This window comes from Equus przewalskii, chromosome X (genome assembly GCF_037783145.1).
Source record: "Equus przewalskii isolate Varuska chromosome X, EquPr2, whole genome shotgun sequence".
In the NCBI taxonomy this organism is placed as follows: Eukaryota; Metazoa; Chordata; class Mammalia; order Perissodactyla; family Equidae; genus Equus; species Equus przewalskii.
Window position 1 is genome coordinate 60,540,484 of NC_091863.1, and position 144,179 is coordinate 60,684,662.

Genomic DNA, 144,179 nt, shown 5'->3' on the forward strand with positions numbered 1-144,179 from the left:
ATGTTTACTTTGTGCAAGACACTGGGCTAGGTGCTAAGCATGAATTAGATAGGATTCCTACCCTCAAGGAGCTCACAGACCACAGCTTAAACTGTTACCCCAGGCAAGGTAGTTGGCATTTTAATTGAAGTTAAAATCTTTAGTGGGAGAGCTAGACTGCCAATTTTTGGCATTTTGGACACCACTGGGAAGTATTTAGGGAACAATAAAATCACTCCTGAGGACTCAGCAGCTCCTCGTAAAAATAGGTCCATGGTGTATCAATGGGTCCTCCAGATCAGGAAAGCCACACAACTTTTATAAAGTAGATTGGTTATTTTTAAGCTTCATTGAGATATAAATGATATACGAAGAGAAGTAGACTGTTAACTGATTAAATTGTAAATCCCTTGAAGTCAGGAATTATATTTTTAATCATCGTTGAATATCTGGCACCTACCAGAGTGCTTAGGCTTAGGAAATATTGGCTCTAGAAGTGAATCAGTAGAAGATGGAATAACTCTGCAGGTCAGACCATACCCCAGGTGTCCCTCACACAAAAGTGCTTAAGATTGTTCACAGGGCATCTGGAGATCCCTCTGAGAAGGTCTCCTCTCTTTTTTGTTGTTGTTGAGGGCTTACATCTCACATTACACACCTCCCTGCCTGAAAAGAGACAGTCTTTCGCCAAGAAGCTAAAAGAGGTTGTGCAGTTGCTGTGTAGCCAAAAATGGCTGCTTTTTTTCTTGCATGCCAAAGTGAGTTTTTTCATGTAGCTGATGGACATTAATAAATTAGTCAATTTACTAGTCTATGCAGAGTTTCATGTTGAATATTATGTAAGGTATAAAAAAGCAAAGTATTCTTCTCATGAAAGAGGCAGTGTAGTTTAGTGAAAAGAACAGAGGCCTTCAATGGATATGGTTTGAAATCTTGGCTAAACTACTTACAGTTGTGTAACTTTAGACATGTTCTTTGAGGAAGTTTTTAAGCCTCAGATTCCTCATCAGTAAATTGATGATAATAATATTCATATAAGGTTGCTCTAAGGATTACATGAGATAGTACATGTACTTTGAATTCTCATTGTAGAGCTAGACTTTGAGTTTCCTCAAAGACCCTGTGATTTTTCATCTCTGTATTCATCCCCTACCCAAAAGTTTCTGGTATATTGTAGGTATTCAAAAAGTCTTTGTGAAATTAATTAACAAATTAAGTACATTTACACAGAAACAAATTCCTCTTAGCTAGTTTTCCAAGGACAAAAAGAAAACAAATTAACAGTGTTTTCATTTTAATGGGACTTACCAGCCAGACATAATTAAATAAACCCTCATTCTAAAATAAATTCGCAAGCCTAAATTAATTCTCTCTAACATATATGTGAAGTCTTCAGCATTCCATGAGAAACTATAGCTTTTTACATGACTTTGAAGTTATTTAAAGGTAAAAGAAAAAACTGTCTCTGAGCCAACGATATAAACTTGAAAAACAACTACAAGTGTCTTGAAAGCTTATCACATACTGTGAGGAGGGTAAAAACAGGAGTCTCACAGTTCAATTTCACAGAAAGAAGTGAGAGGGCTTGAAGCAGTTTAGCGTGCTCTGGTCTGGTTAAAACACCAAGAAAGCTAGTTCAGTTGCTTCTAATAAACCATTTCAATGAATGTAATATTTCAATGCCACAAATTTCTCTGCACAGTAATTTTCATTGTTTAATGGTGCCAAGAAGAAATCAATATTGTTTAGAGGGGGCTAGAAGGCTACCTCTTTTACCCCCTGAAGAAGATGAACAATACCAGAATTTGTTAAGCTGTTTTTTAGCCAGGTAGATCTGTGAAAGGAAGGGCAGGGTGGGCTCAAATAAAGGTGTATTATGGGATATGTTCAATCAAATTAGAGGAAAGGTCATCATCTTAATAAGTCAATTTATATGTGTCCAATGTATTTATATGAACAAATTAGCTTTTGATTGTTAGGTAAACTATCCTTGAGCTTTTTTTCCTCTTTCTTCCTTGTCTGCTCTTCTAAGAAGTTATGGAGATTCTCTACAATCATATTCCTTCTAGTAGGAACAAAAACCCCAATGTGTTGAAAAATAATCCTTGAAAACAGGAGTCATGACTTATTAATCACTGGACCACTGAGCACAGCGTCTTGCAAGTACTAGTTTCTTAATAAATACCTGTTGAACAGATGAATGATGGCCTAGTTCCTTTTATGATACCATCATTCAGCCAGTGACTTAGGCTCAAAATATAGTAACTGTTGATTCCTCCATCTCTTTCAAGCCTCCAAATCAGTTAGACATAAAATCTAGTTGTTTCTTCCTTTGTAACATCTCTCAAATTCCTTCCTTCCTATTGTAACTGCCAATCTGATCTGCCACAGTCTGCAGGGACACAGTGAAATGGACTTCTTGTTCCTCTTTGGCTCTTCAGCACACTCCTTACCAAATCTTGTTTACTCACACCCAATAGGTTATAGGCATTCAGGAATTCTTTCTTCTTAGAACACTGGTCACAATTTTCCTGTGTTGCTGGTATGAGATTTCTTTATGCTAGGCTGTGAGCCTTTTTTTCTCTAGAATTGTCATTCCCACTTCCTCTTGCTTAAACTAAATTTCTGAGTACTGAGTCTGAGTCTGTGTCTAGTTGAACTTCTCTCTAAATTGTTTGATTCTTGAAATAATGACTCCAAGTCTGTTTTCTCACTTCCAGATTGTTATAATGCTTCTCTATCTATCTATCTATCTATTATCTACTCATCTTTCTATTTATGTTGCCTACTCATTTCCTCAAAAAGAAATTTGAAGGTAGTTTACAATAAAAGCAATCCTAAAACATGACAGTTAAAATAAATATTAAATTAGCAAAAAAAAAAAAAAAAAACATTAAGAGTTTGCCTGCAATTTCAAGAGTTCTATGGGTCTGTTGAGATTCATTCATAGAATCAAGATTAAGATCTTCTGATTTAGAGGAAGGACAAGAAAGGAATGTGGTAGGGATGTAGAACAAGGAATTTGGAATACTAAATTCAGCTCTGAATGTCCTAGAATCTAGGGTCGGGAGAAGGAGAAGGTAAACTTGATTAGCTTCTTGGTTTCATTGTCAGGCAGCACTACCATATAATCGTCACACTCTTTAAAGCAGCTGATCTCCTCACTACCTCCTTTTGATAGGATAACAATTCCCTCTATTCTTTTTTAAGAAGCTAACTTGCTTCCTGTTACTGAGTCTTTCTTTCTCAACTCCAATTTTCAATTGTTCATGGCCTATTCATGACACTTCCTAACTCCAAATCCTTATCAACTCGTGCTTTGATTATCACAATATTCCTGACTGATTTCCTTGCCTTCGGACTCACTCCTTCCCCAATCAACTTGTACACTATTTTCAGAAGATTTTTAGAAATAATGTATTTGATCAGGGCTAACTCTGGTCCATCTGACTGCTTTATAAAATTAGAAAAAGAATGTCTCTTTCAGTCTAACATAGCCCTCTGGGTAAAAACCTTGCCTTTTGTGAATTAGCAAGTGACACATCTTTCTGCAAGTGAAGCAGTCCTGTGCTTAAGAGCACTATTTGGCTTAAATTTAAGCTCTTATGCACATCTTGGATAGTCACACTTTTTCATTGCACAACCATACGCAGCAGCCCTGGCTTTGTTTACATTTCTCCTCTATGCCAAATTTTTATTGAGGCCTCATGGCTTATAATAATATCATGATCATTTTCTTTTTCTTCCATATAAATAGGCCCATAATAATCTAGAAAAGAAAAGATCCAAAAGCAAAAGAAGGCCCCAGAGAGCTACTTGAAATCTTACACCCTCAAATCATAACCATATCAATAGTAAAGCTAATATTTTGAGGAGGAATTAATGTGACCTACTTCAACCATCTCACCCACGTTTGGTTTCAAAGCTTTGCTCTTTCCTCATTTAATGATGTTCTCAGACAAAAGTTTGTTGAATGGCTGTTAGTGAAACCTTCTAATGAGACCAGTCAAGGTCAAGGTCATGAAATCCTGAAAGCTTGTTTTTGAAATATTTACCGCTTCTTTCTGAGGAACTTTCTCTATTTTTAGGCAATTTATTTCCCTACCACTCATACCCACGCTTACCCAAACAACTCATTTGCAATATGGTGTTAAGGATTTAATGTGTTAAAATTATTGTTTCAAAGACAAGTGTATGGAGACGGCAATGCTTAACACAAAATAATAACTCAAAGAAGAATTTTAGTCATCTTTATGGGAGACATTGTTAAGCACAGTGTTTCTGGTGACCTCAAATTATTCCATTTTGGTGACCCAGTAAGGTTTTCCCTGATTCCCAAGGAGGTTCCTATTATTATCACCCTTTAACATTTGAAACAGAAAATATGACAGAGCATAACAATGTGGTCTAATCACTTCAATATGGCTTGGAAACTTTTATCTCATATTGCTAGCCTAAAAATCATATTTGACTCACATACACACATGCGTACACACAAGGAAAAAAAAGGAAGAAACATGATGATAGAGTAAGATGGGTGTGTGCATAGCAGAAAGCTCAGTGCATTTTTGACACATTCTCTTTCCAAGTACCATAGCAAAGACATGTGATCTTTCATATCCTTAGATAGAAACAGCAGCCATTGCATCCATGGGATCTAATGATGTCTGGAAGTATAGTATCTTCAGTAAGCTAGAAAGCTATGGAATAGCTTCTAGATAGCCTTAAGAGTAGTTCAAATAAATTCCCCCAAGAAGTAGATGCCTTGCAAGACTATGAAGCAGGAAGAAGTCATGGTAAGGAACAAAACATACAGATAGACAATGAGGAAAAAGTAGTGTTTAATGTTCTCTGTTAAAAAAAAAAGATAAGCATTTTAAAGACATTACAACTTATTTTTTACTTTATTTTTAAACAGCAAGTAAAATTCTAACAGGTAAGTTGGGCTTTTGCACTTTAAACTTTCAGAATAGACTGAGGAAACTATGGTAATACGTGGCAAATTAAAGTCAGATACTGTTTCTGATTGAAGTGTACAAAATCATGGAAAGTCTGAATTTATCAAAGACAAAATTTCAATTTTCTTTGCCCACAATATCCTCTGAGGGGAATGCTTTCCTAAACAACTGAGTGATGCTGACGAACAGTTTTACGTAGCATTAGAGGGAAATGATTTTGTTTTTTTTCCTGTTTTACTCAATAAACTACGTTACTTCCTCTTGTAGCTGTACAAGCTTGCAGTTCTCTACAGGATATCTGTGTAGAAAGGGTAAGGTTCTTGGCTTTCTTTTCATACGTTAAAAAATAGAACTTAAAAATCTCTGAATTGAATATGACCATGTGAATTGCTGCCGCTTCCATCAAAAATGTAATCCTGAATCTGCTAATATTTTACCTTTTGAGGGATGTATTATTATGAAGAATGGAGACTCTAGTGAGGTAATATCTATTTATAAGTTTAAGTGGTTAAAATGTTCACTGAAACTGCTGCATGCTTTGTGTGAGGAAGTGTGGCTGTCTAGATAGAAAGCTCCTTTCTCTACAATTCAATATGCCATTGACATAAACCAGGAGTCCAGACTTAAATGAAACACTGCTCCTAACAAGTCTGTGTTAAAATTAAGTTAGTGGTTGATTAAACGCATTTGTATTAGTATGAGCAGTGGGGGAAAAAAAAACTTAAAATTTTAAATCCAGAGATTTGTCAACCAAATTAAGTGGCATTCAAATGGTAAATAAATACAATAAAATGCTTAAATCTTTTCATAAGATGGGACTTGACATGTTTCCTTTGACTGGGACACTTCACATGCATGCATTCTGGGGTGGGACGTGAGAGTCTCAAATGGCACAAAAAGATTTTCATCGAGCCCTAGAAACTAGCACAGCTGTCAAATCTCAGAGGGGCTGATTCTCAATTTGTGATGAATGTTTCCTTGGATGTATTTTTAATTTGAGAACATGGGAAATATTTTAGGAAGGTGCTCCAAGTGTTGTGCTGTCTTTGTTAGAAGGAATTCCTTCCATTTTCCTTACTTGAAATAATAAAATAGCTCTTGCCCTTTTTAAAAGTCTGCTAATATTCACACTTGGAGTTTGATTCTTAAGTATGTAAGATTATTCAGAATATATAAAAATTGTATACATTCTAGAGAAGTTAGTGCAAGCTATCTATGATATCAGTGAGATCTAGTCATCCTGATACTTTCTCATGATATGAGCAAATCAGTGTAATTTGTATATACTGACTTCCCCTAGAATAAAGAGTTGGAAATACTAAATTCCCTTTTAGTAAAAGACGATTCAATGAAGATTTTTACAGAGAAATATCAGGATAAAGACTTTATTGTATTAATAGCTTTATGCTCCAGGAACAAAATGTAACTAACAGCTGTAGACTACATGAGTATGACTCACAGGATGGCACTATCTGCATATTATGATTGCCAATTGGCAGCATAACGTTGATTATTGAAAGCAGCTCTGCTCAATCTCCCTGACCACAAGTATAGGTGGGACTCCTCCATTGAAGTCATTCCAAAGTGGCTGAGAATGGGACAGTGAATGAAACCCAGGCAGGCTAGGCAGCTGCAGGGTTTTGGGAACCTCCAAAGTTGCTGAGGTCAGCAGTGCCCCTTGGACTGATTTTCCCCAGACATTGTGTTTTGGTGGGACTATGAAGAAAGGACCTCCTCAGCAGACTTGAAAGCTCTAGATAAAGTGTTTTCTTCCCAATCTGCTCCCCTTTTCCCACCCACCAAGCAAGTAACTGAGAAGGAGCCTGGGTGGGAGGAAAGGAATCATCTCTGTAGCACTAATAGCCAAGTTTAGCCTAAAGCTGGTGCTTAGTAGGGACTATGCATTCACTAAATTGTAGAGCCCTAGGGAGAGGGGGAGTTTGCTGTTGGCTGACCCTTGCTGAGGTCTTGCTTTCTGCAGCTGTGAATGTGGGTGTCCTAGGAGATTGAGAAATTATTCACTAGAGGTCGAGGCAGTTTTCCACTTGGTCCAAATAACTGCTCAAGATTGGAAAAGAATACTTGACCATAATTTCTGGGAGTATTAAATGATAACACACCACTAGAATTAGACTTACAAATTGGCAACAGCTTAAGCATGTTATTTTGAGACTCATGTTTCTCCAAGCCCTACCTGTGTATCTGCCGCCAACCAAAATGCTGCTATTAGTAAACTACTACCAGAGGTTACTTACTGCGTCTCTAAATTCCTACTTCTTGAAATGTAACTGTTCCTGGGAGTGGTAAAAGGCTACGCAAATGACAATTCAGTAAGTGAGTTTATGAGCTAGATTTATTAGCTAGTTGCTAGCTTTTCTCAAACTAGGAAGATTGACACTTCAGAAGGTACTAGGTGATTGAACAAAGGGCAATGAGTGTGTAGTGGAGGAAAAACTATTCCTCTACCCTCTAGGTCCCTCTGGCTGGTCTAAGAATTAAATTGACATGAGGCAGAATAACAGGAGAAAATCAAAGTTTAATAACATGTGTACATGGGAGAAACCCAGAAAAACTGTGTAACTTGCCAAAATGATGGAAGCCACCACCTTAAATACCATTTTCAGCTAAAGACAAAGGAGGATGTTGGGGGTAGTGGATTGGGACTTCAAAGAGGAGGAAGGTAATTTACATGGAGATGGAAAAGCAAATGTTTGGTAAACAAATGTTTACTGGGTCATCTATAGACAATATGACTCAAGAAAGAGAACTTTGATAAAAATGGGCTTAGCAAGGATCCTCCCAGTCTACCATACTCAGAGTTATCTATGGTGACGGACTGTCCTGGAACAGGCCTTCTATCTTAAATTCTTTTAGCCAGTCATGGGAAAGGTCAAAGTTTTTTTCAGTCTTTTGTTCTTAAAAATAATCAAGCGGAAGAGACACATTTTGGGATGGCAAATTCTGATCTCACACAGGAGTGAAAAGAGAGACAATGAAGGGTAATGGAAAGGGAACTATAATGACTTCACACATCCTGCCTGCTTACTAATTAACCAGAAGTGCATAATGCATATGTTCCATATCTAGCCAACAACCTATGAACATAACTATGAACAGCCCAGAAAGTGAGCAGTGCCATTCATGGGGTTAACTTCTCTTTTCTGGCTTTAGACTAGATCAAGGCTGCTGCATCTCTGTGGGCAAGTCAGAGATTACAGAGCTGGTTGAGACTTACAATCAAATTTCCTGAATGTCTCATCCTGAGAGCTGGCTCTGATGGGAGATTCAGTTCAATGGCTGCAGAATGAGCACATGTTTTTTCCGGAGAGGCTTCTGAAGGATTTGTAATTGTACTTGCCAAAGCCAAAGACTTATTTGTATGTTGAACAAAACCAAGCAGAAACCTATTTCTTAATTGTGAATCAACATTCATGATAGTGAATAGCATGGGAAGTCAAGATTTGGTAGATCAGAAGATGATTTCCTCCAAAATGTATTACATATGGAAAACCTGAGATAAGACGTTTTTAGTTGTTTTTCTCACAGAGCCAGCCAATTGTGCTTCAATGCATCTCAGGAGGAAGTCTTTTGTCTTTTACTTTTTATTTTGAACTATTTTTAGACTCACAAGAAATTACAAAAATAATATAGAGCATTCCTGTGCACACTTACCCCAGCTTTCCTCAATGATAATATCTTACAAAACTATAGTACATTATCAAAAGCAGGAAACTGACATTGGTATGATACTATTAACTAGACCACATACTTTATTTAGATTCTGCCAGTTTTTACATGCACTCATTCGTGTGTATATGTGTGTTTTTATAATTCTATAAAATTTTATTATACATGTATATTTGTGTAACCACAACCACAACAAAGATTCAGAACTGTTCCATTACCCACCACACACACAAAATATTTTTGTGCTACACCTTTACTTCACAAATTCCTCCCAACCTGAACACTCTGACAATTACTGATATGTTCTCTATTCTATAATTCTGTCATTTTGAGGATGCTATATAAATGTAACCTTTTCAGACTGGTTTTTTTTCACTTAGCGTAATGTCCTTGAGACCTCTGCAAACTGTTATGTGTATCAATAGTTAGTTCATTTTTATTGCTGAGTACTATAGGCCATTGTATGGATATACCACAGCTTGTTTATCTTTTCACCCATTAAAGGACATTTGGGTGGTTTCCATCTTTTGAATATTACAAATAAAGCTGCTATGAAAATTCATGTACAAGTTTTTGTGTGGGCATGTTTTGATTTCTCTTCCGTATTTACCCAGACATTGGAGCGGAATTTCCAGGTTATATAGTGAGTGCATGTTTAGTTTTCTAAAAACATTGCCAAACTGTTTTCCAGAGTAGCTGTACCATCTACCATTACTAACAACAATGCATGAGAGATACAGTTCTTAATCTTAGCACTTGCTGTCGTCAGTATTTTTATTTTAGATATTCTGATAGGTATATCACGGTATCTCATTGTGGTTTTAAATCGCATTTCCCTGATGGCTAGTGAAGTTGAACATCTTTTCATGTGCTCTTCAGTGAATTGTCTGTTGATGTCCTTTGCCCATTTTCTAATTGAATTGTTTGTTTTCTTACTTTTGAGTTTTGAGTATTCTTTACATATTTTAGGTGCAAGTCCTTTTTGGACATGTAGTTTGCAAACATTTTCTCGAAGTCCATGGTTTGTCTTTTCATCCTCTTAACATAGTCTTTCATAAACCAAAGTTTTGCATTTTGATGAAGTTCAATGTATTGATTTTGTTTCTTTTTTGCATCATTCTTTTGATGGCATGTCTATGAACACTTTACCAAGCCCTATATCCTGAAGATTTTCTCCTACGTTTCATCTAAAAGTTTTATAATTAGACATATGATCCATTTTGAGTTAGTGTTTTTATAGGATGTGAGTTATAGGTCAATATTAGGTTTTGTTGTTTGTTTTAGAGATGGATGTATAATTGTCCAAACATCATTTTTTGAAAGGCTATTCTTTCTTTATTGAACCTTTGTAAAAATATGAGTTGGCTCTACTTGGGTAGATCTTTCTTAATTGTCTATTCTGTTTCATTACTCTATGTATCTCATGCTCCACCAATACCACACTGCCTTGATTACTTTAGGCCTATAGTAAGTCTTACAATCGGGTACCGTGATTTCTCCAACTTTATCCTTGTTTTTAATAATTTTTTTTAGTTATTTTAGTTCCTTTATCTTTCCACATCAACTTTAGAATAAGCTTGTCTATATCTGCAAAAAATACATGCTGGGGTTTTGATAGTCATGCTGTTAAAATTACTTACCCATTTTGGGAGAATTTTCATATTTATGATGTTGAACTGTCCAATCAATGAACAGTTTGTGTCTATTCATTTATTTAGGTTTCTTATTTCTTTCATCAACATCTTGTAGTTTCTAGCATACAGTTCTTGTAACGTGGTCTGTTACTTTTATACCCAAGTATTCCTTGCTCTTTTTTTTTAACGGTTTGAAATGGTATTGTTTTTAATTTCAGTTTCCACATGTTCATTGTATATAGAAATAAAATTAATTTTTGTGTGTTAACCTTGTATCCTGTGACCTTGCTAAACTCACTTATTAGTTCTAAAATATTTTTTAGGTAAATTTTAAAGTATTTTCCACATGTACAATCATGAAAATAGGGATAATTCTATTTTTTCCCTTTCAATCTGTATTCCCTTTATTTCCATTCCTTGCCTTATGGCGCTGGCTAGAATTTCATCAGTATCTTTATTTATTTATTTTTATTAAATTTTTGAAATTTTTTATTGCAGTAACATTGGTTTATAACATCATATAAATTTCAGGTGTACATCATTATATATTTCAATTTCATTGGTATCTTCATTAGTAAGAATGGATATCCTTACCTTGTGGATGATTTTAGAGAGAGAGCCTTTTAGTTTTTCATCATTAAATATAATGTTAACTCTAGGTTCTTTTAGAGATCTCTGTCAAGTTGAGGTAGTTTCCTTCTATTCCTAGTTTGCTGAGAGGTTTTAAACTGAATGTGTGTTGAATTCTATCAACTGCCTTTCCTGTGTTAAGTGATATGTTCTTTGTGTTTTTTCTTCTTTAGCATGTTAGTATAATGGGTTACACTGTTTGATTTTAGAATATTGAACTAGCTTTGTATTTGTTGAATAAATTCCATGTGGTCATGTTGTATAATTCTTTATATATTGCTGGATCCAATTTGATAATATTTTGCTGAGAATGTTTGCATATATATTCATGAGAGCTATTGATCTATAGTCTTAAAGTTTTTCTTTTGTATTGTCTTTGGTTTTAATATCAGGGAAATGTTAGCCTCATAAAACGAGTTGGAAAGTGTTCTGTCTTCTGTTTCTGGAAGTGATTGTGTAGAATTGGTATTATTTCTTTAATAAGTGTTTGGTAAAATTTGTCAGTAAACCCATCTGTGCCTGAAGATTTATTTTTTGGAAGCTTTTATCTTATAATTTACATTTCTTTAATAGTTATAGGACTATTCAGATTATCTATTCTATCTTGGGAGATTTGGTTATTTGTGGTTTTCAAGGAAATGGTCCATTTCTTAAGTTGTTAAATTTAAGTGCATAGAATTGTATATAGTGTTCCCTTAGTAGCCTTTTGATGGATGCAGGGTCTACAACAACATTCTTCTTTTAATTCTTCATACTGGTAATTTGTGTTTTCTCTCTTCTTTTCATTTGTTGGTCTTGCTAGAGGTTTATCAATTTTATTGATCTTTTCAAAGAACTGGGTTTTGGGTTTGATTGATTTTCTTAATTGTTTTTCTCTTTCTAATTTCATTGGTTTCTGCTCTTTATTATTTTATTCATTCTTCTTGCTTTATTTTGCTCTTTTTTTTAGTTCCTTGAGGTGAAATGTTATATTACTGACTTGAGACCTTTCTTCTTTTCTAATATAAGCATTTAATCTACTCAATTTCCTTCTAAGCAGTCCTTTAGCCACACTTCACATATTTTGTTATGTTGTATTTTCATTTTCACCCAGTTCAATGTATAGTTTTATTTCCCTTGAGACTTACTCTTTGAATCATGGAGTAATTAGAAATGTACTATCTAATTTCCAAGTGTTTGGAGAAGTTCCTATTGTCTTCTAGCTTGATTTCTAACACGTTACTGATTATTAGCTTAATTCGTAGCTTGATTTCATTGGGTGTCAGAACATATTCTATATGATTTCAGATATTTAAAAAAATTGTTAAAATTTGTTTTGTGATCCAGGATATGGGTTATCTTTGTGAACGTTTAATGTTTGCTTGAGAAGAATGTGTATTTTGCTTTTGTTGGATGGCATACTCTATAAATTTCAATTAGATCCTGTCAGTTGATGTTGATGTTCAGTTCTTCCACATTTTTGCAGACCTCTGTCAATTATAGAGAGGATTGAGGTCCCTAACTATAATTGTGGATTTTTAAATTTTTCCTTTCAGTCATATCAGTTTTTGTTCCATGTATTTAAAGCTCTATTTTTTTCTTACATACACATTTCAAATTGCAATGTCTTCTTGGTGGATAGATCCTTTTTATCATTATGTAATATACCTTCTTGTCCCTACTAATTTTGTTTGCTCTGCAGTCTATTTTGTCCGATATTAATATGCCCTGTCTTGCTGTCTTTTTGTTAATGTTTGCATGGTATATATATGTTTTCCATTCTTTTCCCTAAAACCTACATATATCACTATGTTTACAATGAGTCTCTTATAGACATACAGTTGAGTATGGTAGGCAGAATAATGGACCCCCAAAGATGTCCATATCTTAATCCCCAGCACCTCTTAATATGTTATGTTAACTGGCAAGAGGGAATTAAGGTTATCACAGATTATCCAGATGGACACAATGTAATCACAAGCATCCTTATAAATTGAAATGGGAAGCAGGAGAAAGAGAAGCAGAGTGATGGTAGCACGATAATGACTTGACTAGCCATTGTTAGCTTTGAAGGTGGAAGGGGGCCATGAACCATGCAATGCAGACAGCCTCCAAAAGCTGGAAAAGGCAAGAGAAGTGATTCTTTCCTCCAGAAAGGAACAGAGCCAATGTTTTCATTTTAGCCCAGTGAGACACATTCCAGACTTCTGAACTTGAGAACCGAGATAATAAATTTGTGTTGTTTTAAGCCACTAAGTGTATGGCAATTCATTACAACAGCAATACAAAACTAACTCATTTGGTCATGTTTTTTCTGTCCTGATATTGTCTTTTGTTTATTTAGACTATTTACATTTAATGTAATTATTGATATGTTCAGACTTAAGTCTATAATTTTAAAGTTTGTTTTCTGTTTTTCCCTTCTCTTTTTCATTTCACTGTTTTTATTTCCCTGGCTACCTCTCAGTGACTTAGAGAGTTTTTACTATTCCACTTTGATTATTCCAGAGTATTTTTGAATCTACCTCTTTTGAGTCTATAGTCGTTTTCATGACAGCTTTATTCAGATATAATATGCATACCATAAAATATACCCTGTTAAACTGTATAATTCAGTGTTTTTCAATATATTCAGGGAGTTATGCAACCACTACCATTATCTAATTTTAGAACATTTTCATCACCCCCCAAAAAAATCACATACCCATTAGCAATTGTTCTGTATCCCCCTCCCCTGAGCCCTGAAAAACAATAACCTAATTTCTATCTCTATAGATTTGCCTTTTCAGAACATTTCATATAAATGGAGTCATACAATATGTAGTCTTTTGTGTCTGGCTTTTTTCATTTAGCAAAATGTTTTTAGTGTTAGTCCATGTTGTAGCATGCATCAGTATTTGTATTAGTCAGCTCCAGCTGCCATAAGAGAATACCATAGACTAGGTGGCTTAAACATCAGAAATTTATTTTCTCACTGTTCTGAAGGCTGGAAGTCCAACATCAGGGTTCCAGCATGGTTAGGTACTGGTGAGGAGTCTCTTGCTGGCTGGCAGCCTTCTTGCTGTGCCTTCACATGGCAGAAAGAGAGAGAGTTCTGGTGTTTCTTCCTTTTCTTGTAGGGGAACCAGTTCTATCTCATTCAGGGCTCCACCCTTATGACCTCATTTAACCTTAATCACCTCATTTAACTTTTAATCACATGGGGTTAGGGTTTCAACAAGAATTTTGAGAGGACACAATTCAGTCCATAGCAGAATTTAATTCATTTTTGCTGAACAATATCCAATTTATATGGATACATTCTATTTTTTCATCCATTTTTTAGTTGATGGATATATGGGTCATTTCTACCTTTTGGCTATTATGAGTGACTCTGCTGTTGACATTCACGTACAAATTTTTGTGTGGACATGAGTTTTATGTCTCTCGGTTATATACATACAGGTCGAACTACTGAGTCATATGGCAACTCTATGGTTAACATTTTGAGGAACTGCCAAATTGTTTTCCAAAGCAGCTGCACTATTTTACAATCCCACCAGCAATGGATGAAGGTTCTAATTACTCCACAGCTTTGTCAATACTTACTATTTCTAACTTTTTTTATTTTAGCCATCCTAGTGGGCATGAAATGTTATTTTAGTGTGGATTTGATTTGTATTTCTCTAATTACTAATAAAGTTGGGCATGTTTTCATCTGCTCATTTAACCTTTTTATATATTTTCTTTGGAGAAATATCTATTCAAACTCTCACCTTATTTTGAAATTTGGTTATTTGTCTTTTTATTGTGAATTATAAGACATTTTTATTTTTATCCCTACTCTAGATATAAGTTCCTTGTCAGACATATGATATACAAATATTTTATCTCATTCTATGAGTGTCATTCATTTTGATGGTGTCCTTTGAAGTACAATGTTTTTAAATTTTTAATCTTGATAAAGCCCAATTTATCTATTTTTGTATATGGTTTTGTTGAATGTGCTTTTGGTGTTGTATTTAAGATGACATTGCTTAAGCCGAGACCCCAAAACTTACTCTGATGAGTTCTAAGAGTTTTGTAGCTTTAGCTCTTACATTTATGTCCATAACCAATTTTGAGTTAATTTTTGTATATTGTATGAGATAATGGTCTGTATATTTCAAGACTCAACCAGAGAAATAGAACCAGTAGGAGATATATATATTGTGTGTGTGTGTGTGTGTGTGTGTGTGTGTGTGTGTATGTATGTATATATATAAAGAGGTTAATTGCAAAGATTGGTTTACACAATTGTGGGGCTTAACTAGACAAGTCCAAAATCCATAAGGCAGGCTATCGGGAGGAACAGGCTGGTACTCTTTGGCATGAGCTGACGCTGCTGTCCACATGAGGGATTTGTTCTTCAGGAACGTCTCAACTCTGCTCTTAAGCCTTTCAACTATTAAATCAAGCCCAACCAGATTCATTTAAAAGAATATTCTTTATTTGAAGTAAATTGATTATGGATTTTAATCACATATACAAAATACCTATATAGCAACACTTACATTAATATTTGATTGAATAACTGAGGACTGTAGCCTAGTCAAAATGACACACAAAAAAGAACATTACATTCCACCCCTTATCAACTTGATGCCTACACGTCCTCTTAAACCATTCTTAATCTCCAAATAAAGACAGTAACAAAGTCATACTTCCATGGAGCATAATACAACTATCTCGTGTACAACTGAAAACATGCTCACCCTTTCTCTGTAAGACAATCAAGGTCCTTGGATGATGTATGCTCTTAAACTTTGATATTCTATAGCTTATATACTGTGATATAAAGTTAACTATTCTTAATACATCTTATATTTGTCGATAAGGGGATAGAGAGACAATAAGCCAAAAACATTTGGTGTATATATATATATATATATATATATATATATATATATAAACATTCATAAAAATATAAGGAAAAATACTCAAAACTATTAAGTCCTTACTTTTACAACTAGTCACTTGGTCATAACTGATATTTTTATCTACTTTCTTCCACTATCCATTCTACATTCTCTTTTTCCTCAGCAAGTACTCCATCTTATCATGTTGTTTTGCTTGGTAGAGAACTCAAAACTTTATTCTGTTTTTTTTTAAACTTTATTCTTGAATGTTCTAAGCCTTTAGCAGTCCTACCCATAGTTGGTTGTCATAGTTTTCTATTGACTATTCATGGGACATGGTAGTACTAAGATATTCCCTAAGGGATTTCCTGTAATAAAGACACTGTTTTTCACCCCATATACCCCTTCTTACCTCCATTGTGTAGTAGTAACACAATTTGCCTTTGGTAATTAGGATCAGTCATCCCAGTCATACAGTAATCCTCTTCTTTTCTTGTTGATTGAGAGACATTAGGAGCTCAAAGTGGTCTAGTGGCAGTCTGAACTTTCAGTTCAATGGAATCATTGTTGTGTCTTCTACTGGAAGCATTCTTCCCTTTGGAAGTAAGACCTCTAGATCAGCAGAGCCTAAAGTTGCAGGGGAAGGAGGTAAAATTTTTGCTAGTGCATCACTGTGAGTAATAGTGAGAGGGATCACATCCATTTCCACCCCTTGACTACTGGGTGTATAAATCCTGGATGTGAAAAAAACACCCAGAACACTGATTTAGAGCACCTACAGCCTCCTGGAGAACATAGTCTCAGCCTTGCAAGGTACTGTCAGCTAGCTGGTGCTGTAGGGGGGGTGGATCAGGAGCCTGGGTTTGCCAAAGCCCAAAAGGAACCTTGTGCCATGGAAGTTGCCTGGGGGTGTGGGAGCCACCTAGAACCTCTGGAGCATCCTGCTGCCTGAGTGGGCTGTGGGTTTGGGTTAATGAGGGCTCTCTGGGAGCCAAGAGCTGTGGGAGAAACCTGGGGCCACTGAAGTCAGCAGGTGCTGAGGAGAGCCAGGGGCCTGGGTTCATGACAGCCTGCCAGGATCCTGATGCCATAGAAGCTGTCTGGGGTCGCTGGAGCTGACAGGCATCTTGGTGAGGTAGGTGCCTAGATTTTCAGGAGCCCACTGGAAGCCTAGTGCCAAAGATGCTGCCTGGGGTTGCAGGATTCCCTGAAGCTGCTGAAGTCAGCAAGCTATGGGGTGATCTGGAAGCCTGGGTTTATGGGAGCCCATAGGGAAGCACCTGAGGCTGCAAGAGTTGGCCTGGTGCTGTGGCATGCTGGCTGTGGCATCCATAGTGAAACTGGGCACTCACTTCCCTCTCCTCCCATAGAGAAGATCTCTCTCTCTCTCCACTGGGCTTGGTGGAAGGGTGATGGGAGTAGTGTGAATCAATTTTTCTACTCTCCTCAATGCTTCTTTTCTTATTCTATGGTTCAGCCAGGTACTGCGATCCCTCATCTGGAATGCTTGGCCCTTGTGAAGGTATTTTCATGCATGAGTAGTTGCTCAAATTGATGTTTCTGAGGGATTGCTAGGAATTCTGGGGAATGCTAGAAATTCCTATGCTGTCGTTTTGCTGACATCACTCCCCTGTACCCATTTCTAATTTCATTTCATTGTCATCAGAGAATATACTTTGTGTGATATCAATTCTTTCAAAGATTTTGCGGGTTATGTGGCTTAATATATGTCCTGCTTTGGAGACTGTTCCATGTTTACTTGAGAAAAATGTATATTCTTTTGTTATTGGATAGAGTATTTTATTACTGTCTATTACATTTAGTTGGTTTATAGTGTTGTTCAAGACTTTTATATCCTTGTTGATCTTCTGCCAAAGATGTTTTATCCATTATTGAAAATAGGGTATTGAAGTCTCCAATTGCTATCACTGAATTGTCTATTTCTGCTTTTATGTCATGTATTTTAGGGCTATATATTCAGATGTATATATGTTTTTAATTGCTAAGTCTTCCTGGTTGCACTACCCTTTTATTATTATACCCTTTCTGTCTGTAACAGCAATATGTGTCTAAAACTATTTTATCTGATATTAGTATTGCCCTTCTAGCTCTCTTTTAGTTACTGTTTGCATGGTATATCTTTTAATTTCTCTTTACTTTCAATCTGTTTGTTCTTTGAATATAATGTGTCTCTGTAGGCAGCATATGGTTGAATAGAGTTTATTTTAATCCATTCTACCAATCTCTGCTTTATTATTGGAGTGTTTAATCCACTTATGTTTAATGTAATTACAGATAATGTAATTATGAATCTGCTATTTTGCTGTTTGTTTTCTTAATGTCATGACATTATAACACTCTCCTCTAATCATTCATTTCTATCTTCATGTGTTACATAGGCATTTTCTTGTGTACTGTTTCAATTCATTTCTTGTTTCTTTTACTCTAGTTTTTTATTTATTTTCTTAGTGGTTTCCTTCTGGGTTTCAGATAACAACTTACCTTGAAACAATCTATTAGAGATTAATATCAACTTAATTTCAATAGTATACAAAAACCTTGTTTCAATATAGCACTTTTTGTTCTATTATTGTCATACATAGATTTATATATTATAAACCCATCAACACAGTTTCATAATTATTTTAATTGTTTTATGCAAATTTCCTTTAAATCAGAGAGTAGAAGAAAAGTGCCACAAATAAATATATGTTTATGCTCTCTTATGTATTTCCTATGGAGTTACCTGTACTGGTGATCTTTACTTCTTCTTTTGGGTCCCAGTTACTTTCTCATTTTCTTTCAGTTCATCTTAAAGGAGTCCTTTTAGTATTTCTTTTTGGAGAACACTATTATCAATGACTTCTATTAATTTTTATTTATTTGGAATTGTCTTAATTTTTCTTTCATTTTGAGGGATAGTTTTGTTTTTTTTTTTAAGATTGGCACCTGAGCTAACAACTGTTGCCAATCTTATTTTTTTTCTGCTTTTTTTCTCCCCAAACCCCCCAAGTGCATAGTTGTATATTTTAGTTGTGGGTCCTTCTAGTTGTGGTATGTGGGATGCCGTCCCAAGGTGGCCTAATGAGTGGTGCCATGTCCGCGCCCGGGATCTGAACCAGCAAAACCCTGGGCTGCCGAAGCGGAGCGCGTGAACTTAACCACTCCGCCACGGGGCCAGCCCCAGAAGGATAGTTTTTATGGATATGTTATTCTCTAGGTTGTTCTTTCTTCATTCTTGATACTCATTTTTTTCTCTTATCATTTCCTTTGTGTTTGAAGATTTTCCTTTAGCAGTTCTTTTAGAGCATGTCAACTTAGTTTTCCTCATTTAGGTATTCCCAAAAGATATTTTTGCTGGCCTCCGTGGTTTCAGATTAGAAATTTCCTGTCATTTGAACTATTTCTCCTCTGTAGATAACATATTGCTTTTCTCTCCCTCCTTTAGATATTTCGTTTTAGTCTTTAGTTTTCAGAAAATTGATTATGATGTGTCTGTATGTGCATTTATTTGCACTTATCCTGTTTAGGGTAAACTCAGTTCTTGAATTCATAGCTTTATGTCTTGCAGAAAATTTGGACAACTTTCAGCCATTTTTTGAGAATATTTATCCTCACTTGTGGGTTTCTTTAGTGCTTAGTCCAAGATACAGGGGAAGCAGCATACACACACACACCCACACACACTAAAATTGATGTCATGTTTTGCCTTGAGTCTTGAGATCTTTAGCCAGTCTTTCTTATTTTCTCCACACTTTAGAGTCTTCTGATATTTATCTTATGTTTTTTCTCCAGGGATTTTAGCCATAATTATCAGGAAGAATTATACTCTGGGAAGCCTTCCCTGACTAAGTTAGGACGTGAAGGAAAATCAGTTAGTCACTTGAAAAGTGGGAAAAGCTCATTCTAGGAAGAGAGAATATTTGTGCAAATTCATAAATATAACAAAATGCATCAGATATTCATGAAAGTGCAAGTACTTCAGCATGGCGGGAGCATAAAATGGTGGTAAAATGTAGAGATGAGATTGGAGAGATAAGCTTGCAGGACTTAATAAACCATAGTAAGGAGTTTTTTCTAAAGATACAGAGGAATACATGAGGAAACTAGACAGGGGAATGGCAAGATCAGACTGAAATTTAGAAAGATCACCTAAATGGAAAATATATTGATTGAAATGGGCAAAATTGGAAGTAAAGGGAGCTAATAGAGTCTTCTCAGAGTAAGGAATAGATGATAGCTGTCTGAATTAGAATAGAAGTGATGCAGAAAGAGAGAAGTGGCTAAATTAAAAAATTAGGAAGATAAAAATCACAGGATTTGATGATTGTATGTGGGGGTAGTAGTAGGTGAAGATCTTAAAAGTGTTACCTAGATTGTGTGAATGGGTAGATGGCATAATGATCAAATAACATTATCCAAACAGGGACACCTTTTTTTTTTTTTTTTTGAGGAAGATTAGCTCTGAGCTAACATCTGCCACCAATCCTCCTCTTTTTTTGCTGAGGAAGACTGGCCCTGAGCTAACATCTGTGCCCATCTTCCTCTACTTTTTCATATGTGGGACGCCAGCCACAGCATGGCTTGACAAGTGGTGTGTAGGTTTGCTTGCACCACCAGGCTGGCCTCCAAACAAGGATACATTTAAGGGTAAAAGGGTGTGCCATTATTGATTACACTGAGATATTAGTTGTAAACCAGGACTGTGCCTGGAAGATCAGTATATATGGTCATACATAAGCAGGCAACTTACTATAGTTCTTGTTGCTAACGTTTCTGAAGAAGAAGTGTTCTACCGTCATCTCTGCCGGCTCAGCCCCTAGTTAGAAACACAAAACTCAGATACAGCCAAAGGAGCACAATAGTGGTGAGACTATTCTGTTCCCAAGCTTTTTGTTATCTGAAATGAGCAGCTGTCTCTAGCAAGCATTGCCAGGCAGAGGTGGGAAACATTCATGCTTCTGCACTTGGAGAAAAGAGGATGTGGTCTCCAGTCAAGATGCATTACCATTGCCCTAAAAGCCCTTTGCAGAGCTAATATTTCAGGAAGGGCTGAAAGCTTTAAATTAAATGAATGGAGTTTTCTACTTTTAAAGCAATTTTAAGGGTCAGAGTCCCTAGAGAATTTAGTCTAACCATATGATTGTGAAGGGAAACTGGAAAAGTCCTGGAGAGGCCAATGACCAACCCATGGATGCTTGCACTGAAACCTCCAGAGTAAGATTCTTTACCCACTTCTGGTGTAGTCCATTTGTCAGAGGTGGTAAGATAAGACATTTGTCAAGGGACTTGTATTCATGATCCACACCCTAGACATAATAGCAAATAATGTACTAGTACAAAACAATAATGCACAAGTAAAAAGTTTGACCATTTACTGATAGTCTTATGGGCACAATGACAGGATCTCCCTTCCTTATAGGATTGTCATGAGGGTTAAATTATATAATATGTAAAGTGCCTGGCACATAGTAAATGCTCACTAAATTTAATTGTTATTAAATAATGATGCCACGTGGTATAAGTTGCTAGATACTTCAGAAATCTCATGAATGATGAAGTCAAGAAGGACTAGAGAAGTCAGGGGTAGCTTCTTGGGGGACATGGAACTTGAGCTGGGTTTTAAAACATATTTGTATTTCATCTTCTTTCATGACTCAAAAGAAATACACAAAATAAATTAGAATAATAACAACACTAGCTGTGTACTTACTATGTACCAGATACATGCACTGCATATGTTATCTTACTTTGAATGTACACAACAATGGTAAACACTGTACAGGGGAGGAAACTGTGGATCAGATAAATTAGAAAATAAATGCAACTCATAAGCAGAAGAACTTGGAATTAGACCTCAGGTTTATCCTACTCCAAAGCCTGTAGTTTGAATCACTACACGTCACTGAGTGTTAAGGAAAAACAATCCAGAAAAATGAATTAAAAACATATTGGTATCAGGTGAAAAAGAATTTTAAATAGGTTGTTGTGGGAGAAAGTTTATAAACGTCTCCAATTTCTGGGGGGAAAACAACATCAGAAATATATTTTTCCCTTTAAAAATGAAAATTACTCATAACTCAAGAAAGTCTTTACCAGCTGGATTTTGAAAGCTAATGAAAAATCTTAAGACAAATGCATTTTTTGTTTTGATTGAACTTACTGTTTTCAAGGTTCTGACACTGAAGGAGAAGAAAGTAGGAATTCTGATATGACCTAGTTTACTTTTCTGTAATACGTATTTTGTCTTTCAGTAGTTTTGGATTTTTGGAAACATTGTTCATATAAGCCAAAAAAAGTGGTTATTCTGAAAATTAATAATGATTTTTAAATTGAATCAGTTGGATACAAATGCTTGAGGAATAAGTTTATTAGGCTTCTCTCAAAGATCCATTGTGGCAAAAAATATATACATATATTAAAAGCTCAGCATTTTTATAGCATTAAGAGAAATGCAGATTTTTTTAAACATGAGAATCCTGATTGTTTTCTAAAACCTAAACACAATGCAATATTTTTGTAATTGTTTTTGTTTTGCTTTATTATCACTTTTATTCTATGTGGTAGAGACGGGAGAAATAATGGAATGTAGATAAATAAGCCAGATTATACTACACAGTTATGAAAGTTAGGTCACAAACTTGTCTGTGAGTTTCCTCATCCAGGGTAGAAAAAAATATGATTAATTGTCTTAGTCTGTTTGGGCTGCTATAATAAAAATACCATAGACCAGGTGGCTTAAACAACGTTTATTTTTCATAGTTTTGGAGGCTGAGAATTCCAAGATCGAGATGCCATCAGATTTGGTGTCTGGTGAGAACCCAGTTCCTTGCTCATAGACAGCCGTCTTCCCACTGGTGGAAGGAGCAAGGGATCTCTCACTGGTCTCTTTTATAAGGTCACTAATCTCCTAATGATCTAATCACCTCCCAAAAGCCTCAACTCCAAATACCGTCACATTGGGGATTAGGTTTCAACATATGAATTTGCAGGCACATAAACATTCAAACATTCAGTCTATATCATTAATTAAATGATTCATAGTATTTGTGAGGAGATAATATACTGGTTTCTCAGATAAAACACAATCCTTGCTGGTATAAACAGTGTGTTAGGGCAGTGGTTTTCAACATGTGGTCCCTGGATCACATGTGAACTTATTAGAAATGTAAATTCTTGGGCCCTACCTGAGACCTACTGAATCAGAAACTCTTGCGGGTGGGACAGCCCTCTAGATGATTCTGAGGCATACTCAAGTTTGAGAACCACTGTGTTAAGGTGGAATAACAAATTCTGTCTGGTTGACTTGTGACTAGGTTGAGCAAGTCATTTTGAGCTAGGCCTTCAAGAGTGACTCAGAGTTTTGTACCATAATTCTTCCTCCAGCTGAAAAGAATTTGATATATTTAGAAAACAAATGGATATGACATTGCAATGTTATGAAAAAGAGCATTAGTTTTGGAATTTCATATAGGATGCCTTCCAGGAGACTAATTTGCATTACACACCAAAAGCCTAGAAATTCCACTTTTAAGAATTTATTCAAAGGAAATAGTTGTTCAAATGTACAAAGATGGCTGTATAAGAATAGTTACAAAGGCACTGTTTTAATAGTGAAAAAATGAGAATCTACCCCAATGTCCACTGGTTAAATAAATTACATTACATAATTCTGATGGAATTCTAAGTATCCATTAAAATGATTATTTAGATGTCTATTATTGACAAGATTCTAGTTCGTAATAATTATGATTGAATATAAGCTATGATTATAAAAGAATATGTGTATATAAGTCGAATTTGGTTAAAATACCTATATATGTATTCATTTATAGATCCATAGGCATAGAGAAAAAAAGAAGGCTGTACACCAAAATGTTAACAATGGAAATATTGGTGATAGATATGTATAGATTTTGGGTTGTTTTTGCTTATCTCCATTTTCTAATGTGAAACTCTACTCCTTGTGTGAAGAAATAGTGAAAGTTTAAAAACAACCAAGTCTAAGATGTCCAAGCAGACTCTTTACACAATTATATCATTAGGGACTAGAAATTCTCATTCCAATTTTAAAAATCACTATTTGTCCTGGAATATTTGGAAGGAACTAATCCTTGCTGTAACAGTTCACTGTCTAGGTTAGTGTTCTAAAATCTGGCATTAGTTTATTTCTGATAGTTTGTATTATTAAATAATTACAAAAATATGGTTTTCATCTTAGAAGTTCCTGGAAAAGTAAAAATTGCTCTGTAGTGGGATTCAAGAGATCCTGGTTCAGCCTTTGCCACTAATTTTCTATGTGAATTTGGAAAATTTAATATCCCTGTTTTTGGCCTCAGTTTCCTCATCTATAAAAAGTGGGAAGATCAAGAGATCTTGAAGGCCTTTAACAGCTTTAATATTCTAGGAATCTATAATGTATTTAGAACCCAGACTATTTTTTAGAGAACTATATGAGAAAGTATGGAAGCTAAAAAAAATTAAGTAAAATAAATCTAAACTCTCTAAAATGCCCTTTAAAAGATTCTTCTTCTGATGTTAGATGTCGTTGATACTTCTCTCCTTTAGTATGCTGTATCCTTTAATGGAATTTTCAAATAAATTAAGTGTTAAATATCAAAAGATATTTTAACGTTGGTATACTCATGACACCCGGTGGTCAAATTAAACATCACAGTTACATTCTAATTCCCCAGACATTCATTCTCTTCGTCTCAGTAAGACTTTTTTCCCCCTGATTCATCATTCATCATGCATTCAGTCATTCACTCAACAAACATTAGTGGATCCCTAATATGTTTGAGACTTTACTACACACCCTACTACGGAGGAAAGGAAGAAGTAAGAGAATGAGTCTGACACGTAGGACATTGTAATCTATTTAGGGGAAGAAAACAGACTCCATGGAAAGTCAAATAACCACAGCATGTTGGGTATGGTAAGTGTGCTTTCGCTAAGGAAGATGATCAGAACTATGGATATTATGAGGCCATAGGAGTGACTTGTAGTTTAGAGAGGTCAGGGAAGGCTTCTAGGAGGAAGTGAGTCTTGCTTTTCTTGGGGCCATAGTTTTCCAATCTGTAAAATAGTGGTAATATTTTATTGTCGTGTAGAATTGCTGTGAGGGATTGATTGAGAGCCAGTATATAAAGTACTTAGTATTCACTTTGCCCAAAGTGGGCATTCAGATTTTTTTATTATTATAACAAAATCAAACGTGATCAGAGAAGACTTCATGGGTATTAACTATTCCCTAAATTTTATTTCAAGAATGATTCTGGTTCAAGTTTACATGTTTTTTTGTTTAGACTGAGTATACAGAACACGAGATAAATTATTTTAGTTAGTTTAGTGGATAAGCAAACAAACCACACACACACAAATAGTGTTGGCTTTATTTACAGTATTCTAGCCTAACTGGCCGATTCAGCAAAATAGTCAGCTCAGTAGAAATAAAAAGTTCGAAGTAGTTGTTTATGTGGATGAGCTGGTTGTTTGACTGCAATGAACTGTCAGTAAATACAATCTATCTGAGAACTCCCTGTAGTCAGTACAAAGGCATGAAATAGGTGTTTGGCACTGTATGAGCTGTGTGTAGGTTGAATGAATTTTTACACTTTTTAATTGGTTGTGTTTAAGGTTGAGAAGGCACTGTCTTAGATCTCATATGGCTTTCAATAATTAATGCTAAATCTATCTCAATTTCCCTTTAATTTCATAAAATGTTAAACAAATTAACTGCCTTTGCAAGCAATAAAAAGTACAAGGGAGTAATAAAATCTCATTTATCCTTTTGTTTTTCAATCAGATGCATAAGTCATATTTCCTAAAAATATCAAACATTTTGGTAATTAAACCATTTTCAAGGGTAAAATTAAGTTATATTGCAGTGGCTTTTGGCCAAAAGCAATACCGTTCTGATGCAAAAGAAAACCAAGAACAAGGACCATGACATATTAGGAATGAATGTTTAACCTGGATAAGGGAAGATTTGAGAGAGGACAGGATTGCTGCCTTCAGATACTTGAAGAGTTTCATGTGCAACAGGGAGTAGACTTTATTTTACTTGGCTTTGCTACGTCCAACTAGGTTGAAATGACAGGGATACAGATTTTGACTCACTAGAGAGAAGAACTTTCTAACACTTACATTGTTACAAATGTAGCCATCCTCATTAATAACATTTCACTGAACTTGCCCTGAGAGCTGAAGCAGAGATAGCCCCTTTTGCTGTATCTACTACCAGAGACCAACTAGTCCCTCACAGACTCTGGTAGTTGTTTGAAATGGTTGCAGGGATAGCCTCCATACAAATATGAATGTCTAAAGCTACCATATTTCTATTAATAAACACAAATCTTTAAAGTTGCAGAAGCTTCTGAACAGTGTCAGGACGTATAAGCAGGACTAATTTTACCCTCAGCCAAATTCTGAAGGAGGCAAAGGTTATCTGAGTTGCACCACCTTTTACAAGCCCCTATCCTTCCAAGGCATGGTGACCTGTCAGCGGGTCCCCAGGCCCTTATCCCATGTTTCATTCCCAAAGGTACATAGACGCACCTCAGCAGTCACCTAATCCCTGACAAGGCTGAAGTCGAAAATTAATTAAATTTTCTATCTCCCAAGGTTGATAATAGGGAACTCAGGTAGATCTCAACCTTTGAAAATACAGATGGAGACAACTGTAAAACTGAAATGTGGAACCCCGCAAGAGTTGGAATGTATTTCTGGGGGCCGTTTTCCAGTGAGGTCTTTTTTGTTGGTTATCTCTGTAAGTTTGACTACTTCTTATGACAGAGAGGAAAATCTTACTGAAGTTATTGCCAAAGTAGTAATCTTTTTGATTCCTGGAAATATATTCCACAGCACTGTTATCCTTTTTAGATTGGCATGATATTTTCAGTTTACGTAAAAAAGATCTTTTGAATTTATGAAAGTTCTCACTTGAATACTTCTTTGGTAGGAAACAAATATATTTATATACCCCAACATGGACTGACATGGCCTTGACTCTACTTTTCCTCTATTTTCTGCAGAAATCATCACTCTAATGCTTTCCTTAAGGAAGGAACATAAATCCTCAAGATGGGAAGTAACAGCACAAACAGTACAAGAACAAAGTGCACTGATCTACACATGCCGTTTCAGTACTCCCTCTATGCAACCACCTACATCCTCATATTCATCCCTGGTCTTCTGGCCAACAGTGCAGCCTTGTGGATTCTGTGCCGCTTCATCAGCAAGAAAAATAAAGCCATCATTTTCATGATCAACCTCTCTGTGGCTGACCTTGCTCACGTGCTGTCCTTACCCCTCCGGATTTACTATTACATCAATCACCATTGGCCTTTCCAGAGGGCCCTTTGCCTGCTGTGCTTCTACCTGAAGTATCTCAACATGTATGCCAGCATTTGCTTCCTGACGTGCATCAGCCTTCAAAGGTGTTTCTTTCTCCTCAGGCCTTTCAGGGCCAGAGATTGGAAGCGTAGGTATGATGTGGGCATCAGTGCTGCCATCTGGGTCATCGTGGGGACTGCCTGTTTGCCGCTTCCAATTCTGAGAAGCGTTGGCTTAGCCAACAACACTGAATCCTGCTTTGCTGATTTAGGGCTTCAACACATTAGCATGGCTTCCTCCATTGGCTTGGTGACTGTAGCTGAACTTGGAGGGTTTGTGCTACCTGTTGTAATTATTACTTATTGCACATGGAAAACAAGAAAATCTTTACAGGAATTCCAAGATCCCCCTCAGAATACCAAAGAGAGAAAAAAGGCTTTGTGGATGGTCCTGATGTGTGCAGTGGTGTTCATTGTGTGTTTCACGCCTTACCACCTCAACTTCCCATTCTTTATGATGGTGAAGCAACGTGTCTTTTCAAACTGCTCCTTTATTAAGAGTACTCTATATTTCCATATCATTTCCCTATGTCTTGCAAATCTAAATTGCTGTCTTGATCCAGTTGTATATTACTTTATGACCTCAGAATTCCGTGGTAGATTTTCGGAACATGGTGGCTTGGTTTTTCAGTCATGTGTGAAATGCAAGGACAATGCTTTGGAAATTCATCACAGGAAGGAGGATCTTCAAACTATCTCTCTTGAACTTTTGGATGATTCCAAAATAATGTAATCAAATAATTAGCTTAGAATAATCTATATTCTCTGTTGGTTTAGCTATGTTATCTTAAATATTTTTCTTAACAAATGGTGTTGTTGAGTGCCTCGACAAAACATGGTCCTCTTCCCTTGCTCCTCAAAATGATGATTCTGAAAGAATTATTCATGACTATATTTTCTGTCCAAATGGAAAAATATTGTTCTATAGAAAATATCTTTCTTTATAGAAAGGGATGAGCAACAGAATGAATTGCACACCTGTTCCTCAGCAGTGAGTCCAATTTTTTCGCCTTCTCCTCTAAGAAACAAAATGTAAATTAAAAACAGTTGGACAAAGGTGAATTGTCCAAACATTCAAAAATATACAGGAGAACAATATGATTCTAGCTTCATCTAGAAAGTATACACTAATTGAGCAAAGTAGATTAATGAAGAAAGGCTTATTAATATTAATAGGAGTTATGGAAATTAATATCCTTATAACTTAGAATATGTATGATACTTGCCTTTACTCCCCTTGAGCAAACAAACAATTCATGTTAATCCCAAATATCTCAAAAATATAATGAGATTCACACACAACACATTCAATTTAAACAGAAAATAAAATTGTGCTCTAACATATTTCACAAACTTCACAGTTTCAGGGTTTGCAATGAAAGCTCTTTACTTGGATGTCTGTGAGTGTGTGTGATGTTATATGTGCTTTAGTGTATTGGCATTTACCCAAAAAATATTTTATTATATTTGTTCATTAAAATCAACTATTTCACGGTCTACCTAGATTAATTCCTCTATATACAATCTCATCCACAACTCCTCAATAGATTTAAACAATGAGTTAATGAAGAATCACACTCATGCATATAGTTTTTCAGTTGGACCTCATTTCTCACAAGTAAAAGTAAATGTAAGGAGGATATTGGTGAATTGAATCTTATTATAAAGGTAGAATGAAAAATTGCTATTTTAAAAGTTTCTGTGGTTAAATCATTTTGTAATACAAATCATTCTCATTGGAAAATTTGAAATTTAAAATTTCATACATTGGGTTTCATTAAAATGGTATTTTGAAAAGCATTGGTTAGTTTTATAAAATTATAAATACACTTTCTTGTCTTTATAAGATTGGAAATTCACAAAATGTTTTATTTGTGGGAAAATCTTTTTGTAATAATGATTGCCTATCAAAATAAAAACAGATAATATTTACTACAGGGGAAAAAAAACCAGGGTAAAACCTAGGTTCTCTGAAGACATCTAGGGATATGTATTTTAGAAAGTTATATTCTATAGAAATGATTCAGCTCCTTAAGCACCTGAACATTTAAAACACCATTTTAGATGCAATTGTTTCTAAATTATATTCTTTCCTACTCACTTAAGCAGTTTGTTTTAAACAAGTGAACACCGTGTATGAAATAAGCATTAATCCAGATTCAGAGGACAACGATCCTAGTTTCAAATCTGCCAGCTATAAGCTATGTGACTTTTGGCAATTTACTTCTCTTTGAGTTTAAGTTTTATTATCTGTCCCTAAAGGGGCTAGACGAGATGATCTCAGTGTGAGGCATACTTCTTGGAAAATGCTTTCTAAACTCTAAAGCACTTTACAAATGTGTGTTGTTGTTATTATTAGTATTAATATTGTTATTATTTAAGAAGAGCTTTGACTCTAATATTTAACGTAATCTTTTCATAATGACTGAGGGTCATCATTAAAAACATCAGTTATTGTCCTGTATACATTTGCTTCTCTCAAGGCTTGCTTGTATCTACACTAAAACGGCCTCACGGATTTTCAGTTATTATATATTTGATTTTATAAGTGCTCTTTTCTCCACCTTTTCAGGCTATCTGTTCTTACTTCTTGCCATTGTCAGTGAGCTTGTCTAATGATGTCCCCATCCTTTCAATTAGTTTTTTCTAAGATTAGATTGTGGCTTTGAAAACACCTTCACTAACCAAGCTAGTTCTAACAGAGTTTAAATTTAACAAAAATGAGTAAAAGCTTTCTTATTTTATTTTATTTGGAGATTGTGTGTTTGGAAAAGGGAAAATCTCCTATGGAACAAAGTGTATGGATTTTAGTTTATGGACTTTACGACATCTATTTTGGCTATTCAGGACTATTTTGCTTCCTTCCTGGCTCTGTCGGCTGTGTTTGAATAACTGAGGTTGCCAAATATTTGAGTTCCGGCTCACCAGGGTGTGACTAGCCATTTATGACACCTAAAATTTCTTGGAGTATAAATATTGCCAGCTTACTATATATACATATTATATATATTATTCATATATATAATATAATATATATAATTAAATTTCCAAAATCATTACTTGTTTCATTAAGAAATGGTTTGTTTAAAACTGTTTTATTGCTTTTAGAGAAGTTATTTTCCATTTTCCATAATGCTCTTGAAAAAGCATAAACTCACTCTGGCCATTTCTCCTTTCCTCTTTAAGGCTATTTGGTAGAAATTCACTTACTTATTTGAAGTCCTATCTGAGATAAAGTCAAGTCCCACATAACGATATTTTGGTCAACATTGGACTGCATATATGACAGTTGTCCCATAATATTAGTACCATATAGCCTAGGTGTGTTGTAGGTTATGCCATCTAGGTTTTTGTAAGTATACTCTGATGTTTGCACAATGACGAAGTCACTTGATACATTTCTCAAAATGTATCTCTGTCATTAAGAGACATATGATTGTACATTAATTATTTTTTGGAAATTTACTTATTATTATCATGAGAAATGTACATTATCCAAAAGCTTTGGAAAAGCAGAGAAAACATACTGGCTTGCCAACTCCCTTGAAGTTATCAGAATTCTCCAGAAAGCTCCAATTTACTCCCACTTTTAGAGGAGTGGCTATGTGCAGTCATCTTGATCCAGTATTTCTGCGGCCAGGCAAATAGCCAACCCTATCCCTTTACTCCCTCTTTCCCAAAATACTGGAGTTCCTGAGTTCTAAGAATGGCAAGTTGAATCTACAGTTGTAACTGACTGATAATTAGGTAGAGTTGGGTTCTAGTACTATCTCTGAGCTTTCTTAACTGTGTGATCTGGAGCAAGACATTTTACCACTCTGAAACTGTTTCTTCACCTGCAATATGGTGATAATAATCTCTGCCCTTTCTGATTCACAAGACTCTTGTGAAAACCTTATAAGAAATGTAGACGAGAATTATTTTTAAACTAAAATTATTATTTAAACATAGGATATAGGGAGAGGTAATATTAAGAAAGGAATCAGGAAAGGAGATAAAAAATCCCCCTCAATCAATGACAACACGGAGGATATTATTAAAGAATTTAAACAACCTATTGGCGTCATAGAAAATATAAAGGTTTGAAGTAATACCCAGGGTCAAGGTAATACTGGCTGAGGCCCCTGAGGGTAACAGAAAGAGCCATTTACCTTGTCTGCTACCATGAGTTTGTTAGGTCCAGCCTTTCAGAGGAGAGAATTATGATTAGGGTTAAGGATTTCTGAAGAAATCAAATATAAGAGATTCACCATAGCCAGAGGGAAACAATGAAGATACAATAGGGCACAGTCAGTGTTTCTTACTGATAATTCTGTAGATGGAAGGCAAGGTGTCCAGAACTTTGGGAAGAAATAGATTTGAAACAAATCTAGAGGAACCTACAGTTCTAAAGGGTAGAGCTGAGGGCAGGAAGAGGTTACCCGGCAGTATTGTTTGGACACGGATACATTTGTTGAGGGGCATTTAAAAGTTCAAAGTACTTCCTTCATTCGATGCAGTTCTACAGTCTGGTCTGGTTAACCATATTGGATAATAAAATCTGCAAAAATGTGAAATACGCAAAAACCCAAAGTCTCCAGAAAAAACCTTGAACATATACACTTCTGCCTTTGCTCACACTGTTTCCCTGTCATGTATGCCTTTGTTTCTCTTCTCTGTCTATACAGTCTTACAGATTATTTAAGATTCAGCTTAAACTCTACTTAATTGTAAAACCACATCATCTTCTCTATAAAGTCCTTGAGGGCACTCATGAAGGATAGTGCAATATGTTGTACTCCATAACATAGCGAAATTGAACCTGATTTCCTATAGTGATATTAAGACTTTGGTAGATTCTGTTGCTAGATTAATTAAGGCTTACATATTTCTTTCTCTATGGGAGACTGTATTCCACGTATAACCCAGGGAGTCTATTGGTACCTGATCTAGTTCTCTCAGCACCATGCAAATAGTCAGTGCTCAATAAATGCTTGTTGATTGATTTAAAAGAGAATATATAGTAATTTGTTAGATATCTAAAAGACTGGCTCCTATAAAGCTGACATCAACAAATGTCACAAGGTTTATGCACTCATTCTGTCTGTCTCTAATTACCATGTTAACCACTAGGACTTAAAGGCCTGAAAAGGGATTCTTTTTCCACCCACAACTTTATCGAGGAATAATTAATAAATATAATTATATGGATTTAAAGCATACAACATGATGATTTGATATACATATACAATGATTATCTGCCACTACAGTCACTGTATCTTTGCAGATTAGTTGAATTTGTTGAATATAAATGAGGCCAAAGTCTGGTTGGCTCTTAGTTAACTAGGTAACCATATTACGGAAGACTCCAACTTTTGTAGTTCTGTAAAATGTGTTTGTAAACTGTGCATTAAATTTTAAAACATTAAAAAGTATTTCTGGAAGGTTGATTGCTTTGATGTTGTGGTTGTTGCTATTTAAAAAAAGAACAATTTATTCCTTTTTTCCTCAGTAGGGAAGTGGGAATGTGAAGAAGTGGGTGCAGAATAAAGATAATACCTCGCAGGATTTGTTACTCTTTCCCTCTTTCATCTATATTCCCAGTTCTTTTATTTCTGATGAATTCAATAAAGTGTCGATAAAATTATACCTGTGTGAGTTCCATCCAAGTTGTTTATAGTGTCACCTTTTCATCTTTTCTCTAGTAGCCAAGAATCTGCTCTTGCTCTTGCTTCCACTCCAGCTCCAGTTCTAACTTACCATTCTGTAGTCACTCTATTTCCTTTGGGCCATTATTCTCCTTGCCCAGTGGTGGTTGCCCAGTTAGATTCTCATTGTACTTCTGTGGGTTTGGCCCACCTGGAAGTCAACGAGAAGTTACTGCCTTGATCACATTCTAGGGCCCAACATTTGTGAAACTGGGTTAATAGAATAGCAAGTATGGAAGGGAGGAGTAGGCCACAAAAGGATCACATACAGCCTAGATCTAGGATGGGCGTGGGCATACAAGGAAATCTTAACCCTTGTTATTGGTAGCTTATAGGCTGGTTGTATATTAACCTCAAATTGCATTTAGCATCACCACTTAGTTCCCTACCTCTACATATTTCCTTTGGCATCCACCGCCAATGGCAGAAAAATGGAGTCCTTGGCCTGGCATCTAGTCTAGCCCTAGCCTCCTTTACCTAGCCCCATCTCCATCCATTTCTCTACTCCTGCCAAATTAGTTTTTTTCATTCTCCCCCAGGCTTTTCCATCTCTGTGCCTCCTGTCCTTTCTTGCAAGAAGACATCCTCTGCTCTTCAGCTTATTAAAATCCCAGCATCCTTTAGATGATCCCACCTGATTCAGGAATGTATCTCTATTCTTATTATATTCAGTGACGTCTCTTCCCTTTGTGTTCCTTTAGCACCAATTGGCTGGGCCACACTTATTATATACTTAGCATACCTGGCATAGAATATAAATCAGAAAGGCTTGGCAATTGCCTCTATAAAACTAAGAGTTGCGATACAGGTAGAAAGAGACAGAGAGCAGAGGGGAGTTTTGTAGGAGACCTGACTTGATTCTGCATTTGCAGAATCAAGAAAATGCTATCTGTCAATATTACGGAATGAAGGAGTAGGACCTGATGGAAAGAGTGAGAGCTAAAAATCCTCTCTTCCCCCCATAACATTCCTTGATGTAGCCATTGTCAAATTCCCTAGTTTCAGGGGAAGAAACAGAGAGAGTCAAAGCATCAGAGTTCTATAGTAAGTGATCCCACAGTAACTAGTGTTATAATAGGGACTCAGATGCAGTTATCCTGATTCCCAGTCCTGTTCTCTTTCCGCTAACTTATGCTACATTTTGAGTTATTTATTTAACTTTATGCATGTTGTTTTAATTTTATTACTGAAACTCTGAGTTCCCTAGAGGCAGGGACTGAGTCATACTCATCTCTATTTCTTGCAACATAGTATAGCACAGAACTTGGGCACCAGGTAAATAATTTATAAATAGTTGCTGGTTGATAGATTTATTTTGAAAGTCCCTAACTAGTTTATATTTTTACTTTACAATTACTCAACTTCTATTGATTTAAATAATCATAAAGCCCCAGAAGGCAAAATGGAGTGTTCTTCGATGTATGTATACCAGCATTGTGAAGCAAAGATTGCCAATTACTATCTATGGATCCTTAAGTCACCGTCCCTCTCTGGGCTTTTATTTCCTCATTTTTATAACCACAGAGGTGCATTACATGTTTTCTAAGCTCCCTTTCAACTCTAGCACTTCAATAAAACTAATTTCTCATTTTAAAAATTGTCTTTAAAAATCTCGTTGTAATAATTTAACACTTTACATTAGCAAAATATGGCATAACAATTACTATCGTAACAAGATGCAAAAACCAAAGATCACATTAGATCAGTTTTAGCTGATTGAACATCAGAATGATGAATCAAGCCTCACTCTGCCAAACAGATTGATTTCACTTTATCTCTGTCTTCTTTGTGTTCTAAATGAGGAATTATTTATTTCTATCCTTCCTTGGGCATTAAAGTTGGACAATCCTGGGCTTAAATGTCAGCTCCACCTTTAACTATTTGACTTTGTGTGAGTTACTTGGTCTCTCTATGATTTGGTTTCCTCCCTGGGAATTGAAGCTAAAAATCCTTACCTTACAAAATTGTCGCGAGGATAAAGAGAATACATGAAACCTCTTAGTACAATGTATGGTACCTAGTAGGTATGCAAGGCATCCTAGTGATGGCAATCTATATCATGTGTAATTGGTATTACTAAGGAGTTGGCTTTTCATTGCATCTTTTTAATGTGATTCTAATACTACATTTTACCAACCTTCAGTTAAGCTTGCAGATTGGGAGATGGGAATGGTGAAAGAATATAGGATAATCGCCTCCCTCGACATTCCTGTCAGCATATAGTCTATCAATTCAGGTTTAAGATCTACAGAAGAAAGAGGGGAAGAAATTAAAAATGGCAGGAGGTGTGTTTAGAAGTGGCTCCAATGAAATAGAAGCATGTGAAAAAATTGTAAGCAGTCAAAAGAATTTGTATGAGCTGGCTCCCAACACATGCGGACCATCTAGTCCTCTGCATAAAAATAGAACTCTCAGTATCTAATAACAGATGCTGTGAACGTATCTAATCTTGTTCATATGCAAATAAGCCCTGGGTGAGATAACTATTTCCAGGGAAATTGAAACTTACTCTTATTTAAATTTCTGAATTCTACTACTAGTAATTGTGTCTTCATGTCTTGGTTTGACTCAGTTTACAAATTTGATGTTTAACACTCAAAATTTGACTCAGGGTGACAGAGAGCTGGCATGATCAGGTTTAAAAACAAGAATAAAAATGAAAAAAAGAAAAAGAAAGAAAGAAAAAGAAAGAGACTTGAGGAGAAGGTAGATAATAAAGTTGTAGAAAGAAACCAATTCACCTCCCTATATCCTAAACTTGAGCCCAAACTAACCTTGAACCAGCAAAATGGCAATAATTACCCCAATGAGAACTCCAATTATTTGCAGTCCTCCAGGCCTGGATTCTGTTCTGTTCCTGTTTCCTCTCTGGCTCTGACTCTGTTACTGATGAACACGTGCAAGAGACTGAATTTCCTGATAATTATGAGAGAAAGTATTGCTGCTGTAGAGGAAAGAGCACTGGCCCAGGAGTTAGGAGGCCCAAGGTCTAGTCCATGCTCTGCTGCTTATTTGCTGTGTCCTGACACAAATCATTAGCTCTTTCTGGGCCCAATTTCCTCTTCTGCCAAATGAGAGGGTTGGGCTTTATGGTCTCTGGGATCGTTTCTAGTTCTGCGATTCAGTGACTGTAAAGGAAATATCAGATTTTCTCAGAAAAGTCCAGCTGCACTGATGCAAGTGTGTGGGGCATGGGAGAGTGGTAAGGCACAGTCTCTGGGCTAGAGGAGTGAATGCTACAGAAGGTTACAATTTCAAAGAAGCAAACATTAAAGGATGATATGTTTTACGGCTGCTGATACTACAGGCATGCTCTCTCATTTATCCTCCACTTATCTGGACCCATGTGGACCAGAAGGAACAGTACGTGGTCAGGGGACAACTAGTGAGATGCAAACAGGGGCTGGACCCAAGTCCAGTTAAACTGGGAAGTTGGAAATGCCTACCCTCTTCCTTTTGTTTTTGCAGAAAGTTCTATTAAAAATGGCTTTGAAACATTAATGCAAAATGCAAGCTGCAAAACAATGTGCACATTACAATTTTATTTTTCTTTATAAGTAACAGGAAGAAAACACACCAGAGTCATAGCAGTGATTATCTCAGAGCAAAATAATTTTCTTTTCTTTTCTGTGCTTTTATACATTTTACTATAAACTTAATGGACTCCTCACTCCACTCTTGAGTCATAGAACCTATTCTTCATTGAGAACTCAGAATATCTTTTTCTAAAAATGTGAATCAGGTCAGGTAAATCTGTTGCTTAGAAGCCATCAGTAGCTTCCTATCACACTTGCAACACAAGCCAAACTCTTTACTACAGTCAAAAGACTCTCCATGATTTAGCCCCTGACATTTTTTAAGGAATTACTTTCCTATCACTTTCCCTTGCTGGTCTACTCTATTGGCTCTTCTTTGAACTCCTGAAGCTAACTACCACCTCAAGGTCCTTACCTGAAATGCTCTTCCTGCAAATTTTCACATAATTCATTCATTTTCATTCTCGTTCTCAGTTTCAAAGTTACTGAAACACAGAGGTCTCCCTTGAACCCTCCAGTTTAAATTAGTCTCCCTTGTTCTACACCCTCACAGTACTCTGTACTCTTCCTATTTAACGTTTGTATAGATTGTAATTACAATAAAATATAAATTTATTTTATTCCTCTATCCCCTACTAATCTGTAAGCTCCTTGAGGGTAGAGTCCTTGTCTCTCTTGCTCACCACTGTGTCTCCAGAGTCTAGCACTATGCATGGAACACATTAGGTACTCAATAATGCTTGCTGAATAAATAACTGAATGAATGACTCAATCAATGTGCATTATTTTTGCAAGTAAGAAGAAAAATGGAGGGCACAATTGTGGTGAAGATTCTGTTTCTACAGCACAGTCTTGTTGGTTTGTGTCCTCAGTATAAAGGACAAGACCATTTCTGACAAGGAACTGGATCTAGAGAACACATCTTCCTTAACAGTGTGGTTGCTATAATTTTGTGCAACCCAAGTGTCTAGGTTCTCCGAGGACTTGCTGCTAGGTTAATTGATTCTAACTACCTATTCTGCCTTACTAGTTAGTTACTTACCTAGGGATAATATTCTAAGCTTTTATTAAAGAAAAAGCTACCCTAAATCAATGAATAGGTTGCACTTTCCTTGAGTTTCTGACAAAGTGAATAAATTGGATAGGAAGAAATGAGATTAAGGACCCTGTGGCGTAGGCTTATATGTAATTTTCTGTTATGACAAACAGCAAAGAGATTGCAATGTCAGTAAGGTTGTTTAAGAAGAACCACAAGGTCCCACTATTTCTCTGCATTGCTCTCTGCACCCAAAGGCATACTGGAAAGAAAAGTGATTATTTGGATTTGATGACAAGAAAAAGTCTCTTAAGAAAGCTTCTTTCTGATAGACAATGAATCCATTAGTAGTTACTTACTTGAGGGTAGGGAAATGTATTTTTGAGAGACATGGAGCCAACATGGGTAAGATGCACAATCAACTGCCACTTGGGAAAGCATAGATATTGTGACCCCTGAGACAAATGGCTTAAGGTGAACTCTGCAAAGGGTACTCGTTTCTATTAAGGACAAAAGTAATTGTTCCTCCTGAGGGAGGCTTTCCAAACAAGATGCACTACCACTGGAAAGGACAAGCCTTGCCTCAGAAAAATATCCTGATAGATAATGTTCTTCTTGGACAGTACTTCCTTCTGTTCTTGCAATTCTGCACAGCTAAGACTGTGTCACCTTCCTGGAGGGACTTCCATTTTAATGTAAGTCAATACTCTCAGAGTTGTAAAGATAAAGTCATTTGAGGCATGAATTACAAATGAGGGTAGATTCAGGGTGGCTTAGGAACTGTCTGTCTCATATTCGTAAGGTTATGTTATTAATTTAATTTTACTGATTACTTAATGAGGTGGCAGGTACTCTTCTGGGTATTTCGTAAGTTCAATCTTATTTTATTCTCACAATAGGTTTTAAGATAAGAAACTGGGGATCAGAGAGGGTAATTGACTTGCCCATTGTTATACCGCAAATATTTGGTAAAGCTGGAGTATGAAATTAGGCTTGTTGACTTCAGAGCCTGTGTGTTTGGCCATAAAAATTATTTGGCTAAAGGGACTCCTCAGTGGCCTTGATGTGAGCAAACAATGAGAACCCCATTTGAGTCTGTCTCTGATGCACTGTCTTCGAATAAAGAATGAATACAAACATTATTGTACATAGGAGGAAAAATATGTAGGTATGGACCCTGTTCCACCTGTCTTTGACAGAAAAATTGAGTGAAGTGATAACTTTTTAATATCAGTATGTGTAACAAATTAGTCCCTTGGAAAATACTAATTATAGCATTTTTTTAATATTCTATAACCAGCCGTCATATAACGTGCACAAAGCAACTCATTCACCATTTGCCAGGTCAGGTCATTTGTTGACAATACTTAAGGAGATTTATATGCTCATAGTGTTTGAATTATAGTGTGAATACAACAGTGCCAAGAAGCACAAGTTTTAAAGTGTTGCTTTGTTTTTTGCTTCCCCTATCACAATGTTTGTTTGATCTCATCACTACATGGTTTCTACAAAAAGATCCTGAGGTTGGGGTGATAAGAAACTAATTGCAGGTCAGCTTTATAGTCACTTAGATGTCATCTAAAGATCCATTTTTTCTCAGCTCTTTTAGTCGAAGTGGTTATTTACTCTGGCTCTACCTTTAGAATTTTTTGGTGAGCTATTTAGTTTTATTTACTTATTTATTTTTGATTGAGGCTTGGCATTCCCAGCCCTGGTGTTCTGATTTAAATAGCCTGAGTGGAGCCCAATAATAAGTTTTTATTAATTGATGTAAAAATCATCATATAATATACAATTAACAATTCTAATATATACAATTCAAAGGCATTTAGTATATTCACAATGTTATGCCACCATTACCTCTATGTAGTTCCAAAATATTTTTATCACCTGAAAGGAAAACCTATACCCATTAAGCAGCCATTGTCCATTTGTCCCACTTCCCAGTCCTGGAAACCACTTAATCTACTTTCTGTCTCTTTGGATTTACCTATTCTGGATATGTCATATAAATGGAATCATACAATATATGACTTTTTGTGTCTGGTTGCATTCATGTGCCATAATGTTTTTGAAGTTCATCTAAAGTTGTAGCACTTCACTCCTTTTTATGGCCAAATAATATTCCATTATATGGATATACCACCGTTTATTTATCCATTCATCAGTGAATGACATTTGAGTTGTTTCCACCATTTGGCTAATGTGAATGTGCTGTTATGGACATTCATGTATAAGTTTTTGTTTAAACGCCTATTTTCCATTGTTTGGATACATCATAAGAGTGAAATTTCTGGGTCATATAGAATTCTATATTAAACTTTTTGAGACACAGTCAAAATAATTTCCATAGTGCCTGTACCATTTTACATTCCCACCAGCAATCTATGAGGGTTTCAATTTCTCTACATCCTCCTCAACACTTGTTATTTTCCTTTTTTAAAATACAGTCATCCTAGTGGGTATAAAGTAGCTTCTTATTGTGGTTTTGATTTGCATTTCCCTGATGGCTAATGATGGTGAGCATCATTTCCTGTGTTTATGGTACATTTATAAATCTTCTTCAGAGAAATATTTATTCAGATCCTTTGGCCATTTTTTAATTGGGTTATTTGTCTCTTTACTACTGAGTTATAAGAGTTCCTTATGTATTTTAGAGCCAAATTCCTTATCATATATGATTTCCAATACTTTATCCTATTCTGTGGATTGTTTTTCAGTCTCTTGACAGTGTCCTTTGAAGCATAAAATATTTTAATGTTGAAGTTCAATTTATCTATTTTTCTTTTGTTTCATGTGCTTTTGGTGTCATATATAGGAATACATTGCTAAAGTCAACGCAGTTGACTATAGACACAGAGATTTATTTCTGAACTCTCAATTCCATGCCATTGATATATGTATCTATTCTTATGCCAATATCATGCTGTTTTGGTGACTGTAAATTGGTAGTAGGTTTGGAAATTGGGAAGTGTGAGTTATTTGAATTTGTTCTTCTTTTTCAAGATTGTTTTTACGAGTCAGTGTCCCTTACAATTCCATATGACTTTTAGGGTCAGATTTTCCATTTCTGCAAAAAAGAACATTGGGATTTTGATAAGAATTGCATTGAATCTGTAGATTGCTTTGGGGCATATTGCCATCTTAAAAATATTGTCTTCCCATCCATAAACGTGGAATGCCTTTCCATTTATTTATGTCTTCTTTAATTTCTTCCAGCAATGTTTTCCAGTTTTCAGTGTACAAGTCTTGCACCTCCTTGGTTAAATCTACTCCTAAGTATTTCACTATTTTTAATGCTCTTGTAAATGGAATTGTTTTCTTAATTTCATTTTCAGCTTGTTCATTGTTATTGTGTAGAAATGCAACTGATTTTTGCATGTTGATCTTGTATCCTGCAACCTTGGGCAATTCGTTTATTAGACCTAATCAGTTTTCTCATAGATTGTTTAATATTTTTTTTTTGAGGAAGATTAGCTAACATTCATGCCCATCTTCCTCTATTTTATATGTGGGACACCTGCCACAGAATGGCTTGATAAGCAGTGCTTAGGTCTGTACCCGGGATGCGAACTGGCCAACCCTGGGCAGCCAAAAAGTGGAACCTGCAAACTTAACCACTGTACACCGGGCAGGCCCCCATACATTCGCTGATATTCACATGTTGAACAAACCTTGCAGTCTTGGGATAAATGTCACTGGTCATGATGTACAATCCTCTTCACATGCTGGTGGATTTGGTTTGTTAGAATTTTGTTGAAGATTTTTGCATTTATATTCACAAGGAATATTGGTCCATGGTTGTCTTTTCTTGTGATATTTTTATCTGGCTCTTGTATCAGCATAATGACGGCCTCAGAAAATGAATTAGGAAATGTGCTTTCCAATTCCATTTTTTTGGAATAGGTTGAGAATGATTAGTGTTAATTCTCTTTTAAAATTTTTGGTAAAACTCACCAGTGAAGCCATCTGGTCTTATAGAGTTTTTGTTGTTTGTGTGTGTGTGTGTGTATGTGTGTGTGAGAAGTTTTGATCACTGATTCTCTTTAATTTTTTTAGGTCTGTTCCTATTTTCTCTTTCTTCTTGAGTCAGTTTTGATAGTTTGTGTGTTTCTAGGAATTCATTTCATCTACGTTATTTAATTGGTGTGGAATTGTTTATAGTATTCTCTTACAATCGTTTTTAGTTTTGTAAAGTCTGTATTAATGTCCCCACTCTCATTTCTGATTTTGGTGATTTCAGTCCCCTCTCTCTTTTCCTTGGTCAATCTAGCCAAAGTTTTGTTTTTGTATTTAAAGTAATTACTTTTTACATTTATTTTATTCAATTAAAAATTATCATTTATATTTAAAGTAATTGCTGATTAGGAAGGACTTATTACTGTCATTTTGCTATTTTGGTTTCAATATATCTTATCTCTTTTTTTCCAAAATTCCTTCGTTACTGCCTCCTTTGTGATTTTTTTTCTAGCTTACTATTTTGATTGTCTTCTCATTTTTTCTGCATATATCTCTTTTCTTAGTAGTTACCCTAGGGATTACAATTAACATTTGTACTTCATCACTTTGAAGTTTGAATTAATATCAACTTAGTTTCAACAGTATGCAATAACTCTGCTACTTTATATCTCCATCTCCTCAATATGTTGTTTTCATTATAGATCAAATCTGTGTACATTTTGTGCCAATTAGCATAGATGTATAATTGTTGTTTTATGCTTTTGTGTCTTAAATTATATAGAAGAAAAGAGAAGAGTTTCAAACCAATAATGCAATAATGCTAGCGTTTATATTTACCTATGTAGTTACCTTTAGCATTGTTCTTTATTTCTTGGCATGACTTCCAATTACTGTATAGTGTTCTTTCATTTCAGCCTTAAGGACTCCCTCTGGAATTTCTTGTAGGATAGGTCTACTGGCGGCTAATTCTCTCAGATTTTGTTTATCTGGAAATGTCTTCATCAATACCTTATTCTTCAAATATTTTTTCTGCCTCTTTCTCTCTCTCCTCTCCCTCTGGGGCTCCCACTAGGTGTAATTTGATACACATGATGATGACCTATGGGTGTCTTAGACTCTTTTGATTTTTTTTCATTCTTTTTCTCTTTCTGGATAATCTCAATTGATCTATCATTAAGTTCATTGATTCTTTATTCTGTCTACTCAAATCTGTTGAATCTTTCTAGTGTTTTTTTTTTTCATTTTATCAGTTATATTTTTCAGCTTGAAAAATTCTGTTTGGTTCCTATTTATAATTTCTGTCTCTTTATTGATATTCTTTATTTGGTGAGACATGTTTCTTCTGGTTCTTAGTTCCTTGTGCATGGTTGCCTTTAGCTGTTTGAATGTGTTTAAGGTAGTTGATAGTAGTCTTTTGTATGAGTCCAATGCCTGTGCTTCCTCAGAGACAGTTTCTCTTCATTTCTTTTTTATTCCCTGTGAATGGGCCTAAATTTGTATGCTTTGTAATCTTTTGTTGAGAGTCGGACATTTTTAATATTATAATTTGGCAACTCTTGGAAATCAGCTTCTGCAAATAAGATTCCTCCTTATTTGGGATTTATTTTTATTGCATATTGTAGGTTGTTTTTTGTTTTCTTGTTTATTTAGTGTCTTTTATAAATCATTTTTGTAATGTCTGTATTGTTTTTCAATGTGGCTACTGAAGTTTGTATTCCATTAGCTTTGTGTTGAAGTATTGTTTTTACAGAGATTCCTTAAACATCTACTGAGTAGCTGAGCATGCTTTGAACCTTGGGATCAACCTGAAATGAAGGCGTAAGGTCTTCTCAGTTATTTTCTGAGTATGTATCTTGCTGACTCCTGCATGTGGCTTTTTTTGATTCCACTGTATACACAGCTGCTTTTGAATGTCTTAATTTCCCAAACAGTCTCATTCCAGCTTTTCCTTGTGTCTTTAGATGGTCTATTGTATGTCTCCACCCATAATCCATTGCCCCAGGCATCCGAAGGTCTGTAGTCCCCCTGTAGTTTTTCTGAGCAGTGCTCTCTGCTTTCTAACACTTTCCTTACATGAACTCTGAGTGATTCTGCTTATTTCTGCCTGAGATTCAAGTTAGGAAAAACAGATGCCAGTTTTTCAGGCAGTCCATAGACTGGTTAAAATTTTCAAATAATGTCTACTCTGCTCCCTCTTGTTCCTGGGAGTAAATCAAGAACTGGACTATCACCTTCTCCAGACCAAGGTCAGACCATCTATGTATAGGATAAGGTGAGGGAGTAGGACAAGGGTGAATAAAAACACCACGACATTTCCTACAGTTTTGAATATGGCTATTTCTTGTTTGGGCATTTGCTTGATTACTACAGACCTTTCACTGTTTCCCAGAGTTCCTATACAGTTATTTTAGCCTATCTGTTGTGATTATTTTTTGAAGTTTCAATGCAAATTCCTGCATATTTATTATGGAAATTAGAATACACTGCACTCAGTAGCTTAAAATCTGTTTGTCTCACTTAGTATATAAAAGCTATCCTTTAATGATATTCACTGAATCCAGGTCTTCTGACAAATCCCACTACACTGGAGCTGCTAAGACAAGGCAGAACTTTAAGGAAGATCATTGCCCCTATAATAGCATTTCTTAAAGTTTGTTTTACAGAAAGCTATTATGCTACTGGATATTCCACAGCTTTTTCAAAACGGGGATCTTTAGCCATATATTTAGGAAACACTTACAGTATTGAATATTCTCTGTTTGGCCTCCATCCCCATCATTCACCAGACCTCCTTTGTCTTGCTCTGTATCCTTTAAGACTAACTTCTGAGGATTTCATTATCTGGGGTTCCTTGTACTCTGGCAAATGAGAGCTATCTATAGGATATCAGAGGATTGGTGGAGAGAATTTAAGACTTCACCTAGGAAATGACATTTGGGCTGAGTCTTGAAGAATGTTAAGGAGTTTACCTCTCAAAGAGGAAGGAAACACTATTAACTCCCCTGGTCCCTTTAGCTCTAAGGTTAAAGTGACTTGTTGCTAGTCTTTGGGTGCCTCATCATCCCTTGTTTTGTACTCTAACCCTGACCAGGACTCTGTAAGACATTACTTGATTGAAATATCTTTATGTGAACCACTTGAAGTGAACTCTGTTTCCTTCTAAGATCCTGACTGAGTTAAACAAAATTTAGTAGCTTTCTTTACTGTAGAAATTTGCAGAGGCTTTAACGTGTTAATTGCATTATTAATCTCCCAATGGAGGCTATTAGCTGGCAGCATTTCCCAAAAGTCTTTGTCTATAGAGCCCTTTCAGAAAAATAACAATAATCACTTATTTATTTATTTATGTGGACCAGCCTTTAGACTAGTATTCAAAGAAACTAGTTTTTGGAATTGCTGCTCAATAATAATAACAAAGCTACCATTTATCAAGTGTTACACTTAAGACACTGTACTAAGTTACTTTTCATGGCTTATCTCACAAAATCCTCATCAAAACCCTATAATGTGGGCCGGCCTGGTGGTGCAGCGCTTAAGTGTGCACGTTCTGCTTTGGCAGCCTGGGGTTCGCCGGTGCAGACATGGCACCACTTGGCACACCATACTGTGGTAGGTGTCCCACATATAAAGTAGAGGAAGATGGGCATGGATGTTAGCTCAGGGCCAGTCTTTCTCAGCAAAAAGAGGAGGATTTGCAGCAGTTAGCTCAGGGCTAATCTTCCTCAAAGAAAAAAAACCCTATAATGTGGATTTTATTATTATAATACTATTATTATTATTGTTTCCAATTTTTAAGTGAAGAAACCAAGTTTTAGGAAATTAAAGGCTGGACAGCTTATAAATGGTGAAGATGAGAACCAATTCCAAGTCTTCTTGATTCTAAAGTCCCTGTCCTCAAACCTCTAAGGCTCTGCTTGAGGTGAATTAAGACTGCTGCAGCTGTGACTAATTTGTCTGAAGGTAGGCACCCAACACATATGAGCGCTTTGAAATAGAGATTTCCATTTAGCAAATGGACAGTTCATTCACTGTGATCTAATTGTCTGGCTCAATAGATTGCTGCATATTGCTTAGCACATAATTCCTGGTGAATGCTGATGCACCAAGTGAGGATTTTTGTAACCCAAGAGAATTAATGTAACTTTCCAGGCTGCAATCTTGCTACCTGGGAATGTAGTGTTCCATTCAGTATTTTTTTAAAGTCTCATTAAATTAAAGATGAATTTTTCTTAGCTATTGGGATCTTGAGAACAGGGACCACATCTTATTCTTCAACTTGTATTCCCAATGCCCAGAGTACCTGTCACATGGTAAACACTCAGTAATTGTTACCTGTTATGATTTCTGTTACATAACACTGTCTCTATAAAGTTCAACAATGGAGCAAATTTCCATGAACCTCATCTTATTTTTAGTATCATATCCTCCATATCCATTTTCTTATCATATATTTAATCCCCTCTTTCTTTTTTATCCTCACATAACACTCACTTAACTTCAGAGCTTTAGAGATAATACCATCTGGTTGCAAAGTCTTAACTGTTTTAGTCATGGTTCAGGTCATGACAAAAGAGTGTGGAACTACCATTGTAACATCTCAGAGACTATGAATTGAGCAGAGAGATTTCAGGTACAAATTAGCATGCTCTAAATGGATGTGTGTGTGTGTGTAGCAGGAGTGGGGCATGGTGTGTATATGTCATAGGTATATGAGCTTGTGTGTGCGCCATTGTGTGTGCCATTCCTTCCTAGGATACCCAAATGTATAACTAGCCCAAAGTTGGCTCTAGGGAGGTAAATGAGCAATTTTTTTGAGCAACTTTAATTTTTAATGAGCAACTTTTTAGTGAGAAACTTTATTCTTACCACTTGGGTCCAGTTCTTTTGCTGCAGAGGTGTATGAACATAAAAACGAGTTTAGGTACATTAAAAAAATAACTGATAATTAATTTCAATCAACCCACCTAGACTTCTTTTGTCTACATAATTCTATGTTAACCTGATATTCACAGAAATTTAAGAAAATCAATCTTCCTGATTCTCTTGAGCTTACATTTTTGTTTCCCTTAGTGTGAAAGTCTTTTGTGTGTGGTATGAAGTTATCACACCTTATACCATCTTTTCATTTTTGCCACACTTGTTTATCACGAATCATCATTTAGTTCATTTTTCTCTACATTGACTTGTGCCTTATTATTTCTTAATTAAATTTAATTTTTAAAACTTTATATTACTACCATAAATGGAAAATCAGCATCATTTACCACAAACAGAAGGTAATATTAAAAATAAATGTAATAAAATCAAAACATTGAAATTAAAATTTCTTTCCAGATATTGGTGCCTGCTCAAGGTTCTGAGCCTGAGGCCTGCTTTCTCTAAGACAAAAGGGGAAATTGTCAAATGTTTCAGAGACACTAAAGACTAAAACCAGAAACTTCCTCTTCGACGTCATCAGAAATATTGAAAGAAAATTGAGGAGGAAATGCTTTTCTAACTCTATGCTTCAATATACTTAATACTGAGCTAATGTTACACCTGATTATTCCACATTTAAACCTGTTAAAATTTATTCTGTAAATTGTATCTAGCTCCAGAGTAGCATCCCCACGTCTTATGAGACACTGTCAACTGAGAGGATCTGTAGAGAATTCCTTTTGTTCCCTGGGACCAAAGCACATTACGGTTGGAATGAGGAATACTCTCTTCCACTGCTACCAAGAAATCATAGATTGGGTTACACAAAACCTCTCTTGCCTAAGATTGTAGTATTAGGCTCAGGGTGTTGTCTGTTGTAAATCACTTAGGGTCCAAGGCAGCAAGTACTATTATAAATAACTAATGGAATGTAATGTAAATGAGCACTATTAATAGCACTGGTTTGCAAGGAGAATTATTCTTGTTAAATCAAGGGCTGACTGGTCCATTTTTTCTGTTGGGAATTTTATCTGAAAAAGACTCCCAATTTTTAAAAATAATTATCTCTGTACAGACATAACCAAGAATCCTCTTAAGATCTGTTTCAGCTCTTTCATCTTCAATATTTAAAAAGCATAAAGATCCAAATGCCTTGAGATCAATGCATCACCACAAATGTTCTTCTTGATTCATTACAATAATAAAAATGACAATTGCCTAATATATACCAGAGACTTTTAATACATCATTTCATTTACTTTGTAATAATCTTATCTGAAAGGTTGAAAAATAATTGAATGGATAATGACATTCTCACTTTGTGATTTAATGTTATAATAACTATAAAGTGGTTGATATTATTACCATCCCACTTTTATGGATAGGAACAATGAAGCTCTACGTCTATGACCTTCTCACCATAAAATATTTGTTTCCTGGGTTTTGAAATCAGAGATACCTGGATCAAATTTCAGCTTCAGTACTTTCTGCTGGGATATCCTGGGACATTTAGTTCTCTGAATTTAAATTTCTTTCTTTGTGAAATATTCTTTAACAAAGGTTATTGTAGGTTTAATTGAAATTGTGTACCTATACAATACTAAGTGGGCAGTAAATGTAAGTTTCTTTTCTATTTGCCTCTGTTATTCCTAGGTGGCTCTTCAGTGTGGTTAAAACAGCTCAAATTCTATTCACATGATTTTGAGAAGTGCCTTTGACTGAGTTAGAATATCTGAATGCCTATAGCACTTAAAGCTAGAGCTTTGCAACTAAGTTTATTATGGTGTCTCTGAAATGTTTCTGGGAGAAGTAATCTTGTCTTGTGCCTCTTGAATTCTACCTGGAGTTTGATGCAAGGGTTGGAATATAGCATAATGGTTAGGGGCAAAGGGGCTGTAAAAGGTACTTCTACTATCTTTATTGATTAAGTGATCTTAAGCAAATCATATAACATTTCTGAGTCTGTTTCCTCATTTTTAAAATAGAGATGATAGCATAATATCTACTTCATAGACTGAATGACATAATGCACATAAAGTGTCAAGTACAGTGACCAATACATAGTAAGTGTTCAAAAAATGGAACTATTATTAGTATTAGCATAAAGTTCAGTTATCAATAAAGACATGTTCGATCAATCTAATCCAAACACTCTAAGATATTAATAATAGCCCTATGAATGTTTTGAGGCACATTTTCCTTATTTCTCTATATTCTGGCATTATTATCAGTGTGATACTTGACAATCATTACCATTACAGCATTGTTAAGATGACAGCTTATCTGCGAACAGTGGCAAACATAGAAATATTTCATTTTGCATTATTTCAAAACCCTTAGCTTCAGGATGACTTATGTTCTGCATTTATAATAAGTCAGTGGCACATATGGAAGAAATTCTGAATCAATTATCTTACTTGTTTCAGGTTACAGATTCATTACTTGGCTGAGCAATGAACTTTGGTTGCTATTCATAAACCACTGGCAAAAACAGGATATAACATCACTTCCTCGGGTTTAAAACAAAAATCCCCTACAAGAAAAATTAGTACAATCAAAGTGAATATGTGAGATCAGACACTTAAAACTCATTAGTCTTTAGCTGTTAATGAAGAAAAGTATAGGTTTGGAAATTTACCGGGTAATAAATTTATGGCAGAGGCATGATATCATGAGAGATAATCCAGATCACTCAAGCCTATCCTACTGGGCCACCATCCTCTTTTCAAAGTGAGACTTTGAACCCCCTTTTGATAGAGTGGGTAAAGTGAAAAGGGAAAGCAAACCAAGTCGCCGCTATGCACATCAAAGCTTAAAACATGCAGGCCACTGAGATAAACATGTGCCATGATATTTGGGACCTGGAACCCCCAAATATGAGTTTCCTCTTTGCTTTTTACCCATTTCTAAGACCACATTGCTTTGTTCAGCCATTTAGTTAATCCATAGGTTTTAAATGACTTTATTACAGACTGTGTGTGTTCTCTAGGAGCTTACTTACCATATAATTAAAAATGGGAATGTACCCAGAAAAAAATAGTGAACTCTATGAACATTGCAAATGAGGATATTATAATCCTAAGGCCTAGGAGATTGATAATTGTTGGGCTCAGAGAAAATTTGAAAGGGCCTTTTAAATGGAAAAGGACAGTTACGACTTGGATGGGCAGAAAGGCACATCTTTTCCCATTTCACAGACTATGTTGGTGTTCCCATTAGGATCAATTGATCAATATGTTGAGCATAGCTGTTTTTTTCTGCCAATGTCTCTTCACTTACTTTGTACCCACTCCATTAATCTAAGAAATAAGCCTAATAAACAAATGAAAAAAATGTTGTCTCCTGAGCCACAAAAGTTTCTGAACTAAATTCAATTTATGTTGAAATATAACTCCAAACACACACAAAACTGAACAAAAAAACTTTGACCAGTTTCTCCAAAGCAATGAGTTTAACTTATTATGCTTTAATCCTGATATGGAACCCCTCGAAAACATTCTCTATAGCACTCATCACCACCTGCATTTATATCAGTCTCTTCCTCAAGCACAGCCAGGCACTCCATTAAACAATCTTCAACTTTGGCAGACAGCTTAAATGCAGAAACAATCGCCTCTTTAATTTTAAAATTAGCAATAGATTGAGCACTCAGAGAGACCTGATTGCAATTTGGGAAGCTGCAACACTTCAAACTTTGTTTCCCAGACGTTCAAGCCTGCAATTAGAGAACTCTGAGCAATCAACCAACTGAGCTCTCTAAGAGAATATGAAAGTTCAGGCCAGAATATGAAACCCAGTAAGAGCTTTAAATATCAATTTTAAAACTTTGAAATCTCAAGGTTTCAAAGTGTAGTATCTCAATGGGAAATTTTATGTTTGGGTAATAAAGAGAATCCAAGCAAATTCCATGATAATGGACTTTCTGTAAATTCCCGAAATTTGAGTTTAAAAATTCAAAAAAATTACCCTAATGGTGACAATTACTCTGACAGAAATTTTATTCTCTTCAATGAGCCATCATGAGAATGGAAGGGAATTTTAGGAAAATAAAGTCAGGGTTTTTTCTCTGAGCTCCACTTCACTTCCAAAATTTTTTTGAAAATAAAAAATAAATAACCCAGCATTTGCATTAACTCTACTTTCACCTGGATGCACAAAGCCTGGCATTCGAGGCACGTTATCTTCTCAGTTACCACAAGCCTGATTTCAGAAGGCTACACCTGTATTTTTGCTCTGGCCAGTGCTAGAGAAAACCATGAAAAAATGTTTTCCCCTCAATTTCCAGTTTTTTATCTCTTCTCCCCTCTTCCCATTAAGATACTCTTGACCTCTTGTTCTGACTTCAGCTCCACAGTTTTCATTAAGATGCTAATGACTAAGAACAGCTTGCTCATCAAAGGGAACTGTCATTTCAACACACTCAATGAATCTTTATTTCACATCTATTTTTGTGTGTGTGTGAGGAAGATTGTCACTGAGCTAGCATCTGTGCCAATCTTCCTCTATTTTATGTGGGATGCCGCCACAGCATGGCTTGAAGAGTGGTGCTAGGTCCACACCCAGGATCTGAACCTGTAAACCCCAGGCTGCCAAAGCAGAGTACTGAACCTAACCACTATGCAACCAGGCCGGCCCATCTATTATGTGTAAGGTCTCTTACTTCATTTGATCTGGGATGAAGACTTTAAACAAAGGCATGGACATGTGTGCATGTGTGTGTGTGTACGTATGCACACAGGCACACATGTGGCACACACACATAGAACGTGTTACTTGGGGACTTTCAAGTACTTAAGGAAAGTCAGAGAGATACTTATTGTAGGGTCTTTTTGGTGAATCTGGCCACACACCTTGGTAGTTCTAAGAGATTTACATTGGAAAGATAGAAAATCAAAAATTTATGTTTCTGAGAATCAAGGTTCTCCTGTCATCATTCACTGTAAAGATATGTTGAGATCCCCAAATAAGCCCTTTGTACTGATAAATTGGCTGGCTTCTCCACCTGAAAGTATTCCTCTCTCCATCATCCCAATTAGTAATGATTTGAGGTGGCCAGAGTTGTCTGTGCTACCGTACATACACAATAGGGGTCAACAATTCTTTTAAAAATAGTTTTAACAACAGTAGCAACAATCCGTTTTATTACCATTGACAAACATGTTGAAAGCATTTGCTATATGCAGGGTACAGTACTTGATACTTTTAAAATTGCATTCACATCATTAATTAAGGTGAGCACCCACAACTATGGAGTGAGTGGAGCAGGTATTATTATCTTTGTTTGACAGATAATAAAAAGTGTCCAGAGAATCTCATATATTTTTTCAATTACAGAAGTTAAGCTGCATGTCTGAGACTATTACACATAGCTCAATAGCTTAGCTCTTTATATACTTTCTTAAATAAGACTTGTATTAGAATTAATTGTATGTATCTTCTAGTTTCCTCAGTTGCTCACGAGGCAAGATCCCAAAGCCATATACTTTGTTTTAAATGAATATTTGCTGTACAGTTGAAGGAAGAAGGTGCTGATCCACAGGTATATGTGAGGCTTTCATGCTCCAAAGAGTGTAAATCCTGAAGTGGAAAGAAAGGGCCTATGAGGACTTGCAAGAGCAGAGAAAGACAGCAGCTCACAGCTGTGGGAGAAATGCAGGGTTATGCCTCAAGCTTGGAATTTCACAGCTCTGCGGCCAAATTTGCAAAGGCTGTGGCACAAACTGGGTTATGGGAATGGTACATGGGGAATGTATACCTTGGGCCCTATGTGCTTTTGGAAAATTTTCCCCTCCCCCTCCTCAGGTAGGAAGCCCTTCCAAACCAAACCAACCCAGAGAACACACCTGGGAAAAAAACCTCAAAGATTTAGTAGATTTCAGAAATTTGTGGAGTGGGAAGTGGCCTCAGAAATCATCTAATCTAACACTTTCTTTTTATAGAGGAAGAAACAGGCCTGGGTGGATGGAGGCAGGGGTAACTAGGTTACATTCTGAGTTAGTGGGAGGTCTGGGGCAAGAGCCCAGCTCAGCACTCCTTGTCAGTAGTTTTTTCCATTTTACCCTACTTGAAAGTCAGGTATAACCTTGCAGCAAGAAAATAGCCATCTAAGCAGAGGTACTTTGCGGTTAAAGAAAGATTCCATTATAAAAGACTTCTGTCTGATTTCAACTTTATAGATTATCTCAGAAAATATGCTTCCTTACTCTCCAGTTGCCTGGAGAGCCTGGAAACTGAATAACCTAGGTGTGCCTGTGTGCAGAGGGGATTTAGTCACGGACAGAGTACAAACACCTAGGAGGAAGACAAGAGAGCTTTCCATAACAAGGGAAACAGCAGTGCACAGCTGTGGGCTAACAGAAGAATTACAGATCATGCTTGGAATGTCGCAGCTTTAGAGCCAAATTTGCAAAAGCTGTATCCCATCCGGGTAACAGTGAGTGGAGCATGGGAAATGTGTACCCCTGTGTGCCTGGAGCTCCAAGGAGGAGAGGGCTAGGAGCTTGCTGGAGGACACCTTCTAAAAGGCGGTGTTTGATATATTACCAGTCAGAAAATTAAAAATGTGCATTTTTCTTGTAAATTGCCATAAGGGAGGAAGCATAATCTTGAAAATATTGAAGTCAGCAAACAAGAGTGACTCAAACTGTATCAAGGGAACCTGGGTACATGAAATTCTCAACATCTTTTTAGCACTTCAGTGGATCTTCTCTTCCATCACTCCCCTCACACTCTACATCCTCATTTTGCCATTTTACTAGTCAAAATTCCCTTCTTCAGCCCTCCATCCAGGCCTTCCCTTCTCTAAAATCCTCAGAATCCCTGGGTATTTCTCAGATCATAGGCACCAGCTCCCAAATTGGAATCCCCATTCCCTCAGAGCAGCTGATCATACTAATTTACAACATGATTTGGATCACTGGTCAACCTAGTTATATCCCTCACAGCCTCTGAGATGGTTTGCATCTTAAAAGAGAAGGCTGATTGACTCAAAAGAATGTCTATTTAAGTAAGGGGTCGGCAAACTTTTTCTGTAAAGGGCCAGATAGTAAATACTTTAGGCTTTTCAGGCCATATGATCTCTGTTGCAACTACTCAGCTCTGCCTTTGAGTTCAAAAGCAGGCATACATACATACATTCATGAATGAGCTCACACATAAATGAGCATAGCTGTATTACAATAAAACTTTATTTATAAAAACAGGTTGGTAGTGTGAGGAGCTCAGCAGACTTTCTCACTTGAGCAACAAGCATTTAACTGGTGAAAATTATAGGAAACCATTTAAATTATCTGAAAATTGATCTAAGCAGCACACAGGAAACAGTGAAACATTTATCCAAGAAAACCTCCTAAATCTCAGCAATAAAATTCAGAGTCTGGCATTTGAGTGATGAACTTCTCCCATTATCTGCCCTACTCAGCTCTGTGTCATGGAAGCTTTACTCTGGGCACTCTACAGTTTCACCTGACAGGGCCAGTATATATGCTTATCTCATGCACTCCGCTAGATCTATGTTGCTCAAGATCTATTCCCAGAAGACATGGCTGAGATGACTGGAGGTCTTTCCTGACACCCAGCTCCAACTCATAAGGCAAGGACTTTGCCCCAGCAGTCACAAAGAATACTGGTGCCTGATTGACCCCAGACCAGTTTGCTCATAAAGCAGAGGATCCATTCCAGGAAAGTCAAGCTGAAAAAATTAGGGGCTATTGTACTTCTCCCTGACTCCCCAGACACCACTGATAGAGCAGGGATGTCACTCCAAGAGAAGCAGTATGTTCTCTCCACCCTTGGCTCCTGTGCAACAGCATAGAAGATTTGCCCAAGAGAAGGGGCAAGCCACAAGGACAGTTTTGCCTGAGGGGACTAACATTTGGAACTGAGAGTGGAGAACTCCACGTCTAAGGGCGTTGTTAAAACAATGAAGATTTTGGTGGAGAGCAATTAAGAGGCAGCCAGTAGCTCTGATATAAGGAAAACAGCAGAGGAGCCAGAAATTTAGTAGAGACAACTAGAGAAAGAGACAGCCAAGAAGAACCCTCCTGGGATTAGAGTCAACTCTGGGGGTTGGAAAGGCTGTCTGCATTTACTATTCATGAATAATCAGAGCAGGACATGGGGAAGACTTGAACGCATTCCCCAAGCCATATACCAATCAATCAGCAAAAGGTGGAAGCCTTATGGATTGAAGGAGCTTAAACACAACCTCTGACAAAACAGTGGCAAAATAATAAACTATTCTGACCCCAGGGTGTCTCCTAAGAATCTAGGCAAAAAAAGTAAGATTACATTCGACTCTGGTGGTCTGGAAGACTGCACGCAGCCAAGGTTGTGTGACCAAAGAAGGAATTTCTCTCAAGGGCAACCATACAGGGAACTTCTGAGCTACTCATCCCAGGCTGAAAGTGAAGCAAAATCCAAGTTCCCTGACGTGTAGAAACAGTCTCCAAGCCACACACACTTCCAATAGTAAAAGCAGAAAATCTAACTGGCTTAGTGAGCTTGAGCACAATCTTTGACCAATAAGCGACTTATGATGAACCAGGGGTGAACCAGAGAAGCCAGACTAGAAGGTTAAACAAAAAAAAAGTAAAATAATCTGAGAAGGAATATCAGAGGCTGCACAATGCAGGAGAAATAGACTTCATAGAAGTAGTCCAGCCAAGTTACTAACCAAATAAACAAATGATCAAATAAACAACAAGCCCCAGCAAGGTAAGGGGCTCAGTATCCAGAATTGCTACAATATATTATTTGTCCTGGTTTCAACAAAAATGCAAGATATGTAGAGAAACAGGAAAATGTGCCCTATACACAGAAAAAAAAAAGCAAGCAATAGAAATGACGTTTGAGAGGGCCCAGATGTTGGACTTAACAGACAAAGATGTCAAAGCAGCTATTAAAATATGCACAAAGAACTAAATGAAATCATGTTTAATGAGTTAGAGAAAGATATGAAAATGATATATCATCAAATAAATATCAATAAAGAGAAATAATAGAAATGGAAATTCTGAAGATGAAAAACACAATGAACAGAGTGAGAGACTCAATGGAAAGACACACAAGTACAGTTTTCAGAATAAAGAATCAGCAAATTTGAAGATAGATCAATAGAGATTATGCAATGTGAAGAACCAAAAAGAAAAGGACTGAAGAAAATGAACAGAGTCTCAGAGAAAAGTGGGACAAGATGAAGCAGACTAACACATGCATAAAAGAAATAACAGAAGAAGAGGAAAGGTATAAAGGGACAGAAAAAATATTTAAAGAATTGATAGCCACAAACTTTATCAGTTTTGTGAAAAACACAATCTTCACATCCAAGAAATTTTAACAACCTCAAAATCAGATTAACACAAAGAAGTCCACAACCAGATGCACAGTCAAACTGCTGAAAGCCAAAGATAAAAAGAAAATCATGAAAGTGGAAAGGGAACAAGAAGCATGTACAGGGAGCCACAATAAGATTAACAACTGACTTCACATCAGGAACAATGAAAACCACAAAGCTGTGAGATGATATATTCAAAGTGTTCAAAGGAAGAAAATCTATTAACGAAGAATTCTGCATCCAGAAGTAGTATGTTTCAAAAATGAGAGAAATTAAGACAGATAAACCAAAACAGATTTTCTTGCTGGCAGACATGTCTTGCAAGAAATAGTAAATGACGTTCTGCAGGCCGAAAGGAAGTGATACTACACTACAATTCAAATCCACATGAAAAATCAAACAACTCAAGTAAACATAATTATTCAAGTAATTGTAAAAGACAGCATAATTACATATCTTTCCCTTTCTTTTCTAAAATAATTTAAAACGTAAGTGTATAAAATAATATGCATACAATTGTATTATAGGGATTATAACAAATATTTATTTAACATATTGAATAATAATAGTATTACAGTAAGAAAATTACATTAGGTGGTAATTTTAATCCACAGGGAGATATGAAGAGAATCAGAAATGATAAAAAAGGAAGTTAATATATCTTTTAAAACCCTATATAAATGTATTGTGCTCTCCTTTCTTCTAGTTTATTTAGAATAAATAAGATTATATAAAATAACAATTTTAATTTGGTATTGTTGATTTTTCATATATATATATATAATCTTATTTCTTCTAAAGAAGCTAGGAGATGTATATCTCCTATATATTTTGTGCTGATACATGTTAGCAGAAAAATGAGAGGGCAAATAGAGCTATATAAGAATAAAGTTCCTTTATCTTACTATAATTAAATTTGTATAAATCTGAAGCAGATTCTGATAAGTTAAAATATATATTTTAAGCCTGAGATCTACCACTAAGAAAACAACTAAAAATACAGTTAAAAATTTTTAAAGGAATAAAAATGGTATATTGTAAAATTTTCACTTGTGTACAAAAATCAGGAGTAAAAGGAGGGAGAAAGGAATGAAAATTCAGAAGACATACAGAAAGAAAAAAATGTGGACAAATATTCAAATATGTCAATAATAAAATTAAATTTAAATGAATTAAATGATCTAATCAAAAGGAAATGATTGGCAGATTGAAGTAAATAAAAATAATATCCAACTATATTCTGTCTACAGGAGACACACTTTGGATTTAAAGCTACAAATAGGTTGAAAGTAAAAGGATGGAAAAATGTATACCATACAAATAGTAACCAAAAGAGAGTTGGGGTGGCTATCCTAAGATCAAACAAAATAAACATTGTTACAAACGCTGTGACTAGTAATAAAGAGGAACATTTATAATGATAAATTCACTTAGTAATGAAATTACTAAAATTTCATTAGTAAAATAGAACAATTATAAACATGTTTGTACCTAACAAGAGAGCTCCAAAATATGTGTAGCATGAACTGATGGAATTAAAGGGACAATTAGACCATTCAACAATAGTTGATGGAGATTTAAATACCCAACTTTTAATAATGAATAGAATCATTAGGCAGAATATCAACAAGGAAATATAATATATTAACACTATAATAGATATTTATAGAAAAATCCACCAAACAATAGCAGAACATGCATTCTTTTCAGGTAGACATGCAATATTCTTCAGGATAAACATATGCTTGAGTATAAAGCAAGCACTAACAAATTTGAAATGATGGAAACTACACAAAGTATGTACCTTGACTACAATGAAATTAGAAATAAACAGAGAGACAATTTTATAAATAACAGATATGGATAAATTAAGCAACAGATCCATAAATAACCAATGGGTCAAAGAAAAAAATGGGAAAGAAATTAAAAAATACTTTGAGTTGAATTAAAAAAAACCCCACAACACACCAAAGCTTATGAGATGGAGCTAAAACAGTGCTTAGGGAAATTTTTATCCATAAGCAACTATATTACAAGGCAAGTTTCTCAAATCAATAACCTAAATTTCTACCTTAAGACATTAATAAAGAAGAACAAAGTAAACCAAAGGAAAGCAGATGGAGGAAAATAATAAGGATTAGAGTGGAAATTAATGAAAGACACAATAGAAAAATAGAGAAAATTTATGTAAATAAAAGCTGGTTCTTTGAGAGGATCAACAAAATTGACAAACTTTTAGCTAAACTAGTCAAGAAAAAAAGAGAGAAGACTCATATTACTAAAGATCAGGGATGAAATAGGGGTCATTACTACTCAATTACACAAATAAAGAAGATTATAGAGGAATACTGTGATATACCTGTATGCCAACAAATTACAGAATGCCAACACAAGAGATTACTTAGATGAAATGGACAAATTCTTAGAAAGACATAAACTACTGTACTGATTTTGGAAGAAATAGAAAATCTGAACAGATCTATATAACAAATTTAAAGATTGAATTAATAATAATAATGATAAATAACTCCCCACAAAGAAAAGCTAAGGACCAAATGGCTTTTCTGGTGAATTCTACCAAACAAAGAAGAATTAATACTAATCCTTTTCAAATTCTTCCAAAAAATAGAAGAGGAGAAAATACTTCCCAACTCATTCTATGAGGCCAGTAGCACTCTACAAGCAAAGCCAGATAAAGACATCACAAGAAATGAAAACAACAGGCCAACATCCCTTGTGAATATAGATGCAAAAATCTTCAACAAAATACTAGCAAACTGAGTCCAGTAAAATATAAAGTATATATGTACCACTAACAAGTAGGACTTATTCCAAGGATGCAAGGCTGTTTAAACATCCAAAAATCAATGTTATACATTGCGTTAATTAAAAGGGAAAATACATGATTATTCTAACAGACACAGAAGAATCATTTGATGAAATCCAACACCCTACCATAATAAAAATTTTCAATAAAGTAAGAAGAGAAGGGAATTTCCACAATCTGTTAAAGGACATCAATCGAAACCCAAAACTAACATCATACCCACGGTGAAAGTGTGAAAAAATAAATGTTTCCCCCCTAATATTGGGAATCAGACATGGATGTCTTCTCTCACCACTTCTATTTAACATTGTATTCGCTAGGGCAAATAGACAAGAAAAAGAAATAAAACTCATCTAAATTAGAAAGGAGGAAGTAAGCTATCTATATTCAGAGATGACATAATCTTGTGTAAAGAAAACCTTAAGAAATCTACTAAAAGACTATTAAAACTAATATTAGAATTAATTGCTCTAATAGTTAAAACTAAGAAACAAGTTCAACAAGGTTATAGCATACAAGATCAATATACAAAAACAATTCTATTTCTATACCCTAAGAATGAAAACCTGAAAATGAAATTAAGAATACAAATTTCATTTATAATAATTAACATATATATAAATGAATAAATAAATGTAATGAAGAAGTGTAACTTGTACGTTGAAAACTACAAAATATCATTGAAAGAAATTAAAGATGATCTAAATAATGGAAAGATATCCATGTTCTTGAAAATAAAGAACAAATCTAGAGGAGTCACAATTCCCAATTTCAAAACCTAATACAAAGCAACAGTAATCAAGATAATGTGGTACTAGCATAAGGATAGACATATTGATGAAAGGAATAGAGTTGAGAGTTCGAATAGAAACCTATATATTTATGGTCAAGAATTGGAAAAAGAATAGTCTTTTTTTAACAAACAGTGCTAGGATAACTGGATATCCACATGCAAAAGAATGAAATTGGATCCTTATTTCACACCATATACACAAATTAACTCAAAATAGATCATATACCTAAATGTAAGAGCTAACACTACAAAAGTTTTAGTACAAAACATAGCAATAAATCTTCATGACTTTAATTTAGGCAATGTTTTTTGTATAACAACAAAAAATGTATAAGTGATAAAAGAAAAGATTGACAAGTTGGACTTTATCAAAATTAAGAATTTCTGTGTTTCAAGGGACACAATAAGGAAAGTGAAAAGACCATCCATACACTGTGGGAACATGTTTATAAATTATATGTCTGCTTTACATCTTGTATCCAGAATATATAAAGAGCCCTTATAATTCAATAAAAAGACAAGTAAACCAATAAAAATGAGCACAAGATCTTAATAGATATTTCACCAAGGAAGCTAAACAAGTAGGGAGTAGGCACATGGAAAGATGTTCAATAGTACCAGGAACTAGGGAAACAAAACTCAAGACCACAGTGAAATACTACTTTATACCTGCTGGAATGGCTATAATAAAAAAAAGACAGACAATAATAAGTGTTAGCAAGGATATGGAGTAATAATTGGAACCCTTATAAATTGTTTGTGGGATTGTAAAACGGTATAGCTAGTTTGGAAAATAGTCTGTTTGTTCCTCAAAAGGGTAAAGGTAGAGTTACCACAGGATCTAAACAATTGCACCACTACATATTTACTCAAGAGATATGAAAATTTACACCTATGTAAAAACTTGTACACAAATGTTCACAGAAGCCTTATTCATGATAGTTCAAAAGTCAAAACAATCCAAATTTCTATGAACTGATGAATGAATAAACAAAATGTGATATATACACACAAGGAAATGTTACTTGGCAATAAAAAGTATTGAAATACTGATACATACTACAACATGGATGAATCTTGAAAACACTATGCAAATTTAAAGAAGCCAGTCAGAAAAGGCCACATATTTTATGATTCTATTTATATAGAATGTTCAGTATAGACAAATCTATAGAGACAGAAAATGTGTTAGTGATTGCCTAGGGCTGGAGGAGGGAGTGGAATGGGGAGTGACTGGTAATGGTTTCTTTTGGGGCTTTTGAAAATGTTCTAAAGTCTTCTAAAATGTGATTATAGTGATAGTGTACCACTCCGTAAATAGTCTAAATAGATGAAGTCAAGAGTATATAAAAGTTGGATTTGACCTGGATGTCATACTTTGCCAATTCCTGGTTTAAGCAGTGGAATTCCAATTTGTGGGACAGGGAAGAATGGTAGGAAGGGATGGGGCAATATTTTGGAGAAGTCAATATTTTAGTCCTTTACTAACACACATCGCATAGGTAAATCTATACAAATCTGGAAAGGGAGTGAGGATGGGCAATTTTTCTTATTTCTCCCCAATAAATATACATCCGGTATTAGACTTCCTTCCCTTTTTTTAGTTCCTTTAGAGTCTTGAGCTATTGAAATACAAGCCCCATCCTTGTCAAAGGAAGGTGATGAAGTCTCTGTATATGGCAGCAAAATATTGTGCTAATGTTGGATATCTGAATAATGAGAAATTTTGTAGCCATACTTTGAGAGTGAATTTGGAACTTCTTACAAACTATTATGGTGGCTTTTCATATAATAATGTTAATAATAATAGCTAACATGTTGAAAGCTTGCTAAGTGCTTTGGTAATACTAACTTATTTATACCTCACAACATCCCCATATAGTAGGTTCTGTTATTATCCACATTTTACAAACGAGGAAATTGAGGCACTGAGAAGTTAAATTTCATGTCCAAGGTTATGGAGCTAGTGAGTAGCAGAACCAAACTTATAACCCAGGTGGAACTCTAGAGATTTTGCTTTTAACCATTGTGCCATATGGCTGTATGATCTCAAGTTTGGAAAGGATCAAAAAGATTAAGGACTTCAACGATTTTTTCCAAATATTTTTAAAGCATTCAAACTATTTATTCAAATGAACTTTTACAAAGGAATTCTATATAAAATATTTTAACCTAGAACCTTTTGAGCTGTGTGCCTGGAGTCCTGCCTTTGCTGATCGCCCAGGGCTTATTCAAACAATTTTAGAATCTTTGGTGTAGCCTAAGTTTTCTTCCTTTGTTAAATCTCCTCTGCAACATCCCTCTCTTAGTCTGCTTGGGCTGCCATACCAAAATACCATACACTGGGTGGCTTAAACAACAGAAATTTATTTTTTCATAGTTCAGGAGGCTGGAAAGTTCCAGATCTGGGTTCTAGAAGGATTCAGTTTCCAGTGAGAGCTTTCTTTCTGGTTTGCAGATAGCTGCTTTCTCACTGTGCCCTCACATAAGGGAAGGAGAGAGAGAGAAAGAGAGAGAGCACTCTGGTGTCTCTTCCTCTTCTCATAAGAGCACCAGCTCTATTGGATTAAGGCCCCATTCTTATGACCTCATTTAACTTTATCACCTCCTCTCAGGCCTGATCTCCAAATATAGTTACATTGGGGATTAAGGCTTCAACATAGAATTTTGAGGAGGACACAATTCAGTCCAGAGCAATCCCCATCATGAACAGTCCAGCTTTCATACTTCCACAGGGACAGGGAACTCTTTTGCTTGCCTATGCTCTCTTTTTTAACTTTTGACATCAATAATCGCTTGAATGCTTTTTCTTACATTCAGCAAGCATATGGCTCTTGGGAGTTCATATCTACTGCTTCCAGTTCTTCCTTTAGGATTGTGTTGATTGCTCTGCTCATGTAAAGCGCTTGGTTTTGTAGCTAGTGCATAGTAATTACTGAGTAAGATATTGTTATTATTTTGGATAACCACCACTGAGTTATTTAAAGGTAGAGATTACGTGCCCCATCCCAAACTCTCAGATTCTGCACACTAAACATTCTCAATTCTTTTAACTGCTTTTCTTGTAAATACCTTTTTTATCATCTTAGAAGCTCTCTTCTCATTGTATTCTCTCCTCAAGTGTGACTGCTTGAACTTCATAACCTATTTTAGGAGTGCTCTGACTAAGCTCACAGTAGAATATAACTATCACCTTCATCATTCTACATAGTTTATTTCCATTAATTCAGCCTAAGACAACATTTATTTTTTGTTGTTGGAAGTGATTATTGCTTGCTGTTCACTGAGCCTGAGCTGTCGGCTGAAATTCATCAGTATTTTCTGTATGTTATGCTGCTTAGCCACATCGCTCCTGTTCTCTAAGTGGCTGGTTGCATTTTTTGGGATATAAGTGTAAGGCAAGACATTCTTCCTATTTAAAACCCATCTTATTACAGCCAGCCCTGTTTGAGATCCTTTTGGATCTCCAATGATGAACTTTTCCAAGGCTCTGTCACAGTTCCAAGTTTTCCAGTAGGCATCTCATGCAGCACAGAGAAATCCTGAGCCAAAAATGAGAGATATATATGTGGTGTGGTAGAGGTATGATGTTGTCAGGTTATATCTGTCTACAGCTGGTTACATCAGCAACACCTGGAGTAAAATCCAGATCTGAAAGGATATTAGGTGTCTGATACAGTCACATACCTAAATAGCTATGTGACCTTAAGCGATCCTCTCAAGTATTTTAATCTTCTGTTTCATTTTCCTCATGTATAGTAAGAGTATTAAAATACCTGCTCTACTTCATCTTGCAGAACTTTTGAGAGTACAGCTTATCACCACTTGTGAAAAGCCTACCAAAGAATGAAGCCAAGCCAGAGGAAATAAGAGACAAGATATGACAAGAAACGTATTTCTGCTTTCACTCTCTGAGAACCTAGATCTAGCAATGCTTGAAGTCCTGGAAATTTCAGGTACATGAGCTAACACATTTTTTTTCTAAATCCAGTTTGAATTGGGTTTCAGTCACTTTCACATGAGTCCTGCTTAAAACATCCAGGGTAGGGCAGAGGATGACTTGGTTAATGTGATGATAATTCCTGAGGATTAAAATGCCTACACTTTTTTCCCTTTCCCAAGGCATGTGGAAGACAGAGGGAAAGGAACAGTAATGAGACACATGAAGAGGCTCAAAAAAGGTCAGATGGCTTGGAAATCACCTATTGCATATTTGATTAATTACTTGGGAGGGAGTATGGCCTTTTAGTATGGGGGACCAGGGACTCAGCTGCTCCCCTACATAGCAGCAAAAGGAGCAGTTTAGTCACTACTGCATCACTTGCATCTTGCTAGGCTAACAGAGAACTGAGTTGAGGCTATTCCTACTAACAGTTCACTTGATGCTTATGGTAAGCTAGAGATATGACTGTTTGTTAATAACTGATGGCAAGCAAAAATAAAAAGGCAGTGGCTGATAAATGCTTTCAAGTACCTTTGATCTAAGACAAATTAGAAAAGCAGGTCAAAATTAAAGATTCCATTTGTTGCTCAGTATAATTTCCAAAGCAAAACAACTGGGAAAATGGGCTCAAAACACGTACACACATTCTAGATTGGAGATAGGTAGTGTGACATATGAAATCTGCACAGCCTAATTAAGAAAAAATATACATTTGGGTGTGTATATTCCACTCTGATAGATGGTTTCAAATTAATTTCCTGTTCCTCAATCAAAAGGAGCTTTATCAAACCCTTGAGGTTAGAAGGGAGTGATGGAACCAAATTAGTCCAGTTTCCTAAGCCAAGGAAAAGTTGCTCCCTACTGATTATTCTTGTTTTTCTACTGTCTATGATTCATCTATAAAGATTACACCTACAATGACTTCTCCTCTATAGGTCCCAGGAAAGAAAAACATCTTGATAATCTACAAGCCTCTGCCCCTTTAAGTCAGAGCTGAGGTAGAAGGCAGGAAAATCAACATACTGTGGCCTCCAGCTGGCTTCACCTCTTTGGTCCCCCAAGGCTACTGTCTCCTCCCAGAGTTCAGCACAGACAGAGAATGTTGCCTATGGACAGCTCATTCTTCACTTTAGCTGAATCATACCTCTTCACCATCTCTAGCTTTAATCCATCTTTCCTTCTTCCTTTCCTCTCAACTATCAGCCCCTTTGTTTTCCCTCCATACCTAGCACCCAATTATCTATCCCCATTCCATTTACTCTGTTGTTAATTTGTTTTTGCCTCACTGTGCTCTTGAGTCAGGACCAGGCATTCCTGAGTTGGCAAGGTCCCACTCCTTAGTTCTTCAAACTCCTGATATAGTCAATTCTCTATGGGAACGTGCAGAAGCCCAGACAATTCCTAAAACAGGCACTCCAGTTTAAGGACTGCAGACATGGCTTTAGGGTATTTTACCTTTTTGAATATCTTCTTAATCTTATTTGGCTTAAACTAAAATTCCAAAGAATTTTGTATCACACCAATTCACTATGAAGTTAAATGGTTTAGGAGTATCCTAAGGGGTCTCAACATGTCACTTTTGATTTTAAATAGTTTTTTGAGTGATTTTTTAATTTTCCCATCAATCCTAGCCCCCTTTGCATACTACAATACAAAATAGTTGACCAATGTTACCTCCTAGGGAAGATATTCTGTTGTGACCCAACGCCCATTCTAACCCCTTTCTAGTTTGGCTGCCTGTACTATTGACTCTGGAACACTAGGATCTACATTGCATGTATGCATACATACAAATACATTTTTTTTCATCAGGAAATCTCTCGTTTATTTATTTTTTTAACTTTTTATTGAGGTTACAATAGTTTACAACCTTGTGAAATTTCAGTTGTACATTCTTGTTTGTCAGCTGTGTTGTAGGTGCACCACTTCACCCTTTGTGCCCAACCCCTAACCCCCCTTTCCCCTAGTAGCCACTAATCTGTTCTCTTTGTCTACATGTTTAACTTCCACATATGAGTGGAGTCATATAGAGATTGTCTTTCTCTATCTGGTTTATTTCACTTAACATAATACACTCAAGGTCCAACCATGTTGTTGTGAATGGGATGATCTTATCTTTTTTATGGCTGAGTAGTATTCCATTGTATATATATACCATATCTTCTTTGCCCAATCATCAGTTGATAGGCACTTAGGTTGCTTCCATGTCTTGTCTATGGTAAATAATGCTGCAATGAACATAGTGGTGCATGGGTCTTTTGGACTTGCTGATTTCAAGTTCTTTGGATAGATACCCAGTAGTGGGATGGCTGGGTCATATGGTATTTCTATTTTCAATTTTTTGAGAAATCTCCATACTGTTTTCCATAGTGGCTGCACCAGTTTGCATTCCCACCAGTAGTGTATGAGGGTGCCTTTTTTCCTTTTTCTCCACAACCTCTCCAACATTTGTTACTTTTTGTTTTGATTATTTTTGCCATTCTAATGGGTGTAAGGTGATACTGCTACAAAAATGGGTGCGCAGATCAATGGAACAGAATTGAAAGCCCAGAAATAAAACCACACATCTATGGACAGCTAATGTTCAACAAAGGAGCTGAGGGCATACAATGGAGAAAAGAAAGTCTCTTCAACAAATGGTGCTGGGGAAACTGGACAGCCACACGTAAAAGAATGAAAATTGACCATTATTTTTCACCATTCACCAAAATAAACTCAAAATGGATCAAAGACCTAAAGGTAAGACCTGAAACCATAAGGCTTCTAGAAGAAAATATAGGCAATACACTCTTTGACATTAGTATTAAAAGGATCTTTTCAGATACCATAACTCCTCAGACTAGGGAAACAATAGAAAGAATAAACAAATGGGACTTCATCAGACTAAAGAGCTTCTTCAAGGCAAGGGAAAACAGGATTGAAACAAAAAAACAACCCACCAATTTGGAAAAAATATTTGCAAGTCATATATCTGACAAAGGGTTAATCTCTATAATATATAAAGAACTCACACAACTCAATAACAAAAATTCAAACAACCTGATCAAAAAATGGGCAGGGGACATGAACAGACATTTCTCCAAAGAAGATATATGGATGGCCAATAGGCACGTGAAAAGATGCTCATTATCACTGATCATCAGGGAAATGCAAATCAAAACTACACTAAGATATCACACACATTTTTTTTTAATTAATTGTTTTGGCTACTTGTATACAGGCATGTGACCAGGTTTGATTAAGCAGAGGAAACTTCATGATACTTGGAAGTAGAAGAAAGCAATATGAGGATAAGGCCATATGGAGGGGGTATATCTTCTGGAAATGATTATGGCAGAGGCATCTGATGATTCTTTTAGAGAATCTGGGCAGAGTGTCACATCCAGTCCCTAATGTCATAAGTACTGAGTGGTGGATGGTGACCGTACTGGTGTTTCTGCTAGAATATTTTCATGGTGTGACTGGGCATTGCTCTTGGCTGAATTGTCGTTGCCTATGTGGTATCTAACCCTGGTTCTTTGTCTCTCCTGGAGATACAGTGATTTATCTAATAATCTTTAATAAATTCATTTCTGTCTAAATTAAGTAGAGTCTGTTTTAGATTGTCTATAACTAAAATACTAACCTATGTAGCTTAAACTTCTTACCACAACCACAGTGGCTAGATCCATTTGAAAATACATTGGTTGAATGATTTAGGGTTCAGAAGTCTTCTTTGCATTAGTTTAAAAAGCCCTTTCTGTATTGCGTCTACAGTGTCCCTTGTCTTGAGTATAACTTATTGGGTCTTTCCCACAGGTAATAAATAGGAGAAAGACAAAAATGCATGTTATTTAGAAAGATAAGGTGGTGAAGAAAGAGATTGCTTGGGGGCAGGGCATAAAACACTGAACCAAAGTTAAGAGATTGGGTTCTAGTCTTGGCTTTTCTACTTCCTAGCTATGAAAATACGTGCAAATCCCTTACCCTCTCTGGGCCTTAGTTGCCTTAACTGAAAAAATGAGGTCAGTGATTTTTAAGTTTTTTGGGATAATGGACTCTTAAGAAGCTTATGAAAACTGTAGAACCTTTTCCAAGTAAAATACACACACAGGATCTCACAAACACACACACACACTCACTCACTCAAAAAATTACATATAATTTCAGAGATTCTCTAGGCTGAAGAAACTGTGCTTTAAAATTTCATCAAATATTATGGCAACATTTGTTCAACATTTCCCGTTTTAGCATCTCTCCTCTTCTTCCATTACTCAGATCTGAAAATACCAGCGTAAGTCTGTATCTAACACACTAAGCACCCTCTTTTCTACCCACAGTGACCCTCAGAAAGGAAATATCAAGGAAAATAGATAATAAGAGAGATAATCTCTCATTAGATTCAAAATAATTTCCACTGAGCTCACCATGATTATTATATTGGACAAGATCTGTAATTCTCTGGGCTTCAATTTCCTCACCTGTAAAAGGAGGAACTTGAACAGATCAGCGGTTTGTAACTATTTGGGGGATGACTATCTCAATACCCTCACTTGCTGGGCCTTTCCTGCCATGTTGCATTTCCTGATAGCAGAGAGAGTCTGACCTGACAATGCTCATTAGTCCAGTGGTTCTTAACATCTTTTTGGTCTCAGTCTCCTTCAAGAATAAGATTAAAATACGGACCTTGTTTGTCTGAAAAATGCACATATGAGTGCTCACAGAAAATTTCATACATGCTTTGAGAGATTCCAGGACCTTCTGAAGTCCATGCATGGCTCACAATTGAAAACTCATGCACAGGAAGACATCTAAGAGTCTTTTTACTTCCAATACTCTGTGAGTCAGCATGTTTGGCCCAAGGCAAAATTGTATGGTGGATACTTCCCCACACCCTTCCCATTCGTCTTCAGCATTCCTTTCCTGTTAATTGTCCTGAAACTGCCAGGGTCTCTACTGAGAGTAGATTTACCTGATAAACCTACACTTAGTAAGGAATTTCAGGCTATACACATTACCCTTCTCAACAGAGTTTACTTTTGAAAAAAGGACACAGAAGGGGAAGAACCAAAAAGAACACACCTGAAATACTGACTTTTCAGACCTGGTGGCAGGTATGTGAATGGGCTTTTGGGGGATATAACACTTGTATTGAGTACTGTACTGTGTGGGATAAGTGACCTTCTAGTCTGTCTATGGATAAGGGAGTTTGTCTCTCTGTAGGGCTTTGTCTACGTGTGTATATCTGAATACAGGCTGTATAAAGTGACCTTTGTGGGCTCCAGTTGAATCCCCTATCATCAAGGATCTAATACAGTAGATAGCCTCACTAACTACTTATTGATAATTATAAAGACTTAAAATCAATAGCAATAAAATCACTCCTGCCTCAGGTTCTGGTCCAAGCATATAGATCCAAATAGCACCACTTTGCTCTTTTCTCTTGAGTGCTATTTCTGATTGGGAAATCCAGGGTTCATTTGCACTTACACTGCGACTTTTAGTATAATGTTCTCTGGACATTTTTGAAATAACAAATTAGGCTCCCTTCAGGCCCCAAATCTGTCCCAATACTGATAACACAAATATTTCTTATTTTGGACACTGTGCTCTCGACCATCTATCATTTCTTTTAGTTTCTAGATAAAGAATAAAAATTCAATGAACAAATTAAATTTCATTACATTGGTTTTGGAAATGAACACAGTCTTGAGTAAACTGCCTCTTTGCATTTGGCCACTGAGCTATTTATCTGGGATAGAAACAACTTTCCACCAATTCTCCTTCAATTTTTCCTGGATTCAGTAAATTTCTGTAAAGTGAATTTTGTTTTCCCACCTTCTTCCATGATCAAGTCAGAGACTCTCTCCCAAGGAAAAACAAGACATACAGGTATCAAATATAACTGAAAATTTTGGCAAAAAAGGAAGGAGTTGAGCAAGCAATCTACTCTGGGACTGCTTGAAGTTTTGGTACTGAGAGATATTTAGAGATATTTGCAGTCCATTTAGGACTATGTGGGAGTTCCCTAAATATGGAATCTCTCTTATGTCATTACCTCATAATTTCAATGCTGTGAGAATTTTTCTCTTGGCCCTGTGTATCTCCTGGATCTACATTTAAAAGTTTTTCTTTTATTGTCTGTCTATTTATGATTAATAGAATTTAGTTGCAATATTATACTTTATCAATAGTTAGCACTTTAGCCTGACAATTGGCAATGATATTTTCTGTCTTGAGATCTTAATTTCAATACTGCAAATCAATTCTCAACATTTCTTGACTATCAAAGCTGTGTATCTTGGGAAAGCTACTTAACATCTCTGAGATTGTATTTTCAACTGGAAAATCGGGACAGATAGCACCTAAACATAGGGTTATTTTGATTATAAGTAAATAAGACAATGATGTAAAACTTGTAGCACAGTACCTGGCACATTGCCAACTCTCAGGCCATAAAATACCCTCCCTTTCCACAAAAGAAAGTATTTTACTTAAACTAGGAATAAGTATAATTAGTACTTGAACTGGTAACTCCCCAAAGAAAATAATTTAAATTTTTTAAAATGTATTTTAATTTGTTAATTGCAGCACTCTGATATTTTATTGATGATGGTGCATTAATTCTGTTCAGTTACATAACAAAGCATAAAGCACTTTGCAGAATATTGAGTGCTAAACAAATGCTAGCCATAATTGAATCACAACCAATGAAAGTTTAAACTATAAAAACTTCTTGGAAAGAGAGAAATTCTGGTATTTAAAATTGCAGTTCTGATGGTAGGAATATGTTTAGTAAACCTATATTAATGATAATCTATATTGTATCATGTAATATTAATGTACAACACAACAAAGAAGCTAACTTGAAACTTAGTAATTTTAGAATCATGAAGTAAACATTAGATGATAATGAGATATTTATTAAAAAGAAAATTCTCTCCTCAAACCAATAATAAAAGCTCAAACATTTCCTTTATTTCCACTTTAATATATTTTACAATTCAGAATTACAATATTGAGAAAGGATAAAGCAATTGTCTTGATCTGTATCCTTAATTAGAGTGGGATTGACCATTTTCCTTTTTAAGTAGATCTAAGTGAGTCAAAATGTCCACCCTTTTATGTATAAAGGCAGAGCCATAGAACTTAGCTTTTGAGTCTGTTTGATATTTGACCTTTCCTCTGGAACTAAACAAGACAAAGCCTTGCCACAGATGACATAACTGCAAATAAATCACCCATTTCATAGATGTCAGGAGACATTGGCCAGATGGAAATGACTTTTGTGGGGACATTGTGTTAAAAGTCAAGAAACCTGGGTTTAGGTCCCAGTTTTATGATTAAGTCACTGTGAGACATGAACAGGGTTCCGTCTCTCTTACCTTTTTCATCTTTAAAATGAGAGCTTAAACTAAATTATCATTCATCCCATTGAGCTCTGATATGCTATTATTATTTGCCCAATTTGGAATGGAATTTAACAATGTTCCTATAGGAGTATTCTTTTGATTCTAATCAGGCTAAAGTTCCTTAACCTAAATAGGAAAAGTAAGTGCAGCTAGCTCAGGAAATTTCATCACTAGGTGTTTTATTTCAAAACACATGAAGATTGGCTCCTATGAGTTCTATCTGAAACTCAAGGAGCAGGCTGAAAACTCAAGGAGACTGATATGCCTGCATCCAAAGCTTATTTGGTGGAAGCAAACAGGAGGAAAATGAGGAAACCAGAAGGTGAGCCTGTACAAAGCAGCACAATTTATGAGTTATTAGAAATCTGAATAATACCTTTCTGCTTTTTACTTATTGAAATCTTGCCATTCTTAGTATGCTCAGCCCAAACTCTCTTTCTCCTGGAAAATTTGCCCGACTTCCATCTTGAAATTCCATTTCTTACCCTAGCCCTCTGGGATCTCTGACTTCCTCTGTGAAATCTAACAACACTACATATTACATTCTTAGGCCCTCTTCACATACGTGTTGACTTATATTTGAGGCAACTGCATAATGTCTTATCTACTTAACTAGATTCTAAAAACCTGCTAGGAGGTGGCTCCCTTTCCTTTACCATCAGCCCTCTCCTACTCTCACTCCCTCATTCTCTCCTCCCCAGCTGTATTTGATCCCCTGGTCTTCATTTAGCAGTTACTCAACAGACGTTTGCTGAACAGAGCTAAGGCTGTGTTAGGGGAGAGAGAGCATCACAATAAACTCTAGGCACACCAAAAGGACGTACGAAAAGTTTCTTTAAATAAACAAACAAAGCATTACCTTTATATTCCGCCAGACCTTGGACTACAGAATAAAAAGACAAAGCAGTGGCAATGTATTTGGTTTGTTGTCAACATACCTGACCTAATGCAAATTTAGATTAATTTACCCTTTTTCCTTTTATATTTTCCCCCATTTGCCTAGTATTAAATGATTAAAGATTGCTTTTGGCAGTTCAGTTTTCCCGTCCTGGGATCTCTTCAGTTTCAATTTATATCCTGCTCCCACCATCTACTCCCATCTTTCCAATTCTAATAAACTCATTCACACCAAGGTTTTTAAGCAAGGTATTTTAGCAGCATCAGGACATGAAAATCAAGACTTCAGGAAGAAGGGATTGCTTACCTCCAAAGGACTGGTGTTTCAGGCATTAGTGAAGGAAGTATTTTGAGGCAGAGAGTCCTACAGGTGCTCCTTATAAAATACCACGCAGGTATATTCTGGCATTAGACCAGACCTGAACTAACATACTTCTTTCTCGCATGGCCTATGTGAAAAATTCCCTTGCTCTGATCCAGAAATACTACTAAAGTCTTGGGGATTGCCTTTAGCTGCCTCTCATTCATCTTCCAGCAGTGCTGGTAGTGGTAGTGGTGGTGGGGTGTCAGGTGTCTAATACAGTGTGGCACTGGGCTCTGGGGTTCTCAGGCTCCTTGGAACACCATCTTCAAGAAGCTGTGGTGATGGGTCTGGGCTACAGGAAACCAGCCTCTTTTCACCCGATCCTCCCTAACCACTGAGAGGAAATGGGGGTTTACCTGCACTTCCTGGTCACAGGGACTCTGAAGGGTAGGGGGAGTGGGTGGACAGGAAGTGGGAGGTGAGTGAAGTATCTCCAAATTCCTCTTAAAGAGTAGGGTAGTATTTATTTCAATGCCAGGAGTTCGGAGGTTTGTACATCCAAGAATACCCTAGGCAGAGGTTATCCCCATCATCAGCTACTTAAGGCACATCCTTAGGAAGTGTGCACTTTGGTACCTGAACAAAACAACTGTGAGGGGCTGTGAGAAAGGATCACAGTGAAGACTGCAGCGGTCCACTATCTATGGGAGGGGCCAGAGGGCAACTAGCTGCAGCAAAGTGTTCCATAAACAAATAGGCTGTGTATTATCACAAACTCAAAGCTGAGTGCAACCACAGGATTGGAAGACAATGCACTGTGGCCCCATAAATAGAAACGGGAGTTTCTTTGCTAAATGTGAAGCTTTGCAGGCTCTATGTACAGCTCATAGCATAGCCCTGCATCATTAATCAGAGAGAGAGAGAGAGAGCAAGCTAGCTCAAGCTGCCCCCTGGAAAACGGAAATGTTCAATGTGCACAGACTGGCTTGCATATTTCACTCTGACATTTCACTACCATGTTTTCCAACATGGTAGTGGTTAGGTAATGATGAGAATTTTATTTCTTCTCTTTTTCCTTTTCCTTTCTTTATTTTTCTTTTGGCTTTCTTTTGTTTTGTTTTCTTTTTACTCTTTCCTCCCTCCCTCCTTTGTGTATTTCTTTCTTTCTCTCTCCTTTCCTTTTCACTTTCTTTCCTTTTTTTGTTTTTTGGTAGTGAAGGGGAATTGGATTGGTCGTTCTCAGAACAAGGAGCTGGAATTGACGCACAGAGCAGTAGTGTCCTTGTTGGAGTGGCTGTGGCATGAATTCCTTGAAGATCTCTGGAGAAAACAGAAAGAAACTGAAACGGTAGGCTCCAGTTTTTTAATGCTTAATTAGCTCTCATTTGTGCCTTTCACCTTTGATATTTAGAATTGGCCTCTTCACACCAGGTCTGGGTAACCTGTCGGATCTAAGGGTGGTATGGATATAATGAACCCGGACCATCCTGGTATGTCATTTCCTTGGTATTTGCACAAGCAAAAATAATTATACGGTTGGCTGCCTGAGGTAGGAGGGGGGTGGTAACTTTAAACTTGGAAAAATGTAAGTTTGACATGGAGAGGTTTTTCATGTGTTTCACTCAATTGATATTGAATAAAATAGCCCTGTGAACATTTGTAATTTAACCAACTCTGTATTAAGTAGAGTTACTTGTATGAATTTGCAGGATGGTTTTTATCTTTTCTTTGCTATAACTCTTTGGAGATGATATTTTTATCTGCTGAATCATTAAAATGGTTAAATTTGTGTTATTTTCAAAATGAGCTACAAACAAATAAGAGAACTGTAATACCTGAGGACCTTTACTGACATGAATGCATGCTCCTATCAGCTTGTATCAGTTACACATTTTCACTGTAAAAGTGAATCGTAATCAATGCTAGCTGTAGAGATTCTGCTTTCAGAGAAAGTACTCCAGAAAAAAAAAAAATGTTTATAATGAGAGAGGGGAAATAAGAAAGACAATAGGCACAGTTGCTCTGTTTTTCAGAGAAGCTGTATCTATCAGAATAAATAATCAGTACATTAAAAAATCAACAATGGATAAAATGATTTTGGATTAAATTTGAATTTTACGTATACATAATTGACTTGTTTTGATAAAATGTGCGTGAAGTTGTTTCCTGGCTTGCATGTTGTCTCTCTTTTGTGCTCAAAGAAAAAATATTGAGGAAGGTGCCTCCTAACTTTAAACCAAAGATGGGGCTATCAATGGCATGAAACTGCTAGGAGCTGCATTCAGAGATTAAAAGAAAGGAAAGGATGTATTTCCATGGTGCAACATGATCCAGGATTAAGTCTCAAATGAGTTTCCTGCTCCTTTCTCTGCTGTCAACAGTGGTATGCACGGACTCCATTTTATAGTGTTCTGATCATTCCAGGGAAGAAAAACATTTTAATTTTACACAGTTAGCAGAGCTACATTTGCTAGAGAGCTTTGGATCATTCAATAAAGAGTATTTCTTTCCTGCAGCTGCTGTAAATCTCAGGTATGGTGGCAAAGGTATCAATTTTATAGATGGGATTCAATATTTTAGCCTAGGGAAAGATTCTACCAGCCACACTAACAAATATTTGAATCACATAAAAACCATCCTCCAAGAAATTTGTATCGGAGGGGGAGTAATTTCTTTTAATTTTTAAAATTCAATTAAATTTTTTAATTTGCACTTGTGAACACATGTACTGTTCTACCTTGCTATAATTTGCAGTAATATTTCTGTAAGACAGGAACCATATAGTGTATCTATTTCTGTTGGGGCCAGTGTAATATGGTACTAAATATTGTAAAGGTGAATAAACACAAAATGGGGCATTGACTCCTCCATAAAGCTCTCTGAATTTTCATCTAGAGACCCTTAGGAATAGATGAATTCAATTTTCCCCCTTTGCACTAGGTAACAAAATGAAAAGGAGAAAGAGGCATGCTTTCTGCCTTCCTCTCATAGACACTTTTTGCACGAGTCAGATGCCCGGAATCAGAAAAGGAAGTTAACTCCTTCTTCTGACTCCCCCCCCTGCCCCCCCGCCTAATCTTGAGAGGAGGGACCACAGATAGTCCCATTTCCCTTGCTTATTAAAGTGACCTTCCAAAAGTTTTCCTCTCTTGCCAAAAGTTTCAAGAATCAGTCTCCAAACCCCTAGTCAAAAAATAAGAATTTATCAGAAACAGATTCAAATCCTGTCACTCACAGGAGTGATGGCAAGCATCTCAGACTCTCTTATGCTTTGAGAAGTGACGTAGATTGACAGTTTGCATTTTACAGTTAGAAAACCTGAGGCTCAGAGAGTTGAAGTGACTGGGCCAAGTACCTCTGTGAGTCTGTGACAGAGAAAAGGCTAGAACCTACATCTCTTGATGCCTCGTCCAGTGCTAATTTCACTTCTCCTTGCTGCTTAACAAGGCTTGAGGATTAAGAGACACATGCATTATTCATTGGGAAATGTTAAAAGATGTCATTTTGAAATCACTCAAGAACCTCTCAATACCAGTGGCACACTTCAGGCTTCTCCCAAGGGCCCTAATAATGTAGCAAGCCTTGATTTGCTGGGCTCTACCACTGTTTCCCTGCGAGATTAGGAAAGAATTATTCCTACTGTGCCCACAGAAAAAAATCTCAAATTGCAAATCAATACACACTAAGTGCTGTAATACAACACTAACACAGACCTGAGCATGTACTGGATGTTTATGTGCTATACCAAGTACCAGAGCAAGAATTTCGCTAAGCTCTAAGACAAGAGAGAGTATTCGGGAGGTCCTGAGATCTAGGAGATTCCAAATTTGAGAAGGGAGTCAAGATTACAGGATATATGCCTGGCAAAATCAGGCATATGGGGCTTAGGATAAAGTGTGAGGGAACTAAATATTATAATAATTGGTGGTATGTGAATCCTGAAGAGGATGCAGTAGTTAGTGGCTTCACTATTACTAATTTTTATTGCATAACAGAGTGATATCTAGGATTTGAAAATTAAGGTGGCATCTTTTGGTATAGTCATTGGAAGACAGTTTGGAGGCGAGAGTGTGCTTCAGAGTCATCACTTTCATTTGCAGTAACGACTGCATTAGCATCAGCCAGTAATCAAAATGCAGACAGAGTTCTTGAGAAACAATCAGAAGTACAGGATATTAAACAAAATCAAGTTTGTATAGACTCTGGAGACTTTGGTATGGGCCAGGAACTTCACTAACTCTAATTACCTAGTGAGGAAACCAAAGTTTAAAGTATTGGCCATGATCAGTATGTGGGTCACATCGAAGCATGACTTGTGCCCAGAGCATAAGCCAAGGCTGCCCATTTAGGTTCAGTTGTATCTGGGGCAGCATAATTACTCTCTCACTAGGGCTTACAATATATGCAAATATCTGCCACCAAGTCAAAAGCCTCTCAACTAGTTCCTTGCTTCTTGTCAATATATTTGTTTCTTCCAAAAGCTTTTGCTCAATGTCACACTCTATTGTTTTCACTCTTAATTTCATTGATATGGCAGACAATGGCAAGGTTTTTCCACATTGTCAGCAACAGAAGAAAGGCTTTAATACTGTTGTAATTATACTTACTTAGCTATTTTCAGCTTTACTTGGTAGATTAGATTCAGGTATTTCTTGTAAGCTAATAAAATGTTACTAGATATTTCTTGTAAGTAATGACATTTTTACGTGATAAAATAATTCTTATAAGTTATTTATAGGGTGACAGTAATAATAATGATTTACTGTTTGGAGTATTTAATCTTTTTAGGTGTTATAAGGTGACCTATGAGTTGGTTCTTTAAAACTAAACGTTTGTTATCCTAGGTGGCTACTCTATTTTAAAGTGTCAGACCAAACGGAGTGCTGGAGAATGAATTACGTGTAGGGGATAGACTTATTTATTATTCATCAGATGTATTTTTTTTAAAAAGCCATTCAATTCCAAAATTGCAAAAGGGAAATATTTTCCTGATGTTTGTGATTAATGTCGCATCAATGGATATAATAAAGTCACCCAGATTACAGAGGCAAATAAAGTAGTAAGACAGTGGCTCCAAATTACAGAAATAATTTCTGTTCTCAATTGACTATAAAAGTTGAAGAGCTATTTCTCTTCTTCCAGGAAAATTGAAGTTGTTGAGACTAATGCACATTTGGCCACTGCCATATATTGTGCATATTAAAGAATCAAGGATATGTGCTAAACATATTTGTAAGGAGTCTAAAAGAAAAGACTGGTCTTATCTTTAAATGTAATAATATGACAAAGTGGGATAAGGTTTACTAAAAACCTATCAGAGGTGCTCTAAGATGTGAAGTTATGTTTACACATGCTTCTCACAGTGGAAAGTTAAATGATTATCCAAATAATTCAGTTAATGTAGATAGAGGAAGAGCATAGCCCAGATCCAATAAACAAACTTTATTTCAGTAAGGCACAGTGTTGTTCTCTTACTGTTTTTTCTAATTTACTTGCATAGTTTAAACTTGTTAAGTGTAGAAATAATTTGGAAAATTCTATTTGTTTTTCTTTTTTGCTTGGGTGGTGGGGACCTGCAGAGGAAATTTTTAAATCTGAATTTTCCTGGCCCTTGTTAATTTTATGCCAAAGATTTTACTCATTTAATATTCTAAAGACATATTTCTTTGCTTTTCTCCCTACATTCCCATGATAAAAATAGCATCCTGCTTCTATCTTCTTGGGTACACTTTTGATTGAGATCTGATTTTTTTTATTGTTGTTGTTTAATGTTTTTTCCCCTTCGTCCTAACATTTTTTAAATTGGAAGGTACGAGCAGAGTTCTCTTTTTTCTAAGGATGCCAGAGTTAAAACTAGGCAGTACTGATTTTTAATACTTAATAAAACTACTTCAATATAAAGAAAAGTTCAGTCACTTGACCTAGCCCAGCATTAATCTCTCTGAGGAAGAACCACTGACAATAGAAATATCTAGTTTGTTGTTAAAAGCAGGCACAGTCCATATCAAGGCATCTGGTACACTATGTAATGCCTTTCCCTCTGAACGTCTATGACCTTCAAAAGCTTCTCAGGACTAAAAAGAGAAAAATTTGTGATTAATTTTATGTCGATGGATGTAATAAAGCCTTCCTGATGATAATCTAGCTTGCTGAAGCAGAGTATAAATATGACAGACTGTGAAGTGGCTAGTGTAGATAACCAATCCAAATTAATTAGGGGAAGTAGACTTGGGGCCCAAGTTATCCAGAGTGGGCGATCATCCATCGGATTTTGGGATACCCAGTTGTGCTCTGGCCACTTGCTGAAAGTGGCTTTTTGGTCATGGAGAATAGAGTAAACTTCCCTTGATTTAGGACCATGAAATTTGATCAGGCAAAGCACTATAAAGACATCTTGCAGTCTGCAGAGAGAAAGCGCTGTTTTTCAGAACTCACAGAGTATGACCTGGATCATATTTGACATAGAATTATCTGTTAATAACCATCTTAGCTCTAAATTACACTTGTAAGAATTGAACATTTAAAACTATTATCTGTGTATCTGTTTGAGTCTTTCATAGGGGAAAAATCACTCAGGAAGTTTAAAACTTCCTGACCTCCGAGAATCAGCAAATTTGAAAATTTCTGTGACGTGGTCCAATAGGGAAGAGATATTAAGATTGATTACCTTGGGTTATAAGTTATTCCTTCACTGAGACTTGGGCCGAACATATAAAGCCAGAGTAAAAACCCAGGCTAAACCAATATCTGGAGTACATGGGCATGACGGTGAATCATGCTGACGCCTCCCCAAATGCTATGGGATCTCCAATATGCAGGCTGCTTTAATGCACTAGATAGAGATGCAGTCTTTTCCCCAGTCTTTTCATTTAGTGACACATTTGGGAAATTGTTGGAAATATTTTGGATACATATAAAATGAAAATTGATGGTGAACCACTCTAATACACTCCCCTCTGAAGACTGTATGATGTTGCTTTGGAAATTTTAAGTCTAATTTAGGATTGTTTTGATGCATTAGTCCCCTTGCAATATTGGGCCAAAGAATATGAAGTACTTCTCAGAAATGATGATGAGTTCATTATCTTTTTATGTAAAATTTCAGCGTATTTATTAAAAATATGGAATTGATTTCTTTCCATGTATAAAAATTTGTCTTCAAAATAAAGTTTTAATTTCAGATAGCCCTTTTGTGGGCTATGTGAATTATTTTTAGGCGTGAAAAATTCATTTTGGAATGTAAATTAGTTTTGATTTGTTAAGTCTCACACCTATGCATGCTGACTTAATTTTCTTAATGGAGAATTCTGAGCCTTTGGCCTCGTCCTATTCTTACAGCTCTGGAAGGCCAGTTTGGTTTTTATAGCAAAGGGAAAATAACCAGAATTTTCCAATGTGATTTAGGGGCTTAGAAGTACATATAGTTTTTCCCAAATCCTCCTCAAATCTCAAGCTGTGGACTTTAAAGCAGGGCCTAAGTCCTCACCATGAACTAAGGATCAACATCAGATTCAGGCCATTTCTGAGCTGTTGATTTTCTCCACAAAAAGTATGCCCTATTCTAAATCAAGTATCTTCCTAGAAATGACTCCAGAATAAGCTATTAAATATTTAAGCACTTCCCTAAAGTCTAGGATTTACCAGATTTTTGAAGGCTATCTGCTACTTGCTCTAACTTTGATTTTGGGTTCTCAACCATCAAAAATAATAATGATTCCTCTTTATTGAGCACTTATGATATATTAAGCATTGGGCAAAATCTCTTACATTTTGACAATAACTCTATTATTTTCCTCATTTTATACATGAGGAAACCAATGTTAAAGAAATTAAATAACTTGCCCAAAGTTGTACAGCTGTCTTGGTTCATTTTCAAAACCCTTTCCATTATACTAGGATATCTATATGATAAAGCCACATCTCACTATTTTGTTCCTTTCCATTTGAGAATCAAGAGAGTTCATAATAGAGGGAGTCAAGATGTACTAATTTCAAAACACATTTTTCTTTTATTAGATTTAGCCTGGGTGAACTAGGAAATGGCGGGCAGATAGAACACATAAAGTAGGGAATAAAATGGGTAAAAAATGGGGATCATAGAAAGCGTAGATGAAATACTTTAATTCTCTTTAATCTTTATATCATGTTTACTATTTTTCCAGTATAGCATGGGCAACAATAAGAGTCATGTAAGATGTAGCCCCTGCCCCCATGGAGCTCATTTATTTGGGAAAGAAAAAGTAGCACATACTAAATCTAACAATACAAAGGGGATTTAGAAGAAGGTAGGTGACTTCATGACTTATTTTGCCTTAAACAGAGAGTCATCATCCCCATTCACACTTAAGCTGATGTGGTGCAAAAAGAAAATCACATCAGAGCTTTTGCAAAAGATCTGCTTTCTTATCCCTAACCTAATCTAAGTCATGCTAAGGTTGGAACAAAGGTTCTGAATTCCAGATACAAGGCTATATCGGAGACTAGGGCAGACTATGTAGTTTTAGATGCAGGTTAAAATAAACACAAGGGAAGGGCTCAGAAAAAAATTGTACGTAGAGACTCTCTAAACAAGTCTACGGGAATAGATTTATTTATATGTATACTTGTTTGCTGGCCTCATACTACACTCTGTATTGACTATGGGCATCAAAATTGGAGAGAAAACTTGAGATCTTTGACATACAAAATTGAAGCTACACACCAACCATTAGAAGAGAGGGTAGAGCTATATTTATATTTGCAAGTCAGGTTTTTCGTTAGGACCCACGACTTGGAGTAACCGGATACCTGTCTCAGGTTCAGAGCATAATCTATTGCTATGTTACAGAGAGCATTAACTGAACTCTAACTCACATACTTAAGTTTAGGAGCTCAGTGTTGCAACAATCTGACCCAACTAGCTACAGAATTCTGGGTCAAAAACGAAAACAAAAACACAGGAACAAGCTTTTAGGATAGTCTGTCTCCTGATAATGTTGGTTATTCCTGCTCTCTGCAACCCCCACCACCATGGCTGTGCTTCCTTATCCAAGAGGAAATAGAGAAAGTGCCTTGGGACATCCATCCTTGAACTCTGCTCTAAATCATACTTTTAGCAGGCACCGATCACAAGCTTGAGCTTCAAGTTGTGCTCCTTTGGGGCCAGCTAGGGGGTATAAACCTGAACAAGGCAGTATGCGTCCTCATTTTTCCGTTTCCCTATCTGTGAAAATGGTGTGATTGAGAGAATCTCTTTCTCAAGGGTATGGATCACTATGCTAATGCCTAATAGATATTTTGTCTCTTTTTGGTCAGAGTTCCTCTGTACAATTTGCAAAATGCCGTGTGCAATTGAATTGAAATCACACTGGGAAAATTAAGTTGCACCTCCCTTTCACCTGACAGATTTCCTTCAGCACATGGGAGCATTATGCTTGGTTAAGCTTCAGCTTGAAATTCTTGTGAGGAACAGAATATTTATAAGGCTTGAGCTGAATAAATGAGAAAAATTATGAGTTTTATGGATTAGTAAAATCACTGCTTTTAGAAATGCCATATAGAATGACACAGCCACAGTAAAGACTATTATGGATTTGTACCTTAAATATTTGGAAGCTTTCTATAGAGCTTAGCATTTGGCTTGCTCAGTTTAGCAATTGATTTTACTCATTATTCTCTGTTTTATCTGTTGTGTCACTGCTACCTGTCTACAAGTTTTCAAGGAGGGAGGCCATGTCGCTCCTTTCTTATCTCCAGTGACATCTAGCATAGTGACTTGATTTACAACAAGGTATTGCTCATCTCATCATTTCATTCCTTTGTCCTAGATTGATAATTTAGCAAACTCTAACAGCAGGAAAGAGGTCAAAGAGGAAAAAGGAACATTTGTCCCATTTTGGTTATTTTCTTCCAGTCTTGCATCTCAGCAGAAACGGATGTCTGCATGTCTGTGTTCTGTATGTGTGGGGGATGTAGGGAGAGAAATGGAGAAGAGGCAGGAATAGGTGTTGATTTTTTCTGCACATAATCAAGAACACTGGTTTCCATGCCATTGCAGAAAAAAAAATGCATGATGCTTGTTTCCAGTGATTTGTATACTAGTATTGATTTAGAAAATTGACAGCCCTAATAACATAAACAAAGCTTACATAAAAATTGTCTGACTATATGAGGGGAAGAGAAATATCCACACACATACTAGAGAATATGTAGTTTTGAGGAAGTGTGATGTGGATAAAGGAACACAAGTTTTTTGAATTAAAACTTAGGTTCTAGTCCTGGGTCTGCTATTAACTTGCTATGTAATTAAGGATGAATCCCTTATTTTCTCTAGCCCTCAGTTATCCTGTTTGTAAAGACTAAAGAATCAATAGAGACTAATAGATTATTAATATAGATTTAATGAAGATTAAAAAGTCTAGTATTTATTTAAAATGTTCAACCAGTTCTGCCAACAATTGAAAAATTATAAGGCTCATTGAATCATTATCTATGTTGACTTTGGGCTTATCAATGAAAACAGCTTACTGCCCCAGGTGCTCAATAAGTATGTGCTGACTGAACATTTTGAATTACTTACTCCATGTGTAGGCTACTGAGCAGGCTTCGGTGTATGATATGAGAGGTGAAACCTGTTTAAAACCTCTCCCCTACTCTCCTCCCATGGTACTGTGCTCCTTTTCGCTTGGGTTTTCAATGTTTCCCATGAATTACTTAAAAGAAATCTGCTTGAAAAATGCTTACATTTTCTCTGTGAAGGTCCTGGATAATATTTTCTAGTTCTCTGTCATTAATGCATTAGCTTAAACTCACTTATCAAATCTCAGTGGTTTTGAGCTCAAAATTAGAGACACTGGCCCTAAGGAATGATTTGATGGGAAGCAGTCCATGATAAGAACAAGTCTGTGCCAACCAGGAAAGTCTGCCTAACAGTGTGGGTCTTGGGTTGGATATAATCCAGGCAGTTACGGTTGTGGTGTGAGGACTCTTGGTCAGACCTGAGGTAAGGAAGCACTGGATAGGAAGGACAGCATTTCTTCAATTATGCCCTAATTTTTATATGAAGTTGGGCCTATCTGCCAAATCAAACTTTCTACTATACTTAGACTGTCAGAACTCAAAGGAACCTTAGGGATAATCTAGTCTAACTCTTTCATTTTACAGATGAAAGACTGAGGCCCAGAGATAGAAGAGACTTTCCCAAGGTAACACCACTAATTAGTGATAAGACCAAGACTAGAAGCCAGGTATCCTATGTCTCTGACCAGTGCTCTTTCCCCTACACCCTGCTTACTCTCAGCTTAAGCAGTCTGTCTTAGGAGTTGGAAAATCCAGCAAGTAAAACAGAATAGTTTTAGGGTATATGCTGTTCTAGGAGAAATTGATGAAGTGACCTCCAAACAAAAACCCACATTTTTATATCTTGCCTGACTCTTGTCCATGAAATATAATAAATTAAATGATTTTTATAAGAAAGCACCTGAGAATAGTCACCATTTCAATAGAATTTGCTTCTAGCCAGCTGGATTTGTCTAGTGGTGTTTACGATTAATTTGTGACCCTGCTCTGTCACTGAATTCTCTCCCTGTGGACTATGGCTCTAGTTTGTCCTCACACATATGCCTCACTCAGGTGGTACTTGGATTGTTCTGGTTCTGCCGTCACACACAAAAAAGCTACCGGTAGGGATCATAACGTTGTCAGTTTGTAACTTCCTATCTCAGCTTTCTTTCCTAGCCCCCATGACAGACTGCTATGGATCCTGGGGCCTCTGGGAATGCCTTTTGGTTACTCATCCTTTCCTCCAGTCTGTTTCTTACACACTGTTACCTTCTTTTAAAGATAAAGGAATTTAGAAAGAACTTCAGTCTGTTTTATCCTCACCACTAACTTTTCTTTATCAGGTCCTTTCAAAGCATTTATTTAGATGTTCCTGTGTGCCTAGTATCCTATTTACCAAGTGTTAGAGGCAAAAATATAAGGTCAGATAACATGTATTGAGTATCTATTACGTGCCAAGCACTCTCTTACTGGCTTTTACTTGGCATACCTTATGTAATCTTAACAATATACCCCAGGTGTAGGCGTTGTTTATTATACTTATGTTATAAGAGGAAAAGAGTGAGGAGGAGAGAGAGAAGGGAAGAAAGTATTTCAATATTCCCCAACTCAAGCTGGCATTTGAACTCTTTGAAAGGATCCCTCTCCCCAAGGAGCTTGCAGCCTAGATGAGAAAATGTCGTTAAAAGGACTAGCTTGAAGCGGATTTGTTTAAGTGACAGCTATTGCATTGGTTGTCTGCCTTCTATCTTTTCTGCCCTATCCTCCCCTTTGTAGAATTCTCTGACAACAGTTATGATGTAATCTGGCTTCTCAGGTTATCCCACCATATTGCACTACCTAAGACTGTCCCCTTCTATGTTCCTTTACTTCCCCTCTTCTACCAAGTAAAATGTATCTCTCATTGTATTTCATCTCAACCACTTTCTAAGGTGAAAAATAGCTTATCTGATTGATTACGGTTAATATGTTAATGTGAAAATCCTCCTTATAGTATTTTCATTTTATTAGGAGATTCTTGGGGACAAAGTGTCTTAAAGGATTGAATCTATAATGGGATATTTCAGGTAAGGTACCGAGCTTGGGTGAGAGATCATTGAGTAAAGTGGAGCAGAGAGGAGTGAAATGTGGTTTTTGATGCTCCTAAATCACCCCTGTAGGAAGCCATCTATGAGCATGGCAAGGGTACCTGTAAGTCAGTTTTCTGTAGAAATTAACCTATCACACCAGCTATGCTAACAGCCGGTGGCCAGCTGGGTCTCCCTCCATGTGTATCTACTAATCAATGAAACAGTTGGGATCATGAGAACCCAGAAAAGATCTCCCACTGAGAAAACCTCAGTTTCTACTTTCTAACTGTTGTGAGTTTGACTAGAAGCTGTAGGATTTTTCTAGGCTAGCTCATCATAGTTAAGAGCTCCTTGTGACCAGGGAGTGACTTGTGAACCCTTCCACTGATATTCCTACCTTCTCTCACCCTTTCAAAAGGCTGCCAAGTCAAGAAGAGATGTCAGATGGTAAACGTATTCCCACTAACTCTAGTTTGCTACCATGAAGGGCTGAGTGTAACTCTCTCTATAGTTTCTTTTGCCCATGGTAATCCACTTTGGGGGTCTCAGCATCTACCTGCTGAAACTTCCCAGTCCTCTGTCAGCATTTTCTTCATGCTGTACTTGAGCACTGATTGTCTATGTTCTTTCAGGCATAAATGAATTAAACCAGCCAGATTCCCCATGGCTTCCTCGGGAGACCCTATAGCTCTGAGTAAGAAATTCTACCAGCACTGGAGAAGTCAGGAGGTACTCAAAATGGTTTTGACATCATCTCTAAAAGAGTGCTCTTTCACTCTGTGGAACCTGGGCTGGTTCTGAGAGCCCTCACTAGCCACCTGTCCCACATTTGCTGGTCCACTTGATAGACTACCAAGTAATGGCCAGGTTCTACCAGTCAATGAATGTAATCTTATAGAATACACAAGGCTGCTGTTTCTGGAGTATTTGGTAGAACGTGACCTTCTTTTTCATAGTGCCATGTTGAGTCATATTGGAGCCTGAGACAAAAGGAAAAATCAATCATACTGATTCTGTCTTTATTTACTATTTTGATATTATGTTCACCATGGATTTGCATTCATTTTGATCTTTTAAAAATATTGCACTAAAATGTTACGTATCTTGATTACTGAGCTCTTTGGCAATCCCTGAAATTTTGTGTCCAAGGAGAGTCCCTCACTCACCACACCCTAATCCTGGCCCTGTTTTTTAATGGACTGTTTAATCTGCTTAGGCTTCAGAAGGGGAAACCAGGTTACCCAGTCTTTATTCCCACTTTGAAAGTAAGTCTATGTACAAATTACACAAATCCTTTCAATTCTAGACTTTAAGGAGATATCTATATCACTCAGAACTCAGCACATATTGGCCACTCTAGTCATATAGTAGAGAGTAACGTGTGTGTTGAGGAAGGGGATGATGTTTGCTGAGAAGGAAGATTACAGTAGTTGTAAGTGAATCACATGAATATTAGGCAAGTGTCTACTCACTGATTGGTAAGCTTAAAAGTCAACGAGTCTTTGGTTAAGAACATATTTGGAATACGCCGATTTCGGAGGTAAGGGGAGTGTTTGTTATGTTTGATTTTGGCTCCTTTGTCTGGTTGCCTATTCTTAGAAGAAGTGGATTACCAAAGCACCAGCCTAGATATCTAACCATTGTAAGAGGACATGTCTAATACTTCAGCTCAGTTTAAAAAATCATGAGCAAAATGACTACACAGATCACTTAAACATGGATAAAAAAATACCCTAAACATGGTTGCATTCAATTATATCACAAACTAGGAGGTCAGGGTTTTAATAACTAGTACAACTCCTTATAATGCACATACCCTTGTATGTGAATATGTGTTTGTTTAACTTAAGTATTTAATGTATCAGTTTATGGATATCTGGAAGCCAAATTGAAGCCACTTCATCTTTTCTTTCTAGTTGCACTTTCTCATAAAAGGGGAAAAGCCCCTGTTTAAGACCACTTGATATTTTTTTCCCTGATGTAATCAGGATGAGTATAGTTGGAGAGCTCAATGAGACAGGGAGAAAAGAATCAGGTAACTGTCCAAAACATATTATGTTTGTAATACTCGTGAATTAGTGACTAATAATAGGTGGTGGTAATAACATACTTCTATTGTCAAAAGTAATTATCCATTGGCTCGAGTAAAGTACTATACCTCCGTTGGAGGAATTAAAAAATAGAAGTGCTGGTTGAGTCTGAATCCCTATTGTGATATGAAATTCAAATTAACTGGGAAAAATTTTAATGCATTTTCATTTATTAATAGCCATGAAAGTCCCTAATCAAGATACAACCTCAGGCTTTAAAGAGAGAAAGAGTACTCAACCACTAGTATTAGCAAACAAACAGAAAAGCAAAACAAAACAAATACCAATAAAACTTTTTTATTAATAGGCATATAAAGATATCTATGTAATTTGTTTAAATAATTTCCTCCTGGAGACATTAGCCAGCATTCAGTCTTTGTCCACAGCATTTATGTGTGCACACAGTTATTTTATACTGTTTAAAATGCTAACAATTTGTTCATTTTATTTGTTATATTTATATAGCGCTTACTATAGAAACTCAGAAACGTTAACTTATTAAATACTCATAGAGATAGGTAGGCACTGTTACCATCTCATTTTACAAATGAAGCAATTGAGACACAGAAATGTTTAAGTAACTTGCCCAAAGTCACACGGCTACTCAGTGGCAGAGCCGGAATTTGAATCCAGGAAGACTGGTTCCAGAGTCCATGCTCTTGCCCACTACAAATAATGCCTCATTATTTATAAAAAATTGCATATTATGCAATAATTAAATGTGCATGCACATGAAAACATATATATGGCATGGAATACTAGGGTATTTAAAACCCAGATGGAAAATGACTAAATATTAGAGCTAGAAGAGCCCTTAAAAGTTCTTTGGTTTAACCAACACATTTCAAAGAAGAAATGGATCTCAGAGAAATTGACTTGCCCAAGATCACACAGGAAGAGGTGTAACAAGAACTCAAGACTTCCCACTTGCAATCTAATATTACTTTCATTACACCAAGTTGCCTTTGCTATGACTAATTTAAATAAATACATCACAATTTATATTTTCGAATAAATGTTACTTTCAAATGGTCACTTTGAAAAGCTATATACTTACCCTACTGATGCTTCATTTCACCAAATATTCTCATAACTTGTTCTTTGAAATTATCTTTGATACTGGTTTGAGCTAATCAATAAAAATGAGTCTTAACACAGTATGGTCATACCTTATCATACCTTGCTTTTGACCAAAAATGGCATTTTTAAATTGAAACTTAACTTCATCTTTCAGACTTGGTTCCGAAGAATGGCTTTTGAATATTTCCCAAAATTCAACTACCCTTAAAAGACAAGGATTTGTCACCACGGGAATTATTCTAAAGTATGTAATGTAGAAACTCTAAAGGAGAATTCCAAAATTTTCCTGAACAGTAGGAGTATAATTGAGATAATCATGTAGCCTTTCAAAGTGACAGCTTAGGAAAGGCAAACTCATTTGGATGCTTGCTTTCTGATAAGTTCAATTTTTTATATTTTAAAATTTTTGGTTTTTGCGAGGAAAATTGGCCCTAACATCAGTTGCCAATCTTCCTTTTTGTTGAGGAAGTTTGTTGCTGAGCTAACATCTGTGCCAATCTGCCTCTATTTTATGTGGGATGCCACCAGAGCGTGGCTTGACTAACAGTGCTACCTCTGTACCTGGGATCTGAACCTGTGAACCCTAGGCCACTGAAGCGGAGAGCATGAACTTAACCACTAAGCCACTGGGCCAGCCCCAAGTTTATGTTTTAAAAATTGTCACTGTGGGGAATCCCATGTTCTAAAAGTTTCAACTCATTGATGGAGTCTAGAAAGGTAGTGTGTGTGTGTGTGTGTGTGTGTGTGTGTGTATGTGTGTGTGTTGTGTTGTATTTCTTGGGTAACTTTTCCCAGATGTAGTGGTTCCAAATGGAGAGTACCATTCATCCTCCTAGGCAAAGAAGATTTCTTGGGGATGAATACCTTGGTATGGTATGTAGGATACGTTGATGGCATAGTCGGAAAGGTTGTGAGAATAATAAGAAAGTCAGATAGACAGAGATAGAACTAAGGGAAAAATAAGGTAGATCAGAATAATGTTGCAGGGAAGGTCAGATGAACCCTGTAGCACTCTAAATAGCAGGTAGAGAATGGAAGCCAGGACGAAGGGGGAGGAATGGGATTAAAGAAGACTTTAAAGTTGAAACTTTGAGTTATCAGTGATGTTCTCAATAGTGAGAATAGTGAGAATAGAAATAGTGAGAAAAGAAGGGTCTCGGTTTTAGATAAATTTATTCTTAGGATTGTTATCCATTTGTTTTAAACTTCCTCTTATCTTGTCTATGAAGCCTTGTCTAAATGACTGATGAATGGATGGATGGATAGGTAGATAAATAGATAGATAGATAAAGAGGCCAAATACATAACAAATGATGGAAGTACATAACCATTTGATGGTCATTTTAAAATAAAAATAACCAGACTTCACATAGTTGCAATTACTCTGCCACTGAATTACTCATTCGCTGAAACCAGCGAATGGCCCTCCAAACTGTCAGAGTTATTTCTCCAAACTCTTTGTACCTGACATATACTTAAGTTGGTAAGTACGGGGCATCATCTGAATTCAAGTCATTTGCCATCTCTTAGAGCTAAACCTCATTGCTCTAACGCTTGTTAAAATGTTACAAAGTAAACAGGTGGAAAATGCAATGAATTCAATCTAAACAAAATCTCAAGAAGTGGCCAGTTGTTTAGTTTTCATTCTAGTGAAATAGTCATCAAAAACCAACCAAATATTGCAAATAATGCCATTCACTGAAAAAAAAAAAGCCTTTTAATTTATTGTTTCTAGTTTTGATTTAGAAATGCCTTCTCCCTTTAGCCTTTCACAAGATGTATTTAAGTGAAAGGAATTAGAAATAAATAAATAGCAAGCTTATGCTTAAATGACTTCTAAATTCGCCCTAGGCCAGATTAATTCCCTAGGCCTACAGGTGTCCAGAAGTACAGTTTTACTTGGAGTAGGTAATGACATAGAGTGGTAAGCAATTGGCTTGTGTCAGAAATAAAAGTGAGCAAACCAGCAGGTTAATTTAATAAGAAAAAAATATTATCTTTTCTTAATTGCAGATTTTGGAGACCAGTGCCTGTCCAACACACTTTCTGGTACTGAGTGAGTCCCCTGGCTATGGTGGGGAGGGACTTGTCATTTCCTGCCATAAGAACGCAGCAGGCTGTGGTAGAGAAAGTAAAAATAGCACCACATTGCCACAGACAAGTGAGCTCTACTCCATTTTGGGAGGGGTGTGTGTGTGTGTGTGGTAGGGAGGTGATACTTTTTAAATTTGACTTGCTTTCATTTGTACTTCCTTTGATTGTAAGACAATGTGGCTGCTTAAATTTCTGTTCTCAAAAGTTGGGATTTTTTTTTTTAAAAAGCCAGTCAGGGTGTTTAGAGTTGTGTACTCTGCCTTAGCTTATAGCTTGCAGATAAAGACGGTAAATTTGTATTTGGATGATTTTTTAAATGTTAAATGGACATGGAGCTTGTGGGGGCCACTGGTGCTGTGAAGGAGGTGTTTTCTTTTTGATCGTTTTTGAAGTTTCTTCAATTTGATTCCCAAACACTTAAGTTAATATACTGTAATTACTTTGGAGAAACCATGGAGAAAATCCTAGTCAGTTCAATAGGGTGGCATTTAGAACACTTAGTTTATGCTTTGGCAGATGACCAATAAGGAAGAGCAAATTTTACTGTTGTGAGAAAAAAGACAATTCTTTAAAGAGAAAAAACCAGACATAGTTGTCAGTAAATAAAAAAGTTTTTTAAAAGTGGCTTTTGTAATCTCCAAATGCTTTACAGTGCCCAATATCAATGATTAAAACAATAGCTCTAAATTATTAAATTTGCTTTCAGATTTTATAACTTGATGAGCCTTTAAATAACATACTGAAACAATTATACAGAGCTAGATAGTTGAAAAAACGGTTTTACAAACATGCAGGGACATTTGTATTATCCATTTAACAGACATTTCCAAAGGGTCTGCTAATGGACATTTATTTAGCACAGGTCTATTCTAATTGTTCTGAGAGATACACAGATGATCAGGACAGAGTCCCCACTCGGAAAGAGCTTACAATCTAGCGATTATGAAGATAACTAATTATACCATCCGATAGGATGAAACACATCAGGCTATAATAGAGGTACAAGCAATATGCTGTGTGAAGTCAAAGGAAGGAGAGCTAATTCAAATTTAAGTGAACCAAGGAAGTGTTGGAGGAGGAAATGAGATTATCAAAACTCTCCTTTCTATCATGAATTTTCCTTTCAATGTTGGAAGGTAGGGATGAAAGACTGGACTATAAAGACATTCAGGCTAAATTAAAAGACAGAGACATCAAGGTACATGATGTATTCAAGGACAGCCTGGCATGGTGGAAACCTAGGGCATTTGTAAGAATTTAAGTGATTAGTCTAAAAAGAGAAAATAGAAGTTTGTCAGATTATTAGGCCATCACAGTGTGGACACTTAAAGGATTTTGTACAAGTGATATGCTTCAACCTGTGTCTGATAAAGATAGCTGAAGAAATATGTCAGTCTAAAACAAAAAAGTTATGCTGTTTAACATAATAAAAAGGAAGTAAGGCTATTCCTCATGTCAAAATGTTGTAAACAGAGATAAAATATGATTGCCTGTTCCTCCTTCTGAAACATTGGTGGAAAAGTACAAACAGTGCTGGAAAGGTACAAAAAGTTTGCATTTGCCAGTGGGGATTCCTTATTTGCTCGCCTATTCATTTTAGGTAAAAGATGCCACTTTCTCCCTTGAATCAACCCAGAATAGAAGTTCATAGTCCTTCTGTAAGGACCTCTGTCAAAGATTTTGGAATAAGGGATTTTCTGAGCTTCTTAGATACTTGTCAACTCATGTTACATACTGCAAGAAAAGAGTGGGTACTGTATTTCTGCTTTTAAAGCCAAAAAACAAGATCATACAACACTAGCCTGTCCAGTCCTCCTTCATTATATCCCAATCTTGTATTACTTTTCACTTCAGTGAAATAAGTAGTCATCAAAAATGAACCAAATATTGCAAATAATTCCACTCACTAAAAAATCACTTTATTTAGTAATAGAGTGTTATGCAGTGAACACAACTATGGAAAATTCCAGTCAAATATTGCCCATTCACTACTCTTCAAGGACTGACATGATCCCAGGCTTCACTTGGGGTGGGTTCTGTGATCCTTTAGGACACTTCAGCCCTGTCCTAAAGAAGAGTAAAATTTCTGAGTTTTTGTGAATCTAGTACCTAAAAGATTGATGTGGAAAGAAGAGAGGGTGTCATATGAAAGGGTCTCATCTGATTCAATTTTCCTTTCAATCAATATATATGATGCCATCTCAGACAAACGTGACAACAGTTCTGATGAGGATCCATGATATAATTTGATGTTTGATGTTTTATACCTGGGACGTCCTTATTCCAGACTTGCGCTAGAGTGACCTTCAAGTGAATATGTCATTACCCGTGTTCTTGGATCATGGGTGCAGTAGAGTTGGCACAAGGTCTTTGAGGTTAGTCTAAGACTCTCCGTATCTCACCCCTGTAGCCCTCCTTTTCGAAATAGATCCAGGGCAGCAGATACCTACCCCTCCAGCACTTTACAATTATAAATCTTTTCTCAAATGTGTTGGCTTACAAAGGAAGAAGAGTCTGAGAAGGAGATGTATTAGCAATGATGCTTCTACCTAAGCCAGAGGGCATGTACATATCACAGCGTTCCCATCACTGGTGGAAGACTAGTCAAGGAATTCAGTCATCTTCTTTTTCAATGACACTTCCGTGTCGGTAACTTGAAAGATGCCTTTAGGAGCCAAGAGTTTCCAGAAGATTCAGTTTTCTTCTACTATCGGGGGTGTGCTGCTGGATGGAGAAGTGTAGGAACACAATAATGGTTCCTGGTGTGTGGTCACTCCTTGAACAGTGACTCAAGGAGTTTGGAGGCTTATTTTTTGAAGTGAGAGACAAGGTAAACTCTTTTAGCGTCTTGCCTAATTTATAAGATCCACTTTCCAAGCATAGAACACATGGTAGAAGATTAAGAAGTAACCAACCAGAATCTTGTTCAGTTGGAGTACCACAGGAGACATGCTACAAAGATCAAGAAAATCAGACAGGTCCAACAAAGACAAAACTGCCACGACAAGAGACTTGCATTCAATCATTTGAGATAACAGTGTTCAGTGTCTTATACCCCTCTTCCATGCCTCCCTCAAAGCCTGATCTAAGGACAGGATCCATTATCTGTCATTTAAAATCCAGGAATGAGATCCCTGGATCCATTCTAAAATCCAAGAATGAAGTCTAATATTTTAGATTAATTGCCTTGCTCTTGGGATATCAAATGTTCCATGTGCATATTTTAGAGTAATTACTGAGAGCTTCACGGGTAGTTTCTAGGGTAGTTACTGAGGGCTAAACAATTCCTTTTATGTCATTTGCATTTTTAGTATTTAAAACCTTAAATTTTAAATCATTTTCCATCAGGATTCTTTATGCAGTTTCTGAAGATCCCAGTGTCTGCTGAGAGGATTCCATATTACCCTTTTGTTCCTTAAAATAAAATGTGATAGGTTTTGGATAATATAGTGTGGAGAAAATGGCCCAAAAATATAAGTAAAACACAAGAAATTTTTTTGGGAAAAACTACTAAGCACCAAGAGCAGAAAAAGCTGATACACTAACTGAGCTGAAAGGCAAAGGATGCAAAAGCTCTGGGACCAATTACACATGATCCAAAAATTCTGAGTTTATGTGAGGCATTGACAATCCCCAGGAAAAGTTGCCAAGTTTAAGTTCCTAGACTCCATCTTTAAAGGTGGGAGTCTGGCATTCCAAGCCTAAACTATCTCTATAGGGCAAGAGTCTTATCCTTAAGAAAAAGGAGTTTGGGCCCCAGCCAACAAGTGGGAAGGTATTTTTCCTTTTTTTTCCTTAATGGAGGGCTTTTTGGCAACCCTTGAAATTACACCACATTAGGTAGCCACCTACACCCAAAATCAAGGCCAACCGTGGGGTAAGGCCCTGAAGACTGGTTTAATTTTCCACTACACCCTTGCTCTTTCTACCAGACCCTATAAGGTTGGTTTACTCCTCCAGTTTAGCAGCCTATTAATCCTGTGAAGCAGTGGGTAGGGCATACTCTCAAAGAGAAAATTGCAAGAAAGTGCCTGCAAAAAAGTGAAAAGGGCCAGAAGGACCTGATTATCTTGGACTCTGGTTTATTTTATGTAAGCTTGGAAGCTCAAAACTTTCCTTAAAAAAATCTCCTTTCTTGTCCAAATGCTCATGTCTGGTCTGAGACACAAGGTGAACATTCAGAAAAGCCAAGGAAAATCCCCACAGCTATGTCAGAGCTGAGAAGAGGAAATACATACAGCCTTCCCACCGTAACATAACTTGTGATCTTCTCATCACTTCTACAGAGTGAAAATATTTGAAATTTAACATGTAAAATGGAACTTTGTAAAATGGTGGCTTGTATTTTAAATAGAGAGTTGGGATACACACATCCAGAGTAGTAAAAAAACAGGAGACACTGATAGCCAGATATTTGGCCACGTGTAATTCTAAACTGTCTTTTCAGTATTTTATAGTACCTATCAAAAGTTATTTACTACTTTCTCTAGTAATTTAAACATGTATAAATAAATATTTGAGATCCACTATGAATCACAAATTAAAGTCAAAAAATGGAGATATATTCAAACTGAATATGTCTTCATATTTACAAAACAATGTAGCATATATGAGACATAAAAGGATCTTCCCATTGTATTAAACTCTGGTGTAGATATCCAATAAACTTGGTCGAATCTAATTGAGTTCTTACTACATGCAACGTAGCTGGGCACTTTAGGGGTGGAGGATTATAAAGGCCAATAAAACACAGACTTTGCTGGTAAGGAGCTCAACATTTTGTGGAATGGATAAGAAGGAAGCATATTTCTAATACATATAAAGTGCTATGGGAGTTCACAGGTAGGTATGATCACAACCAGGCAGAGGATAGTGAAAGCCTGTATGAAGAAGGTAGCATTTTTTAATAGTTTCCTTGGAGGACAGGCAGGATCTCAAAAGGTAAAAATGGGAGAGAGCATGTTAAACAGAGGGAAAATCAAGAACAAAGGCAATGGAGATAGGAAAGCACAGTAAATACCTGCAAGAACCTCGTTTGGCTATGGAGCTTAACAAAATGTTGGAATTGATATTGATAATGCCTTTTATCACTCAAGGAAGGCTCTCAGATTTGCAGGCTCTCAGATTTGGTTCTCTGGAAAGCTTGCTAAAATGTAAATACCTTGACACCATCCTTTGGCAATTGAGATTCAGTCAATCTGGGAATATTCATTTTTAACATGCACTCCTGTTAGCCCAGGGACAACATTTTGTGAGACCCTGCTTTATAAAAAGGGAAAGAATAAAAATAGACACATATCAATCATGTGGATAAAAGCAAGACCCTGAGAGGTGGGAGCTGTATAAGAAAAAACTGACTAACATTTTTTAATGGATTGAAGGGTGAGGAAGTAATAGCGGCTCAAGTACTTGTTGATTATCAGTACAGATTTCAATAACCTCTGAAGTCACTCATCCCCAATACCAATTGGTGTGCTCTGCTCTCCAGGATATGAAATTATTGCAAACTAGGATATATGAGAAAAGGCAACATGACTGGACATTATTCACTAGTGAGGTGGGGTTGAGTGATGACCTTTTTGCTGTTTCCAAGTAATTAAAAGAGTACTACTCAGAGCAGAAGAACAAGATGCACTATCTGCTGAAGAGGAAATGGGCTTTAGATCTCAGCAGAGACATTTAGACTCAGCTAAGTGAAAGAACTTCCTGGCAAAATGGCAATGCTCACAATAACTGTGTTATCCACACATAAGTATTTCCTCCCTTCATGGACTTGGCCTATGGGGGAATCATAGAAGGTGTCAAAGATAAGGGGGCTTGACTGGATGTGATGCTATCCAGGCAGAACACTCTCTTTAAAATAAAAATTCTGATGGAATATATAGTACGGAAAGAACTGGTGAGTTCCCTTGGGGAATTAGCCAGGCAAAGACTTACCTTAACCTTTGCTGTCTGCATTATAGTCAGCTCTTCACTTAGATGCAGTTGCTGAATTGGTTTCCTGGAAAGATTGTAAGCTATTTCACTTTGAAGATTTTCAAAAGTGACAAAGAAGCCCCGACATTTGCTATGTGTGCTGATCAGAATCAGAAAGAAATAGTTCTGCTCTCTTCTATTCAATATTTGTGGTTACTCATATATCGTAATGGTACCATTGCCTCTCACACACATGTACACAACTTGTTCAGCCCCACATAATTTGCAGTCCCTTGCAGCACTAGGTCTGCTTTTTCTTGGCTTACTAAAGCACATATGTAACCAGAACTCTAAAGTGAAGTTGGCTTTTGAGCAGTTGGTTGCCTGTGACCTATTAATGGTTGGTTGCCGGGCAAGGCTCCACACTCCGAAATATAGTCTCAACTTTCCACTAATAAGTCTCAAAGACCACGATTAAAAATTAGGTCATTTGGTGATCTGGTATTTTTAATAATTCACTTTCCTTTGTTAAAATACAGAAACACATTTCTAACATCTAACGTCTTCATAGATAATAAAAACTTGCTCAGAGGAAGTCTTAGTAAAATGACATGGAAAGCTACCTCTGGTATTCATTTGAACCAGGTTTTCCATGGATAAACAACCAAAGATATAATGTTGCTGGAAAATACTCTTGAACCCATATCATGAGTAAAATTTAGTGAGGCTTCAGTTTCAGATAAACATAAATAAAGACAAATAAACATTAATAAATAAAGATAATAAAATAAACATATATAAATATAATAAAACAAACACAATAAATTAAACATAAATAAAGATAATAACTTCCCATGAGATCTTCATATGGAATTGTTTCTAACCTCTAGATTTCTGGAAATCAGGCTAAATTCAGACTATCAGTTTCGTTTTTTCTCTTCTTTTTTCCTCTTCCCAAAAAAGTAAGAAAAATTAAGGAAGAATAGGCTCCTGAAGCAAGAAAAAATTTGCTAAAGGAGGCCGGCATTTTCCTTGGAGTAAATATCACATTCAAAATTGGAGACTGTTCCAGTGTCTGTTACAATATGGATTTTTTTCCTGAGAAAGGAAAATCTCAAAAAATAGTGGTATGCTCTGAAAAAAATGCTTCCTTCATCTTTTGCCTCCATCACTCCTAAATCAAGGAGTATTTATATTTATTACAGCACAGCTGACTAGGGGTTTTTCTATGTTTGAAAGCCTTTTCAATCATCCCAGGCAACTTTTCCTGCTAGAAAATAACGTTATCTAAACAAAGGGAGAGTATCATCAGCTCTCCCAGGAGGAAGCCAGAGAAATCTTAAGGGAGCTGCTCTATTCAGAAGCATTTCAAGGCTACAGGCTGGGATATACAGATGCAAATGCAGTAATATGTGGCCACTGAGGGAATGAGCCACAGGAAAAGTACACACTTCAGGAGGGTAGTATTGACCTTAAGTTCATTTCACTTAAGCAAATATGTCCTTAATATTTTAGTTGATTCCCCTCATTTGTGCTTATAGAGCACACTGTACATTGCCTATGACCACATATATTGTGGCAATTATTCTCCCTCACTAGACCATGGCCCAAGAAGACAGTAATCATGTGCCTTTTTCCATAGTCTATATCCCCAGTACGAAGCATCGTGCCTGGCAAATGGTAGTTGGTAAATAAATATTTGCTGAATAAATACTAGATGAACCCACACATTCCAAACATGGTTCTAGGTGCCCCAGGGGATATAGAGGTGTATGAGACCCAGGCCTTGACTTCAAGGAGTTTCTGGCCTAGCCGTGGTGGGGTGGGGTAAGCAGGGGAGCAGGGGCATAAATAAGACACAGACACAAATTACTAACCAAAAGCAGAGGAAGTTAGGTGTTTTAAGAGAGGTATAAATGGAGTTTTAAAAAAGGAGCTATCATAACAGTGTTGAGTTAACCACAAAAGTTTTCATGAAGAACAGGAAATTTGAGAAAGGCCTTTACAAATAGGTAGGACTGATATATAAAGAGAAGATACTCCAGGCTGAGGTAGCAGAATAGCAAACACTGTTTATGAAAAAACAAAAAAGCTCAGTTTGAACAGCAAGGAGCTGAGCTTTGCAAGAGTGCTGGGCATGTTTGGGGAGTAGTGGGAAAAAAATGCTCTAAAGGTAGATGCACTGTATTTAAGGAAGCCACTGACTGCCAGACTATGTACTTTGTGACTTGTTGGGCAATAGGGAGCCATTAATGCTCTTTAGAGACCTCATCCTAGAAAAAAAAAATACCTGACAACATTATGTAGAATAGAGTAGGAAAAGATAAGGGATAGGGAGACAGATTAAGTAATAAGGGCCTGAACTAGGGTAGAAACAATGCAAATTTTAAAAGTGAGATGATTATCAGAAATAATGCAGTTGCAGCAAATAGTAATAATATCAGTTATAATAACTGTTTATCGAGCACTTATTATGTACCAGACACTATGCTAAATGGATTACATACAGCAGCTCAATTAGTTCTCACACTGACTCTATAAGTTAGGTACCACGATTATTCTCATTTTACTAGTGAGAAAATTAAGGATCAGAGAGGTTTAGTGATATATCCAAAGTCACACAGCCATTAATTGAAAGAGAAAGAATTTAAACCCAGGTCATTCTGATTCCTAAACATACATTAGTTCCCCCATAGTATGCTATCTTTCCCTTAGGCACTTGTTTGTATGTGGACATTAAGGGGCAAAGAGTCAAAGTCTCCAAAACTTTGAGACAACGTGGGAAAATATTGGTGAACTTAATAGCGAATAAGGAAGTCTGGAGCAGAATCTGTTTTGAGGTCTTGAGAGATGATTTTTGTTTGAGATGTTGATTTTTACAGTCAAATAATTTATTTTTAATTATTTTATTGAGATCATATTGGCGTATGACATTGTGTAAATTTCAGGTGTACATCACTATATTTCAGTTTCTGTATAGACTGCATCGTGTTCACTACCAACAGTACAGGTTTTATCCATCACCATACATATGTTACCGCAATTATTTCATTCAAGAAATACTGAGCACTTACTTTGTGTCTTGTACAGCCCTTGGTTCGAGTATACAACAAGTAAACAAAATACACAAGAATCCTTGTCCTCATGGACTTTACATTCTAGTAGAGAAGATATATAAAAACAAAATAAATACCTAAAAAACATAAAGTATATTAGTTATGATTGATAGTGGATAAAATAAATACTGAAGGGAGATGGAGAGTATAGGAGGAGAGCTACAGTTTTAAATAGGAAGATCAGGGAAAGCCTCATGAAAAGGTGACATTTCGGTAAAGATCTGGAGGAAGTAAGGAAGTGAAACAAGTAAATAACTGGGCTAAAGCATTCTAGGCACAGCTAACTGCCAATTCAAAGGCTTCGATGCAGGAGCGGACGTGGTTTGTTCACTTAACAGCAAGAATGGCAAAGTGGCTCGAGCAGAATGCAAGGGGAGAGTCTTAGGAGGTAAGCTCAGAAGTAACTGGAGGCCAGATCACACAGTATGATGTAAGCCATTGCAAGGACTTTGATTTTACCTCTGAGATGAAGAGTCATTAGGAGATTTTTATCAGAAATAACATGATTTGACAAGATGTGACATATTTTAATAAAATATAAAAGATGATTTCAGTTTCATATGCCACATTTTGAGGTGATGATGAATCATTCAAGAGAAGTAGTCTTATATATAGTTGGAAAGAGAGCTACAGCTCAGATGAGATACAGATTTAAGAGTCATTGGCTGTGACAGGAGAGGTGAAGGTTCAGTAGAGGTTGATTGGATGTATATTTCTAAAATTCTTTCTAATCAGTGACATTAGCAGGCGATGACTTTTATATAAATAGTTAAAGGGAAGTGGAAAACCCAGGGCTTTTGACTTTTTATCTGCCACCTAACCAAAATCACTATCTGTGAAAATATTTCAAAGAAGTATTTCAGTTTGGGAGCTGAACAAGCTCTAATGTTAACCACTCTTTCAATATTGATGTTATTATTTACAGTTGTGCTTCCCTATCTTTATAACACCATCTCTCTACTTCTTCCTTCTCTGAGAAATCTCAAGTATTTAGCCTCTTCAATCTGAATCCATAGTTCATATCATTCATCAGGCCTTTTAATTAAAGTGAGCACCATATCTCTTAACAAAACATACTATTTTACTTACCAGGCAATTGAGGCAAAATAATAACAATAAAAATTCCTTCAGGGGCTAAATCAAGTTCTTCAAACCACATGGATTTGATAATCCACATGGATTTGATATTCTAAAGCAGTGTGTTTCATAATTTCTATTTCAATTTTGTTCTTTCCACATATCTTTAAAGTCAGTTAAGTCCTCCTGGATTTCAGCAGCCTTGAGGCAACTATCCAGGTCCCTAAGCAAAAATTTGTTTACCTCAGAACAAAGGTCATGGACTCAGCTGAGGCAACTTTCTGGGGATTTTGATTCTCTGTACTGGTGCTATGGTCTGTTTCTTGGATAACTGAGAGGTGACTAAATGACCCATGTAAATAGAAGTATTTAAAGAGAGGCAGGTTGCCCACTTATTTTCAGACATCTGGAAAGTATTTGGATCAAATGGGTGGCCCCTAAATGATGGTTCAAGGACAAATGCTGGGTTGGCTGTATCTGAATCATATGGGGAGCTTTTAGAAAAACAAATTTCAAATTTGGGCCCTACATGCTGAATCAGAATCTCTGGAGGAGATACTGGGAAAGCTATGGAAAGCTGTGTTTTTTAAAAAAAATCTTCTCCAGATGACTCTGACAATCCACAAGGGCTGTGAAGCAAAGATCTAAATCAGAGCATCTCAAATGTTAATATGCATAAGAATAACCTATCATTCTTGTTAAACTGCAGATGTGATTCATCAGGTCCCAGGTGGGACATGAGATTCTTCTGCATTTCTAACAAGCTCTCAAGTAATGCTGGTTCAGAAATGGCATTTTGAATAGCAAGGGGCTAGATTACCTCTCAGGTTCCTTCTAGCTATATGTTCCTGATTCTCAAGTTTAACTGTGGCATGTCACCCTCACTCACATCAGAACTTTCCATTTAAACTAATAGGTTTTTCTACACATAGCCTTTTTTTGTTTGCAAAATGTGCCAGATAATAATTGGCTTTTTTTTTTTTCACTTGCAGCTCTGCCTTTGCTTTCCACTTTTTAGCTTTGGACATAACTGAAAACATCCCCAAACACTGATCTAAGTTAATCATCTCTGAAGAGTTGCGGATCCACTGAGTATTAAAGCAAACCTTCCTTCTATGTGAGCCAAAAAAGAGAAAAACAGCCTGCCAAGCACCTGTAAAGAGATGGCTATCATCATATGGGAATTTGAAGAGCTGCTATATGGCACATTCGTGATCCAAATGGGAGAGGATCAACTGTTGTGATGTCCCAGAAGGCTTTATAACAGAGTAAACAAGAGGGGAAAATTTTAACAGCTTGTTGTCTGTGCTTGCACACTAGATTTCCTTGTAGTTACTGTAGAGAAATCCAAAACAAACATGCAGATAGTTCTTTGAAAAGCCCCCAAATCAGGTATAGAGGCTCAGACCAACGCAGTAAAAAGATTATTTTAGTCTCAGATTCTCCAACCTATCGATGGTCAGTCTTTTAGAAAGAGCAAGCAGTTGATAGTGAATTTAGGTTCTGAACCACCATTTGGCAAAGACAGTTTCCCCAGAAAGAAATATGCCTGCTAATGACACATGTGCTGGACCATATGCAGACAATACAGATTTTCGATACTTTATCTATGCAGTGACATACACTGTTATTCTTGTGCCGGGTCTCATAGGGAACATATTAGCCTTGTGGGTATTTTATGGCTATATGAAAGAAACCAAACGGGCTGTGATATTCATGATAAACTTAGCCATTGCTGACTTGCTACAAGTTCTCTCCCTGCCACTGAGGATCTTTTACTACTTGAATCATGACTGGCCATTTGGGCCTGGACTCTGCATGTTCTGTTTCTACCTGAAGTATGTCAACATGTATGCAAGTATCTACTTCTTGGTCTGCATCAGTGTACGACGATTTTGGTTTCTCATGTACCCTTTTCGCTTCAATGACTGCAAACAGAAATATGACTTATACGTCAGCATTGCTGGCTGGCTGATCATCTGTCTTGCCTGTCTGCTCTTTCCTCTCCTCAGAACCAGCGATGAGACCACAGGCAACAGAACCAAATGCTTCGTAGATCTTCCTACCAGGAATGTCAATCTGGCCCAGTCTATTGCCATGATGACCATTGGCGAGTTGATTGGGTTTGTCACTCCTCTTCTGATTGTCCTATATTGTACCTGGAAGACGGTTTTATCACTGCAAGATAAATATCCTGTGACTCAAGACCTTGGAGAGAAAAAGAAAGCCTTGAAGATGATTCTAACTTGTGCGGGAGTATTCCTAATCTGCTTTGCACCTTATCACTTCAGTTTTCCTTTAGATTTCCTGGTCAAGTCCAATGAAATTAAAAGCTGCCTAGCCAGAAGAGTGATTCTAATATTTCATTCTGTTGCCCTGTGTCTTGCTAGTCTGAATTCCTGCCTTGACCCAGTTATATACTACTTCACCACTAATGAGTTCAGAAGACGGCTTTCAAGACAAGATTTGCATGACAGCATCCAACTCCATACAAAATCCTTTGTGGGCAACCATACCACTTCTACCCTGACAACTGAATTATGCTAAATAAAAATTAAAAAGTGAATGTGGTCTGAAATGCAAGTATATCAGAAAACATTTGCAATACCCCAAGCCACTGGGAAGTAATCACAGGAAGCACTCATAGCTTTTCAGTTATGTTCTATCTTACCTGTATGAGGAATTCACATCGTCATAACAGAACCAATTTAGAGCATTATACTCCACCATCATTGATGTTGACATGTTCATGTAGTAATTTGTCATCAAGTCTTTAAGATGTAAACTATAAAATTTCAGTGGCATCCTATACACATGTGCTCTCAACTAAAGTCAGCAGTTTTATCTGTGAACCTCAGACACAGAGAGACTGTTAGCTTGGGATCATAATAAGTGCTTAGGTTTGTTACAACAGACAATGAGTCTCTTTGCATTTTAGAGGCAATACAGTTGTCTATTTATACTAGTAATCACGGTTTATTTTCCAATATGACATTTTTGGTTTGATTTTAAGTAGGATGGACAATATATTATTCTGTGAAAACAAAAGCGTTATAAACATGGGACCATTTTTATCTCCCATGTGTGATTATACTCTAGGGGTTTGAAGACTGGAATAGCTATTTCCTTCATTTCAATGTCAGTATGAAACATTATCTGTCACACCTATGCTAGAATAAAAATCTGAACTCAGGCCTCTGCCATGTTTAAAGTAAGAACAAGAAAGAGATTCACATACAATAACTCTCTGTGACTGTATAATACGCCGTATTAAATCTACCCAGGGCAGTTAGCTTGTCAAAGTCCATACAAGGTGACCCAGATTGCCTCTATAGGTCCAGGAGACAGCAGATAGATGAAATCACAGCTCTGGTTCTTTTAAACTATTTCCTAAGAACACCTCTGGAGATGTATGGACCTGCCTAGAAGAGAAAGTTTCCACTAAGCTTCTAGAGTGACGTTGAGGTACCTCTGACAGGTTACTGTGCTTTCTGAGCCTATGAAAGAAGTAGTGCACTAATTAATTACTAAGCTTAGGCCAAAGTGGAAAGATGAAGTAGAGTCAAGTACACCTCTTAAAAGCCTCATCACATTGTATTTCTTACTTTAAGTTAGGTGGCAACTGTCAAGCCACCTTCACATGCCAGAATAGGGTTTGGAGGCAGCTACGCATGTGGACCCTAGAGTCTTCAGTAATTTTTCTGGCCCACCTTTGCCCCAGTCATACCATTCTGCGGCCTGCACAGCCTACCTCCCAGCAGTTGGAGAAGACAATTCTTTCACTGTTTGAGAAAAGTGCAGAAGATTAATTTTGGCAGCATTGGAGACCGCTAACAATGCCTTGTCTGCTACATTCTTGGTACTAGTATGCAGGAAACAGACCCAGGATATGAATAGTAACTAAACCTGAGATCTTAAATATTAGAATACTTTGAAGCATGTTTCAGCAAAAAGCTCTAAGATAAAAAATGCTCTATTTAAAATCTATGTGCTATATAATGAAGACACATGCTACTTCTCATCTGGAAGGAATGTGAAAATCAACCAAGAGCTCCATCGTATTTAGAGGAAGGGAGTTTCTTTAGGCACACAGTTATGATACTAATATGTTTGGAGGAAAAAATGGTGAAATCAAAATGAATTCTAATATCTAAGATGAATGGAAAATTTTCTAATGTTTTCTCTGGACAAGTGTTGATTTTGCTTGTACTTTGTTATTAAAATAATACCCTACTAGAAGACTGATTTTGTGCTGCTAGCAATAGTGTATTTATCTCCTAATTATTCATTGTAAGATACATATTTTATGTGTTAAATAAGTGTTAAATTGTGTTTTTAAAAGGGCAACTTGTAACTGTGTCTGGTCTGTTTGCTTTGAAGTTATTTGTGTCTGAATATAATTTAGTGTTGTAATGGGATCACAAGTAATAATTTTGTGGGTACTTGCATGAGTCTTGTCTATACTATATGTGTTTCCTAGTTTCCAGATTAGCATGAATTACACTTCTTAGGGGTTGTTTTGAGAGACCAGTGATTTATTTTTATTAACATATTAATTTCACTTTAAACATACCTGTTTTTAAAAGGGGAGATTACTGAACTTCTTAGATGAATGGTTGAGGTTAGAACCCGTTTACTAGGCAGTCCAGAAGCCCTTGCAGATCATTTACATCATTCAAGGAGAGGACAAGTGTCCACTATTCTTATGCTGCTTAGCTAGGACCACCCCTTCTCCTCAGGCCAGCCCATCTAGGTTTGTATTCAGTTCTGTGATTTACTTTATCTACCCCTCCTCTCCATCCATATATTTTTGTTTTCTGTCCTATTCCCTTGTTCGTCTAGTCAGTAATCTGTCCAACTTATTCACACTAAGGTGCTAATGACTAACGTTAGCTTAAAATTAATTTACCAAGGATATCTGAAATCTAGGCTTTAAGGGTAAACCTTAACTCAAAATGTTAATCCCTCACTTTTAATAGTGGCATTAAAGACACTGAAGCAGACTGGAGGGGAAGATATTTTGAAGAAAGTAGGTCTTACAGCAGTGTCTTTCAGATTGCATATAGTAAGTGATCGCCTACTTTGCTTACCGTAATGGGGATGCTAAATTCTAAGAAATATATCCACAAGCTCAGCTGTCAGTTTCTTAGATCTCTGCTTGTTTTCTTTTACTTTTTGATTTTCCTCTTCCAACTCTGGACCTAATTTCTAGAGAAAGGTCTAAACTAGGAGAGAGGTACTGCTGCAGCTGCCATCCACACAGCAGCCTCCTCTCGGAGCTTCTCCTTTCTTTGGAGAATCTTCTCTCCAAACCTTCCATTTATCACTCTCTGGATTCAATGAAATCAGGGTGCAAAAAGTAAACACTCTCAACTACAGCAACATGCAATTCAAGATAAATAAACTTACATTTCCTATATAAGGTTATTTGAGTTCTGATTCCAACATACACACGTAATTATTCCAACAAGAGAGATTTTGAATATGGAGTGATTTCCATATTATTGTCATATTGTTATTGTTATTATTGTTATATTCAAATATTTTATATGTTTTATTGTCATTCAGTTAAGCAGCTAATTCTATTAACCTGTAATTCCAGAAAAAGGAGCCATCTGCCCTAGGAACAACAGGTCAAGCTACCTTGGTCTAAAAGGGTGCATAAGTGGAACTCTTGTGCAACTTAATTTTTATGTAATCTCTTTGTTTTTACTTCCAAAATACTGTGAAAATGTTGCACTTGGAACTTATTTACATCTATAATTTATAATATGCATTTTCATAATAAAGATGGTCTCGGTAAAATTACACAGGAATTTTCTGCCTCCAGAAGTCAATGTATATTTAGTAGTCATTTTTTCAGCAATCTGATATTCTTGACGATCTTTGTCAGTGTTCTCACACACATGGATGAAAGTCCCATGATGCTCTACTCTCCCTGGAGGCGTGCACTCTATTCTCAGATGGAGAGATGAAGCATTTCTCCCATCCTACCCCATCCCTGCCATCTACTCCGCCCATAGATAGACTCATTACTGTCCTCATCCTACTAAGATGAGTCCCCAACCTCACTTGTTGACCGGGTTTATCTGAATGATTTAAAGCCTTATATTTACTAGAGTATGGTCTGTGGGCAGAAAAGGAGATGAGGTGAAAGACGGAATGTTTCTTCTTTAGTCTTAAAGGTTGTTAAGATCTGACAGTCTGATTTTTACTGTTGATTGGCAAGGAAAAAATCCACCGTCCACCACCTCCCTCTGCTCTTCCCAAAACGGATCTACTTCAACAAAAACATGTGAGTCAGGACCATTGTCTCTGGCTCTCCTGTCATCCTAGTTCTCTTTCTTCCACTTTAGCAACTCCCTCCTCATCTCACCTATATCCCTAGTAATTTCAGGAAGCCCAGGTATCTTCTGTAATAACCAAGTTGTTAGGAATTACACATTTTGGCTGTTGCAGAAAGATTTTCCTAGGAAGTGGTAAAGGCTTTCCTAAGGAGAAATTTCTGATGTTTCAGTAGACCTGAAGTAAATAATGGGATGTAAATATGGATCTGCCCCATGCATCAAATGTCCTCAAATAATATATCTGCCTCCCTTGTGCCTTCCTGAAACCAACTCAGAAGTAACTTGACTGCCTTCACTACCATATTTTGAGAGAAAGGAGTGAGAGATAAACTCTCAAGTAAATGTGGCTCTTTTAATTTACTTATTCCTCAGTTATTAAAGGATGTGATGTGTGAGTGGAGTACAGGCAGTGAGTTGTAACTTTCTGGAACTTCCCAGACCATTTCCTCAGCAGAACTTCCTCAGTGTTAACCATGTATTTGATTTTGCTAAGACCATATTTCTTTTTCTGTTGTTTGTTGACTAAGTTCTCTACATCTAACTCCTTATTGCACATCTGAAGATTAATCTATAGGCAAAACCCTTATTTAAGTCCTTACATTTGCCTTCTTGGATCTCTTCAAAGAATAATAGAGCAACTGCTCCTTGGTGAGCTGTGAGAGGAAGGCTGTCATTAGGCCTATTGGCCTGACCCCAGTGTCTTCTTTTTTTGCAGAAGCTTCAGAAGCAGTGCTGAGAGGCTGACCTAAGATCTTTGCTTTTCAAGTTTGATTCTGGCCCATAAGTGAGAGAATTTTTTCAGCCTTTTCTAAGCAATGTTGAATATCTACAATTTGTACAAAGACCAGTATTATTTACACCTTTTAAAATGCCAATCTAATAATGAGAAAAAAACAAATAAAAACAGCTTGAAAGCATAATAGCCCAAGTTTGGGTCTCAAGAAATGAAAGCATGAAGGAAGTAGTCTTACCATAAACTCTGCACATCATGCTTGCATAAAGTAAAACATGTAATACTGGGTTAAAAATGATATGAAGTCACATTACTGCCTTATGTCATTAAATATGTTTAACTTTTTCACTCAGATGCGCAAGAACCTTTACTATGTAAAAGTTCAAATATACTCAAAAGAAGAGCAATTAGTATAATGAACCCCCATGTACCAATTATTCAGCTTCAACCAAATTCAATACATGGTTTATCTTCTTTCCTGTATGCCTGCACTCACTCTCCTTACCCCAGATTATATTAAAGTACATTCCATGCATTATATAATTCCATCTTTATTTTAATAAGTTATAAAGCCATTTAAATGAACTATTCAATATATGATCAAAAGAAAGTAAGGAATAGGAACTGATTTTAGATATGTCACAGTAATGACATCAAACACTAAATTCCAATATGTATAAGAATTTTATTTTGATGAATCTGAACAAGTTCCAACTTAGATAAAAACATCTATTTACCTGACTCTGTTTTCCTTGGATGAGCCTTCCTTCTACTGCAGAAGTGTGATGGAGACTGATGTTGAATTCAGTTCAAGGATTCCTTGGTCCAAATTTATTATGGCTCCCATGGGAAGGAGTCCAGTACATTCAGCTCCACTCGATGTAAAAATACCACTACCGACAGCTTGCATTTTTACATTTTTGTCAAAATGGTCCACTAAACAATACTCCTAGAGCAGTGTTAGAATGCATCGACGTAAATGTACACTCTGAAAGTTTTCTGAGACCTATGTCATAGTTATGTGAACCCTATGAATACTGCTCATAGTTAGGTGGCTAGATTTCTCTAAAATTTCCCTTGAACATTTCACATTTTCTTCCTTTGAATCTATCACGACAAGTTGTATTAGTTACACTATGGGTTCAGCTGTGACTAATAGAACTGTGGCTTAAACTAGATAGAAATGTATTTCTCTTTCACGTAAACATCTTAGCCAGTTGGTGGCTATTTTTGCAAGATATTTGGATATGTAGGCTCTTGTTTTGTAACTCCAACATTTCTTGGGTGTTTCTCTAATCTGAATGGTGCAAGGTTTCTTATAACATTCACATTATAGGTAGTAGGACTGGGGAAATGAGAAGGAGACACATGCCTTTTCCTTTTAAAGGGATGACTGGAAATTGTGAAAATCCTTTCTGCTTGCAACTCATTGGCTAGAAATCAGCTACATAGACCTGCCAAGCTGCAAGGGAGACCAGAAAATGTTTTCATTATTCAAGGTTTACGCATGCTAAGCTAGAAATTCTTTTATTATGGAAAAACTGGAAAGCAAATATGGGGTAACATGTATTCTCTATCATTCTGTGCATATCAGAAGTACTAAGGATGTCATGTTGCCCTAAGGATTCCATATATACCAGAAACTCAAGCAGTCTCTTGCAGGCTCATTCCATTTCATAAAACTATCACCTCCCTTTAATGGAGCAGCAACTTCTCTTCCCTCTTGGGGTCATCTAAACCATCAATGACACCTATGCCTATAGCAAAAAGAGCAGCAGACTTTAGAAAAAAGTTATAGTGGTGGTGCCCTGGGAGTGTATGGACAAAGCTTAACACCTGCTTAACATGGGGAATCAAAGAGGAGGATATGGGAAGTGATTGCACTGGTCAGTGTCCCACCTTTACTTTCTTTACCTTGTTCCCAGAGAGGAAGAAACACTTCCCTTTTCTGACCTCCCATCAATGAATCAACTCACGTGCTGCACATAGGCTTACCCTCAAAATTGATTTGACCAAAGAATTAAAATCACTCCAAAAAGTTCTTTGCAACATCTGTTCCCTCTGCCTAGAATGTTCTTTCAACTGCTATCTTGCCCCTTCCTTCAGTTAAAATCCTTCAGTTCTCAAAGTTGACCACCCTAAGAGCTTCCCACCCCTCCAGACACAAGTTCATTTCTAATGTTACTTTGATTTTTCTCCACATGGCTTCTTATAATTTGTAATTATTGTTTTTATTTGTTTACTGTATGTTTTCCCTACTTGAATATAAGATTTGTTCACTTTTATGTCTGTAATGCCTACCTCACTACCTGCAACATAGTAGGAGCTCAAAAAATATGTTGGGAGAGTGATGTCAGCAACATGGCAGCATGATGTTCCTCCTTTTTAGTAACAAATTAGGCATCCATACACCAACAGGAGCTCCTTTGTTGGAGTTCCTGAACGTTTTACTTTGCTGCAAAGTACCTAAGATGAATCTTGTTCACTAGTTCAGATGATGGGAGATAAACAAACTTCCATATGGGTTGCAGAACCAGCAGGGCCAGCACAACTGCCTGGACTCCTCTTGCTGCTGTCAGGCAAGACTTGGGTGAGTGCTGAATTGGGCAGACACTCACCAACAAGAGAGAACATGCAGAAGTTCAGCTTTTTGAAGGGAGAATCCAACATGACTTTGGAGAAAAAAAATATGAGTTTGGTTACAGCAGAGGTGGTAACAGAAACTTTCCTGGTGCTGCTCCATCCCCAAGAAGGCACAGATCAGGGCTGATTTATCTGGCATAAGAGGTGACTGCTCCCATGGGGAAAGAGGAGGGCAGTGATATAGGGCCCACTACCCCAGCTGAGGGGGATGCTGCTGAGGAAACCAATTTCTCTCCACCAACACCTGGAGTACTAAGTTGGGAGCCCTGCAACTGGAGGGAGGGAGCATACTGAGAAAGAGGCAGATTAGAATTTAAAAGGGCTTTGAAGAAATTGCACTCAGCAGAAAGTCCATCCATTCGCCTTTGGAGGAGCCACGCATAGGGATTTACCTGCTGGTTCTACAGGTGCCCCAAATACACCAAGTGCTATACCCAGACCTCCCCACACTCTGCTACTAGATCCTTGTGTGTGCTCCCAAGTGTTTCAGGGAGAGTGAGCTCCAGTGCACAGAGAGCACGCTCAGAAAATACGCAATGTTGGGGGCAAGGGAGAAACTGTAAACTTTAACTATAACACAACCTTCTGGAATACAAAAGAGAGGTTTCTAATAGCTAGGCTGGTGAATGGTAAGAACCATAGAAAATAAAAGCTTAGTTAAGGAGCTATCCGCTGCTTCAAATGCCAAAGCAGAAACACATAGGTACAAACAATAAAAAAAATCAAGAGGGGCTGGCCCCATGGCCGAGTGGTTAAGTTCGTGCGCTCCGCTGCAGGCGTCCCAGTGTTTCGTTGGTTCGAATCCTGGGTGCGGACATGGCACTGCTCATCAAACCACACTGAGGCAGCGTCCCACATGCCACAACTAGAAGAACCCACAACGAGAAATATACAACTATGTACTGGGGGGCTTTGGGGAGAAAAAGGAAAAAATAAAATCTTTAAAAAAAGAAATCAAGAAAATATGACATCACAAAACAAAATAATAATTCCACAGCAACCAAACTCAAAAGGCACAGAATATTGTGATCTAACTAATAAATAATTTAAAATGACTGTTATGAAGAAAATTCAACAAGCTACAAGAAAACTCAGACAGAATTCAATAAAGTCAGGAATAAACTAAGGAACAGAAGGAGCTCTTTACCAAAGAGACAGAAATTCCAAAAAAAGAGCCAAACAGAAATTCTGGAGCTGAAGAATTCAATGAATGAGATGAAGAATGCAATAGAGAACATCTGTAGCAGGGCAGACCAGAGGAAAGAAAGAATAAGTGAATTGGAGGACAGGGATACAGAAATAATACAGTTAGAATAGGAGAGACAATTAAGATATAAAAAGAGTGAAGAAAGCCTACAAGAGCTATCAGATTCAATAATAAAAGCACATATTAGAATATTTGACCTTCAAGATGGAAAATCATGGTAGAAGGGGGCAGAGGTTTATTTAAAAAATAATAGCTGAGCACTTGCCAAACCCGGAGAAAAACTTGGACATACAAGTCAATGAAGCTAATAGGACACACTATAATCTCAATAAAAAAGACCTTTTTCAAGATACATTTTAATGAAACTGTCAAAAATCAATGATAAAGAAAGAATCTTAAAGGCAGCCAGGGCGGGGAGGGAGTGATATACAAAGGGAACCCCATTAGGCTATCAGATTTCTGAGCAGAAACTCTACATGATAGGAGAGAGTAGAATGACATGTTCAAAGTGTTGAAAGATATAAATTGTCAGCCAAGAAAACTTTATCTGGCAATGGCATCCTGCAGATATGAGGGAGAAATAAGATTTTTTTCCAAACAAATACTGAGGGAGTTCATCACCATCAGACCTGCCTTGCAAGAAATGTTGAAATTTCTTGAAGCTGAAATGAAAATATGCTAATCAGTGACAGAAAAACCTATGAAAGTACACAACACACTGGTAAGGTTGAAAATAGTCAGACTCAGACAACTGTAACTCTATATTAGGATGGTGCATTAACCACTCAACTACAGTAAAAAAGTTAAAGGCAAAGAGTAGTAAAAATAACTATAGCTTCAGTAAATTGCTAACAAATACATGACATAAAAAGAAGCAAATTGTAACATCAATAATATAAAAAAGTACTAAAAAGATGAAGCCATTATAGACATTCAAAGATAAGTTCCTATCAACTTAAAATGGACAGTTTTATCTATATTTTATGTAATTCACAAGGTAACCACAAAGCAGAAAGCTGAAATAGATCCACAAAAGACAAGAAAAGGGGAAACAGAATACCACCATGGAAATTAACCAATTTATGAAAGTATGCAGAGACAGAAGGAAAAAGAAACAATGGGAATACAAAACAGCCAGAAAGTAATTAATAAGATGGCATTAGTAAGTCCTTACATATCAATAATTACTCTAAATATAAATGGATTGAACTCATCTATCAAAAGGTACACAGTGGCTGGATGGATTAAAAAAAGAAGACCCTGGAGTCCAGCCCAATGGCATAGTGGTTAAGGTCACTACTCCATTTCAGTGCCTGGGGTTCATAGCTTCAGATACTGGGCGTGGACCTAACACCAGTTGTCAAGCCATGCTTTGGTGCATCCCACATAAAATAGAGGAATATTGACACAGATGTTAGCTCAGCAAAAAATCTTCCTCAAGCAAAAAGAGGAAGATTGGCAACAGATGTTAGCTCAGGGCCAATCTTCCTCACAAAAAACAAAACAAAACAAAACCAGACGCTGCCTAAAAGAGGCCTATTTAAGATTTAAAGACACACATAAACTCAAAGTGAAGGGAGTGAGAAAGATATGCCATAAAAATGGAAACCAAAAGAAAGCATGAGTAGCTGTATTTATATCAGACAAAACAGACGTTAAGCCAAAAATGGTAACAAGAGACAAGGAAGCTCATTAAAAAATGATGAAGGGATCAATACACCAAGAATATATAACAATCATGAATACATACACACCCGACGTTGGAGCACCTGAATATACTAAGCAAACACTAACAGACCTAAAAGGAGAAATTAACAATACAATAACAGTAGGGGACTTCAATACCAGACTTTCAACAATGGATAAATCATCTAGACAGAAAATCGACAAGGAGAAAATGGACTCTAACCATACATTATACCAAATAGATGTACAGACATCTATAGAACTACTATCCAACAGCAGCAGATTAAACATTCTTCTCAAGTGCACACAGAACATTTGCAAGGATAGAGAATATGATAAGGCACAAAATGTGTCTTAGCAAATGCAAAAGGAGTGAAATCATACTAAGTATCTTTTCTGACCACAATAATGTGGAACTAGAAATCAACAACATGAGGAAAGCTGGAAAATCTACAAATATGTGGAAACTAAACAATGTTTTCGTGAACAACAAATGGGTCAAAGAAGAAATCAAAACGGAAATCAAAGAGTATCTAAAAGTAAATGAAAATAGAAACACAACATACCAAAATCTATGGGACTCTGCAAAAGCAGTTCTGAGAGAGACATTCATAGTGGTAAATGCATATATTAAGAAATTATAAAGATGACAAATAAATGACTTAAATTTACACTGCAAGGTACTAAAAAACAAGACTATATCAAGCCCAAAGTTAGGAGAAGGAGGGAAATAATAAAGATCAGAGCAGAAATAAATGAAATAGAGATAAAAAAAAAAAGAAAAGATCAATGCAACTAAGAGCTAGTTATAAATAAAATCGAGAAATCTTTACTGAGATCAACTAAGAAGACAGAAGACGAATAAAATTAGAAATAAAAGAGGAGAAATAATAACTGACACTACAGAAAAACACAGGATCATAAGAACTTATTATGAACAATTATACACGAATAAATTAGATAACCTAGAAGAGATGAATAATGTCCTAGAAACATACAGTCTATGAAGACTGAACCAAAAAGAAAAATTCTTAATAGATCAATAATGAGTAAGGTGATTGAGTCAGTAATCAAAAACCTCCCAACACAGAAAAGCCCAGGACCAATAGGCTTCACGGGTGAATTCTACCCATCATTTAGGGAAGCCTTAATGCCAATCCTTCACAATATCTTCTGAAAGATTGACGAGAACGCTTTCAAACTCATTTTACAGGTCCAGCATTACCCCGATACCAAGCCAGATAACGACACTACAATAAAAGAAAACTGTAGATAAATATCTGTGATGGACATAAATGCAAAAATTCTCAATGAAATATTAGCAAACCAAATTTAAGAACTCATTCAAAGAATTATACACCATGACAAAGTGGGATTTATCCCTGGGATGCAAGGATGGCTCAAAATACTCAATTCAATGAATGTGATACAACACATTAATAGAAAGAAAGATAAAATTCATTTGATCATCTCAGTAGACGCAGAAAAACGATTTAACAAAATAGAACCTCCCTTAATAATAAAAACTCTCAACAGGTTGGGTATAGAAAGAACATACTTGAACACAATAAAGGTCATATATGACAAAGCCACAGCTGACGTTATACTCAATGGAGAAAAATTGAAAATTTTTCCTTTAAGATCAGGAATAAAACAAGTGTGCCCACTCTCTCCATTCTTATTCAATGCAGTACTGGAAGTCTTAGCTGGAGCAGTCAGGCAAGACAAAGAAATAAAAGGCATCTGAATTGGAAAAGAAGAAGTAAAATTATCTCTATTTACTGATGATATGACCTTATACATTGAAGATCTCAGAGCTCCAACTATAAAACTGTTGAATCTAATCCATGGATTCCATAAAGTTGCAGCATATAAAATCAATACAGAAAAATCAAGCGTTTTTCTATACACTGACAGTGAAACATCTGAAAAAGAAATAAAGAAAAATATCCCATTCACAATAGCATCAGAAACAATAGAATAACCAGGAATAAATTTATCCAAGGAAGTGAAAGATCTATACAACAAAAAGTATAAGACTTTGCAGAAAGAAATAGAAGACACAAACAAATGGAAGGATGTCCTCTTTTCATGGATTGGAAGAGTTCATATTGTCAAAATGTCGATGCTACCCAAAGCCATCTATAGATTCAATGCAATCTCTATCAAAATTCCAACGGCATTTTTCAACATAGAAATAGAAAAACACAGCCTAAAATTTGTGTGGAATCCTAAAAGACCTTGAATAGCCAAAGCAATCTTGAAAAGAATAACAAAACTGGAGGCATCACACTTCCTGATTTCAAACTATACTACAAAGTTCTAGTGATTCAAATCATATGCTACAGGCATAAAAATGGACACATAGACCAATGGAACAGAAGAGCCCAGAATTAAACCCCTGCATATGTAGTCAACTAATATTTGACAAGGGAACTGGGAATATCCAGTGGGGAAAGGATAGTCTTTTCAAGAAATAGTGTTGGAAAAACTGGACAACCACATGCAGAAAAGTGAAACTGGATCCCTATCTTATACCACTCACAAAAATTAACCTGAAATGGATCAAAGACTTAAATATAAGACATGAAACTGTAAAATCCCTAAGAAAAAAATGAAGGGAAGAAGCTCCTTGACAGTGATCTTGGCTTTTTTGGATATTTCTCTTTGGAAAATCACCAGTTCTCTGCCAATCCATTGAGCCTGGTAATTGTTCCCATGGGACTTTGCCAGAGGCATCTAAAAACCACTAAAAAAATCCAGCCAATGCTGGATTTTAGGTAAAGATCAGGAACATTCTACTTCTTTCTTTACCAGCCATAATTCCAACCCTTCATTTTTGAAAGGGTATAACATACTCCACAGTTTTTCTCCTCTTCTCACCTATCACAAGGACGTTGTGTTCAGGGTTTGGGGCCTGAACCTTACCTGGTAGGGGTATGGAAATTCCCACTACTAACTCTGCCACTGCCCAATTTAGGCTTTGAGTTAAACAAGACAATCTTTTTCTAACAAATCATCTAAACTGAGATCGTTTACTCCAAATCAGTAGCTTGTATATAAGTCTTGGAAATATAATTTGGATTCTACTCAGCAGTATGATGAAATTGTTCACACCTAAAATGAGGTTTGGGAAAGCAAATGTAGTGAAATAAGATGAGACTGATGGATAAGCCCTTTTAAGTTTTCTTGTCTCCTGCTTAGTCTCATCCCAACATGTGTCACTGACTGTATTTTAGACCTTTTAGTTGAAAAGCCCTCTGAGAATGAATAAACAGGTTCTTCTAAAATGGCTGTCCTAAGTATGAAGATGTAGGGGAAGAAATGTATGTTTGTGAGGTTAGAGAAGTAAGGATGATTAGGGCTGCTGGAGAAGCATAAGTATTTAGAAAAGTCATTTATAATAATGTAATATACTTAATATAAACCATTTGCACAGCTCCTATTTTGTTCTTTCTCTAGCTATGAAAATAAAACAAAGCCATAAACGTGGTATTTAAAGTGATGTACAAAGTGCTGTATCTTCAACATTTGCTAGGATAAAAGAAGTTCTGGAAATCTACTTGTCTTAATAAATTGTAATTAAATTGTTAACTATTGCATGAATGCTGTGTAACATTCTTTTTGTTAGGCACTAGGGATGTGAAGAAAATAATGATAGAGTTATCTTAAACGAGTTGTCTCCAACTCTTTACCTCCCATTTGCTTCTCAGCCCATCTCAGCCCAACCTGATTTCTTCTGTCATTGTTTCATTATTCATCCACCAATTAACCAATATTTTTTGAGCACTAACTAGTACCAGGTACTAGCTAGGTACTGGGAATTTACCATCTAGATAACAAGTGGTCAAAATTAACTATAGATGCAATTCTGTGTTTAATTTTCAAGGTAAAATATATTTTATTCTAAAATCACTATTGCTTTTATTAATTTATAACCATAATATTTAATCTATTTTTAAATTTTAGATAACATTAAGAAAGAACATGAGACTGCTTTTGTCTATTTATTAAAGAGAGGCATGGGTTTAAAATGAGGTTAAGAAAGATATCACTGAAATGGGTTACTGAGTCTCTGATCCTGAGGGTAAGTTTCCTTAGGAGTAAAACGTCATTCTATCTGTCCTTCTAGGCTTGTGTCTAAGCAAAAATGGAGATTTATTCTAGTCATCTGGATCACTGTAGTAAGGAACAGGCTTATCTGAAAAAATTAGAACAAGGCTTAGTTTTAGCATCTCCCTTTCACAAGAAAGCAAACTAAGATTTAGGAAAACCTTTAAACTATTATTTACACTTCAATTATCTTTAATATAATACTTTTGACCTGGGACAAATAAATTAATCTTTCTGAACTGCTATTACCACAATCAATGGCTTTACTCTTTATCCTTAGAAAACCCAACTCTCTTCCTTTGAGGCCTCAGTTTCTTCATGTGTATGCTCAGGTTATTGGATTATGATTTCTAAGGACCCTTCCAGTCTTAACGTTTTTGTTGTTTTACAAAATTACCTGTATCACCTGTATAACTAGAAATCTTACTGAAGGTCTTCTCTATGCCATGATGTATGAGGGTAAAGACATTCCTGTCCTCTAAAGCCTCACTGATTGAGGAAACCACAAAGTTACTCTAGATTGTAAAACACAAGTTCAAAGTAAGGCAGTGAAGGCAAAGCTCTCAAGACAGGCATTTCAGAGTTTAGTGTTTTATGTCACGATCAGCACCTTGTTTTGCAACATGTAACTACTTCTAACAATTTAGGGAGAAGAAATGCAAAAAGCTGCAATCATCCCTGGGTATCCACAGGGGATTGGTTCCAGATCCCCTTATGGATACCATAATCTGCAAATGCTCAAGTCTCTTATGTAAAATAGTGTAGTATTTACATATAACCTATGCACATCCCCCTGTATACTTTAAATCATCTCTAGATTACTTATAATACCTAATACAATGTAAATACTATGTAAATTGTTGTTATACTGTACAGTTTAGGGAATAATGAGAAGAAAAAAAGTCTGTGCATGTTCAGTACAGATGCAACCATCGTAGGCCTTTTGATTCGTGGTTGGTTGAATCCACGGCTTCAGAACCCACAGATGTGGAGGTCTGACAGTACTATGTTTACCTCTGATTTCCTTCCCAATTAAAGGTTCTCAAAGCTATAGAATGCACTCAGGCAAACTTGAATAGGTCATCACAGCAAGGGTGCCCCAGACTTGGGTTTTACAGTCCAGAGAATATCCCATGTACAAAAAGATAGGTGGAGTGACATGAGGTTGTGTTTTGCCAAGTACATTAAAGCAAATCACCAATAAATTACATCTACTATTATTATTATTTCATTTTTATAAAGGGCATTTTAATCTTCCAACCTCCTGTAAGGAAAGAACTCAACCTCAGAATAAAAGCTCATTGTTTAAATGGAATACATTTAGCCTTGTGAAAATGTTCTGTATTATTTATATTTTTCCAATTTCTGTGAAAACGTTATGGTCAATTGGTATTTGAGAACCACTGCTCCATATGCCTAAGTGATTCCATTTTCAGGTTTCAAGCAGAGTAGTGATGGGATTCATGGCTTATTATTAGTTCTCACAAATTATCAAGAGCCCTAGGCTCAGTGCCCAGAAGAAATTTGTTTTCTAAGAATATTTAAGCACAAATTGGAAATAACATATTGTATAGACAAAAGGGGACTGGGTAGGTGTGAATCTTATCTTTGACATTTATTAGCACTGTCTTCAGAACCCTCATTCATCAAATGAAGACAGTAATAACTTTCTTAGGTTAAGGTTAAGCTCACACCGCTATTTACAGACGAGTAGTGAGCTTCCCTCTAACTCTACCTCTTTCATACGACATTTCTGGGTGCATCCTTCATCACTTCTTTCCACTTCTTTCAAATTCAAACTCAGCCATGCCCTTCACCCTTCTTCCCCTTCTGGTGCATCACTTCCTTTTAGGAGTATTGTGGGGGTAGGTGAGGTAATTTCTATGAGGTGCCTGGCATGTAAATATTTGTCTCCTTCCCCGTGAGAAATAGAGAAATCTAAAATAATTAAAAGCATCTCACTCTTAGCCCCATTACTACTGAAAAATCTTTTTCCTTCTTTCCTTCCTTCCTAATTCCCTTCCTTCTTTCTTTCTTTCCTTGCTTCATGCCTTTCTTTTTCTTGCTTTCTGTCTCTTGCCACCCCGCCCACACACACCCCAACCCAGCTAGTGATCTGAGAAGGAAGTATTTGCAGTTAGTTGACGTTCTCTAGAGATGATCAGAGAGACTCTGCCCATATAGAGAGAAAAATGTAAGACCTTTCAAATCTAAGACTATTGACTCAGTTTTCAGTTAAATAAGATTAATAACTGCATATCCAAATAAGATCTTTTTTGGCCTAGCTGACTCATCAAAGGCAATTTCCCTCTCTGAAAATCTTACAGAAATCTTCCAGTGGATCTTATTTTTCTGGGAGCTAGGTTGGAAGTATTGTCTTCCAAGATATTCCAACTTCTTGGTCCCTAAAAACTCATCTCTGCCCTTAACATATAATCTGTCTTTAGTTGTAGTGTGCATTTTTTTTCAGTTATTTTGGTAGAAAACATCAAAAGGGCTGGGTTTTCAATATCTTTTCATAGCTAACTCACGCAGGGCAGGGTTTAGGGGTGAAAGGCCTAATAAATCATTTTTTATTGTGATCTATGTCTTTCCATCTTTCCTGTCCTTTTCTGTTTTCCCAGATACACATTGCCTTTTTGATTCCTGGAATTGCCAAAAGCCCACTGAGCTGCCTCATTCTCTCAGTACCAAATCTCTAAAGCTTATTTAATCTGATGGAGTAATCTGTGCTAATGGATATGAATGTATTAATGGTGGTAATAGGGTGCAAACCACAGATAGCAATCTAGATAAAATGAAAGATTGATGGGGAAATTTCAGGAACCGTGAACAGCCAGTAGACAAAATTGATTCGTATGATTTTAGAGCTACAAGAACCCCCAGATGTTGTGGTAGAGTTTTTCTCAATGTGTGGCCTATAGCCTACCAGCACTATAATTATCTGGTAGTAGTTGTTTAAAATTCATTTTAAAGATCCCCTTCCTCAAGTCAATGAACATCACCTCTTGAGTGGGGCCAAGTAATTGGCATATTAACTAGTACTCTGAAAGATTCTCATGTAAATTAAAGTTTTGTTTATTTAAATTCCTTTATTTTACAGATAAAAACCTAAAGCCCATAGAGGAGAAATTATTTACTAAACTATGGAATTGGTTAATGACAGAATCTGATTTGGAACCCAAGTTGTGTACTCATACCACTCACTATCAATACTTGATGACCTACCTAGTGAAGTGTCTGGAATAATATAGGTTCTTTGTAAATATTAGTTGAATAAATGTTTGAAGATGTTTATACCTATTTTTTATTGGGAAAATATATACATAACATAAAGTTTATCATTTTAATAATTTTGAATCGGCTTTAAGTACATTCACATTGTTGTGCAAACATTACCATTATCCATCTCCAAAATTTTTCACCATTCCAAATGGTAACTCTGTATCGATTAAATAATAACTCCCCATTCCTCCTTTCACTGGCCCCTGAGAAACACTATTCTAGTTTCTGTCTCTATGAATTTGCCTATTCTAGGTATTTCATATAAGTAGAATCATACAATATTTTCCATCAGTGTCTGCTTAGCGTAATATTTCCCTATGCATAATATTTCAAAAGGATTGTTTCTACCTTTTGGCTACAGTGAATAATTTTGCTGTGAACATTGTTGTATAAATATCTGTTCAAGCTCCTGCTTTAAATTATTTTGGATACGTACCCAGAAGTGCAATTTCTGGATTGCATAGTAATTCTATTTTTAATTTTTTGAGTAACCACCATACTGTTTTACACAGTGGTTACACCATTTTACATTCCCACAAACAATGCAGAATGCTTTCAATTTCTTCATATCCTCACCAACATTTGTTATCTTTTATTTTTGGTAGAAGTAATCCTAATGCATATAAGGTGATATCTCATTGTGATTTGGACTTCCATTTCCCTAATGGTTAGTGAGGTCGAGCATCTTTTTATGTGCTTACAGGACATTTGTATATCTTCTTTGGAGAAGTGTTTATTCAAGTCCTTTGCCCATTTTCAATTGGATTGTTTTGCTGTTGTTCTTATTGTTGTTGAATTGTAGGAGTTCTTTATATATTCTGAATACAAATGGCTTATCAGGTACATAATACGCAAACATTTTCCCCAGTGTCACATTTGTTTTCAAAATCACAATTTTTTATATTGTGTATCCATTAAGATATTGTTATAGCTATAGCTATTATTAATACTTTTTTACTTTAACCTTTATGCTAGAGTTACAGGGATAGCACACCACCATATTACAGTATTAGAATATTCTGAATCTGACTATATGCTTACCTTTATTAATGTGTTGTATATTTTCATATGACTTCATGTCACTAATTGATGTCTTTTCATTTCAACTTAAAGAATTCCTTTTAGCATTTCTTGTAAGGTAGGCCTAGAGGTGATGAAGTCCCTCGGCATTTGTTTTTTTGGGACAGTATTTTGCCTTCCTTTCTAAATAACAACTTTACCGGGTAAAGTATTCTTCATTGGCAGTTTCTTTCTATCAGCAATTTGAACACGTGGGTACACTCTGTCTTGGCCTGCAAAGTTTCTGCTGAAAAATCCAACGATAGCCTTGTGGCAGTTCTCTTGGATGAGAACTTATTTATTGCTGCTTTCAAAATTCAGTTTTTGATTTTGATTTTTTGCCTTTGATTTTAGATAGTTTTATTTTAAAGTGTGTTGGAGAAGATTGTTCTGGTTTGAAAATATGAGGTGACCTCTTATCTTCATGAACTTGGATGTCAAAATCAACCCCAGGTTTAGGAAGTTTTCAGCCATTATTTCTTTAAATAAGCTTTCAACCCCTCACTCCCTCACTTCCCCTTCTGGGACTCCAATGATTCACACATTGTTTCTGTTAAAAGCGTCCCCTTAGTCCCATAGGCTTTCTTCATTCCTTTTCATTATTTTTTTCTTTTTGTTCCTCTGGATAATTTCAATTGATCTGTCTTCAAGCTCACTGATTCTTTCTTCTTCTTGGTCAAGTCTACTGCTGTTGAGCTCTCAATTGAATTCTTCAGTCATTTTATTCTTCAGCCCCAAAATTTCAGTTTGATTCTTGCTTATGTTTTCTATCTCTTTGTTCTACTTCTCATTTTGTTCTTGTATTGTTTTACTGATTTTGTTTAATTGTTTATCTTCATTCTCTTGTAGCTCTCTGAGCAACTTTATAACAATTATTTTGAATTCTTTGTCAGGCAATTCACGGATATTCATTTCTTTGGGTTCAGTTACTGGGAGTATACTGTGTTCCTTTGGTGGTGTCATGTTTTCCTGATTCTTTATGATCCTTGTGGCCTTGCCTAGGTATCTGCACATTTGACGAATCAGTCACCACTTCCAGCCTTTATGGAATGACTTTGGTAAGGAAAAACCTTCACGTGCAGTTTGAGACATGCTAGAGGATGCTGTGACTCAAGGTCTAGTGGTGCAAGGCACCAAGTGTGGGAGTATGTGCTAGTTCCAGGTCCAGGGCAGGGGATGATGTCTCTTCTCTTAGGCCACTGGGATCCACATCATTGGCAACTGCATGGTCCTTGACTAGCACTTTGCAGATCCTCAGTGGCTGCAAGGGCTGTTCTAGTCCTCAAGCATCTCAAGGTCCAGTAGCTAGAGACCAAGACAGGCAGAATTGGTGGCTGAAGCCAGTGGTGTGTGCATACTCAGCTGCAGGTACCAGCTGCAGGTGCCTGTGTAGTGGCAGGGGCCAGTTATAACTCACATGTACTGGTGGAGTCCAGGGCAAGCAGCAAGGGCTGGGCCCAACTTTGGCCACACTGACAGCTATAGTGGTTCTGAATGTTGATGTGTTCTATCATGGCTACTGAGTCTTGCCAGCAGTGGAGGCCAGGGACATGCAAGTGTACAGCTGGAGGTGCTAGCTGTAGGTTTACCCTGTGGTACCAGCCAGTGAGAGAAGACAGGGCTGGATCAAGGCCCACAAGCAACTGTGGTGTCCCTGGCTGTGAGTGTACACTCCTGTGTTTGTAAAGTCTCCCTACAGGCACATGGCAGTAGAGGCCAGTGACAGGTGAGGTGTAGATGCAAAGCTGGAGGGGCTAGCTCTGAGTGCATGCACTTTGATAGGGTACAGCTGCAGGGGCCTAGGCTAGTATCTTGCATTCCTGAAGCCACAGAGTCTTGTATTCATTGCCAGCGTGGGTTACAGCTGCAGTGGAGGTTCAGGGTGGGGGAAGCCAGGAGGGACTCAAGTGGTTGGCTTCTAGAAGAAATGTTAATACCTGTGAGGTGAAACCCAGTGAAATCTGCTGGGGGTCCACAGTAGCTTCTGGCTGTTGGTTTCCTCAGTGGCAAAAGTTGCTGGGGTTATCTGCAGAGAAGGTCACTGGGAACTGCGTTTGCCCCTGCTGTGTGGCTGATATCAGTAGCTCCTGCTTTTCTTCCTTGTTCCTAGCCACTCTATATGCCTCAGCCTTCCTAGCCACTCTATATGCCTCAGCCTTGCTAGTCTCTTGGTGGAGTAAAATTAAAGTGCCTCCTTCATGCAGTGCCCTGAAAGGCTGGGGAAGCTTGTCCCTAACTCTACTTTTCCTTTCTTTATGAGAAGGACTCTTTCTAGCTGGGGGGATTTTTTTTTTCTTGGTGCTGAGAAATGATAGTCTGGAGAATGGGACGATGCAGGCAAAACGAAGCTGTTTTGCTTCTCTTTTTGTGCAGTTATTCTCCAGTTTTTTGTCCCACTATGTTGCTGAAGTTTCTTAGATTGACTCCAGATCTCTCCCAGAGCTGTTTTTGTTTGTCGATAGCTAATTGTTGATCTTTGTGGAGAAACAAAGACTAAGGTCTCCTACACTGCCATTTTGGTGACATTGCTTAGGTTATTTGTTTATTTGTTGTTGATTTGTAAGGGATTTTTATATATCCCAGATATTAACTATTAATCAGATATAGGATTTGTAAATAGTTTTCTCTTATTCTATAATTTGCCTTTTCACTATGTGGATTGTGTCCTTCAATTAATAGAAGTTTTAAAGTTTGATGACATCCCATTTGTTCATTTTTGCTTGTGTTTCATATGCTTTTCTTGTCGTATCTAAGAAATAACTGCCAAATCCAATGTCATGAAGATTTTCCCCTGTGTTTTCTTCCAGGAGTTTTGCAGTTTTGAGTCTTACATTTAGGTCTTTAAGCCATTTTGAGTTGGTTTTTGTGTATGGTGTAAGACAAGAATCTAACTTCATTCTTTTGCATGTGGATATCTATTTTTCATAACACCATTTGTTAAAGAGGCTGTCCTTTCCCCATTGAGTGGTCTTGGCACACTTGTGGAAAATCATTTAACTGTATATGTAAGGCTTTATTTCTGGGCTCTATATTCTTTTCCATTGGTCTATATATATGTGTTTAACAGTACCACAGTGTTTTGATTACTGTAGCTTTGCAATATGTTTTCAAATCAGGAAGAGTGAGATCTCCAACTTCGTTCTTCTTTTTCAGGATTATTTTATCTATTCAGGGTCCTTTGCGATCCCATATGAGTTTTAGGATAGATTATTCTATTTGTGCAAAAAATTAGGATTTTGTTAGGAATTGTGCAGAATCTGCATTGCTTTGTGTTACAATGATTTAATTTTGTATGTCAAACTATCCTTGCCTTCCCAGAATAAATTCCACTTGGTCATGGTGTATAATCCTTCTGATATACTACTAAAGTCATTTTGCTTATATTTTATTGAGAAATTTTACATTGATACTCATGAGCATTATTGCTCAGTAGTTTTCTCTCCTGTAGTTTCTTTGTATGGCTTTGGTATCAAGATAATACTGGTCTCACAGAATGAGTGAGGTTTTTCCACCTCCTCTATTTTTTGGAAAAGTTTTAGAAAGATTGTTGTTGATACTTCTTTAAATGTTTGATAGAACTCACCAGTGAAGCTATTGGTTCAGGGCTTTTCTTTGTTGGGAGGTGTTTACCAGGTCAATTCCTTTGATAGTTATAGGTCTATTCAGAGTATCTATCTTTTCATGATTCAATCTTGCAGGTTTTGTGTTTCTAAAAATTTGGACATTTTATCTAAGTCGTATAATTTGTTCATTTACAATTGTTCATATTAGTCTCATGATCCATTTTATTTCTGTAAAATAGATAGTAATGTTCTCACTTTTATTTCTGATTTTAGTTATTTGTGTTTTTTCTCTTAGTTAATATACCTAAAGGTTTATTAATTATGTAAATCTTTTTAAACAATCAACTTTTGGTTTTATTTTCTCTATTATTTGTCTATTCTCTATTTTATTTACCTCTACTATGATCTTCATTTTCTTCCTTCTGCTAGGTTTAAGTCTGATTTTTCCTTCCATTTCAACTTCCTCAATGTGTAAATTAAGGTTGTTGATTTGATAACTTTCTTCTTCTATTTTTTTTTTTTGAGGAAGATTAGCCCTGAGCTAACATCTGCCATCAAGCCTCTTCTTTTTGCTGAGGAAGAGCTAACACTTGTGCCCATCTTCCTCTATTTTATGTGGGATGCCTGCCCCAGCATGGCTTGCCAAGTGGTGTGTAGGTCCACACCCGAGACCTGAACCGGTGAACCCTGGGCCACCAAAGCAGAACATGCAAACTTAACCACTGCACCACTGGGCCAGCCTCACTGTCTTCTTTTTTTGATGTAGGCATTGACATCTATAAATTTCCCTATTAACACTACTTTCTTTGCATCCCATAAATTTTAATATTGTGGTGTAAATGACACACAACATTATATTAGCTTATGGTGTAGGACATAAGATTTAATATTTGTATTTATTCCAAAATGATCACCACAATAAGCCTACTTGACACCCAACTCTGTACACAGTTACAGAATTATTTTTTCTTCTGATGAGAAATTTTAAGATTTACTCTTTGCAACTTTCAAATATGCAATACAGTATTATTAACTGTAGTTGCCATATGGTACGTTACATCCTCATGACTTATTTATATTATAACTGGAAGTTTGTAGCTTTCGACTTCCTTCACCCCTTTGACCCACTCTCTATCCTCAGCTTTAGCAAGCACCAATCTGTTCTCTATATCAATGATCTTATTTGCTTGTCTGTTTTATATTCCACATATAAGTGAGATCATATGGTAGTTGTCTTTCTCTGCCTGACTTATTTCACTTAGCATAATCCCCTTGAGTCCATCCATGTTATCACAAATGGCAAGATTTCATTCATTTTTATGGGCAAATAATATTCTTTTGTGTATATATATATATGTATGTATGTATGTATATATATATGTATGTGTATGCCACATAGATATAGATATAGATACAGATATGCCACATTGTTCTACCCATTCATTTGTTGATGAACCCTTAGGTGGTTTCCATATTTTGGCTATTGTAAATAACGCTGGTATGAACATGGGGGTGCATATGTTTTTTTGACTTATGTTCTCTTTTTCTTCAGATAAAGAAGTGGAATTGCTGGATCACATGAGTAGTTCTATTTTTAATTTTTGACAAAACTCCATACTTTTCCCATAGTGGCTATACAATTTACATTCCTAACACCAGAGCACAAGGGGTCCCTTTTCTCTGATACTTGTTATTTTTTGTCTTTTTGATAATAGCCATTCTACAGATGTGAAGTGATATCTCATTGTGGTTTTCATTTGCATTTCCCTGATGGCTAGTGATGTTGAGCACGTTTTCATGTACCTGTTGACCATCTGTATGTCTTCTTTGGAAAAATGTTTATTCAAATCCTCTACCCATTATTTAATCAGGTTGCTTGCTATTTTATTCTTGAGATATTGGGGTTCTTTATATATCTTATGAGATATATGACTGGGAGATATTTTCTCCCATTCAGTAGGTTACTTTTGCATTTTGATCATGGTTTATTTTGCTGTGCAGAAACTTTTTAGTTTGATGTACTTTCACTTGTTTATTTTTGCATTTGTTACCTTTCCTTTTGGTGTCAAAACCAAAAATCATCAACACTGAAATCAAGGAGCATACTTTCTATGTTTTTTTGCTAGAAATTTTATGGTTTCAGGACCCACATTCAAGTCTTTAATCCATTTTGAGTTAATCGTTTTGTATGATGTAAGATAGTGGTACAGTTTTATTCTTTTGCGTGTGGCTGTCCAGTTTTCCCAAAACCATTTATTGAAGAGACTATATTTCTGCATTGTGTATTCTCAGCTCCTTTCTCATAAAATTGACTGAATATATATGCATAGGATCATTTCTGGGCTCTTTATTCTGTTCCATTGACCTATGTATCTGTTTTTATGCTAATACGATACTGTTTTGATTACTATAGCTTTGTGATACAGTTTGAAGTCAGGGAGCATGATGCCTCCAGCTCTGATTTTTTTTTCTCAAGATTGTTTTGGCTATTCAGGGTCTTTTGTAGTTCCACACAAATTTTAGAATTGTTCTAGTTCTGTGAAAAATTCCATTGGAGTTTCGATGAGGATTGCACCGAATCTGTAGCTTGCTTTAGGTAGTATTGACATCTTAACAATATTAATTCTTCCAGTCCATGAGCACAGAATATCTTTCCATTCATTTGGGTTTTCTTCAGTTTCTTTCATCAATGTCCTATAGTTTTCAGTGTATAGGTCTTTCACCTCCTTGGTTAAATTTACTCCTGGGTATTTTACTCTTTTTGATGTAATTGTAAATGGGATTGTTTTCTTAATTTCTCTTTCTTGGGGCTGGCTCCGTGGCTGAGTGGTTAAGTTCGCGTGCTCCCCTGTGGCGGCCCAGGGTTCGGATCCTGGGCGCGTACATGGCACCACTCGTCAGGCCACGTTGAGGCGGCGTCCCACATCCCACAACTAGAAGGACCTGCAACTAAGATATACAACTATGTACAGGGGTGGGGTTTGGAGAGAGAAAGCAGAAAAAAAAAAAAAAAAGATTGGCAACAGTTGTTAGCCCAGGTGCCAATCTTTAAAACAAAAATTTCTCTTTCTGATAGTTCATTATTAGTGTATAGAAATGCAACAGATTTTTGTATATTGATTTTGTATTTTACAACTTCGCTGAATACATTTGTTACTTCTAACAGATTTTGGTGGGGTCTTTAGGGTTTTCTATATATAGTATCATTTCATCTGCAAGTAGTGACAGTTTTACCTCTTTTCCAATTTAGATGTTTTATTCTTTTCTTACCTAATGGCTCTGGCTAGGGCTTCCAATACTACATAGAATAAAAGTGGTGAGAGTGGGAATTCTTGATCGTATTTTCCTGATATTAGAGGAAAAGTTTTCAACTTTTGACTGTTGAGTATGATGTTACCTGTGGGCTTGTCATATATGGCCTTCATTATGTTGAGGCACATTATCTGCATCCCCGTTTTGTTTAGAATTTTTATCATAAAAGGATGTTGAATTTCATCAAATGCTTTTTATGCATGCCTTGAAAAGATCATATGATTTTTATCCTTTATTATGTTAATGTGGTGTATTATTTTGATTGATTTGAGAATGATGAACCATCTTTGTATCCCTGGAATAAATCCCACTTGATCATGGTGTATGTTCCTTTTGATGTATTCTTGAAATCACCTTTCTAATATTTTGCGGAGGATATTTGCATGCATTTCATCATGGATGTTTGCCTGTAATTTTCTTTTCTTGTGTCATCCTTGTTTGATTTTTGTATCAGGGCAATGCTAGTCTTGTAAAATGAGTTTGGAAGTGTTTCTTTTCTTATATTTTTTATAAGAGCTTGAGAAGTATTGGTAATAATTATATATAAATATTTGGTAGAATTCACCAGTGAAGCTGTCTGTTCTTGCACTTTAGTTTGTTGGGAGTTTTTTGATTACTGATTCAATCTTCTTACTAATCAGTCTATTTAGATTTTCTGTTGCTTCATGATTCAGTCTTGGTAAGGTGTATGTTTCTAAGAATTTTTCAATTTCTTCTAGGTTGTCCAATTTGTTGGCATATAATTGTTCATAATAATCTCTTATGATCCTTTGTATTTCTGTGATACTGGTTGTAGCATCTTTCCATTTCTAATTTTATTTATTTGAATGCTCTTTATTTTTTTCTTGGTGAGTCTAATTAGTGGTTTATCAATTTTGTTTCTTTTTAAAAAATCAGCTCGTAGTTACATTGATCTTTTCTATTGTCTTTTTAGTGTCTATTTCATTTATTTCCTCTCTGATCTTTGCCATTTCCTTCTTTCTACTAACCTTAGGATTTTTTCGTTCTTTTTCTAGTTCCTTGACGTGGAAAGTTATGGGGTTTTTTTGAGCTATTTTGTGTGTCTTGAGGTAGGCATTTATCACTATGAACTTCCCTTTTAGAACTGCTTTTGCTGCATCCACTAAGTTTGGTATGTTGTATTTACATTTTCATTCATCTAAGCTATTTTTTGATATCTATTTGATTTCTTCTTTGACTCACTGGTTGTTCAGTAGCATGTTGTTCAATTTCGACTTAATGGTAAATTTTCCAGCTTTCTCTTGTAATTGATTTATAGTTTCATACCATTGTGATCAGAAAAGATGCTTGATATAATTTCAATCTTCTTGAGTTTCTTAAGTCTTGTTTTGTGGCCTAACACATGATCTATCCTGAAAAATCTTCCATATGCACATGCGAGAAATGGTGTATTCTATTGCGTTTGGATGGCATGTTCTGTATAAATCTGTTAAGTCCATCTGGTCAAATGTGTTGTTTAAGGCCATTTTTTTCTTATTCATTTTCTTCCCAGATGATCTATCCATTGAGGTAAGCAAGGTAACTAATCTCCTACTATTATTGTATTGCTGTCTATTTGTCTCTTTAGGTCTGTTAATATTTGCTTTATATATTTAGGTGCTTGTATGTTGAGTGTATAAATATTTACAAATGTTATATCCTCTTGCTGGATTGATCCCTTTATTATTATGTAATGCCCTTCTTTGTCTATTCTTACAGTTTTTATTTTGAAGTTTATTTTGTCTGATATAAATATAGCTTTGCCAGTTTTCTTTCGGTTTCCATTTGCATAGACTATCTTTTTCCATCCATTCACTTTTAGTCTATGTATATCCTCACTTCTGAAGAGAGTCTCTTGTAGGCAACATATAGATGGGTCTTGTTTTTTATCCATTTAGCCACTCTATGTCTTTTGATTTGAAAATTTAGTCCATTTCATTTAAAATAAATGTTGATATATATGTATTTATTGCCATTTTGTTGTTTTCTTGTTGTTTTCTACTTACTCTGTTCCCTTCTTCTTCTATTGCTCTCTTCTTTTATGGTTGCATGACTTTCTTTAGTGGTATTCTTAGAGTCCTTTCTCACTAGCTTTTCTGTATTTACTATAGGTTTTTGCTTGGTGATTATCATGAGGCTTATGTATAACAACTTATATTTATAACAGTCTATTTTAAGTTGATAAAAACTTAAGTTTGAAGGCATTCTAAAGCTCTACATTTTTACTCTACTCCCTCATGTATTATGTTTTTGATGTCAGATTTTACATCTTTTTGTCTTGTGTATTCCTTAACTAATTATTTCAGTTACAATTATTTTTACTATTTTTTAAACCTTCATACTAGATTTATAAGTGATTAATCTAGTGCCTTTACTATACACTTACTTTTACCAGTGAGACTTATACTTTCATGTGTTTTCTTGTTACTAACTAATGCTCTTTATTTCAGCTTGAAGAACTCCCTTTAACATTTCCTGTATGACTGGTTTAGTGGTGATGAACTTCTTTGGCTTTTCCTTGTCTAGAAAATCTTTATCTCCCCTTCAATTCTGAATGATATGTTTGCTATATAGAGTATTCTTGGCTGGACATTTTTTCTTTCAGCACTTTGGATATATTGTGCCACTCCCTTCTGGTCTGCAAAATTTCTGCTGAAGAATCCACTGACAGTCTTATAGGGGTTCCCTTGTATGTACAAATTTCTTTTCTCTTGCTGTTTTTGCATTCTTTCCTTGTTTTTAAAATTGGTGTGGGTCTCGGGGTTCCTCTACTTTGGAACTCTCTGGGCTTCCTAGGTCTGGATGTTTGTTTTTTTCCCCAAGTTAGGGAAGTTTTCAGGTGTTATTTCTTCAAATAGGTTTTATGCCTTTTTCTCTCTCTCTCTTCTCTTATGAGACTCCTATCATTTGAACGTTAGTCTGCTTGATGTTTTCCCATAAAGTCCCTTAAGCTGTGTTCAATTTTTCAGTTATTTTTTCCCCTTTTCCTGCTCTGATTGGGTGAATTCCTCTGCCCTGTCTTTGAGTTCATGGATCTTTTCTTCTGATCCATCTAGTCTGCTGTTGAAACCCTCAAGTGTATTTTTCAGTCAAGTTAGAATCATCTTCATTTCTGTGACTTCTGTTTGGAACAATCTTGTATTTTCTCTCTGTTTGTTGGAATTCTCACTGTGTTTATCCAGTCCTATCCAAGTTTGGTGAGCATCTTTATGATCATTACTTTGAACTCTTGTTCAGGTAAATTATTTATCTCTGTTTCATTGAGATATTTTTCCCTGAAGTTTTAACTTATGTTTTTATTTGTAACATATTCCCTTTTTCTTTATTTTTCTTAACTCTCTGTGTTGGTTTCTATGCATTAGATGAAACAGGCACCTCTCACATTCTTGAAGAGTTGTCCTTGTGTAGAAGATGTAGCTTACTGTTCAATTCTGCCCTAGCTCGTGGTTTTCTCTCAAACTTTGTGATTGCCCAAGTAGCTTATTTGATTCGATTTTTTTTAAGATTGGCTCTTAGCTAAAATCTGTTGCAAATCTTTTTTTTTCTTCTTCTCCCCAAAGCCCCCAGAATGTAGTTGTATATTTTAGTTGTGGGTCCTTCTAGTTCTGCTATGTGGGATGGCACCTCAGCATGGCTTGATGAGTGGTGCTAGGTCCATACCCAGGATCCAAACTGGCTAAACCCTAGGCTGACAAAATGAAGTGTGTGAACTTAACCACTCAGCCATAGGGCCAGCCCCTTAGCTTATCTTAGTTTTAATAGGTCCCAGTTGTTGAGAGTGTGCCAAGACCAGTCAGTGTCCCAAAGGGGAGGATCTCAGTCAGCACCTAGACTCAGGATGATTGGAAGCCAGATCTCAGGGAGCAGCTTTCAAAGAATGCAAAAAATACCATCCTGTGGGACTGTAAGCATAAGCCCCACTGGGCCCCATAGCCAGGCTATCTGGAGGTGTCCCTTAAGCAGCAGTTACAAACTCTGCGCCTCAAGTTATGTATAATCACCTTTCTGGGAAATATTGGTGACCTGTAGTGACGTAGACAGAGAGAACAAAGATCTTGTCCTCTGGCCTATGTTTTCTGATAGCACATCTGTACCCTCTAGATGTGTGCAAAACTTGTAGCCAGCCTCTAAGGCCATAGCTCGAGGACCAGCAACCAGGTCTTTTTCACAGAAAAGCTGAGGATATGTTGCAGTCTTTTGTCTGTGCAGTGCCCTGGAAGTGGTAGCCTTCCAAGAACTGTTTCTCTGATTGCTGCAGTCCCAAGGGCCTCAAGACTACAAGCTTCCATGGCCATCAGAGCCAGATGATCAAGGAGTATTCTCAGAGCAGGAGTCAAAAAATTAGGGCTCCAGACATAAAAATAACTGGGACACCAGACACATATAAAAGCTCCTCTCTGAAACATGCTGTTGCTCTGAATTGCAGCAAAGGGAGAGTGCAAACATAGTGCCTCCCTCCAAGGTCTCAGGAAAGGTTTACAGTCAGTCCTTAGAAATGTATTTAATTTGAAGCCTGCCCCTCGGGCTTCAGCTATGACGATAAGTTAACAAGACTTTTTCACTAAAAGATTGAGGTCCTGGGTCTGTTACCTCTTGATATGCACTGGAGGTGCTAGCTTTTTAAGAATTTTTCCTTCATTAGTTATAGTCCTATAAGACCTGAAAACATGAGCCCCACTGACCAGCAGACACAGGTAATATAGATGTTTTTCCTGGCAGCAGCCGCAAAAATGAGAGCACTAGAGAAGACTGTAAGCTCCTTTCTGTAAGATATTGGTGAACTGGAGCAAGGTAGAGGGAGAACACAAAAATTGAATCCACTGGCCTCCATTCTCTGAGAGTACCTCCATAGGCCCTTATAAGTGTGCCAAACCAGAAGCCTGGCCCTGAAGCCAAATATCCTATACAAGCAAATATGCCTCTTTCTCAGAAAGACTAGGGGTGTGTTTCATTCTGCTATCTGTCCAGTGCTCTTGGAGTGGTAGTCTCCCAAGAGTTCTCTCTCCAATTGTAACAGCCTCATGGAACTGAGGAAAGCAAGTCCTCCTAGCCTCCAGGGCCAGGTGATCAAACTTAGTCCCCTGAGTGACAGCCAGAAAATTTGAGTTACCATATGTAGTGACCATGGCCCCAGATGTGTAGAAGCTCCCCTCCAGGAGATACTGTGCTTCTGGAGTGTGGCCTAGGCAGAGCACAAAGATGGCACCCACTGGCTAGAGTGAGGTAGAGGAGGAGTGCAAAACTGGCTTCTGTTGAGAAAAGAAGAAAAAAAAAGAAAGGAAAAGATGGGATTGGACTGGTGGTGTAGTGGTTAAGTTCACATGTTCTGCTTCAGCAGCCCAGGATTCACAGTTTTGGATCTCAGGCATGGACCTACACAGCACTCATCAAGACATGCTGGGGTGGCATCTCACATAAAAAATAGAGGAAGATTGGCGCACATATTAGCTCAGTGACAATCTTCCTCAAGCAAAAAGAGGAAGGTTGGCAGCAGATGTTAGCTCAGTGCCAGACTTCCTCACCAAAAATAAAGAAAGAAAAGAAAAAAAGAAGAAAAAAAGAGAAATGAAAAGTAAAAAGATAGCCTCTTCCAGCTTGAGCAAGGCAGAGGGAGAACAGGAAGATGGCACCCACTAGCCTCCATCTCTAGAGACTATCCCAGCAGGCTCCTGCCCCTCAGACCAGTGCTTAAAGCAGGTAGCAAATGAGTCTCTTTCACATGAATTCTGGGCATTTTTCAAAGGGCTTCTCTTATGCTGGGGCCTGGGGTGGGTGAGTCTGTGAGTGGGCCCTTTAAACTCTGTTCCTTAGTTTGCCACAGGCCAGTGGGTCTTGTGGTTGTGAGTTTCGTGGGTATTCAAAGCCAGATGTTTTGGGGACTTATCTTTTAGGTACTGGTCTTGAAAGGTGGAGTGCTCAATGTGGGGTACAAACCTTTCACTCCTCAGGCAGAAGCTCCTGGGTTTGAGTTCCCTCCTAATTGTGAGTTGAGGCACCTGAGGTGGGGTTAATGGTGAGATTGTGTCTCAGCCCTTCCTACTCACTTCAATGTGGTTTCCCTCTTGTTTGCCTCATGTGAAGGGGCCACTCTGCCAGTTTCTAGGGGACTTTTGGTGAAAATTATTCCATATATAGCTGTAGATTAAGTGCGTCTGTGGGAGGAGATGAGTTCAAAATCTTAAGTCACCACCTTGAACCAGAACCTCAAGACATTTTCTAATTTCCTGTGTGATTTCTTCTTTGACCCATTGGTTTAGAGTATGTTGTTTATTTTCACAAAGTTTTGGGTTTTCTAGGTTTTTTTCTGCTATTAATTTTTAAATTTATTCCATTTCAATCAGAAAATATATTTTATATGACTTTAATCTTTTGAAATTTATTAAGACTCATTTTGTGGCCTAACATATGGTTTAACCTGGAGAATGTGCATGCTTTGCACTTCAGAAAAATGTGTATTCTGCTGTTGTTGGGTGGAGTGTGCTCTATATGTCTCTTAGGTCTATTTGGTTTATAGTTATTCAGGTTTTTTGCTTCCTTATTCATCTTCTATATGGTTGTCCTATTATTTAAAGTGGGGTATGGGGTTGCTGTCAAAATAGTGATGAAGGCAGACTATGAACTCACCTCCTCCCATGAACAAAACAAGTTTACAAATACTCTTATACCAATTACTCCTGAGAGAGAAGTGAAAACTGGATAAAAATTACCCCTGCAACAAGGGACAGTCCTGAATGAGGTGGAAGAGGCAGAAATTCCTTTCTGGAGAGAAAAACGTCACCTTCATGATTTGCAGTGCTTCACAGCTGGCCAGGAACAATACTAAGATATGCAGCCTTCCCTGGAGGAGCAAGAGATCTAAGTGGGGGAGCATTACCCCTATAAGTATCCTTTGGACTCAGTATGACTGAGATGAGTGTCATAATATCTGGCTTTGCTGGCTACAGTATGACTGAGATGAGTGTCACAATATTTGGTTTTGCTGGCTTTGGGAATACCTAAAGAAGAGCTATCAAATATAAGGGAAAAATAGCTGCCTCTTAAAGGGCCCATGCACAAATTCACCTGTATTGGAAAGCAACCTAAAATCACCAGTAAGAAAAGTGCACAGTCTTTTTGTGAAAAGAGAGTCATCTGATAGGCTATCAGTGCATCCAGGTGAGAGGTGAGACCTTTCTATGGTTGAGACATTGTTGGCAGCAATTATGGTGACCTAGTACAGGTGTGCTGACAAAGATGCAGGCAGAGGCCATTGGAGTTCTTCCACTGGCCAGTTAGTGCAAGTGTCTGCCCCACCCACTACAGTGTTGATTTAATCCAGCTCAGGCAGTGCGGGTAGTCTGCCATAGGGACTGGCACCACCCAACAGCAAGCCCTCAGGCAACATGTGGGCCAGCATAGGCTGGGTGCCTGGATCCCCTTAAATTGGGTGAGTGGGTCCACCTCTGCAGGGCAGGGCATGCTTGAAGAATGGGTGGAGTGTGTGAGGTATTGGTGGAGTGTGTGGGGCCTCTGCAGTGGGGCAACTAGGTCTGCTTCAGGTGGGCAGAGCATGCACGTGGGGCAGGACTGTGTTGAGAGACTGTGTGTCCCTGTGGGCAGCGGGGCTTGTCAGATGTGGAAGACCTATGCTTCTCAGACAGCCACATAAGGAATCAGCCCCAATTTCCAAGGTCTGTAACAATTGGATGCTCCCATGCCTGGGACCAGCCCTAATCAGCTGCCTTCCTGAGAGAGCTGACAAGAACCATGCAGGGTGGAGGCCTACAGCAATTGTAAGCCCCTGAGCCTAGCAACCATCCATGCTGGAAGCCTACTCACCTAACAGAAAATCTGCAACATGATTGTGCCATTAGACCTTGCAGCCAACTGGACTGGGGCTCCACATACCTGATAAACTGGCTGAAGGGTCCATAGAAGCCACACACAGCTGAGCATTACAAACAGCTGATGAGGGGGACAGCCTACCCTCCCTGGGCATCTGCAGCAAGAGCAACTCTTCCCCAAGAGAAGGACAGATGTAGCACATAGGGGACACTAATGGAACATATGAAACTGGTGACAAAAGGGAAGCACACTACTGGGCCTCATAAGGCATCTCTTACATAAGGACACCTCTCCAAGATCATGAGCTGTAGCTGACCTACCTAATACACAGATATAGGCACAGAGAAAGAGGCAAATTAGGAGGCAAAGTAGCACATTCCAAGTAAGAAAAAAGGACAAAACCACAGAAAAAGGACTAAATGAAGCAGAAATAATCTACCTGACAAAGAGTTCAAACAAAAAGTCATAAGGATGCTCACAGATCTTGGGAGAAGAAGGGATAAACTCAGTGAGAACTTCAACAGAGAATTGCAAAATGTAAAAAAGAACAAATCAAAAATGAAGAACACAATACTGGAAATGAAAAATTAACTAGAAGGACTCAATAGCAGAGTAGATGATACAGAAGAAGAGATCAGCAAACTGCATGAAAGACTGGAGGAAATCACCCAAGGTGATGAAATAAAAGGAAAAAGAAATTAAAAGAATGACAACAGTCTAAGGGACCTCTGGGGCAACATCAGGCACACTGATATTTGTGTTATAGGTGTCCCAGAGGGAGAAGAGAAAGACAAAGGGGCAGAGAATGTATTTGAAGAAATAATAGCTGAAAATTTTCTTAACCTGAGGAGGAAAACAAACATCCAGGTACAAGACGCTCAGAGAACACTAAACAACATAAACCAAAAGAGGTCCACACCAAAACACATTATAATTAAAATATCAAGAATTAAAGATAAAGAGAGAATCCAAAAGCTGAAAGAGAAAGGCAACAAGTGACATACAAAGGAAATCCCATGAGGCTGTCAGCTGACTTCTCAGCAGAAACCTTACAGGCTAGAAGGGAGTGGCATGATATATTTACAGTGCTGAAATGAAAACACCTATAGCCAAGAATACTCTACCCAGCAAGCTTATCATTCAGAATAGAAGGAGAGATAAAGAGCTTCCAAGACAAGCAAAGGTTAAAGGAGTTTATCACCAAGAAAATAGTTCTACAGCAAATGCTGAAGGGAATTATTTAAGTGAGAAAGAGAAGCCCACAAATATGAATAAGAAAATTATTTTAAAAAGCAGTAAAATTACTGGTAAAGGCAAAAATACAGTAAAGGTAGCAGAGCAACCACCTATAAAGATAATATGAAGGTCAAAACACAAAAGTACTAAAATTACTTATTTCCAAGATAAGAGGGTAATGGATACACACATAAAGAAACAGGTTAGATATGATATCTAAAATAAAAAACTGTGGGAGGAGGGGAGTAAAAGAGCAGAGCTTTTAGCAAGAGGTCAAACTAAGAAGATCATCAACTTAATATAGATTGCTATATATGTAGGTTATTATATATGAACCACATGGTAATCACAAACCAGAAACCTATAATAAATACACAAAAAATTAAAAGAAAGGAACGCAAACATAATACTAATGAAAATCATCAAACCACAAGGGAAGAGAGCAAGAGAAGAAGGAACAGAGAATAACTACTAGAACACCCATTAAGAAAGTAATGAAATAGTAATAAGTACATGCTTATCAATAGCAACTTTATTTTTAAAATTTTTTTATGTTTTTTTTTCTGGATGTACATCATATTTCAAATTCTGGATACATTACATCATGTTCACCCCCAAACACTAATTATAGTGCATCCCCTCACATGTGACCCTAATCACCCTTTTTGTCCTCCCCCCCTTCCCCAATGGTAACCACCAGTCCAATCTCCAATGCTATGTGGGGTTTTTTTTGTCGTTTTTATCTTCTACTTATGAGTGAAATCATGTGGTATTTGACTTTCTCCCTCTGACTTATTTCACTCAGCATAATACCCTCAAGGTCCATCCATGCTGTCACAAATGGCTGGATTTCGTCATTTCTTATGGCTGAGTAGTAGTCCATCGTGTATAAATATCACATCTTCTTTATGCATTCGTCCCTTTATGGGCACCTAAGTTGCTTCCAAGTCTTGGCTATTGTGTATAATGCCACAATGAACATAGGGGTGCAAGTATCTTTATGCCTTTGTGTTTTCAAGTTCTTTGGAGAAATACCGAGCAGTGGAATAGCTGGATCATATGGTAGATCTATCCTTAATTTTCTGAGGATACTCCAAACTGCTTTCCATAGTGGCTGCACCAGTTTGCACTGCCACCAGCAGTGAACAAGGGTTCCCTTCTCTCCACACCCTCTCCAACATTTGCTGTTTCCTGTCTTGTTAATTATAGCCATTCTGACTGGAGTGAGGTGATACCTCATTGTAGTTTTGATTTGCATTTCCCTGATAGCTAATGATGTTGAGCATCTTTTCATATGCCTGTTGGCCATCTGTATATCTTCTTGGGAGAAATCTCTGTTCAGATCTTTTGCCCATTTTCTAATTGGGTTGTTGTTTTTTTGTTGTTGAGCTGTATGAGTTCTTTGTATATTTTGGATATTAACCCCTTATCTGATATGTGGTTTGCAAATATCTTCTCCCAATTTTTAGGTTGTCTTTTCATTTCATTGATGGTTTCCTTTGCTGTGCAGAAACTTTTTAGTTTGATGCAGTCCCATTTGTTCATTTTTTCTTTTGTTTCCCTTGCCCGGTCAGACATGGGATTTGAAAATATGCTGCTCAGACCAATGTCATAGAGCATACTGCCTAAGTACAAAAATCCGTTGCGTTTCTATACACTAACAACGAAGTAGCAGAAAGAGAAATTAAGAATACAATCCCATTTACAATTGCAACAAAAATAATAAAATACCTAGGAATAAACTTAACGAAAGAGGTGAAAGATCTGTACACCAAAACTATAAAACATTGTGGAAAGAAATCAAAGAAGACACAAAGAAATGGAAAGATATTCCATGCTCTTGGATTGGAAGAATTAACATTGTTAAAATGTCCATACTTCCTAAAGCAATCTATAGATTCAACGCAATCCCTATCAAAGTTCCAACAACATTTTTTACAGAAATAGAACAAAAAATCCTAAAGTTTATATGGAACAGCAAAAGACCCTGAATAGCCAAAGGAGTCCTGAGAAAAAAGAACAAAGCTGGAGGTATCACACTCCCCGATTTCAAATTATACTCCAAAGCCATAGTAACCAAAACAGCATGGTACTGGCATAAAAACAGACACACAGATCAATGGAACAAAATTGAGAGCCCAGAAGTAAACCCACAGTTTTATGGGCAGCTAATATTTGACAAGGGAGCCAAGAGCATACGATGGAGAAAGGAGAGTCTCTTCAATAAATGGTGCTGGGAAAACTGGACAGCCACATGCAAAAGAATGAAAGTAGACCATTCCCTTACACCATGCACAAAAATCAACTCAAAATGGATTAAAGACTTGAATGTAAGACCTGAAACCAGGAGACTTCTAGAAGAAAACATAGTCAATAGCAACTTTAAATGTCAATGGAATAAATGCTGCAAACAAAAGGCATAGGGTGGCTGATTGGATAAAAAAAAAAAAGACACATATATATGCTGCATACAAGAAGACCTAAAGACACTCACAAACTGAAAGTGACTGGATGGAAAAAGATACTCCATGTAAACTGTAATGAAAAGAAAGCTAGGTAGCAACACTTATATCATGGAAAATAGACTCTAAAACAAAAACTGTAACAAGAGACAACGAATGGTACAAGATAATGATAAAAGGGAACAACCCAAGAAAGGGATATAACATTGTAAATATATATGCACCCAACATAGGAGCACCTAAATATATAAAGCACTTATTAACAGACATAAAAGGAGATACATACAGTAACACAATAATAGTTGGGGACTTTAACACTCCACTTACTCCAGTGGATAGATCATCCAAACAGAATATCAATAAGGAAACATTGGGCTTAAATGACACATTAGACCCTATGTACTTAGTAGATATATATAGAACTTTTCATCCAAAAACCACAGAATACATATTCTTTTCAAATGCACATGGAACATTCTCTAGGTTTGATCACATATTAGGCCAAAAACGTCTCAATAATTTAAAAGAAGATTGAAATAATACCACGCATATTTTCTGACCACAAAGATATGAAACTAGAAGTCAACTATAGGAAGAAAATGAGAAAAGCCACAAATATGTGGAGATTAAACAAAATGCTACTGAATAACGATTAGGTCAATGAAGAAATCAAAGGAGAAATCACAAAATACCTGGAGACAAATGAAAATGAAAACGTGATATAACCAAATTTATGGGATACAGCAAAAGCAGTTCTAAGAGGGAAGTTTTTAGCAATACAGGCATTCCCCAACAAACAAGAAAAAAATCAAATTACCAATCTAACATTGCACCTAAAGGAACTGTAAATAGAAGAACATACAAAGCCCAAAATCAGTAGAAGGAAGGAAATAATGAAAATGAGAGCAGAAATAAATGAAATAGAGACTAAAAAAAACAATTTAAAAATCAATGAAACAAAGAGCTGGTACTTTGAAAAAATAAACACAATTGACAAACTTTGCCTAGACTCACCAAGAAAAAAAATAAAGAAGGCTCAAATAAATAAATTCAGAAGCAAAGGAGGAGAAACTACAAAGAACACCTCGGTAATACAAAAGATTATAAGAAACACTATGAAAAGCTATACTCCAACAAATTGCATAATCTAGAAGAAAAGGATAAATTCTTAGAATCATACAATCTTTCAAAATTGAAAGGGAAGAAATAGAGAATTTTAATAGACCGATCACCATTAGGAGCTCAAAACAATCATCAGAAACCTCCCAAAAACTAAAAGTCCAGGGCCAGACAGCTTCCCTGGTGAATTCTACCAAACATTCAGAGAAGACTTAATACGTATCCTTCTCAAACAATTCCAAAAATTTGAAGAGGAGCAGAAGCTTCTAAGTCATTCTAGAAAGCCAACATCACTCTGATACCAAAACCAGACAAGGACAAGACAAAAAGGGAAAATAACAGGTCAATATCACTGATAAACATCCATGCAAATATCCTCACCAAAATACTAGCAAATCGAATACAACATTACATTAAAAAGATCATACACCATGACTAAGTGGGATTTATTCCAGAGATGCAGGGATGGTTTAACATCCACAAATCAATCAACATGAGACACCATGTTAACAAAATGAAGATTAAAAATCACTTGATCATCTCAATAGATGCAGAGAAAGCATTTGACAGGATACAACATCCATTTATGATAGAAACTCTGAATAAAAGGTGTATAGAACAAAAGTATTTCAACATACTAGAGGCTGTATATGACAAACCCACAGCTAATATCATTCTCAATGTAGAAAAACTGATAGCTATCACTCTAAGAACAGGAACCAGACAAGGCTATCCACTTTCACCACTTTTATGTAACATAGTACTGGAAGTCTTAGCCAGAGCAATTGGCAAGAAAAAGAAATAAAGGAATCCAAATTGGAAAGAAAGAAGTCAAACTGCCACTATTTGCAGATGACATGATTTTATATACAGAAATCCCTGATGAGGGGCTGGCCTGGTGGTGCAGGGGTTAAGTGTGCACGTTCTGCTTTGGCAGCCTGGGGTCTCTCAGTTCAGATCCCTGGTGCAGACATAGCACTGCTCATCGAGCCATGCGTGGCAGGTGTCCCACATATAAAGTGGAGGAAGATGGGCACAGATGTTAGCTCAGGTCTAGTCTTCCTCAGAAAACAGAAGGAGATTGGCAGATGTTAGCTCAGGGCTGATCTTCCTCAAAAAAAGAAAAAGAAATCCCTGATGAATTCACTAAAAAAAACCTTTAGAAATAATTGATGAATACAGTCACGTTGCAGAATACAAAATCAACATGCAATAATCAGTTATGTTTCTATACACTAAGAATGAAGTAGCAGAAAGAGAAATTAAGAATTCAATCCCATTAACAGTTGCAACAAAAAGAGTGAAATACCTAGGAATAAACTGATCCAAAGAGGTGAAAGATCTGTACACCGAAAACTACAAAGCATTGTTGAAAGAAATTGAAGAAGACACAAAGAAACAGAAAGATATTGCATGCTCTTGGATTGGAAGAATTAGCATAGTTAAAATGTCCATACTTCCTAAAGCAATGTACAGATTCAATGCAATCCCTATCAAAGTTCCAACAACAATTTTTACAGAAATAAAACAAAGAATCTTAAAATTTATATGGAATAACAAAAGACCCCGAACAGCCAAAGAAATCCTGAGAAAAAGGAACAAAGCTGGAGGTATCACGCTTCCTGATTTCAACATATACATACTACAAAGCTATAGTAACCAAAACAGCATGGTACTGGCACAAAAAATGGACATGCAGATCAATGGAACAGAATCCAGAGCCCAGAAATAAACCTGCACATCTATGGACAGCTAATTTTTGACAAGGGAGGCAAGAACATACAATGGAGTAAGGAAAGTCTCTTCAATAAACGGTGTTGGGAAAAGTGGACAGCCACATGTGAAAGAATACAAGTAGACCATTATCTTATACACAAAAATTAACTCAAAATGGATTAAAGACTTTAACATAAGACTGGAACTATTAAACTCCTGGAAGAAAACATAGGCAGTGCGCTCTTCCACATTGGTTTTAGCAGCTCATTTTCAAGTACCATGTCTGACCGGGCAAGGGAAACAATAGAAAAAATAAACAAACGGAACTACATCAAACTCAAAAGCTTCTGCATGGCAAAGAAAACCATTAACAAAACAAAAAGACAATCTAACAACTGGGAGAATACATTTGTAAACCATATATTAGATAAAAGGTTAATATCCAAAATATGCAAAGAACTCATACATCTCAACAACAAAAAAACTAACAACCCTGAAAATAGGCAAAAGATCTGAACAGACATTTCTCCAAAGGAGGCACACAGATGGCCAACAGGCACATGAAAAGAGGTTCAACATCAGTAACTATCAGGGAAATGCAAATCAAAAGTACAATCAGATATCACCTCACACTCATCATAATGGCTATAATCAACAAGACAAGAAAGAAGTGTTGGAGAAGATGTGGTGAGAAAGGAACTCATAAACTGCTAGTGGGAGTGTAAACTAGTGCTACCGGTATGGAAAACAGTATGGAGATTCCTCAAAAAATTTATCCAAAGAACAAGAAAACATGGATGCATAAAGATATATTCACCCCTATTTTCACTGCAGCATTATTCACAATAGCCAAGACTTGGAAGCAACCTAGGTGCCCATCAAGGGATGAATGGACAAAGAAGATGTGGTATATATACACAATGGTATACTACTCAGCCATAAGAATTGAGGAAATCCAGCCATTTGTGACAACATGGATGGACCTTCAGGATTTTATGCTAAGTGAAATAAGTCAGAGGGAGAAAGTCAAATACCGTATGATCTCACTCACAAGCAGAAGCTAAAAACAAAGAAACACATAGAGACAGAGATTGGATTAGTGGTTACCAGAGGGGAAGGAGGGAGGAAAGGCAGGCAAAAGGGGTGATTAGGTCCATGTGTGTGGTGATGGATTGTAATTAGTCTTTGAGTGGTGAACATGAGGTAATCTGCACAGAAATTGAGATGTGATTATGCACACCTGAAATTTATAGTTTTGTAAACCAATGTTACTGCAGTTAAAAAATAAACAAATTAATTAATTAACTAATAAAGTGGGGTATTCAAGTCTGCAGCTATTGTTGTAGAACTGGGTATTTCTCCCTTCAATTCTGTGAATATTTGCTTCATATTTTGGGGCTCTAATGTTTGGCGTATGTATGTTTATAACTGATATATCTTCTTGGTGAATTTACCCTTTTTTCAGTATATAATGTCCTTTGCCTCTTGTAACAAATTTTGACTTAGAGTCTGTTTTGACTGATATAAGTATAGCCATGCCAGCTATCTTTTCATCACTCTTTGCATGTAATATCTTTTTCGATCCTTTCACTGTCAACCTGTTTGTCATTAGCTCTAAAATGACTCTTTTAAAGACAGCATGTGTTTGGATGGTGTTTGTTTTTTCCATTTGGCCAATCTATGCCTTTTGATTGGGGAATTCAATCCATTTATACTTAAACTAATTATTCATAGAGAAGGACTTATGTTTGTCATTTTCTTCTCTTATTTTTCTGTATGTCTTATAGATTTGTATCTCATTTCCTCCATTACTTCCTTTCTTGTAGTTAGTTAACTTTTTTTGCAGTGACACATTTTGATTCCCTTCTTACTTCCTTCTGTGTAAATTTTATAGATATTTTCTTTTATTTTACATGGGCATTATATACAGCATCCTAAAATTGTAACAATCTATTTTGAATTGATACCAATTCAACTTCCATTGCATACAAATTCTTTATCTTTATAGATCTATCCTCCCACTTTATGTCATTGACTTAAAAAATCACATTTTATATGTTGTGTACCCAATAGTATGTGTATAATTATTATTTATAAATTTGTCTTTTAAATACCATATAAAGTTTAA

The 144,179-nt window shown here is 36.6% G+C and overlaps 2 protein-coding genes and 1 long non-coding RNA gene across 8 annotated transcripts; 2 read left to right on the top strand and 1 right to left on the bottom strand.

Annotated features, from left to right (window-relative positions):
- The first annotated feature begins 5,185 nt into the window (after positions 1–5,185).
- On the top strand, positions 5,186–29,604 carry LOC103556077 (P2Y receptor family member 10). 2 transcript variants are annotated; one of them, XM_008527988.2, is made up of 2 exons: positions 5,186–5,248; positions 26,781–29,604. In XM_008527988.2, the coding sequence occupies exon 2, from the start codon at positions 26,830–26,832 to the stop codon at positions 27,871–27,873; it is 1,044 nt and encodes a 347-aa protein (XP_008526210.1). In that variant the 5' UTR covers positions 5,186–5,248; positions 26,781–26,829; the 3' UTR covers positions 27,874–29,604. The 2 variants fall into 2 exon arrangements, with proteins under 2 accessions (XP_008526210.1, XP_008526212.1); XM_008527990.2 differs by having other exon boundaries at positions 5,207–5,418; positions 26,781–29,004.
- Positions 29,605–51,400: 21,796 nt separating this feature from the next.
- Positions 51,401–72,112, bottom strand: LOC139081169 (uncharacterized). The gene is made up of 2 exons (XR_011536257.1): positions 71,769–72,112; positions 51,401–51,853 (listed from the first exon to the last, which is right to left on the bottom strand). It is a non-coding gene; the product is annotated as an uncharacterized lncRNA (long non-coding RNA).
- GPR174 (G protein-coupled receptor 174) lies at positions 65,778–105,558 on the top strand. 5 transcript variants are annotated; one of them, XM_070606229.1, is made up of 4 exons: positions 65,778–65,912; positions 72,980–73,113; positions 89,557–89,592; positions 100,739–104,093. In XM_070606229.1, the coding sequence occupies exons 1-4, from the start codon at positions 65,894–65,896 to the stop codon at positions 100,778–100,780; spliced, it is 231 nt and encodes a 76-aa protein (XP_070462330.1). In that variant the 5' UTR covers positions 65,778–65,893; the 3' UTR covers positions 100,781–104,093. The 5 variants fall into 5 exon arrangements, with proteins under 5 accessions (XP_070462330.1, XP_070462328.1, XP_070462327.1 ...); XM_070606227.1 differs by lacking the exon at positions 65,778–65,912 and adding an exon at positions 72,313–72,807 and having other exon boundaries at positions 89,557–89,599; positions 100,739–105,558; XM_070606226.1 differs by lacking the exon at positions 65,778–65,912 and adding an exon at positions 72,313–72,807 and having other exon boundaries at positions 100,739–105,558.
- The last annotated feature ends 38,621 nt before the right edge of the window (positions 105,559–144,179 follow it).

Coding starts and splice junctions, on each gene's coding strand:
- LOC103556077 (XM_008527988.2), top strand. CDS start 26,830: ATGGGAAGTAACAGCACAAACAGTACAAGAACAAAGTGCACTGATCTA.
- GPR174 (XM_070606227.1), top strand. CDS start 101,292: ATGCCTGCTAATGACACATGTGCTGGACCATATGCAGACAATACAGAT.